Below are 144179 nucleotides of genomic sequence, written 5' to 3'. Positions count from 1 at the left end.
TATACATCCTGGGCTTTCCAGAAATATATAATAGTCTATACTTTGCCGGAGATATGATGGCCCAAATTGGCGTTCAATGTCAGCCTAAAACATCTTGGCGGAAAACGCCCAAACTGGCACCAGAATTGGAGTTAAACGCCCAAACTGGCACCAAAGCTTGTGTTTAACTCCAGGAAAAGCCTAAGCATGAAAAATCTTCAATGCTCAGCCTAAGCACACACCAAGTGGGCCCCGAAAGTGGATTTCTGCACTATCTGCACTTAGTTACTCATTTTCTGTAAACCTAGATTACTAGTTTAGTATAAAAACTACTTTTAGTGATTTATTTAGGAGTCTTTTGACCATCTTTTGGAACTGATGTAATCATAGACTATCATTTAGGAGGCTGGCCTTGCGACCATACCTAGACCTTTTTCACTTATGTATTTTCTACGGTGGAGTTACTACACCCCATAGATTAAGGTGTGGAGCTCTGCTGTTCTTCATGAATTAATGCAATTACTACTGTTTTTCCTTCAATTCATGCCTACTTCTTCTCCAAGATATACTATTGTTCTTAATTCAGTTAAGTCAGAATGAAGGGGTGACCCATGACAATCACCCAATCTTCGTTACTCGCTTAGCCAAGATCGCGTGCCTGACAACCACAAAGTGATCTACATGATGTTCAACGTAGTCATTGGACGACAGCTGGAGTATACTCTCTTGGATATCTAATACACGGACCGAGTCCGTGAGATTAGTATCTTCGTGGTATAGGCAAGAACCATTGGCAGCATTCCTGAGATCCGGAAAGTCTAAACCTTGTCTGTGGTATTCCAAGTCGGATCTGGGAAGGGATGACTGTGACGAGCTTCAAACTTGCGAATGTTGGGCGCAGTGACAGTGTGCAAAAGGACAATGTTCCTATTCCGACGCTAGCGAGAACCGACAGATGATTAGCCGTGCGGTGACAGCGCATATGAATTTGTTTTCAACCGAGAGGATCATACAGCTTGCCATGGAAGGAGGTAACGCATGGTTGGAAGAAGGCAGTAGGAAAGCAGAGATTCAGAAGCAACAAAGCATCTCCAGACGCTTATCTAAAATTCCCACCAATGAATTACATAAGTATCTAAATTTTATTTTTTGTTTTATTTGTATTTTAATTATTAAAACCTTATAACCATTTGAATCCGCCTGACTGAGATTTACAAGGGTGACCATAGCTTGCTTCAAGCCGACAATCTTCGTGGGATCGACCCTTACTCACGTAAGGTATTACTTGGACGACCCAGTGTACTTGCTGGTCAATTACGCGGAGTTGTGAGAAAAGTGTGAGATCACGATTCTGTGTACCAGTAAGGTAGTTCAAAATTAGGTTGACAAGGTGGTTCATAGGCATGTGGTGGTGGTTGTTGACAACTACAATAAGGATCACCACATCCATTAGATTGATATGCATTAGGGGTGGAATTATACCTATAAGAAATCGGAGGTTGTTGTTGCCAAGAAGGTTGATCAATCCCTTGAGGCTCCTCCCATCCTTGATTGTTCCATCCTTGATGCATGTTACCATTGTAGTTCCCATTTCCTACAACATAATTTGAGCCAAACTCATAGCCAAAGTGAGGATGAGAATTTATAATAGCAAATAAAAACAAAAGCTAACAAAAATAAGCAACAAAGTCCTAAAGCTAACAACGACTAACAAATAAGCAAAAGACAAACATATTCACATATTCACAATAGCCAATAATATAACACCATTGTAATTCCCCAGCAACGGCGCCATTTTGATTAGTGAATTCTTTGACGGTCTAGAATTTCTCAAATAATTTCTCGTTGCAAGTATAGTTCTACACCAACAAACAATCCTCCCAATAAAAAATTTGGTTGTCACAAGTACAAACCCCAATGAAAATTAACCGAAGTATTTAAACCTCGGGTCATCTCACGAGGAATTGCAATGAAGTGATCAATTATTGGCTATGAAGGAATAAGGGGGTTTGATTTATAATTGGCAAGAAAAAAAGATGACAAGAAAGTAAAATGTCAAGAACTAATAAAATAAAGAAAAAGAACTCTTGGCTAGACATAGGTAATTGAGATCACCATCCTTGTCTACAAACCATATATTGACAATTATAAGGAACCAAGCTCATTAAGTCTACTTCCAAAAGCCTTAAGTACGTAATATCTACTCCTAGGCTTGAAGTACGTCAAATGACTTGATCAACATCAATACATAAGTCCTAACCTATCTACTAATTAGATTAGTAGTGGGTTAGTGTCAATAGGTATCAAATTGATCACCAAGGGTTCTCAAATCACCAATTCAATTAGACTCAATGACTCAAGGTCACTCAATTCCCTTAGCCTAGGCCAAGAGTAAAGAAAACTACTCAAAAACTAGAGAAAACATTTCATCAAACACCTAGAGTGAAATAAAAGGAAAATCACAAGATGCAAGAATTAATAAAACCCACAACTAACATCAACAAGAAATCAATAATAACATTGGGGATAAAATAAAAGAGACTTGGAAATACAAGATTGCATTCAAAGAAATCAAGATTCAATAATGGTTCATCAACATAAAAGAGAGCAAAATAAGAAATTAACAAGTAAAACTAGAAGACAAGATGTAATGATAAGAAATTAAAAGGGAAGACTAAATCAAAACAAGAATTGAAAATTGGATTTAACAAAATTAAACCTAAACTACCCTAAATTCTAGAGAGAAGGGAGAGCTTCTCTCTCTAGAATTCTAACCTAAAATAGGATAAAAACTAAACTATGGCTACTTGGTTCCTTCTCCCTTCAATCCTTGGGCTCAATAGCATCAGAAATGAGTTGGATTGGGCTCAAAAAGCTTCAGAAATCATTGGCCACAAGTTGCCTTTAGAGAGTCGCGTGCATCCTCCCATGCGTACGCGTGATGCACATGTACGCGTCTGTAGACGCCAGGCAACTTTGGAAAATTTTATATCATTTTGAAGCCCCGGATGTTAGCTTTCCAACACAACTAGAACCGTCTCATTTGGACTTGTGTAGCTCAAGTTATGATCGATTAAGTGCGAAGAGGTTAGGATTGATAGCTTTACAGTTCCTTCATTTCTTCATGAGTTCTCCCACTTTGCATGCTTTTCCTTCATTCCCTCAATCCAATCTTTGCCTTCTAAACTTAAAATCACTTAAAAAACATATCAACGTATCGAATGGAATTAAAGTGAATTAAATTTAGCTATTTTAAGGCCTAAAAAGCATGTTTTCACACTTAAGCACAAATTTAGGGAGTATTACAAAACCATGCTATTTCATTGAATAAATGTGAGAAAAGTTGATAAAATCCTCCAAATTAAGCACAAGATAAATCACAAAATTAGGATTTATCAAGCTACCAGGCTAAGGATCCCACCATGAAGAAATACCTAAACAAAACTAGGGAACAGCTCGGACATTTTGGGGGATATGAGGTCCGACATATACCATGGGAACAAAATACCCGAGCTGATGCCCTTTCAAAACTAGCCAGCACCAAACTAGGGGGAAATAATAGAAGCCTCATCCAGGAAATACTACAAAATCCATCAACCTCAGAAGAAAAGAAGGTCTTAAGCATATCAGACCAGGACCAAGGGTGGATGACCCCCACAGTCAGCTATCTCAAGTCTGAAACACTTCCCGCAGACAAAAAAGAGGCAAAAAGGCTAGTACAAGAAGCGCAGTACTACACCATAGTGCACAATGTCCTATATAGGCATTCTAAAATGCGTCCCGACCTCCACTACGAGGGAAGTTCTTGAGGAAGTCCATAGTGGCATGTGCGGCAACCACCTCGGGGAGCGAGCTCTTTCCAAAAAGGTACTCCGAGTTGGTTTTTATTGGCCAACCCTACAAAAGGAAGCAACAGTGTTAGTCAAAACATGCCCCCCGTGTCATAAGCACACCAACTTTTACATCGCACCACCTGAAGAACTCATTTGTGTCATTTCACCCTGGCCATTCGCAAAGTGGGGGCTCGACCTCCTCGGACCTTTCCCTCAGGGATCAGGGCAAGTCAAGTTCCTCATTGTAGGAATAGACTATTTAACAAAATGGATCAAGGCTGAACCTTTAGCCAATGCCACCACTCAAAGAACTCGGAAGTTCTTATACATAAATATTGTCACAAGGTTTGGGATCCCATACTCCATTACCACTGACAATGGCACTCAGTTCACCAACACGGGCTTCAGAAACCTGCTTGCCGATTTAAAAATCAAGCACCAGTTCACCTCTGTAGAGAACCCACAAGCCAATGGATAGGCGGAAGTTAGCAACAAAGTCATACTAGCCGGGTTAAAATGGAGACTACGGGAAGCCAAGGGAGCTTGGGCCGAAGAGCTCCAGCAAGTCCTATGGGCATACCGGACAACACCACACTCAACCACCAAAGAATCACCATTTTGACTTTCTTACAGAATAGAGGCAATGATTCCTGTGGAAATAGAATAAGGATTCCCTAAAGTGATCCTCTACAACGAAGACACCAACTCCCAAGCTCAAAGGGAAGAGCTCGACCTACTTCCAGAAGTCCGAGAAAGAGTTCGGATCAGAGAGGAAGCCCTAAAGCGTCGAATGGCCCTATAATCGGAAGGTAATCCAGTGAAGCTTCGCCACCAATGATCTCATCTTAATCCGAAATGATATCAAAGTAGGTCGGTCAGGAGAAAGGAAGCTAGCAGCCAACTGGAAAGGGCCATACCGAGTTACAGAAGTACTAGGAAAAGACTACTATAAGGTGTCCGACCTCGAAGGGCGAGAGCTACCAAGGTCATGGCATGTCTGTAACCTAAAAAGGTACTATAGCTAGAAAATAGTAAAGATCTTAGATCAAGGCGCACCCTTTTTCCTAAAAAGGTTTTTTAATAAGGTGCCAGGCTGAGATCTAAAAAACTGCCCGACCTAGAAGGGTAAGCACTCTCATGTACACACTTTTACTTATATTATTATCTCATTATTATTTGAATGAAAGTTATCAATTTCCTAAAAAGTTTCCTACCAAGATGCATTAATCTAAGCTCATAAAATGCAAAAAATTCATCGCCCGATTACAAAGAGGTCGGCAAGGTGAAGCGATAGAAGCAAGTTAATGCAAGAAGTTATAAAAAGTAACCCATAAAAAATGACCTGACGAGGCCTAACTAAAAATGGGATTACTAAAAATAACTTAAGAAGGCCTGACACAGAAGTCAGACCAATGAAAGGATCACTAAAAAGGGACAAAAAAGGCGAAAGAAAAGGTTAAGAAGCCAAGTGCTTAGCTGAAAGGTACAAAGTCTCGAAAAAAGACATTACCTAAAAAGCAAAATCACAAGTCGGAAGAAGGCTAAAAAAGTCGTCCAAACCAACCATAAAGAAAAGGTTCCCCGTAGGAACACTACCTAAAAAGTTTATTGGAATACGACTGAAAGCCAGGACAGTAAAGGCATACAGGTCGACACCAAAAAGGGACGACCTAAAGAGACAAATACAAAAGGAGAATAGGTAATAGTCCAAAAGGTCATAAAGCCTAAGGGTCGAAACGCCTAGCCAAAAAGGGTACAAAACCCCTGAAAGGAGATATTACTCAAAAGGCAAAAGCATAAAAAGTCATCCAAACATACTAAAAAAAAGGTCTACACGAGGACACTACCTAAAAAGTTGTTTGGAATTCGACTAAAGAACTTGGACGACAATTCGCAAAGACGATACAGCTGAGACAGTGATAAACCGCTATTTTACGGTTTATCTTGTGCTCAATTGAGTGGATTTTATCAATCTTTCATACACTTATTCATACAAAATGCATGGCTTTACATTCTCCTTCCTGATTTTGTGCTATGATTGAAAACATGCTTCTTTGGCCTTATGTTTGCTAATATTAATCCTCTCTTATTACCATTCAATGTCGTGATATGTGCGTTAAGTGATTTCCAACTTCTTGTATTCCTTTAACTGGAACCATAAGGATTTGATCAACCCTCTTGGCAACAACCCCCTCCAATGCGCTATAACCAACAACCATTCTGTGATGCATACCAAGACAATAGTTATAGTGGACCCTTTCGTGACAAACCACCTCTACCAAATTACTATAGTCAAGAGCCATTCCAGGGAGAGTACCAAGATGATGAATATGGTGGACCCTCTTGTAGTTACCAACAAGCCCCGCTATATGCTTATGAACTGCCTCCCCAACATACCTTTGAACCACCATACTCACAAGCACCTTACCACCAAACACCCCCATATGACCCTAACACACATCCACCACACCAACCACCACATGAACCACACCCAGAACCACCACCTCAATATCCACCATTTCCATATCCTTATCAAGAAGAACCACCTCCGTATTATGAGCCCTTTCTCCTAACAAATGAACCCTCCTATCCACCCCAACCTCCATTGGATAACAACACACTCACCTCTAATATCATTAGTCTCACTTCTACACTCCAAAATCTTATATCCCACATGAACCAACCCTCTACCTCCAATATTCAACCCTCAAGCTTTAGTGCACTTCCTTTTCAACCACATAATAATCTTCCCATCCCATCACCATCCTCCATGGAAGAGCACCCACATCCATCAATCCAAGAGCAAGATGATCCCAGTTATGCTATTAATATGGAAGAAGAGAAAAGGGATCGTCTTCGTGAATTCATACTTCATAAAAAGCTAGAGGAGCCCTTACAGGTGGAGGTAGTAGAGACCCTTGAAGTCGAAGGAGTGGTTGAAGAATTAGTGAAGGAAGACAACAAGGAGGAGCTGGATTTTGTACTTGAAGATGAAGGAATAGTTGAAAGGAATTGTCATGGAAAGGAAATCATCAAGGATGAGTACAATTTTATACTAAAACAACTGGACAAAGCAGTAATTATTGAAGACGAAGAAGTGGTTGAAGACTTGGGAGATGCAGAACCTCTATGGGAAAGTTCAGTCATAGAACCTCCTTCCAAGACGTTTGAATTTGATGTTGAAGAGGGTGTACAACCTCTAAGGCATATCATGGCTAAAGACTTTGAAGAGGTTGATCAAGAGATAGAGATTAAAGAAGAAAAAGCACAACCTCTCATGCCCTTGGTGAGTAATGAAGAAGATATTGAATTAGAAGAAAGCTACCAAGAGGAAGAGGTTGAAATTGAAGAAGCTTGCAAAGAGGTGGAAGTTATCAAGGAAGAGCACAAGGGAATGGAGCTTGAAATCACCTTGCCAAAGTTGTTGGAGACCTCTCCCCCAAAGCCATTACCATCCAATACAACATTCAAGTGGGTAAAATACTTATCCTTAACCTTTACCTTCCCGCTTGAATACGGGTTACTTGAGACAGATGGCTAGCTTAGAGCTCTCTATGGCTTTAAGTGTAAGAGGGAGATGGTTAGTGCTTGGCAACACAATCCTAGGCTCATTGTGGTTGGGAGCTCAAAATCTAAATGCAAGGGTTGGTGTAAAGCTCGAATGAATGGGTCTAGGAGGATGTTTGGGTGCCTAAATGAGAATTCTAAGGCTGAACCACCCGGATGGAATCATCATGATCCACTTGAAGACGGGTATAGAAACAAAATTTGGGATCCGAGAATATATGAGGATCAAATTTGGGAGCTCAAAGCTCGTGAAGAACTCCATTAAAGCTTGAGAAATTTACTTGGTATTGATAGAGCTTATTGGAAGTCCAAGCATTGGTGGAAGTTTCAAGACGAGTTCAAGCACAAGCCACCATGACAAGGAGCTCACCAAATGTCCAACTTAAGGACTCTAACTAAAAGTGCTAGGTGGGAGACAACCCACCATGGTATGATCGTTCATTTTCAGTCTTAGTTTTATTTTTGTTTTTGTTAATGACTCTTCTTATAACCTCTGCATATAGCTGCATATAGCCTGCATTTGCATTTGCACTCTGCATATATATATATATAATGCACGTGATGTGCAAGCGTCGCTGACGCGTCCGCGTTATTAGTGCATTAGAAACAAGGAAGAAAAGAAACAGAGAGTAACGCGAGAGCGTGGCTGGAGGCGTGCCTTAGGCACAAGCATGCCCACGCAAACGCGTCTATATCGCGTCTGCGTCATTTGAAAAATTCACCTCCCACGCGTGCGCATCACCCACGCGAACGCGTGGCCCTGCAAAATCGATGTAAAGAGGTATATGGCAGTAAGTTATGATGGAGCTGGGCTGGAATGATGCTGGAAGCACAAGCCCTACCAAGCGAACGTGTGCCCCACGCGTCCGTGTCGTCTTCAAAATATGGCCATTCACGCGATCGTGTCACCCACGCGAATGCGTCACCCAGATTTTTGGCAAAATAGGTATGAAACAGAGAGTTGTGCGTACGCAAGGCTGCACTCGCACCAATAGCACAAATCAGGCCATGCGATCGCGTGACCCATGCGTCCGCATCACCTGAACTTATCGCCCACCACGCGATCGCTTGACCCACGCGTCCGCATCACATGCGGCGCACAGCTTATCCAGATCAGCGCCAATTATCTTATCTTTTCTTTCCCAAATCTAAATCTTTTCTTTCCCTTCTTATTTCTTTCTTCTCCCTTCTTCCTTCTTTATTCTTTCTTACTTTTTACTTTCTCCTCCCTTATTTTTCACATCCGTTATCAAGGTTCTTTTATTTCTTTCCTTACTTTCTACTTTTCCTTTATTATTTTTATTAATGTTTTCTTCTTCTTTTTTTTTCACTTTCATTATCTATATTTTCTTTTTCTTTCTTTTGTTTTCTTTTTATTCCTTTAATTGGTGTTAGAAATTTAATTGGGTGATTATTTTCCCTTATATTTTGCTTGTGAATTATTGTGGAATTGTTTGACAATTAATATTACTTCTTAAAGGGTTGCTTGCATGTTCAATTTAATACTTTCAATAACATATTCACTATGCATGCTATGTGTTTGTGAAAATGCCCGTATGGCATTGTGCATTATTATTCTATTCTACTACTCTAATGCCTGTTTTTCACAAAATCACTTTTATATTTTATTGATTAAATATAATTGTCAATACAAACAGATTATTAGTTTGAAAGAATTGATAATCAAATTGGGCATTTAATGCTTGATCTATGCTACTCATGCCTTTGCCAGCATGCCAATAAACATCTTGCATCTACTTGCCATCATATGCACTTGCTATATTTCCATTGATGAACTTTTCACATGTAGTCATGACCATGTGTTAAAGACATCCCTCTTTACTGTGCATTAATTATCACTTATACCATCCCCTTCCTTGCTCTAACCCTTAAGTTTTAAAGTTACTTACTTTTTTCCTTTTTAGGATGGCCACCAAGAAGGGTAAAGAGAAAGCTGCTCCCAAAACACCAGCAAGGAGAGGAACCAAGAGACCTCCAACTAAGGCGCCTCCATCTACAAGCGTCAGTTAGAGCAACCCGTCCACTTGTACATCTCAGCATGCACCGAGGACGGTGCAATCTTTAAGTGTGGGAAGGTCGATACCGATCTCCATGGGTTAGCACCTTCTTGTCTCAACACCAATATTTTATTTTTTTTTCTGTTCATTGTTGCATTTGCATGTTTGATTGCATATTTGGTTGGTTTTTTTGCATATTTTACCACTTAGTTAAAGTAATATTTTCTTTTTCAAGAAATCTTTTATAACATTTCACTAATTTGAATAAAATTTTTTGTTAAACTTGTTTGAAGAAATATTATACTGGAACATGGTTTAGAGCTCGAACACACAAAACCAGTGAGATTTTTGAGCCTATTTGATTGGTTGCATTTTATCAACCAATATTTTATTTTTTAGTGTGTGTTTTTCTCTCTAAAATTGTGATCTTTGTCTTGCTTAATTCTATATTTCCATGGTTTGATGTATGCATGCACTTATATGATTGAGGCCTTTGTTTTACTGAGCTTACATACCCATATGGCCTTAACCCTTCATTATCCCTTGCAAACCAATTTGAGCCTATTTTACCCCTTTTGTTCTTTATTTTAACACATCATTAACTCTAAGCAAAAAACAATAATGTCCTTAATTTGAATCTTTGGTTAGCTTAGACTAGTGAGATTGCTCATGAATTAAGTGTGGGGAAATTAGGTTTGCCAATATTTGGTTTGAGAATTGGGTGTTGTGTATTCTTGAGAAAATATGAACAAGAATGTTAAAGAACATGTTTATGCATTCAATACCTTAATCATATGCATTGGAAAAAAATTTTAGAAAATAAAAATAAAAAAAAGAAGAAAAAGAGAAAAAGAAAAGAAAAAAAGAGCAAATAAATAAAAGGGGACAAAATGCCCCAAAGTAAGTAGTGAAAGCAATGCATATGTACTGTACTCGAATCAGAATGCATGAATATGTAGAAAACATGGTTAATGGATAGTTAGATTTTGTATTTTGATTACATGGATTGTCTAAGTTAGGTGGGAAAAGTTTAAGTTAATTAAGGATTCAGATTTTAGTCCACTTGGCCAAATACAATCCTACCTTGACCCTAACCCCATTACAACCCTTAAAAGACCTCTTGATATGTGTATTTGTGCACCAAAATTTTGTTGATTGGTAGAAGAATAGCAAGCCTTAGAAAGCAAGATTAGTAGAGAATTGAGAGATCAAACCTTAAACACCTGAGCGATTAGAGTTAATACACTTCCAATGAGGGTTCGATGCTCGATTCTTTGTTCCCGGCTTTCACGAGCTATGTTCTTTTGCAAGTTCACTTGTACTTTATTGTGATTTGAATTAGTGAAATCCAGTCCATATTTGTTCTTAAAAGATTTGTTTACTTTTAACCAAGTAGGTAAAAGCATTTTGCATTTAGTTGCATTCGTAGGTTGCATTTCATATATTCTACCATTCCTCTTCACTCTTATAGCGTCTCTTGAGTTTAGCATGAAGACATGCTAATGTTTGAGTGTGGGGAGGTTGATAAACCACTATTTTATGGTTTATCTTGTACTCAATTGAGTGGATTTTATCAATCTTTCATGCACTTGTTCATACAAAATGCATGGCTTTACATTCTCCTTCCCGATTTTGTGCTATGTTTGAAAACATGCTTCTTTGGCCTTATATTTGCTAATATTAATCCTCTCTTATTATCATTTGATGTCGTGATACTTCCATTAAGTGATTTCAGGGATTACAGGGCAGGAATGGCTTAGAGGATGGAAAAGAAGCATGCAAAAGTGGAAGGAATACAAGAAGTTGGAGAAATTGTTAAGCTGTCCAGCCTGACCTCGTCGCACTCAAACAGTCATAACTTGAGCTATGAGGTCCAAATGAGGCGGTTTTAGTTGCGTTGGAATGCTAACGTCCGGGGCTTCAAAATGATATATAATTTACTATAGTGGCCGTACATCTAGGCGACGCGCACGCGTGATTCACGTGGACGCATCATAGTGACGAAAAACCAGTGTGGCAGATTTTGCAACCAGGGATTTCTAGGCTGTTTCTGACCCAGTTTTCGGTCCAGAACACATAGATTAGAGGCTATAAAGTGGAGGAATCCATCCATTCTCAAATACAACATTCATAATTCACAATTTTAGGTTTTATATGTAGTTTTAGAGAGAGAGGCTCTCTCCTCTCTCTTAAGATTTAGGATTTAGGATTTCTCTTAATTTTAGGATTGCTTCTTCATTCCAGGTTCAGTGTTCCTTTAATTTATGTTCTCTTCTACTTTTATTTACTTTATTACTTTAGTTGCTTTATTCCTCTTGGTAATTACTTATTTAGCCAAATTGGCTTATGAAATCTTCATGTTAGATTTGAATATTCTATTTAATGCAATTTGAGGTAATTCAGATTTATGATTGTTTTCTTTTATTTATGATATAAATAATTTGGATTTTTCCTTTTTGGCTTTGGTTGAGTAATAGGTGACACTTGAGTTGTCAAACTCAGCTGTTGATTGAAAATTGAGAATTGCTGATTGATTTGGATCCCTCTAAAGCTAGTCTTTCCATAGGAGTTGACTAGGACTTGAGGAATCAAATTGATTAGTCCACTTGACTTTCCTTTATTTAGTAAGGGTTAACTAAGTGGGAGCAATAAACAATTTTCTTGATAAAGATAACTAGGATGGAATTTCCAGTTCTCATACCTTGCCAAGAGTTTTTCTAATTAATAATTTATTTTCTTCCAATTAATCATTCTTTCATTCAAGGATTTTTATTTAAATTACGTAAATTCTCTTGTTAATTTTCATTGCTTTAATTTATAATTATTTATTTACCCATTGTCCAAACTCAACATTCCCCAGAAAACTCATAACCAATAATAAATACACCTCCTTGCAATTCCTTGAGAAGACGACCCGAGGTTTAAATACTTTGGTTATAAATTTTATTGGGTTTTGTTACTTGTGACAACCAAACTTTTGTACGAAAAGATTCTCTGTTGGTTTAGAAACTATATCTACAATGCGATTATTTTTGTAAATTTCTTTACCGATAGAAAATCCGATCGTCAAATAGCCATCACCAAGGAAACCCAAAGCATCCGTAGATAGGTTGAAAAACAAATATAAAGCATATCGTCACAAGCAGAGTTAATATGTCATTCAACACAAATTAAAACATTAAAGACTCAAAGGCTGCCTAAACGGCAGCCCAAGAGTTTAAATTATTGTTTTGAAATAAAGTTGCTAGGAACAACTAAATGTCAAAGAGTCAGCCACAGAAACTTACAAGAAAAGTTCAACAAAATCCACAAGTCGGACTGTACCAAAATACAAAAACAAAGATATAATAAGGAAACATCAAGGATCTGAAGTTGCATCAGCAGCAGCACCTTTAGGAGAAGGAGGCAGGGTCAAGATTGGGGTGGCATTGACAACTCCATCTGAATCTCCACGTCAGGCTCGGGCACAGGTGGGACCACCTCGCCAGAAGGAGCTGCAATAGTGGAAGGTGAGGAAGCCTTAGCTGGGGGCACAAGAGAAGGACCCTCATCTTCATCTGGGGTAGGCACGATCTTGCCATCCTCCACCACATTGTCTGTACTGAATAGGGAGAGGTCGAGCTCGGGAGCAAGAACTCGAACATGGGCTTTTAGGTTTTCATACATCTTTGTCACACTGCTCACCATATGGCCCTGAAGCTCAGCATAATCATCTTGGGCAGACTGAAGCCTCTCCCTAGCCTCCAATAGCTCGCCGTAGGTTCGAGTATAGCTCTCTTTATACTTCATAGTAGCCTCCTCGGCCAGATAAGCAGCTGCCTCCGCCACAGTAGCACCGATCCTTCTCCTTTTCTACATCAATCTCCAACTTGGACACCCTAGCATCCAACTCATCTTTCAGGCCCTTCACCCTGTCATATTCAGCCTTAGCATCCTCTAAAAAAGCCTTGGTAGCAGAGACAGGGGACTCCCGCACAACCCGAGATAAGGCCGCTCCAAAATTGGCCATCCGAATACTGTTACTAGATATAAAATCAAGGTGGTGGAGGATTGATACGTCGTCTAGAGGAACCTTTCTATAAGGAGCTATCAACTCCGTGGCAAAGGCCACACCATCAAATTCTTTATCATTCAAATCATAAGTCCCAACAATCTTTTGTCTCTTGGGAAGGGGACCAGTAGCAGTAGGAGAGGAGCCGTGCCAGAGGTTACCTGAGAAGGGTCAAACGGAATTGTCTGAACTCTCGGGGTCGGGATAATCTTCTTTGGACACTGGGACTCAACCACCGGCTATTTCAGAGGCAGCTGTGCCGAAGACCCCTCCTCTGACATCTTATGTGACAGACTGTGAGCAGCCATCGCCTTCTTAGCCTTCTGAAAAGACTTCATGGAGTCCGAAGATTTAACTATCTCTGAAAAGAAGCTAGGAAAACAGTTACACAGTAGAAGAAAAAAGGACCACTAATAGTAAAAGAAAAATCCACTTCTATGACGAGGTCGGATACTACCTAGCTCGAACCGGAGAAGGGAAGGATCTCCTAGAAACTTCTTAGTATCCAAATGAGGAGGCTTCCCCCAATGCTCCTCTAAAACACCCACAAAGCCTGTTCTACCTCATCTAAACTCTTCCAAGGATACTTGAGGACTACTGGTTCTTTCTGCCACCATAAAGGAAAGGTCGGCTCTTCGTTCTCATCCAAAAAGAAAGGCTGAGCACCCTCAACAGCTCGGATTTTGAAGTAGTAATTCTTAAAGTCACAAAAAGATTCATCAAACATTGTGAAAACTTTTTTCCCTTGGGTAGCTCGGAAAGAGATCCAAGAAGCTTTCTTCTTGGCTACCCCGGGTTTGGTTTGCACAAACAAGTAAAGAAAAAGGGGAACGGTAGGTCGGACACCCAGTTCTTGGCACAGTAACTGAAAGATCTTTATAAAGCCCCAAGAGTTCGGATGAAGTTGAGAAGGGGCCACATTACAGTTTCACAAAAGTTTGGTTTCAAAGACAGTAAAAGGAAGGGTAATACCTAGCTGGCTAAAGAAGTAGTCATAGGCATAGAAAAAAGGACGCTCTGTCCGATCTAAGGGAGGAAAACTAACTCTCTCCTCAGGGTCAGGTGACACCAATTCATAATTCTTCTCGTCCTCCCTACGTTCACAAATCCTATGAAATCGCCTAAGTTTCTCACAGTACTCGGGGTCGGCTACGGTAACACACATCAAAACTATGGAGTCTAGCTAATCAGCCATACCAGCAGGGGCCTTGGTGGACATCTCGACAATGTTCTTACGATAAGACATAAAGCAACTACACCTACAGCAAGAAAAATAAAAGGAGTCACTACCAAAAATAACTAAGACAGTAACAGAAAACAAAGGAACAACCAACCAGCTTCAAGTATGGCAACAAAAAGGAACCCTAGGACTCACAAAATAATAACGAGTCAACACCAAAAGCCCAGGGGCACCCTTTGGAGGCAACAACAAGAGCAGAATGCAGAAAAGGAAACGACAAAAAAGCCCTAACCCTCTCAAACAAAAGAAAACACAAGGAGTCAAACAGAAGCCTAGATACCAACATTTCTTCGCATAAACAGCAAGATAAAAAAGATCGCAACTTTGAAGGAAAATAAAGACATGTAGAAAGCTTCAATCTTTTCAAAGGAAGTCTAGCAAAGATCAAAACGTTTTCCAAAAAAAGATAGCATGCAGCAGTTATTAAAACGCATAAAAAAAGAAAAGGTATGAAGTAAAATACCAACCTGAAAAGAGGAACAAAGGATAACAACGGATGCACAGCTGATAAACCACTATTTTATGGTTTATCTTGTGCTCAATTGAGTGGTTTTATCAAGTCTTTGCACACTTATTCATACACTTTGCATGATTTTACAATTCCTTCCCAATTTTACTCTATGGTTGAAAACTTGCTTCTTAAGCCTCTAAATTGTGTATTTTAATTTTCCTTTTTACCATTCGATGTCGTGATCTATGTGTTAAGTATTTTCAGGCTTTATAGTGCAGGAATGGCTTAAAGGATGGAAAGGAAACTTGCAAAAATGGAAGGAGCACAAGAAATAAAGGAGATAACCAGTGAGAAGTGACGCGGACATGGCTCACGCGTGCGCATGAATCAGAGTTCGCACGGCGACGCGTACGCGTGCCTGATGCGTACACGTGACGTGCGCTATCTGCAGAAATCGCAGAAAATGCTGGGGGTATTGGGCTGAGTTTGGACCCAGTTTTTGGCCCAGAAACACAGACTAGAGCCAGGGAACAAGCAGAGACTCAACACATATTCTCATTCGCATAGTTCTTAGTTTTAGATTGAAATCTTAGAGAAAAATCACTCTCCCCTAAGTTTTCTTCACATTCATAGTTTTTATAGTTTATGCCTTTGCTTTGGATATTGAGAAGAGTCACTACCTCTGTTGAAGTTTCATTATTCTAGTTTGTTTCTTTATTCCTTTACTCTTTTGATTACCTCTTAACCCTGTTCAGATACATATGTTTATGATTTTAGAATTTATTAATGCAAAGAATTACTTTTACCTTTAATTAATTTTCAATTATTATTTTATTTAGATTATCATGTCTTCTTCTTATTCCTCTTATATGCCTGTGAACGTTGTATTCATGTCAATGGAGTAGACTCCCAACTTGACTTGGGGGTTGATTAAAAGGAGACCCTTGAGTTGGAATACTCAAGTGATTAGTTCAATTGGAAGTTGTTGGCTAACTCTCTATTTACTAACGCTAATCCTTCCATAACGAGAGGATTAGGACTTGCGAATAAGAGTTAGCTCAATCACTTGACTTTCTTTTATTTAGTAAGGGTTAACTAAGTGAAAACAACAACCTCTTGTTATTACACTTGGAAAAATCCAACAAGGATAGAACTTCCAATTAATCTTCCCCCGGTCAAGGCTTTTACTTTGATTATATAAATTCTCTTGCTAGTTTTCATTGCTTTAATTTACAATCATTTATTTTTTTGTTCTCCAACTCTTAAAATTTCTCAGAAAACCCCTGACTAATAAGATAACACTCCTTTTGTCAACTCGTTGGGAGACAACCTAGGATTCCTACTCCCAGTATTTTTACTCTAATTTTGTGATAACCTTTCTAAATTGATAAGCGGATTTTTCGTCGATTAAGAACTGTACTTGCAACGCTGTTCTTATAGACTTTTCCATCCACATCAACAGCAAAGAGCACGAACGGTCCAAATAGACTCTTTGGAACTCCAAAAAAAGAAGAAAGCTGGGGGCAAGCCGAAAGTAAAGAAGAAGAAAGCCAGACGAACAAAAGTCTCCCGCAAACAAGAAAGCAGAAGGAAGAAAGAAAATTTCTCTAAATTCAAAACTGAAAGGAGGGAAGGAAACGGCAAAAGAAAATTAAAAACCCTATTAAAGGGATTTTAAAATGCTCGCACATTCCAAAGAAGCTAAACACATCCCAAAAGCATGCCGCAATTAAAAGATTAGAAACGCTTCACATTAAAGTAGAAGAAACGCTAGATTCACCCAAGGAAGAGCTACTCACAACCAACTAAAGCAATGCTCGAACACGACTTCCTCAAAAAGGGGTCGAAGTCTAAAAACACGACCTCAAGGGGAATATCGAAGCTCAAGCAGGGGCACTATTCATACCCTGGGTCGAGCTAGGAGATCCGGGTTGGACGAAGACAAAAACGACCGACCTCTTACAAAGGTGGGTCGTAACTGACCTCTTCCCAAAGAGCTCAGCCAAATCGCTATAAGGGCTTAAGCAGGCCCAAAGCAGAAGATCACAGCCCACCTAAAGGCGGCTGGCCAAAGATAAGTGGACTCACCCACAAAAGATAAGATAAGATAACTAACTTATCTCAAGAAAGGTCGCTCCACACTACTATAAATACACTGGAGCACCCAGGTATAACTCATACTCTAATTCTACATAAAAAAGACCTGCCTAAAGCCCGTGCTAACTTAAGCATCGGAGTCTCTTGCAGGTACCACCACCCACCGGTGACCAAGGATCAGTAGCATCTCAAGATTCAGCAAGTCGGATCCAACAGCTCCGATTGCACCCGAAGATCTCATCCGAGATTGATGACCGGAATTCACACCCCGTTCAAAATTGGTGAATTAGTCTTTTTGGAAAGTGCACCAAAACTATCGTCAAGTAATAAGCCACAGTGGAGTGGGATCGTATCCACAGAGATTTGCAAATTCGAGCAGTTTTAATCAATTGAGGAATTAGTCAAGCAAATCAAATAGGATTGTAGAGTGCAGAATTGTAAATGACGTAAATGTAAATGACTAGAATATAAAGAAAAGCAATAAAGTGCAGAAATATAAATGGCAAAAAGTAAAGGGCAGAATCATAAATGACTTGAATGTAAATGAGAATGGGGAATTGCTGAATGTAAAAATAAGCAGTAAAGAATGGATAGATAAGAATGGGGAAATTCATTGAGATTAGGAGATGTTGTCTCTTTAGATTGAATCTAGCTTATATCCCCTTCAATCATGCAACTCATTGACCTCTTAGCAATCATGATTGATTGAGCCCCAATCCTTGGTGACTCAATCTCTCAGATCTTGATCAATAGCCAATTCCTTGGTCTAATTGCTCATGAAGAGAGATATGCTTGGTCCCTGATTATACCACACACCATTATAGGTCCAAGTAGAGGGAGGATTATATGTCACATATCCAAACACCAAAATCCATATTCTACTCTAGTGTGAGAAGGGATTTCAAGCATGGTTTCATGTTTTCTTTCCCAAGGTTCCCATGAAACCCAATTGCATTCAATCTCTTTCCCAAGATAATTGAATACTAAGCATTAAGAACGAAATTCCTTCTAGAAAATCAAAAAGAAGATGAAGAGAAGAAGGATTTCACTATCATCAATCCATCAAGTATAACAGAGCTCCCTCTCTCAATGAGAGGGAAGTTAGCTACTCATAGCTCAAAAAGTACTCAAAAGTGAAGTGTAAAAGTGGATCTAAAACTGACTGCTTAACCCTCTTCTTCAGTACTCCTTGGGGGTATTTATACTACTCCTAGTAAAATAAAAGAATTATAAAAGTGAAAGGAAAATTACATTTTGGAGGAAAAAAAAACACTCAATAAGCATGATTTCTTAGCTGGCGTGTGGCTGGCGCTTCTCTGGTGTGTCACGTGCCCTTCGTTTCCAGCTTGGCGTGCCACGCCTACTCCTTCAAGTGGCATGCTCGTCCCTCTCTTAACCTTGACGTGCCACGCCTTCGAACTCAAGTGGCACGCAATAGTGGATTTCTTGTGTTGGCGTGCCACGCCTTCGAGCTCAAGTGGCACGCCCCCTGCCTTTCTCACTTTTCTTTGCCTCTGGAAACTTGTACTGGCGTGCCACGCCCAAGGTCTGGTGTGCCACGCCCTTGCTTTATGCTTGGCTAGGCTTCTCTGGAAAGTTGAACTAGCGTGGCACGCCCAGGGTCTGGCGTGCCACGCCCCTTTTGTGAGTGAGTGGTTCCTCTGTTTGGCGTGCCACGCCACGAACTTAAGTGGCACACCCCAATGCTTCACTCTGAATGACACTGGCGTGCCACGCCCAGTTTCTCAAGTGGCACGCCCAAGTGAAGAATGGTGAGTGGCGTGCCACGCCTTCGATACCAAGTGGCACGCCCCATGTAGTTGGCCTCCTTCATCCTCTCTGGAAACTTATACCAGTGTGCTACGCCTAAAGGCTGGCGTGCCACGCCCATGATCTTGTCTTGGTTCCAGTAGTTTGCGTGCCACGCCTCAGTCTTCAAGTGGCACGCCATAGTGAAATGCTAAGGTTGGCATGCCACGCCTTCGATACCAAGTGGCATGCCCAGTCTTCAATTGCCTTCAGCCCCTTCTCTGGATTATTGTACCAGCGTGCCACGCCATGCTGCTCAAGTGGCATGCCCATGGATTTTTGAACTCTTCAAGCTTGGCGTGCCACGCCTGGGTTCTCAAGTGGCATGCCCAAGTGACTTCTTGGGGCTGGCGTGCCACGCCTTCGACACCAAGTGGCACGCCATAGTGAAGGTTCTTCTTTGAATAGTGAGTTGGCGTGCCACGCCACTTTGCTCAAGTGGCACGCCCATAGTAGTTGATGGGTCAGGCGTGCCACACCCAGCTTGGCATGCCACGCCTCTTTTGTGTCCTCCATTGTAGCTCTTTGGAATTTTGTATTAGCGTGCCACGCCCAGTCTCTGGCGTGCCACGCCCACATGCATGCTTGGACTTCTTCTCTGGACTTCAGTACTGGCGTGCCACGCCTAGCTCCTGGCGTGCCACGCCAGTGCATTTTTGTGGCGTTTGCTTCAAATGGCATGCCAATTTCACACGCCCAGCTTCTTGTTTGTCTTCCACCCAATTTTTGATGCTTTTCTCACCTGAAATTCAGCACAACTCATCTCAAAGTGGTGTACCATAATATTCATCAAATAATGCATGAATTGTACTGATCAAATGAGATTTATGCTCTTTTATGGTCTTCTTTATGCAAGAAAGAAGGGTAGATGATGCAAGTCATCAGAGATCGACCTCCAGTTTCAGGTAACCCTCGGAACAGATATGAACCTCTCGGACCCAGCTTGCTTTCAAAATAAGATTCACCAAAATTGAGGGTCCGAAGGCCAAGTTATGGCTCGTTGAAGTTTGTCAAAAATAAGTTTTTACCAAAAGTTGTAAAATCCTCTAGTTTTCAAAACACCCAAATTACAACCAAACTAACCATACCCAAAACAATATATAGCCAGTCCTCAATCATCTTTCATGTGTAACACCCTAATATTCAAATCCTTATGCTCGAGTCATAAGTCAACGATAATAAGGTGGTACGACTCTCAAGGTGAATTTTTAATACATAGTTATAAGTATAATTGAAAGGAGTATTTATCGAGTAGCCTGAAAAGGAGTAAAATAAAATTGCGAAATCGTAATACTCTCGTATCGACAAAAGAAGGTAAAGAGTGAACTGAGACGATATAATGATAATTCCATCGAGAAGAATAAGATAAAATAAAATATAGATACGTAATATAAATAATTAGCCACTAGTCGCGACACGCGAAGTTTAGGCCGGCTAGGGTATAGTATAAAAGCAGTTTGACAACCATATCTTGTAAAACCTGATTAATTAATATATAATTAACCAACAAATTAGAATTTATTCTAGAAAATAAGAAATGAGATTTTTATGGTTTAATATGATAGCGAAAATTAAAACGAGAATTTTGACACCAATTTTAAAGAAATCGGCTCAAGATTGGGCCGAACAGGCCAAACCGGGCCAACTGAACCCGTGTTGGGCCCTTGCCCAATCCAATGCCCAACTAAATGAAGGGCACAGCCCTTCCCTCCCCATTCTAAACACACCCACGTTCATAAACACAAGGTGGAGGAAGGAGATGTCCCAAACCCTTGTTCCAACTTCAATCGATCATAACTTTTGATTCGGAGCTCCGATTGACGCATCGTTTGTGGCCATGCGACCATGGCGTCGAGCTCTACAAAATCCATAACTTTATTCTTGAGGTAAACAACGTTTTCTTCTTCGAATTCCCAGCCCTTAGTTTTGAAAATTTTGGGTGAAAAGTGTTGAGATTTTTGAGTTTTGATGTTATAGGATCCAATTAACTTGAAGGGAAGGCTTACTCTTGCCTCCTTGATCCTTGGGTAAGGTGAGATTCTAGACCCTAAGCTAAACACTTGGAATTTTGTGATTTAGTGATTGAGTTATTGTGTTTGGGTGTGATATTGTGGCTTAGGTAGTGTATATATGATGGGGATTGGAACTTGATTGATGGTTTTGGAAAGTCTTGGAGTGGAGCAATATGCTAAAAATCTGTTGGTGAAGTTTTGGGACCTTGAAGGTTGAATTTGGAAGTGTTCCGGGTTAAACGGGAATCGGCCAAGGAATGGTTTCGGTTTCCTGTATCTAAAATGTAATGTGGTTGTGAAAACTTAGGCTAGTGACCCTAGGATAGGATTTTGAAATGTTGATGTAGTTGTTGGATGAATTGGATTGAGTTGAATATATGAATAATCGTGGAATGATTGTGAGTGGTGATAATTGTTGGCAAAGCATGTAATGTTGTATGTGATATGGATTAATATGTTCAATTGATGATAAGGTTGAGGCTCTTGTTGATGAGCATGATTTGGAGTGTGATATTGATAAGTGTATATATATGGTGATTGATGAACTGGAATGTTTGGTTGGTTTTGAATGTAGTTGGAAGTATATATTTTGGAAAATTGGGAGTTTATGAGCTTTGGTAAAAATGAAATTTGATGAACTTCAACAGATCATATCTTAAGCTATTGTTTTTGGAATTTGATGCTTTTTATATCAAATGAAAGATAATTTCACAAGCTTTAAAATAGTTGAAATTTGGTGGAAATCTAAATTTTGTGGAAGGAGATATGATCGTTGAAAGTTTGAGCCTGAAATCTGAATTCTACAAATTCAACAGAATTTGTGATTTCTGGTTTGTGTGCGTACGCATAACCCTGTGCACACGTACACCCCGTGGATTTTTGAAGCTGTGCGTACGCACAGCCCTGTGCGCACGCACACACAGGGACAGGGCTACTACTGAGAGCTCTAGCACGCTCTGTGCGCACACATAACCAACGAAGTTTTACAAGCTGTGGGTACGCACAGCCTTGTGCTCACGCACACTTTGGGAAGGACGTTCTGTTGATGGTGCTAGCATGCCCCGTGTGCACACTCAACAATGGGAATTTTGCTTTCTATGCGTACGCACAAGCCTGTGTGCACGCACAATTTCTGAAAATACTTCTGGGCGCGCGCACGCACACCCCTGTGTGTATGCACACGACCCTGTTCTTTTATAAAGCTTTTGTTTTCAAGTATTCACTTTTCCAACAAACTTGTAACCTTTCGGGATGTTGTTTCACGCTTATAAACTCCCATTTTTATCCTTTAAATCTTAAATCAATTTAAAATTCCTAGGAATTGAGAGAAAGCTAGGAAAAGGGGTACCTTGTGGATGAAGAAAGGGGATGTATTGAGGAGTTATGACTAATGATAAGGATATGAGTTCTTAAGGAGGATGGTGGAGTGTTGAGTATGATACGAGCCGAAAGGCTGTGTGTGATAATGGTTTGTGGCTGATACTGAATTATGATTTTAAGCCGGATGGCTGAGATGAATGATAATGTATGGCTGAGAATAAATGCATATATGCTGAATTATTGATATTGTGATTGTTGCACTCCACCTATCTGAGATATGGGTTTCCCTGGTTGAAAGCAGTGGCTAGCCACCACGTGCTCCAGGTGGAGACTCGATACTCTGCTGACCCTATGTCGTAAGTGTGGCCGGATACTGTGAAAGTTCTGGATGAGCTCGCCCCCGTGAATATACACCAGTGAGGGTGTTGGATGTGAATTATGATTATATTGTGGATAACTCGAGTTGGGGATGCACGACAGAGAGACAGTCCAATGGTTAGCTACCAGGACTTGTCGGTTTGGCTTTATAACCGACAGATGAAACTCATCAGCCACTAGGATAGGCATACATCATTTACATTATATGTGATTTGTTTGGAATGCCTAATTGATTGCATTATTACTTGCTAATTGCCTAACTGTCATATCTGCTTCCTACCTGTGCATTTCCTTGTGTGAAATAATTGTGTTTGCATGTCAAGTTACTGTTGGCGGTTGGGAGGTTCGAAGGATTTTGAAAGGGGATATTAGTTAGACTGAAGATGCTTAAGTTAGTCGCCTATTTTCATTTCTCATGGTTTAGTATATTTATATGCCTTGGTTATGAATTAGAAGTTCTAGGATTGCCTTCGGCTTTCCCAGGACATTTATGTTAGATATTTGTGAGGCTCCTCGCTGAGGCATGCTGGAGACTTCTATTTTGGTGAAGATCCTTAGCTCTTGGGACTTTATTTTGATCTTATATACTTGCTCATATTGCATTAACTCCTCTTAGAGGTTATTTTTGGAGAAACAGGTTTTGTATCTTGTTTTGGGTACTTTTGGGATTTCCTACTTTATATATATGTATGTATACTTTTATGCTCGGACCGGTTACCTTCGCAAATCGAGTCTCGAGCCTTGATATCTGTATTTTTGGCACTCTCTTGTATATCTTCTCGCAATAACTTATCCTTTATTTGTTTCGTTTACGTTATGATCGGAGTGTTGCGCTTTTCGATTTAACGGTTTTGATTTAACCCCTTTTTCTTCAAAGGCTCCTAGTTATAAACATTTTTCACACTACTATACATACTAAATTTTATTTCTAGAGGTCGTAATACCTCGCCACCTTTATTTTATGACTTAAACGTAAGACTTTGTGTGGTAGGGTGTTACATTTTGGTATCAGAGTAGTTCGTTCCTGTAGAGCCTGAGGGCGGACTGACTATGCTTCTATGAATTCTCTGTGTTTGTGTTTATGTGCTATTAGGATATCTGATTGATATAACTGGCATAAACGTTCATGAGCATGCATTTGGGACTTTGAAGCACTAGACTTCCGATATTGAGACTGATCAACTTGATATCAATTGTTTGGTGTGTATAGGGACCAGATGGCACCTCGTGGATACAGTCGTGGCTGTGGGAGAGGATGTACTGGTACTCAAGGACTGGAAACCAACCCGAATGATCCGGTAAACTTTATAGCGGCATTGGAAAACATGGTTGCTGATATGCAGGCCACTGCAGAGGCTCTTGGACACCAGATAAATAATAATGGCAATGGCGGGAATAGAGATCAGGGTCCGATGACACTAGAAACCTTCTTAAATGTTAATCCACCAAAGTTCAAGGGGACCCCTAATCCGACTGAAGCTGATACCTGGTTTCAAGCTATGGAGCGAGAACTGCAAGCACAGTTGGTGCCCGAAAAGTAGTGTGTCGAGTTTGCTACTCATCTGCTCACTGGGGAAGCATCGCATTGGTGGTAGGAAACCCGACGTCTCCTGCAGCAGGGTGATGATGACCCTATCACCTGGGATGCCTTCCAGGTGGAATTATATAAGAAGTACTTTCCAAATTCCGCTCAGACGGCAAAGGAGCTTGAGTTACTGCAGTTGAAGCAGGGTACTATGTCTGTATCTGAGTATACAGATGAATTTGAGGAGCTATTCAGGTTTTCCCACATGTATCAAGGAGCTCCGGGAGACTTCGAGGAGTAGAAGTGCATCAAGTTTGAAGGAGGGCTCCGAAGCAATATCTTCAGTTCGGTAGGGCCTATGGAGATCAGGACCTTCTCTGAGTTGGTGAATAAGAGCAGGGTTGCTGAAGAGTGTGTGAGAAAGGCCGCTGCAGAGAGAGGAAGCCATAGGGGATCATTCCCACAGAACCGAGGGAAGAGCTTTGCTCCTAGAGGTCCGTTTTTCAAGCGAGGAGGCTTTGCACCACACCAGAGTCAAAGTCAGAATAGCTCCAAAAGGCCTAACAATAACAACTTCTAGGGGAGAAGATTTGGAAAGCAGCTCCAGAACGAGCAAGCTTGTGCTTGGTGCGGGAGTTACCATCCGGAAGTCCCGTGCAAGGTTAGATGGGGCTTGTGTTATTCTTGCGGCAAGTCGGGGCATAAAGCCTCAAACTGTCCGAAGAAGCAGAGGCAAAGTACTGGGAGAGCACATCAGCCTGGTCGGGTGTTCACTACCTCAGCTGTGGGTGCCGAAGGATCTGATACACTTATCCGAGATAAATGTGATATGGCTGGTCAAACTTTAAATGCTTTATTTGATTCGGGAGCAACACATTCATTCATTGCATTTGAAAAGGCTAGTGAGTTAGGATTGAAGATTGTGGTTTTGGGCTATGATTTGAAGGTGTATAATGCCACCTATGAAGCCATGGTAACTAGGCTAGGATGTCCGTAGGTTTTGTTTTGGGTCAAGCAGCGTGATTTTGTACATGATTTGATTTGTTTGCCGATGACCTGTCTTGATCTTATCTTGGGGTTGGACTGGTTGTCTAAGAATCGTGTTTTGTTAAACTATTTTGAGAAATCATTGCATTTCATTCCAGAAGGGTTAAAAAGGCCCGTTGTAGTAAATGGCTGTTACTTAAACTACGTGGTAGTAAATTAGTCGGGGCAGAAATGTCAAGTTGTTATGTTGTTAGCTGCGAGTGTGTCGGGTGAGGAACAAAGTTTAGAGCAAATTCCCGTTGTTTGTGAATTTCCTGAGGTGTTTCCGAATGACATCAAGGAATTCCCTCCAGCCCGAGAGGTTGAATTTGCAATTAAGTTGGTACCTGGGACAGGGCCAATCTCGATTGCCCCTTACAGAATGTCGCCTTTAAAAATGGCCGAACTCAAGACTCAGTTGGAAGACTTAATGAGCAAGCGCTTTATCCACCCTAGTGTTTCTCCGTGGGGAGCGCCGGTGCTACTGGTGAAGAAGAAAGATGGGAGTTTTCCGTCCGTTTTTGGATAAATTCGTTGTTGTCTTCATTGATGACATACTAATTTATTCCAAGACTGAAGAAGAGCATGCAAAACACTTGAGGACCGTGTTGCAGATACTAAAGGAAGGGAAACTCTATGTGAAACTGTCTAAATGTGAATTCTGGAAAGACGAGGTGAAGTTTCTTGGCTATGTGGTGAGTAAACAGGGGATAGCCGTAGATCCTTCTAAGGTGGAAGCAGTGATGGAGTGGGGGTGACCGACCTCAGTTACTGAGATAAGGAATTTTCTGGGCTTAGCTAGCTACTATCGGAGATTCATCAAAGACTTTTTGCAAATGGCTTTACCATTGACAAAGTTAACCCACAAAGATGCGCCATTTGTGCGGACTTCTGAGTACAAGGAGAGCTTTCAAGCGTTGAAGCAAAAGCTGACTACCGCGCCTATGTTGGTGTTAACTGAGCCGAATGACCAATTTGACGTATATTGTGATGCCTTACTAAAGGGTTTGGGGTGCGTGCTGATGCAGCATCGGAATGTGGTGGCGTATGCCTCACGACAGTTGATATCTCATGAAGTCAATTACCCAACGCACGACCTGGAACTCGTTGCAGTTGTATTTGCACGAAAGTTGTGGAGGCATGACCTCTATGGGGTTAAGTTCCGAGTTTTCTCTGATCACAAGAGCTTGAAATACCTATTTGATCAGAAAGAGCTTAATATGCGGCAGAGGAGGTGGATGGAGTTGCTGAAGGACTACGACTTTGAGTTGAATTACCATCCAGGGAAAGTGAATGTTGTGGCGGATGTGTTAAGTCGGAAGTCGTTGTATGTTGCTTGGATGATGCTTTGGGAAGAGGAGTTGCTCAAAGCATTCGAAAGACTGAAGATCGGTGTTCAAGAAGTGTCTGGAACTCTGTGTTTGAGTCGATTACAAAATCTCAAGTGACTTTAAAACCGAACTCCTAAACACTCATCAAAACGATGACGTGCTACCAAAGGTGTTGCCAGCTATTGAGCAAGGGAAGCAGTGGAGAGTGTCATGGGATCAAGACGGGTTGTGGAGATTCAAGGGTAGGATCATTGTGCTGGATGTTAGGACTTTGTGGCAAGATATCTTAAAGGAAGCACACAAAAGCGGATTCTCTATTCACCCGGGGAGTACTAAGATGTACAATGATCTAAAGGCTATGTTCTGGTGGCCTGGTATGAAGAATGATGTGGCAGAATATGTCTCAAAGTGCTTGATTTGTCAAAAGGTGAAGATTGAACATCAGACACCCTCCGGGATGTTGCAGCTCTTGGAGGTTCCGCAATGGAAGTGAGAGAGCATTACGATGGATTTTGTATAAGGATTACTGAGGACTAGGATCAGATTTGATGCTGTCTGGGTAATTATGGACCGGCTGACGAAGTCGGCTCACTTTCTACCTATTCGGATGAACTATACTCTTGAGGAGTTAGCACGCTTGTATATAAAGGAGATTGTGAGACTTCATGGTGTGCCCACTAATATAATTTCTTACAGAGATCCCCGTTTCACTTCAAGGTTCTGGGATGCATTTCAAAAAGCTTTTGGAACCCGTTTGAGCTTGAGTACGGCTTACCATCCTCAAACAGATGGTCAATCTAAGAGGACGATCCAAACCCTAGAGAACATGTTGAGGGCTTGTGTTTTGGATCAGCTGGCAAGTTGGGATAGGTATATGCCGCTAGTAGAGTTTGTGTAGAATAATAGCTACCATGCGAGCATTGGAATGGCTCCGTATGAGGCTCTATATGGGAGAAAATACCAATCTCTGCTATGCTGGTATGAAGCTGGGGAGAAAAGCTTGTTGGGGCCTGAGATGATAGCAGAAACTACTGAACAAGTTAAGAAAATTAGAGATAGGATGCTCACTGCTTAGAGCCGTCAGAAGAGTTACGCCGATCAGAGGCGGAAATCCTTAGAGTTTGAGGAAGGAAACCATGATTTCCTTATGGTTACTCTGACAACAGGAGTAGGTAGAGCGATTAAGACGAAAAAGCTGAATCCTCGATACATTGGCCCGTTTCAGATTCTTGAGAGGGTTGGATGGGTGGCGTATCGGATGGCTCTACCGCCTCACCTTTCAAACTTGCATGACGTATTTCACGTGTCGCAGCTTCGGAAGTATACTCCTGATGCTAGCCATGTGTTAGAACCTGAATTGGTCCAGTTAAAGGAAGATTTAACTCTATACCGGTGACTCCGGTTAGCATTGATGACATGAGAATTAAGAAGTTGCGCGTAAAAGAGGTTTCATTAGTGAAAATGGCATGGAGTCGAGCCGGTGTCGAGGAGCACAATTGGGAACTTGAGTCGGAAAAGCGAACAGACTACACGCACTTATTCTCAGGTGACTAAATTCGAATTTTGTGGGCAGAATTCTCATTTAGGTGGGTAGAATGTAAAACCCGGTTAATTAATATGTAATTAACTGACAAATTAGAATTTATTCTAGAAAATAAGAAATGATATTTTTATGGTTTAATATGATAGAGAAAATTAAAACGAGAATTTTGACACCAATTTTAAAGAAATCGGCTCAAGATTGGGCTGAACGGGCCAAACCGGGCCAACCGGACCCATGTTGGGCCCTTGGCCCAACCCAATGCCCAACTAAATGAAGGGCACAGCCCTTCCCTCCCAATTCTAAACACACCCACGTTCATAAACACAAGGGGGAGGAAGGAGATGTCGCAAACCCTTGTTCCAACTTCAATTGATCATAACTTTTGATCCGGAGCTCTGATTGATGCACCGTTTGCGGCCATGCAACCGCAGCATCGAGCTCTACAAAACCAATAACTTTATTCTTGAGGTAAGCTACGTTTTATTCTTCTAATTCCCAGCCTTTAGTTTCGAAAATTTTGGGTGAAAAGTATTGAGATTTTTGAGTTTTGATGTTATAGGATCCAATTAACTTGAAGAGAAGGCTTAGTCTTGCCTCCTTGATCCTTGGGTAAGGTGAGATTCTAAACCCTAAGCTAAACACTTGGAATTTTGTGATTTAGTGATTGAGTTATTGTGTTTGGGTGTGATATTGTGGCTTAGGTAGTGTATATATGATGGGTATTGGAACTTGATTGATGGTTTTGGAAAGCTTTGGAGTGGAGCAATAAGCTAAAAAAATCTGTTGGTGAAGTTTTGGGACCTTGAAGGTTGAATTTGGAAGTGTTCCGGGTTGAACGGGAATGGGCCAAGGTGTCGTTTTGGTTTCCTGTATCTAAAACGTAATGTGGTTGTGAAAACTTAGGCTAGTGACCCTAGCATAGGATTTTGAAATGTTGATATAGTTGTTGGATGAATTGGATTGAGTTGAATATATGAATAATGGTGGAATGATTGTGAGTGGTGATAATTGTTGGCAAAGTGTGTAATATTGTATGTGATATGGATTAATATGTTCAATTGATGATAAGGTTGAGGCTCTTGTTGATGAGTATGATTTGGAGTATGATATTGATATGTGTATATGTATGGTGATTGATGAACTTGAATGTTTGATTGGAAATTGTGATATGGAACGTTGATTATGAATTGAATCATTGAATTGAGATTTGGTTAAATATGGAAGAATTGGTGAGTTGAGGATTGAATGAGAGTTTGGAAATGCTTGATGTTGAATAGTTGAGTTTTGGTTGGTTTTGAATGTAGTTGGAAGTGTATTGTTTGGAAAATTGGGAGTTTATGAACTTTTGTAAAAATGAAATTTTGATGAACTTCAACGGATCATATCTTGAGCTATTGTTTTTGGAATTTGATGCTTTTTATATCAAATGAAAGATAATTTCACAAGATTTAAAATAGTTTAAATTTGGTGGAAATCTAAATTTTGTGGAAGGAGATATGATCGTTGAAAGTTTGGGCCTGAAATATGAATTCTGCAAATTCTGCAGAATTTGTGATTTCTGGTTTGTGTGCGTACGCACAGCACTGTGCACATGCACACCCCGTGGATTTTTGAAGCTGTGTGTACGCACAGCCCTGTGCACATGCACACACATGGATAGGGCTACTGCTGAGAGCGCTAGCACGCTCTGTGCGCACACATAACAAACGAAGTTTTACAAGCTGTTCGTACGCACAGCCTTGTGCGCACGCACACTTTGGGAAGGACGTTCTGTTGATGGCGCTAGCACGCCCTGTGCGCGCACGCAACAATGGGAATTTTGCTTTCTGTGGGTACACACAAGCCTGTGCACACACACACTTTCTGAAAATACTTTTGGGCGTGCACACGCACACTCCTGTGCGTACGCACACGACCCTGTTCTTTTATAAAGCTTTTGTTTTCAAGTATTTCACTTTCCCAACAAGCTTGTAACCTTCTGGGATGATGTTTCACATTTATAAACCCCCATTGTCATCCTTTAAATCTTAAATCAATATAAAATGCCTAGTGATTGAGAGGAAGCTAGGAAAAGGGGTAACTTGTGGATGAAGAAAGAGGATGTAATTAGGACTTATGACTAATGATGAGGATATAAGTTGTTGAGGAGGATGGTGGAGAGCTGTGTATGATAAGAGCCAAAAGGCTATGTGTGATAATGGTTTGTGGCTGATAATGAATTATGATTTTAAGCCGGATGGTTGAGATGAATGATAATGTATGGCTGAGAATAAATGCATATATGCTGAATTATTGATATTGAGATTGTTGTACTCCACCTATATGAGATACAAGTTTCCCTCGGTGAAAGCAGTGGCTAGCCACCACGTGCTCCAGGTGGAGACTCGTACTCTGCTGACCCTATGTCGTAAGTGTGGCCGGACACTGTGAAAGTTCTGGATGAGCTCGCCCCCGTGAATATACACCAGTGAGGGTGTTGGATGTGAATTATGATTATATTGTGGATAACTCGAGTTAGGGATGCACGACAGAGGGACAGTCCAATGGTTAGCTACCAGGACTTGTCGGGTTGGCCTTATAACCGACAGATGAGACTCATCAGCCACTAGGACATGCATACATCATTTGAATTATATGTGATTTGTTTGGAATGCCTAATTGATTGCATCATCACTTGCTAATTGCCTAACTATCATATCTGCTTCCTAATTGTGCATTTCCTTGTGTGAAATAATTGTGTTTGCATGTCAAGTTACTGTTGGCGGTTGGGAGGTTCGAAGGATTTGGAAAGGGGATATTAGTTAGACTGAAGATCCTTAAGTTAGTCGCCTATTTTCATTTCTCATGGTTTAGTATATTTATATGCCTTGGTTATGAATTGGAAGTTCTAGGATTGCCTTCGGCTTTCCCATGACATTACATGTTAGATATTTGGGCACTGTTAACATGCTGAGAACCTCCGGTTCTCACCCATGCAGATTTTGTGATTTTCAGATGCAGGACGTGAGGCTCCTCGCTGAGGCATGCTGGAGACTTCTATTTTGGTGAAGATCCTTAGCTCTCGGGACTTTATTTTGATCTTATATATATATTGCATTAACTCCTCTTAGAGGTTATTTTTGGAGAAACAGGTTTTGTATCTTGTGTTTTTGGGTTCTTTTGGGATTTCCTACTTTATATATATGTATGTATACTTTTATGCTCGGACCGGTTACCTTCACAAACCGAGTCTCGAACCTTGATATCTGTATTTTTGGCACTCCCTTGTATATCTTCTCGCGATAACTTATCCTTTATCTGTTTCGTTTACGTTATCGATCGGAGTGTTGCGCTTTTCGATTTAACGGTTTTGATTTAACCCCTTTTTCTTCAAAGGCTCCTAGTTATAAACATTTTTCACACTACTATACATACTAAATTTTATTTCTAGAGGTCGTAATAGCTCACCACCTCTGTTTTATGACTTAAGCGTAAGACTTTGTGTGGTAGGGTGTTACATATCTCCTAATCACTCCCAAAAGATACACAAGGCCCTCTATAAGCAAGTTTTTCAAAAGGATTAAATACATAGCATGAGTTCATGAAAACCAAAAGTGGAGAGAATCTAAGCAAAATGTAATAAGAGATCTTAGAGGTCTTCGCCGTCTTTCAGACAAACCACAACTCACTGCTGAGCACCTAAACCTGCATCTGAAAAATAAGAGATATATATGGAATGAGAACCCCCGACCCATGGGTTCCTAGTACGTTAGAAGTGCCAAATAAATACAATGCATTGTAATAAAAACTCACTAAGCATTCTAAACTTCCTTTCACCAAATATTCATCCTAAACATCCTTTCACCAAATATTCACAAGCCAAATTCAAGTTCCCAAGAGCACCAAAATCTCACCCAACAACTCTAACACAACCAATATCATACATACATCAACTTAGGGCTCACTAAATGTCATAAATTACAAGTATTAGAGGGCTCCTTACCTTAACCCACGAAATTGGTTGATGGAATTCTCCAATGGCTCATACTAGAGCACTCCTAAACAACCAAAACCACAAGATTTCCTTAAAACCCAAACCAAATTCAAAATACAAGAGGAAAAACGAAACTGTATAGTGGTCATTGAGAAACTCATCACATTACCTAAATAGAATCGAAGAGGGCAAGGAGAGCGACGTGTGGTCGCAAACGGCTCATCGATTGGAGTCCCATAGATCAAGTTATGGTGGTTTGAAGTGGGGGGTAAAGTTAGGGTTTTGCTCTCCCTTCTCTCTTCTCCTCTAACCAAACTCTCTCTCTCTCTCTCTCTCTCTTTGGATAAAATGAGCTGAAAGCTCATTAATGATGAGTATATATGTTGGGTTTGAGCCCCATATGGGCCCGGTCCAATTGGTTTAGCCCGTTGGCCTAACTTTAGGCCAAAATCTTTAAGATTAGAGTTTTCAATCGTATCTTAAATATTTCTGGCTTCCTAAATTATAATTTATAATTTCCTAAACTTATTCACTTATAATTAATTTATTCAGCTGCAGTACTGGACAGATCTTAGCCGGTACTGCCGGTCAAATTTTCAGTGCGTATTTTTATGCAAAAAACTATGTTTTCTGACTCAGACAAATCCACTGAGTTCAAATATTATATTTAAATTATCAAATTCCGATTGATAAATTTTCTAATCATATTCGCTCCTATTTAATTTATTATTTACTTAATTATGGTTTGACCAGATTTTACATCCTACCCACCTAGCAACAATTTTTGTCCTCGAAAATTCGATATCAGATCTTCATATAAGCTCTCATATTTTCAACCGACCTCTTACCATTCAATTTACCATTCTCCAACATCAATTCTTAACATCCTATTCCCAATTCTAGCTTAAGCTATATTTATCCATCTCACTCTTAGCTTCTTATATGTTTCTCTCAATAACTAACCAAATGTTATGTTCATAGCACCTTTCATAAAACTTTCCCTAAAATTAACCTCAATATAACCTCAATGTTTCAATTTAATGTCTTCCAAATCCATCATCCAAAGTCTAATAACTTATCCATCAAAATTTAAGCATGAATCCAATTACACCTCTAGTCATTTATACAGCTATTATAGAATCAATCTAACCTCACAGCCACAATTAAACCTAACTACCTGCGAATCACCATTGGAATTCACTCACTAAACTTTCCAAGTATCAAAACCTAAAGTATTTCTAATCATCCTCTACAGCTCCTATTTACAACTATTCTATTGTAATACTTCCACAAACTTCAGTTGCGTCACTCTGATTTCTTATCTAGCACTAATCCTATCACTTATTTCCTCAAGTACTAAACCACAACTTAGCATGACCGACATTCGCTAGATTTCTATCTATGATAGTCAAAATCAAATACCAACTTAAGCGTACTTTTAGTACGTTGTTGCCAATCTTTCACTTACCTCTACCCAAACCATCGGACCTAGCGGCATCCTCTGTCGTCATGGTGAATACACGACCTGGTTGTTGGGCCTTGGCAGCAATCCGGTTGGCCTTCCTAGGACAGTTCCAAGACATGTGTCCAGCTCCTTCGCAACTATAGCAAAGTCCCAATCTAGCTTGACATGGAGTTCCCGGATGGTAGCTTTCACACCGCCTAAAAGTCATTTCATTTTGAGGTTGCTTCCCATACCTCCTTCCTTGATGATTATTGTTGTTGTTCCTTCGGAAATCGTCTTGGACTCGCTGGGGATATGGGTTGTAACCTCCTTTCTTAAAATCCTGACCCTTTGGAGTAAGGTACCTCACACCCTCTCGGCCATGGTTCCCACCACTGTTGGTGTTAGCAGTTGCATTCCTTCTTGAGCTATCCTCCACCACACAGATCTTGTGACTAATTCTGCAAAGTTCTTGACCTCAAGAGGCGCCACAGCTCTCATAATGTCATCCCACAGGCCATCTTGGTACTTCATGCATTTCCATTCCTCATACCCTTCAGGGGCACCTTGACAGACCCTTGAAAAATGGCACAACTCCTCAAATTTGCTTGTGTAAGCCGTCACAGTCATAGATCCTTGCTTCAGTTGTAGTAATTCCAATTCCTTAGCCTTTCTTGCGGAGTTTGGGAAGTACTTCTTGTAAAACTCCTCTCTGAATCTCTCCCAGGTGATTGCCTCATCTTCATTTCCTTGTTGCATCAAACGGTGAGCTCCTTGCCACCAGTGTTGTGCTTCCGCACGCAGTTGGTAAGCAGCGAATTCGACTAGCTAATTCTCTGGTACATGTTGTGCTTGCATTGCCCTCTCTACAACCTGGAACCAGTTATCGGCCTTCGTCGGATCAGTCGATCCTCTCAATGTGGGAGGATTAACCTTCAGAAAAGTTGCCAATGTCATCGGACCTGCAACTGAGCTTCCTCCAACTCCATTACCATTCCCATTTCGGTTCATCCTTCCCATCGCTTGGTTGACAGTCGCCGCATTAGCTTGCATAGTGTTGATCAGTTGCGTTATTGCCGCTAGAAAGTCAGCTTGATTACCAGTAAGAGTGGGTTCCTCATTTCCTCTCATGGTGTATTTTTAATACATAGTTATAAGTATAATTGAAAGGAGTATTTATTGAGAAGCCTGAAAAAGAGTAAAATAAAATTGCAAAATCGTAACACTCTCGTATCAAAAAAAGAAGGTAAAGCGTGAACTAAGATGATATAAAGATAATTCCATTGAGAAGAATAAAATAAACAAAATATAGATAGGTAACTTAAATAATTAGCCACTAATTACGACCCGCGAAGTTTAGGCCGGCTAGGGTACACTATAAAAGTAGTTTGACAACCATATCTCCTAATCTCTCCCAAAAGATACACAAGGGCCTCTATAGGCAAGTTTTTCAAAAGGATTGAATACATAGCAAGAGTTCTTGAAAAATAAAAGTGGAGAGAATCTAAGCAAAATGCAATAAGAGATCTTAGAGGTATTCGCCGTCTTTCAGACAAACCACAGCTCACTGCTGAGCACCTGGACCTGCATCTGAAAAACAAGAGATATACGGAATGAGAACTCCCGACCCACGGGTTCCCAGTACGGTAAAAGTGCCAAATAAATACAATACAATGTAATAAAAACTCACTAAGTATCCTAAACTTCCTTTCACCAAATATTCATCCTATGTTCTCGCTAATCCATAAATAGGTAACTATCATAAGGGAATGCTAAATCTAATTCATATTCCTCATGCTTCCCAACTTTCTAACTCTCAGACAATTCACAATCAGCATTATAAACAAAACCATCACCATCTATTCTGTCTCAGCAATTCTATATCATTACCTCATATCCTCACCTAGAGCAAGTGAAATCACTTCACTGCGTCTACCCAAGGAGCTCAAATTATCTCATTTTCTACCTGGAGCAAGTGAAATCACTTCACTGCGTCTACCCCGGGAACTAAAATTACCTCATTCAAAAATCATCATTTTAAATTAATCATATCATTATCCCATTTCAACAAGAATAGCCCTCAGCGTCAACCGACACCAGCATGAGGGACCTCTCAGTTGTACAAACACAAGCAATACAGACAAGTAATACACAAGTATATTCAAGTAAGGCAAATAGCACATAATCACATAGTATGGCATATACAATTAGGCAAACCAATACAGATAAGCAAACCCAAACAAATCAAACACATGCAAAATGATGAATGCCTGCCCTATGGTCGATGATATCATCTGTCGGTTACAAAGCCAACCCGACATGCCCTGGTAGCTAACCATTGGACAGTCCCTGCAAGTGCGCATCCCCAAGCTCAAAATCATAATCAATATAATAAAATATCCATGGGGGAGAGCTCATCCGGAAAGGTCTAAGTGTCCAGCCACATCTTACGACGCAGGGTCAACAGAATCTCGGATCTCAACCTGGAACAAGTGGAGCTGACCTACTGCATCTACCCAAGGAAATCCGAAACTCAGATAGTTTCACAAATCTCAAATCAAACTCGACTGGGAGCAAGTGGGGGCTAACCACTGCATCTACCCCAGGAGTTTTAAACCAAACCGGGAGCAAGTAGAATCACTCCACTGCATCTACCCAGGCAGGTATATCTCACCACGTCCCGGAGCAAGTGGATCAATACCACTGTATCTATCCACGCAGGTATATCTCACCACATCCCGAAGCAAGTGGATCAAAGCCACTGCATCTACCCAGGCAGGTGTATCATAATCAGATTCATATTTAATATCAATCTCTTAATCATTATCATTCTCATAAACAATCTCATAGTCATCATCATTCTCTTTATCAGTCTCATAATCATCATCATTCTCATTAATAATCTCATCATCATCATTACTCTCTCCATCAATTTCACATTCATCATCATTCTCTTTATCAGTCTCTTAATCATCATCATTCTCATTAAAATCTCATCATCATCATCACTCTCGCTAACAATATCATAATCATCATCATTTTTACAATTCATTATTAATTCTCTTCTTATTTCATCCACAGAACTTACCAAGCTTAAGTCACCGTCCTCTAACCTCATAACTACAATTACCCCTTTTATTCTTTTACTATTCTCACCATTGATTCAATACCCTAAAACTGGTAAAAGTTTTTAAGTAAGTGTTGCAAAAGGTTGCAAGCTTGTCGGGAAGGTAAAACAGTTAAAACCAAAATTTTCTTTGAAAAATAGGGCAGTGTGCGGACGCACAACCCCTAGATGAATTTTCAAGAAGTGTGCGTACGCACAGGAAGTAAAAATTTCCATTCTGCTCGTTCGCATAATGCGTGCGAACGCCCTCAACAGAGTGCACCTTCTAGCGTGTGCGTGCGCACAAGGCTGTGCGTGCGCACAGCTTGCAAAACTTCGTTGGTTGTGTGTGCGCACAGAGCGTGCTAGCGCTCCCAAGAGCAACCACATCCCAATGTGTCCGTGTGCACAATGGTGTGCGTACACACGTATATCAAAAATACACAGAGTGTGCGTGTGCACAGGGCTGTGCGTGTGCACACATACTAGAAATCACAAATTCTGCAACATTCACAGAATTCAGATTTTAGACACCAACTTTCAACGATCATATCTTTCTCTACAAAATTCAGATTCCTACAAAATCTATACCATTTTAAAGCTCTTTGAATAATCTTTAATTTGATATAAAATTCATCTAATTTCAAAAACTTCAGCTCAAGATATGATCCGTCAAAGTTGCCCTAAAACACATTTTTACCAAAAACAATTATTTACCAATTATCTAATGATTCACTAGCTCCAATCATTTTCCAACCGACAAAATGAATTCAGACCAACTCAATTTACCTATTCACACACAACCAATTCCAATTCTACTCTTTTTCCACATTCCACCTCAATTTCATCTATTCCACATTCTAAAAACCTCATTTTCCACTTTTTCATTAATTAATCACATTTTCATACATCGCATACCAACCCTCCATTCAATCTCATACATTATCACACAATACACACATCAACTCACCTTCCTTACCTCTTCCAGCCTCCGGCCCAAAGTTCATGACCTCAGGCCCAACATCCATTCAATTTAACATAAGAAATTCATCAACATATCATCATTAACTAATTTCTCAATTCCACAACATACCAAACACACCCCCATTCATACAAAACTCATTCCAAATCATTAATTTCCACATCATAATATCTATACACATCAATTTCAATCAAGACACACAATCCAAACCTAATCCTAGAGGAATCTAGCCTAGGAATTCATATCACACCACACAGTACTTAAATGAAACTTAAACCGTACCTCTTGTATTTACAATAATTTGATCCTTCCTTGTAAATTTCCACCAAGCACTAGCATTAAACTCCACCAAGAGTTCTGCAAGCCAAATTCAAGTTCCCAAGAGCACCAAAATCTCACCCAACAACTGTAACACAACCAATATCATACATACATCAACTTAGGGCTCACTAAATGTCATAAATTACAAGGGTTAGAGGGCTCTTTACCTTAACCCACAAAATTGGTTGATAGAACTCACCAATGGATCATACTAGAGCACTCCTAAACAACCAAAATCACATGATTTTCTCAAAACCCAAACCAAATTTAAAATACAAGAGGAAAAAAGAAACTGGGCAGAGGTCATTCAAAAAATCATCACATTACCTAGATAGAATCGAAGAGGGCGAGGAGAGCGATGCGTGGCCCCAAACGGCTCGTCGATTGGAGTCCCGTAGCTCAAGTTATGGTGGTTTGAAGTGGAGGGTGAAGCGAGGGTTTTGCTCACTCCCTTCTCTCTTCTCCTCTAACTGAACTCTCTCTCTCTCTCTCTCTCTCTCTCTCTCTCTCTTTGGATAAAATGAGCTGAAAGCTCATTAATGATGAGTATATATGTTGGGCTTGGCCCCACTTGGGCCTGGTCCAATCGGTTTAGCCCACTGGCCCAACTTTGGGCCAAAACCTTTAAGATTAGAGTTTTAAATTGTATTTTAAATATTTCTAGCTTCCCAAATTATAATTTCTAATTTCCTAAGCTTATTCACTTATAATTTAATTTATTCAGTTGCAGTACCAGACAGATCTCAACCGGTACTGTTGGTCAAATTTTCAGTGCGCATTTTTACGCAGAAATCTAGGTTTTCCGACTTAGAAAAATCCACTGAGTTCAAATATTATATTTAAATTATCAAATTCCGATTGATAAATTTTCTAATCATATTCACTCATAGTTAATTTATTATTTAATTAATTACGGTTTGACTGGATTTTACATCAAGCATTCTAACACCTAGATCATGCACTTCTCACTATATCAATTCATCCAATAATTCCAAATTCAACCTCAATCACACCAAAACATATAAATTTTCCATCATTATTAGACCATACAACACCTAATCATTAAGTTCCCCAGTTTATCAACTCTCTCAACAATTCTTACTCATAATTTACCAATGTCAACAATTATCAATGCAAGCATCAATTTATCATCATCGAAGTTCATATTCATAATCAATTGTCATTAACATCCCTAATCATCCCAACTCCTCATTAACATCAGCAATCATCATTAATCATCATTAACATCAATATTCATCATAACTCCTCATCATCATCAACAAACCCAACAATAATTTAACTAATTCATGCAATTCATTCAATTCAATCCTATCTTAAAGGCCACTAGCCTAAGTTGCCCACAATATTACATATTAACTAAAGAAAACCAAAACTATATCTTAGCCGATTCACACACAAGCACTAAAACACCAAAAATGATCTCCCACACAAGCTTCCAAGTCCAAACAAGCAATCCAAAGCCCAACCTCCACTTTAGCTCAATTTTCCAAGTAGTCCAAATAATCAATTTCACTCGAAACAACATCAATTCAAGCTATATCCATAAAAACCACCAAAATCAATCCTAGAGTTCACAAATACATCAAACCACAAGGGTTTCAAAGTGACTTACCTCAATCAACGGTATTTGGGGGCAAAACCTAACAATAATCGAATGTTAGATTACACCTAAATAGCGAAAATCACAAAACCCACTCAATAACTAAAGCCAAATTTCGAAATCTATTAGGGCAGAGGAATGGAGTATGGAATTCAAGTTCTTGCCAACATTGTTTAGCTAGGATCGAAGAGCTCGGGAAGAGCTTCGCGTGCACTACAAGAAGAAAGGCCTGTCAGCACACTTTTTTCTTGCCACGCTTTTAAAGCATGGCCAAAAGTGGTCAATGGCCACACTTTTGTGATGGTGGCCACTGATTTGTGATTTGGCCATGCTTTTTTTTGCCACGATTGAAAAGCATGGCCATAGAGAAAAACTGGCACGCTTTTACGCGGATGACTACCGATTTAAAATTTGGCCACGGTTTTTTTTTGGCACACTTGAAAAGCGTGGCTATAGAAGGATATCGGCACGCTTGAAAAGCGGGACTAATTTATCTTCCAATGATCACCTTTTTAAAGCGTGCCCATATTCTATGTTTATTTTGGCACCCTACAAAAATGTGCCAATAGAATTCCCTCCCCAAAATTTAATTTTCCATCCATTTTTTTCACACTTTACTTTTTTTTTGTAAGGTTTCAATTTTAACCCTAAAAATGATAATAAAAGCATACACTCGGTTTTACATTGTTTCCAAATTCACTTTTTAATCCTAAAAGTGAAGCCGCGCCATCATCTTCATCCTCACTTTCAAATCCCTCGTAAAAACCTCCACCATTCATCTTCATTGCACCCAGCTCGCCTTCATCGTCATCTTCATCACTGCCAATGACCGTCGCACCCAGCTCGGCTTCATGTTCATCAACCCTCGCACCCGACCCTCTAACCCTCGCACCCGACCGTCTCTCTGTGACTCTGTCACACCCTAGCTGTTTCTCAACCCTCGCACCCAACCCTCGCAGGCTCGCACCATCAATGCAACCCTCGTTGGATTAGGAACCCTCAATCGTTGGCCCTCTGTCTGTCGCACCATCAACGCATCAACGTGGCCTCCTACTCCCTCAGCGGTTTCTCTCTCGCAAACCCTCGTTGGATTCGGAATCCTCAATTGTTGTCGTCTCTCCCTCAATCGGCACCGTAAACACTGGTAAGTATTTCCTCCCTCTGATTCTCTGTTTCTCTGTTTCTCTATTTCGGAAATTTAGGTAAATTAGTTTGTTTATTCAGGTGGTTATTTTGTTAGTGACATGATGAAACGTTTAGAATCAGCTTTCGCTTCCATTTCTAGGTTCTATTTTGATTGAATATCTGATTAGTGATTACTAATTCATCACCTTTTACTCGTTTTGACGTTCTTCAAGTTCTAGAGTTCTAGTTTTACATGGATATATGGTTCAATTTGGATCTGTTTAGCATAACCGACTAACATGGCAAATGATTTCTTTAGAAGAGTTATGGTGGGATAACTTATCTTTACCTGTGTCTGATATAGTTTCAATCTATTATTTCTTGTAGATTAGGGTTTTCAGAAGTTTTTGTGGTGGATTCAGCACTACCGATACGGTTAATGGACATAAACAGGAGCTCAATGTGGAGATGCAAGTTTTAATCAGTGATGGATCGCAAAGCAGATAAAATTATGCATGGTGAGTGTTATTCATCAATTATTTCCATTCATCTGAAGCTCACTTAAAGCATCTGTGCACCTTGTTAAGTTGATAGGGAATTCGGGAACGTGAATTGAATTATGTCTATCAATTGAGTTTTGATAGAATTATGAACGATGGCTAGTTGATTTTAGTGAAGCCATAAAAATTTGTTCATTGCAAATGAAGGAGAGTTATAGTTTAAGGCATAATTTTCTCCTCATTGGTGAATTATGTTCTTTTAGTTTACAGTTATTTATGTCCGTCTGTTGCAAAATAGTTTCAAGTATTCCATAAAGCAAATTTTGTCATGTTTTAATGTCTAATCATAATTAAATAGGTCAATTATGTACATATATACATACACATGAAGAAATTCCATATAGTAATTATTGCATATAAAAAGTTTTAGAATGTGTTCTACTTGCAACTTGCTAGTTGATATTACATCTTTTGACTTATTGATAATTGATTTATTGATGATATATGTTTGGTTAAATAAGTAGCATCGAAATAGGTTTATGGGTTTGAATCTTTTAAGTAATACTACTGTAGAGAAATAGAGAAATTGTTTGTTTAAATTTAACTAGCTTAACGAGTATAGTTAGGAAATTAATTTTTTTCAAACAACGTCAATTAATTTTTTTAAATTTTAGATCTTAAATTATAAATTTTTAATTATAAATTTTAAAATATAAATTTGAATTTTAAAGTTAGTTAACTAAAAATTATCTTTTTATATTTTCTTATATATATATATATATATGTTTGTGTATGGATGTGAATGTACTTTTGCTAATGCTAGTACTGGCATAACTCTATTCAAATTCTATAAATTATAACATATTTTAGTTTGGTGGTTTAATTCATGGATGAGCTGTATCGAATCTGTAGGAGGCAGCTGTTGAAATGTTGACTTGAAAACTGAAGTCTTTTTCCTTTTACATGCTTCTTTTGGAGTTCTTATCCAAATTGTGAATATCATTTTCTTGAACATAATTTTTTATTTATATCCAAATGATTTGGAATTTCGGCAATTAATTTTTGCCTGAGGAGTTGAGGCATTAAATAACATAAGGCCCTACCATCACTGGAAAGGTTTTCTCTTGGAGCAGTTGTGTGTCTCCTCACTAAACAGGCTTGTGATATGATGTGCCATGCTGCATCTCTCTACTGTCTCTTATTTTTTCTTTCTTCTATTCTTTCTATCACATGACACTGTCATAACTCATAAGTCATGTTTCACAACTAGTTGTAGTAGTGATACTATGCTACTATCACCATTCTAGCATTTTCACCAGCACAAACAAATCTAATTAACGTTGTTCAGTGTTTAGTTTGTTATGCTCTGACAGTTTTCTATGCTTCTTCGTAGCATAGATTCCAAGGCTATTCTGGATTATGCTTCTGTTTTGGGTTTGATCCTTTTTCTCTGCAGATGTGAGATGGTAGTGTTTTGTGGTGGTGTTCCTGAGAAAATAGCTTCAGGGTTGCTTTAGCCTTTTGTTTCTCACCTCAAGTTTGTGAAAGATGAGATCTCTAAAGGTGGATACTCAGTTAATTGTCTTCCTTCAAACAATTCTGTATTATGGTTCTCCAAGGCCACCTTTGAAAGGTGATTATTCTTTTCACTTTTATTCTTTTGTGGATAATCACGGTGTTTGTAACTGATTCTTCATTTGTTCTTTGGTTTTAATAGAGTACTTATCCTATTTCCAATTAAGTTTGAAGAACCCCTGAATCAATGAATCAATGAGTCAATTACCTTTGCATTGAAAGTGCTTAAGTGCTTTAGATATGATTGGGAATGGTTTTTCAAATGCATATTGACTTAGAAATTTCTAAATGTTCTTAATTATTAGTTAATTAAGCAGGGATTGATGAATGAAATCCAACTAGTTGAATGATGACTATCACATTAATCATGGAATTAGTTTACTTGGTTTTATGGATTTGGAGAATAGTTGAATGATGACTACATGTTGTGCATTTTTTGCTCTGTTCATGACCTATATCCTTCATCCAATTCACATCAATCCAATCCTTTCATCCCATTAAGACATGCTGTGCAAATTTTTTTTTTTTTTTTTTAGATTTGTGCGATTCGTTAGCACACCTGCAATTTTGGAGAGGTTCATTTCAAGCAAATGCTTTGTCGATGTCCAGTGCATCTTCCGATGAGGGTATGGCTAGAAGATCCAATTTCAAGCATGTTTTACAGATATTTCTTTGAGAATTGATTAGTAATTGTTCTTAGAATATAATTGAATTCCAAGAAACTACACTTATTAAGTGGTTGTCTTACTAAAATTCCTTTATATAGGAACTGTGCCACAAGCCAATGGAATTACAAGGAGATTGAGTGATTCTGCAAAGGTATTTATCTCCCAACATGTATGTCAAAATTACTTAATAGTTTCTAAGAATTCTATTGATTTATGTTTGTTGTTATTTGTTTCAGTTAAATGGAGTAATTGAAGACGTTGACAACAAAGAAGAGGAAAGCTCAAAGTAAGTTTCTACCTCTTTAATTGAATAATCTTCTTTGTTTTGCTAGTTTAAAATTTGTTCCTAAGTTTTCAATTTCCATATCGTTTAGGGTCTCCCTGCAATGACTATTGGAGTCTCGAATAGCACTACTCCGGAAGGAGCAAGCTATGGCTTATACACATGGTCTAGTTGCCGAATTTGAGATCAACAGTATTGATGATCTCATGTATTTTGCAAATGCATTTGGAGCATTGCGTTAGAGGTATAAACTGGAATTGATTAGCATTGTAAGAAGGCTCTGTGTATTATTATGCACTAAAAGATAGCTGATTCTTACATCCTTATAGGGAAGCTTGCATTAAGAATATCCTTCGTACATGCTCTTTTCAAGAATTACGAGTGTTCATGTTGATTGTGGATGTATTTCAACTGATTCAATGCATAATCTAATTTTATTTATTTCATATTCTAGGAGGTTCAAGCTTTTAGCTAAGGAGGCAGCTGAAACAGTGGTTTTGGTTTTTTGATGAGGAAAGTGTGGAGTCACTCATATCACTCATATCAGAAATTGTGAAAGGTGTAAATGAGCCAAAGCTGCTTTGGTCTTGATACAAAAACTGTTTTCTTGTTCTTCAAATCATAAATGTTGACTTTCTTTTCCTGCAGTTTTGATGATGTGTATATTGTATTTTTCAAATAATAAATTTTATTTTTGTTGACAAATATGATGAACGTTTATATATGTTGGATTGATTAATTTAAAATTATATAAAAAAATTTTCATTATTTAAATTAGTCATTCAAACTATGATTTAAAATTATATATTAATTTTGCAATGTTTAATTAGGATGATTCATAAACAAGCATAGCCATACGTATTTTGATCCAACTTATAGTCATATTTTTGGCTATTGGTACGCTTTTTAAGCGTAGCCATATCTTCTCGTAATCATCAACAGGCACGCTTAAAAAGCGTAGCCATATCTTTTGACACTCTTCTTTTATCTGCTTAGAAAATTGTTGCCTAGTCTGACTCAACTGTGTTTCTACATTCCTGTTAGAAATTTGAGTTTCTTGTAAAGCCTCCTGCAGTTCCAGCAATTGCTGTGCAAGGGCGTGTAGCTGGTGAGTCCATGGGCCACTTTGTTCTGGAGGGTTAGATTCAGTAGATATTTCCTTAACCTCTCCTTTCATGAAAGTCTCATTAATCGAGTACAGATGCTGGTTCATGGAAACTGTCTCTAAGTTCGTGAGCCTTTTCAATTGTTTTTCTTATGTATAGAACCACCAGCAAAGTGGTCTAGAGACATCCTAACCATGTCTGTGAAGCTGTAATAAAAGATGTCTAATTACACCCATTCTGAAAACATTTCAGTGGGGCATTTCTATAGCATTCTTCTATACCTCTCCCAGGCATCATGGAGAGATTCATTATTCTCTTGCTTGAAGCCTTGGATGTCCAGCCTTAATTAGGTCAACTTTTTTAGGGGTAAGTATTGATTCAGAAACTTGTTTACTAGCTGCTTCCAAGCTTTCAAGCTGGATTTGGGTTGGTTATCTAACCACCTTTTTGCTTGATCTCTTACAGCAAAGGGAAAGAGTAGCAGTCTGAAGGCATCCTGATCTACTCCCTCAGTGTGTATTGTGTCAACAATTTGTAAAAAGTTTACCAAGAACTCAATAGGCTCTTCCTGTGATAGTCCAGAGTACTGATAGTTTTGCTACACCAATGCAATGAGCTGAGGATTTAGCTCAAAATTACTTGCTCCAATGGGGGGTATACTGATACTTCTCCCATAGAAGTCAGGAGTAGGGGCCATATAGGACCCCAAAGTTCTTCTGAAGTGTTCATTCCCGTTTGGGTTCATCGTGAAGAAAGGTAGGAATATTTGCATAATGAGAAGTACAAAGGGAAACTAGAATTAAAATATTTTTGTTTTTATTTTTATTAATTAAACAAAAAAAATTTGAAATTTAATTAGGTGATTTTTGAAAAAGAAGAGAGAGAAAGAGGTAAGAAGTTTTCGAAAATAGAAGAGAGAAGATTTAGTTAGGAAGTTTTGAAAAAGAGGGAAGAGAAAACAAGTAACTAATTAAGAAATATTTGAAAATAAGATAAGATAGGAGATTTGATAAAGATTTGATTTTAAAAATTTTTAATTTAAAATTGGAAACAAAAAGTTAACAAGATAAGAATTGAAAAGATTTGAAAAAGATTTGATTTTGAATTTTGAAATTGAAACAAGATAAGATAAATATTTCAAAATAAGTTGAAAAGATAAGATATGGTGAAGATTTGAAAAAGATTTGAATGTTGAAAATATTTGATTTTGAAATTTGAATCAAGATAAGATAAGATAGTAATTTGAAATTTAAAGAAAGATAAACCAAAGATAACATAAAGATTTGAAAAAGTTTTGAATTTTAAAACTTGAAAGAAAGATAAGATAAGAAAGAATCAAATTAAAAGAAAAGATTTGAAAGTTAACTTTACTAACAAAGAAAATACTAAACTTTAAAATTTTTAAATCAAAGTAAAAAAAGCAAGATTTTTGAATTTTTTTTTTTTGGAATAAAGATAGGAAAGATATTTTTTTGATTTTGTTGAATTAATGAAGAAAGAGAAAAACAACTAAAAGACACCAAACTTAAAATCTTTAGATCAAAGACACTAGCTTTTTCGAAATTTTAAAGAAAAACAACCAAAAGACACCAAACTTAAAAATTTTAAGATCAAAACAAGAACAACTTGAATACCAAGAAGATCACTCAAGAATAATTTTTGAAAATTTTAAGAAAATAAAGAACACATAAAGGACACCAAACTTAAGAACTAACACTAGACTCAAACAAAAGACAAAGAAAAGATGGATTTTTGAAAAAGTTTTTGAAAAAGAAAACAAAAGACTAAAACAAAAGTAAAAAAGTACCTAATCTAAGTAACAAGATAATCCGGTAGTTTGTCAAATCCGAACAATCCCCGGCAAAGGCGCCAAAAACTTGGTGCACGAAACTGGCTCTGCACATTTCGCACAGATAGACCGGCAAGTATACCGGGTCGTCCAAGTAATACCTCAGGTGAGTGAGGGTCGATCCCACGGAGATTGTTGATTTGAGCAAGCAATGGTTACCTTGCAGATCTTAGTCAGGCGGATAGAAGATATAGTTGTCACAAGAAAACGCATAAAACAGATAAATAAATAAAATGTTACTAGATCGGTGTTAAATCAATAGTATGAGAACGGTTGAGGCTTCGGAGATGTTTCTTCCTTCTGGATCAACTTTTCTCACCATCTACTCCAACTTCTGATTGATTCATTCCATGGCAGGTGATGAGGGAAAATACGATTCCACATAAACTAACCGGCAAGTATACCGGGTCGCATCAAGTAGTAAAACTCACTTAGAGTGAGGTCGATCCCACGAGGATTGATGGATCAAGCAACTTTAGTGAGGTGATTAGTTTAGTTAAGTTAACAGTGGTGAATTGAGTGAGATTTGATCAACAGAAAGTAAATTGCAAGGAATTTAAAGTGCAGAATGTAAATGGCAGTAACTTAAATATCAAGAAAAGTAAATTGCATCAACTGTAAAGGTCTTTGGGTGTAGGAAAATTAAAGAAAGCAGTAAATCAAAACTCAGGACAAGTAACGGAAAGGAAAAATTCACTAGATCATAGCTCTCAGAACAATTGCAGAAAATTAAAATTGCATGAAAGTAAATTGAACGCAATGTGAACGGAAATGTAAAATTGGCAGAAAGGAAAGTTGCAGAAGAGAATTGCAAGAAACTAAAATTTCATAAGCTAAATTAAATTCAATACTGAAATATAAAAAATGCAAAAAGGTAAAAGTTTATCAAACTATACTAAGCTCTCTGGAGTCTCTAATCCTCCAAGAGAGCTCTGGAGTCTCTAATCCTCCAGCCTTCTATTCTATTCCTACTCCTACTGTTCGTGAGAGCTCCCTACTAACTGTGAACTAAAGCCTTTTTATAGGCATTCCTAAATTACAAATGAAATTGAAATTGAAAACAAATTATAATTCAAATGAAATTCCTATTCTAACTGTTTCTTGTGCCTTTGAGTGATGTCAATGGGCGCTGCTTGCTTTGAAGTTTCAATGGGCTTGGAATCATATTGATTTGAGCAAAAATTCACTTCCAGGAGAGCGTAGCGTTCATTTGGAAAACGGAGCGTTTTTACACCCACGCGTACGCGTCCCATACGCTCGCGCGTCATTTTTCTTTTTGGCCCCTCTACGCGTACGCGTCACCTACGCTTGTGCATCCCTTGGCAGCGTTCATTAACTGAATGCTACGTTCGCGCCATGAACGTTCCTCATGCGTGTGCGTCCTATGCACGTGTGCGTGGATGGTAAATCACCACTTCTATGCTCCAGCATCATGTATGCATTTGCGCCAACCACCACTTTTGTCACATCGACGCGTGCGCGTCATGCATGCGTGTGCGTCGGTGACCAAATTCAAATTCCAATTCTGAAAGTATCGCAGGCGTTTATTCAAAGTGAACGTAGCGTTCATTGCTAGTGAACGCTGATCCTCCTTCCATGCGTACGCGCCATGCATGCATACGCGTGGATCTCCAAAAGTTTCATCCTGCGCATAAGCGCCTTTTATGCGTGCGCGTTACTGGTTTACGTAGCATTCTTGCGCCAAGAGTGCTCTCTTTGTTTAAATCATGGGCCACGCTTTAAAAAGCGTGGCCTTGGGCTCCAAAGCGTGCTGAAACTTAAAAATGCGTCTAGAATTCTTCTTTTGAGCTTAGTTTGTGCTTTCTGCTTCTTTTCCTTCATCTTTTCACCTGTCATCAACCAAACAGTTACATCAAAGCCTTGGCATAATCATAAAATCTTGCATCACTCATATTGTCAACTAAATCTTGCAAAAAATCTCATGAAAATGTATAGAATTACCAATATTTGATTGAATCAAGACAAGCATGAAATTCTCACTCAAACACTTACTTATTGCCTAAAAATGCATGAAAATCAAGTAAAAAATAATGAAAAAAGCTTGTGAAACTAGCCTAAGATGACTTGTCATCACAACACCAAACTTAAATCTTGCTTGTCCCCAAGCAAGCAGTAAGACAGAACGAGAATGAACGAAGACAGAGAAGAGTATAAGTCTTTATTTGGAAAACATTCAATACCGGTTAATAGGGTTTTCATGCATGGTATCTTAGAGATTTTTATTCTGTGGCTGAGACATCAACACCCCTTTGGATCCTTACTTGAATTACACAAAAAAAATGAGACTTGTTATTGCTTGGTCCTTAGTTTTTCTTGTTCTCTTTCTTTTGATTGAGATTTATTGCTTAGCTGAGGCTTAATGTTATGTGATAAGGCAACTTTTTAGAGTAAGCTTTCAGCCAGCATTCCCGTCCCAGTTGGTTCAAGATGCTAGGTGTTGAAACACCCCTTTGGGCTTACTTGCTCAAGTCTCTCCTTAGCACACACACATCACAGGCATTTAGCTCGTTTTGTTCTTTGGAAATTGATGCCCAGCACCTCTTTGGGTCACTAAATGCTTTGTCTCAAGGTAGCTCTTGATGGTGGACTTTCGGTTGGCAATTCTGGATTAGTTAACCCAAGTTTTCGGGTGATGAAGCACCCCTTAGAACCTAGTTATCCAAGCTTATCTTTGTACAAAAACATCACAGGCATTTATCCAAATCTCAAGCCATTGGTGCCCAGCATTGTTTATTTCTTTTTTGTTTTTTTTTCTTGTATTTTCTTTCTTTTATTATGGACCTCTTTCATTTGTCAAGTCTCATGAAATGTAACTCAAGTTCATATCACAAAATCATGCCAACATTCAGCCTTATTTATAAATCAACTAATGAACCAGCACATACTACCACATTACCTTATTTTGTCTCATATCATACCATACTTTTACTCTTTCTCTATTTCACAGTTATTTTTCTTTTATTCAAGCATGAGGAACAAAGCATATAATTCAAGTAAGATGAAAGTGAATCAAGCACTTAGACTAGCAAGCCACAACAGTATGAAAACAAACAAACTAACAGATAGTAAATAAATCTAATAAGACACTAATCAATAGGGGACACTTGCACTTTCAATTAGCATATTTAAGCTAAAGTCAGTCAAAGAATAATACAACCTCTTGGAGTCCATTTGTTTCCTCTGTGTCATCATCGTTGTTGGGTTCATGTCCTTCCTTTATCCATCCACATGATGATGTATCTTTCCCTCCAAGAGATTGAATGACTTCCTACAAGAGATATTGAAAGTTGCTTGTTCCCCAAGCACTTGAGAAACAGTTAGCATGCATGTATGCTTGTGATTCTCTGAACCTAAGTTGGTGTGGAAACACCAAACTTACTTCCTTGCCTACTTCTATACGTAGCAGAATAAATACATACATGAAACGTCAAGTACTTTTATTAAGAAAATAAACTATGAACTAGAAAACAGACTATGAATTAGAAAATAAACTAAAAACTAGAAACTAAACAATTATTAAGTAGTTCTTCTGATTGTTTGGAGCCGATACTAGTCATTCTGAGAGTGTAATGTGTTCTTAATGAAATTTTTGGTGGAACACCAAACTTAGCATCCAACATTCACCCCTTAATTACTTTGGTGTGCAACACCAAACATAGCTCTTTGCAATACAGAGAAATCTGCTTAACTCCTTTATTGAAATAACTAAGAAAGGAAAACTACCAACATGTAGCTGATGACTTTCTTCCTCTTCTTCCAGTTTCTCAAGAGAAATGACCTCAAGGGTAAAGAGGAGCCAGTCAGTGCCCCCTTTCTTGGCCTCTTCCCAGCAAGCTTCCTTTTGTAAATGGCTTGATTAAGCTTGCTTGCTGGTGGTTCAGGGGTTGGATTGTTTGTGGTTGACCTCTTCCTTTTCTTAGATATGATCAATTGTAGCTTGGTCACAATCCTCTCTTTGATGTTCTTGTTGGTTGCCTTCACTCCTTGGATATCAAGACATGGTTGCTGTGTGATTGTTGGAGCTTTATCTTCATCAAAAGCCTTTTTAATTAATGGTTCAATGAGCCCTTCATCTATGTAATTCTCTGCTTTACTTGAGTGTGGACTTCCCTAATTGGATTCCTCCCTTTCTTCTGTATGTTCTTCTATTAAGTTCTTTGGGAGTGAAGTTTCATGTTCCTCTGTCACCTCACTTAGCTTCTATGGATATGAAGTTATAGGTTTAAATACCTCCACCACTTCCTTCTTTGCACTCAACATCTGGTTTAACAACACTTCTATGGAAGAGGTTTGTTGATCTTCCCAAGATTTCTTCATCTCCTCTTCATATCTTTCAATCACAGACTCAAGCTCTTGTATGGGTTGTGAGTTTTCATCTTCCTTTGTCACCTCAAGTAGCCTTTGTGGATATGAGATCCTTGGCTCATATACCTCTACTACCTCATTCTCCATTGAAGTTTCACTTGATACAGGGGCCTCTTCTTCTTGCTCTTCCACTTCCTCCTTTACACCCACAGATTGATCTTCATCTTCCTTGCTTAGTAGTTCTGAGTGTTTCTTTATTTTCTCCAAGTGATCATCCATCTTTTGGAAGAGGATTTCTTGTTCTATCTAGGATTGTTCTTGCCTTTCCAACAATTCTCTGGACTTTTGAAGGGGATCCTCAGCTACTAGCTCAAAAGATGAGGGTTGAGAGAAATTTTGTGGATATGTGGGTATTGTGGTAAAGTTGTTTTGAGGGGTATGGAATGAGTCTTGTGAGTTGTGGAATGAATTTTGTGAATGTTGAAATGAGTCTTCTGTGTAGTGAAATGTATCTTGTGGTTGGTGAGATGAGTTGTATGGATCTTGGAGGAAACTTTGTGTCGAGACATAGTCAAGTGATGAAGGGTTTTCAAATGAAAAACTGAGAGGTGGGGTTGGATAATTTTGCATAAATGAATTGAAGGTTTTCTCAAGTGATAATGGCTCTTGATAAGTGGAGTATGAGCTGTCAAATGCTTTCTGGTTTTGATCCCCCCACCCACAATGTGAATCATTGTTGAATTCATCACAATATGAGCCATGTTGTGGCTCTGGGGAGTAGTCTTGCATGAATTTATTAAAAGCACACTCCAGTGATGATGTCTCTTGATGAACAAACTGTGGATCATTAAGATCTCTTTGGTTTTGACCTTCCCAGGCACAATATGACTAGTTGTTAGACTCATCAAAACCTGGGTCATATTGTGTCTCTGGGAGGTATTCATACTTTATCATTTCTTGTTGATATTCCCATTCACCATTAGCATAATGACATGAATCATTTTGTGGTGTTGGGCAACATCTCATGAAATTGTCTTGCTCATCTTGTGGCTCTAAAGCATATCCCCATTGCTTGGATTGCTCAGAATCTGTGATTTCTTGGTGATATGCCCAGCCACCATTAGAATAATGACTTGAATCATATTGTGATGGTGGGTAATATCCCATGAAATTTGCTTGATCGAAAGATGAGGAAAACTCCATTTGAATTTTGTAAATCACAATCACCAATGAAAACTGAAATTACTCATATCAAAGATGAGAATTTCTTAGCGAGGCAAAAACACAAACACCTTAGTGTCAGCAGAAGACAGAAAATTAAAAGAACAAAAACAAAGAAAATGCTTAATCTAGACTTATCACCTACTTAATCATTGTTAATCTAAATCAATCCCCGACAACGGTGCCAAAAACTTGATGGGAAAAATACGATTCCACACAAACTCACCGGCAAGTATACCGGGTCGCATCAAGTAGTAAAACTCACTTAGAGTGAGGTCGATCCCACGAGGATTGATGGATCAAGCAACTTTAGTGAGGTGATTAGTTTAGTTAAGCTAACAGTGGTGTGAATTGAGTGAGATTTGATCAACAGGAAGTAAATTGCAAGGAATTTAAAGTGCAGAATGTAAATGGCAGTAACTTAAATGTCAAGAAAAGTAAATTGCATCAACTGTAAAGGGCTTTGGGTGTAGGGAAATTAAAGAAAGCAGTAAATCAGAACTCATGACAAGTAACGGAAAGGAAAAATTCACTAGATCATAGCTCTCAGAACAATTACAGAAGATTAAAATTGCATGAAAGTAAATTGAACGCAATGTGAACGGAAATGTAAAATTGGCAGAAAGGAAAGTTGCAGAAGAGAATTGCAAGAAACTGAAATTTCATAAGCTAAATTAAATTCAATACTGAAATGTAAAAAGTGCAGAAAGGTAAAAGTGTATCAAACTATACTAAGCTCTCTGGAGTTTCTAATCCTCCAGCCTTTTATTCTACTCCTACTCCTACTGTCCGTGAGAGCTCCCTACTAACTGTGAACTAAAGCCTTTTTGTAGGCATTCCTAAATTACAAATGAAATTGAAATTGAAAACAAATTACAATTCAAATGAAATTCATATTCTAACTGTTTCTTGTACCTTTGAGTGATGTCAATGGGCTCTGCTTGCTTTGAAGTTTCAATGGGCTTGGAATTAGATTGATTTGAGAAAAAATTCACTTCCAGGAGAGCGTAGTGTTCATTTGGAGAACGGAGCGTTTTTTACACCCACGCGTACGCGTCCCATACGCTCGCGCGTCATTTTTCTTTTCGGCCCCTCTACGCATACGCATCACCTACGCTTGTGCATCCCTTGGCAGCGTTCATTAACTAAACACTACGTTCGCGCCATGAACGCTCCTCATGCGTGCGCGTCCTATGCCTGTGCGCATGGATGGTAAATCACCACTTCTATGCTCCAGCATCATGTACGCGTTTGCGCCAACCACCACTTTTGTCACATCGACGCGTGTGCGTCATGCACGCGTGCGCGTCGGTGACCAAATTCAAATTCCAATTCTGAAAGTATCGCAAGCGTTTATTCAAAGTGAACGTAGCGTTCATTACTAGTGAACGTTGATCCTCCTTCCACGCGTGCGCGCCATGCATGCGTACGCGTGGATCTCCAAAAGTGTCATCCTGCGCGTAAGTGCCTTGTACGCGTGCGCGTCACTGGTGAACATAGTGTTCTCGTGCCAAGAGCGCTCTTTGTTTAAATTATGGGCCATGCTTTTAAAAGCGTGGCCTAGGGCTCCAAAGCGTGCTCAAACTTCAAAATATGTCCAAAATTCTTCTTTTGAGCTTATTTTGTGCTTTCTGCTTCTTTTCCTTCATCTTTTCACTTATGATCAACCAAATAGTTACATCAAAGCCTTGGAATAATCATAAAATCTTGCATCACTCATATTGTCAACTGAATCTTGCAAAAGATTTCATGAAAATGCATAGAATTACCAATGTTTGATTGAATCAAGACAAGCATGAAATTCTCACTCAAACACTTACTTATTGCCTAAAAATGCAAGAAAACCAAGTAAAAACTAATGATAAAAGCTTATGAAACTAGCGTAAGATGACTTGTCATCAGCAGGCTGTATATGATTAACGCCCGGTCAGTGGTTATTAATCTCCTCTGCTTTCAGATCAAACGCCAGGTCAGCGGTCATCCAATATGAACATGGGTGAAGCTCTAGCAATCCATTCCCTTCGTAATCCTACTCAAAACGCCACAAACAAGGTTGAATCTTCCGGATTAGAGAATGCTGCTTCTTAGATTCTAGCCTATACCACAAAGGCCCTAATCGCCCCGCACGTCGGCTGAGCTGATGTCTCCAGAAGTCCCCAACAAAGCAGTGGATTAGCCGTCTAAGAGATGTATAATCAAGCTTATGCTTCAGTATTATCTCGTCAAGGACACGCAAGAACCCATGTGAATAGGGATGACGGTCAAGTTACACTCCTAATTCATTAGGATGAAGAACGAAGATACATCTTAGAATAGAATCAAGCATAGATTGAAATAGAATAGTGATATTATTAATTCATAAGAATCAGCAGAGCTCCTAACCTTAACCTTAGGAGGTTAGTGACTCATATTGTACAATGTAATTCGAAAATAATAATAGGGAAAGAAAAAGATCAAAAGTTCTTAAACAAGGGTGATGTCCTCCTATATATGCTAATCTGATAACTAAGAATTACAGAAATAAGATAGACTAGTCTTGTAGTGCAAAAATCCACTTTTCGGGTCCACTTGGTGAGTGTTTGGGCTGAGCTTGAGTGACTCCACAAGCTGGTACTTCCTTATGGGCATCCAATGCCAGCTTTGGACTCCTGAATGGGCGTTGGACGCCAGCTGCTCCCCTGTCGGCGTTGGACGCTAGGACTGGGGCTGGTGGCTGGCATTGAATGCTAGTTTTGGGCTTTCATTTCCAAAGCAAAGTATGAACTATTATATATTTATGGAAAGCCCTAAATGTTAGCTTTCCATAGCCATTGAGAGTGCGCCATTTAAACTTCTATAGCTCTAGAAATGCTCCTTCGAGTGCATGGAGGTCAGATCTTGACAGCATCTGTAGTCCTTTCTCTGTCTCTGAATCAGACTTTGCCAAAACTCCTCAATTTCAGCCAGAAAATACCTGAAATCATCATAAAACACACAAACTCAAAGTTGAATCCAAAAATATGAATTTTGCACTAAAACCTATGAAAATAGAATAAAACTTAAACAAAACATAATAAAAACTATATGAAAATGATGCCAAAAAGCGTATAAAATATCCGCTCATCAGTAATCTAAATTGAATTCCTTTGAATCTTGAAAAAGTTAAATCACTGGAATTAAAAATTGAAACCTTTTTCTCACAATTCTTCAATTATCTAGATTTAATGTGATATGTGACATATAATCGAATTATTTCTGAGTTATTAGGGATTGTGTGGCTTATAAATCAGAATTTGAACTTAATCTTTTAACACAATTGATTGATCAAAGAATTGACGGTTGATTGGATTATAAGAGATTGAATTGCTAAAGAATTAGAATTCAGTCACCTAGGGTTTGTCATGAACTAAATCTGAGTTAACAATGATTATTAATTCGAATATTTAAACATCTCCAAAGCCTTAACTCTCTCCTTATATTATTTTCTCACATGTTTATTGTTTGCATTCTTCAATTCACTGTCTTTTATGCTACTTGATATTCAAAACTCTTAATTTTCACTTGTCTAACTAGAAAAATCAGTCAACTAATGCTTGCTTAGTCCATTAATCCTCGTGGGATTGATACTCACTCACTGTGAGTTTATTACTTGATACGACCCGATACACTTGCCAGTAGTTTGGGTTGTAAAATCCGCATCGTTATATCAGAAAACTCATCATCACATGGCTAATAATGTGATTATTTGATCATGAATCATCAGGTTGAAAATGCAAAATATGTGTTTGAGGCAAAGACTATTAGAGAATGGAGCTTTTAATTCTGTCCACCTTGAATTGGAAGATGCACCATGTGACCCACTCATTTCTAGATCACATTATAAGGAGGTTGGGGCTCAAAACACATCTTCACTGGCAGACTCTCGAGCGTTGTAAGAATATTCTTCTCTCTTTGCTATTAGGTAAGAATAATAATTAACAACTAACACTCAATTAGATCTCATTATTATTATTGGACTTAATTAAATGAATGCTTATTATCATTTTTGGTATGTATGTTTGAGTTTAGATTCAAGATTTGTTGGTTGTCTTCTTTCTGTTTTGGCCACTGCAACAATGCTGCATGTAATAGGCTAGATTCATCACAGCACTTACGGAATGGAATACAAAAATTAGCTTCTTAGTGTTCTCAACATTAACAAGGTTAGTATATTAGTTTCATTGTGTTGTGTATGACTAAGAATGAGTAATCAGCAACTTAGAATAGATTAGAAGATTAGTACTAATAAGTAGTGATACAATGAATGCAGATGATAAGCACATGATTTGATGTTAATTAATTAATTGCAATGCATGTGTACAGGAGAAGATAGATAAATGTTATAATGGCATAGTGGGAGGTCTCCAATAATAATAATAATAATAATGGTGGTAGGAAGAAGAGAAAGTATGAGGAAATCCCTAGTAGCCCAAGTGACGTAATTGATACAGTGTTCAGCTCAGATGACGGTTCCAAAAATTCATGGGAAGTGGTGGGGTCATCATTGTTATGTTCATCACCATCACAAGAGGAGCCTCAACCTCACTTCAAGAACAAGAAATAACAACAATTGAAATTGTCATCACTAAACAGGTCTATTGTCAGAATTGTTGGCACCACCCCATAAAAAGTATCACTTTGCTCTTTTTAATATTCTTATTCTCTATCTCTTCATTTCCAACAATGTCCAACAAGGTCATAGAAGAGAAGGGAAAGAGGAGGGACAAAGTTGGCAATGAGGACTATGATATCATCATATTATGTCTCATGGGCAAGCACTACTTTCTTTTTTTTCTTTTCTTTTTCAATGGCTCTCTTATAGACCATACCAAATCTGGACATATGTTACATCTTTAATTTTCCTAGTATAATAAATTGGGAACAATTTTGTTCATTTTGTTATGTGTGTGTTTTAAATTACTGGTGTTATTCTATTCACTTGCCTCACTTGCCTTATTATTATGTGTTTGAATGTCTTTGGCTGGAGTGGAACTATAGCATTGAGATGGGCACCCAAAATGGTCCACCCAAACCTTTTTGTACCATTACTTTAATTAATTAGTTTCTTTATTAATGAAGAGGAAATTGGTAAGAGTGAAGAAATAATAAAAAAGGGTTGTTATGCAGAGATTAGAAAGGTGAGATTTGTTTGTTTGTTATTGTTATTGGCACGCTTTAAAAGCGTAGTCATATCTCTTACTATTGGCATGTTTTCAAAGCGTAGCCATATTTCTCACATACGGTCACGTTTTTAAGCGTGACAATCTATAAAAGCATGACAAAAAATAAAGCGTGGTGATAGGTCACCAAAAACATGGTGACAGAGCAACCCGCAAGCTTGCAGATGTGACTCTTTTAAAAGCGTAACAGTAGTTCAAAAAGCATGGCCCAAAGCTATCGCTACGCTTTTTTCAACTTTTCGCCATGCTTTAAAAGCCTAGCAAAATGGATGTTTTCTTATAGTTTCAATTGTTTTCTTTAGCCGATCAATTGGATCCCCTCAACCAATCAATTGGATAAGTAATAAAATTGATTGATGTAAAAGAGAAAATATTCATTTACTAACCAAACGATTACTTGAATGAAAAAAATTAGTTGTTTTTCTCCAAATTGCAATTTCCCTTGCTATGAAAAACGCATACCTAGCATGCACTACTAGAAAAATCACTTTTAGCGGCCATTTATTTTACTTTTAGCGGCAATAAAAATAGCTGCTAATACATTTACCGGCAATTAGATATTAGTCGTCTTATGTTTTGTCGCTAAAAGATTTTAGTGGCAATTATACAATTGCCGGTGAAGACCTTTTTAATGGCCGCTAAAAGTTATAACTTTTAGCGGCTATTTTCTTAGCAATTTATATGGCCACTAAAAATAATTCTAAGATTGCAATATTATTCACTTTTAGTTGCCATTACTGTTGCCACTAAAATCTATTTTAGCAGTAATTTATATGACCACTAAAAATATTGTAATATTATTTACTTTTATTTGTCATTACTATTGTCACTAAAACCTTCATATTTTGTTAGTTATATTATACTCATCTTTTTAAAGCAATGAATTATCTTCTTTCTAGAATTTTAAAATTATTTTTGACAACAAATATTATGATTGTGCATAATATAAATATATTGAAATTAATTACTACAAAATAAAATATTTTATTAAATTTAAAATATTAATACATAAATTTCTCTTAAAAAGTAATAAATCATACAAATCTGTGTTATTGCATGAAATTTTGGCTCATTGATACATTGCTCCAGTATGGTTTTTCAAACTAAAACTAGTAAATCTACAACCACTTTTGACAGTTTAGATCAACAATGAATCTAATCAGAATTGTCCGGATAAGTGTTCTACACCTTGGGCAAGTAAATCACTTTGGACATCACTATCAAAATTCTTGCAAGTCCAAACATATCCACTTTCACTTTTGAATGCATATGCCACCATATCATCAATTAGCCTATGGTCATACCTGAAGCCACTTAGAGTGTCAATTATCTATGTGTAATGAATCAAAGAAATTTGGTTCATCAAAATGAAAACAAACCATATCGAATGGTCTTCAAATTTTTGCTTCCATCTCTCTTCATACACCTCTTAGAATATATCTTTAAATTTGTAACACTATTAAACTGTAAATGAGTTCAAATATCAATAAAATAGAGGGTAACTCACTAATTAGTCTAAATTACTAAGAAATCTGGCATTCAACACTTGACACTTGACACTAAGAAATTTGGCATACAATAGTGACACTTTTGAATTAAACAGGATTTAGCCTCAAATTTAACCATGAAAATTGAAAATGTAGTTCATAATCTTCTACTAATTGAAAATACAGTTCATAATCTGAATCCATGAATATATTTTCTCCCAAGAGAGTTGAGTAATTTAAAGACAATGAAACTAGCAATGATAATATTCTAAAAACCATAGAATTAGAAAATGCAGCATCAACATCTCACTCCTTGCCAACAATCACAACTGCAAATAGACTCTCAAACATTTTTATATTATGAGCAATAATACAAACATAATCTTGATGAAACTCTGCAAAAAGCATTTCAAACATTTAAACCAAAATCCAAGTATAAACGGAGCAAGCAAGCAAGAACGGAGAAGACGAAGCAAACAAAAAAATTAAGATCTGAAACACTTAAACACTTCGATTTTAGCTTTGATCTGCCAAATTGAATAAGATCAAGTAAGCAAACAGAGCAAAAATAATAACAGAGAGAATCACATGCTTCTGAGTATTCAAACCAGAATTGAAAAAATAAATGAAGACCTACCACGGCGACGATCATGTGTGTTTACATGCAAGAACAGAGGCGGTGCTAGTGGCGAAAGTGTGGTGTTGCGACAAGAGCAACAACGGTGGCTGAAAGACCTTGGCAACATAGATCTGAGATGAACAAACGATGACAGCGATGCGGATCTAAGGCGGATCGGATGGAAATGAAGTCTAAGGAGTCGTTCACGGAGGAGATGTGTTGACGAAAAAGGCGCTTTCTCTCGATCTCAGAGGCGAAAGAGAAGAGCCTTTGCTCGATTCCAGAAGCCTTTGGAACTGCAGCGGCAATGCCGATGGCGACGAGCTTAGAGTTTCGGCGGTGAGCTCTCTCTTCTATCTATGTTTCACACAATTTCTCCTTCTGTTTGTTAATTGGCCATTGTTATGAAAAAAATGTTTTAGTAAGAATACTAGTAGCCATAACACTATGACCACTAAAAATTTTTAACTAAAAGTATTTTTTATGTATTTTTTAGTGACAATAATAATAGTTGCCATTATAATATATAGTATTAGTGGTAAATATATAATTGCCATAAAAACACAACTTAAATAAAACAAATAGCAGCCATTAAGCTATTGCCGCTAAAAGTTAGTCGCTAAAATTAATATTTCTTGTAGTGGCAATTAATCAATTAATAAACAATGATCAGGATCACTGTAACAAATCGATAATCAGAGTGAATCATAAACAATCACAATGATAGAACTAGACAATTAAAAAATACATTGATGATAAATTATGAAATTATTAATATTAGGATTGAAAAATATAAAATTAGAATTTTAAATTCAAAATAAAATTAAAAAAAAGATTAAAGATAGACATTGATGGAACATCAAATTTTTAATGCATATAAAGTTATAAAGATAAGATAAATGATAAATAATAAAATAATAATTCATAAAATATAAAATAATTTTAAAATTAAATAATATATAAAAATTAATTAATAAATAAAATTAAGAAAATTATTATTTCACAATTGTTAAAATATTTTTAAAATATATTTAATTACTAAGACTATTTAATACTCTAAATATTTTATTAGGACCGTCAAAATCAAAACCCACCGTGTGTTTCCAGTGCCCCCTAGTGCTAACATCTTGTGTTGGTTAGTATATATTCTTAACCTTTCATGATTATATTTTCTCCACTAGGTATTATATATTAATTGATTATTCTTAAAAAAGAAAAAGAAAAACATGAGAGAGAGAGAAAGAGAGAGAGATGTAGAGCACAAACATAATAATCATTAATCAACTACCACGTACAATAGCAATGTGTTACTTCTTTTTTTAGTTCGTGGTGACATACTCAGTGATGAAATCAACGATAATAGTGACACACCGAGTGTGGTTAACAAAGTCATCACAAAGACCAGATATAATAAATTAAAGCAATTAAACGCCTATATATATAGATAGATATCTTCAAAGTGCAAACATCCCGAATTAACAAGCATATTAATACATACATATATACATACAAGCTCATATTTCAAACATAATCGTCAAGGCTCCATTTGGATTCTATTTTGTGTAACGTAGAGGCAGAACAATGGCCGAAGTTCAGAGCATCCATATTCCTCGTGTGAAACTTGGTAACCAAGCCCTTGAGGTATTAAACTCTCTATTCTAAGTCAACTCGAATATTTAGTTTAAAAGATAAAACTACAAGAAAAATAACTTTTAGCGGCCATTTATTTTGCTTTTAACGGCAATAAAAATAGCCGCTAAATTTACCGGCAAATAGACATTAGCCGTCTTATGCTTTGCCGCTAAAAGGTTTTAGCGGCAATTATAACATTTGCCGGTAAAGACTTTTTTAATGGCCGCAAAAAGTATATAATTTTTAGCGGCCATTTTTTTGGCAATTTATATGGTCACCAAAGGTAATTCTAAAATTGCAATGTTATTCATTTTTAGCGGCCATTACTATTGCCGCCAAAAACTATTTTACCGGCAATTTATATGACCACTAAAAATAATTTTAAAATTGTAATGTTATTCACTTTTACTGCCCATTACTATTGCCGCTAAAATCTTAAAACTTTGTTTAGTTATATTATACTCATTTTCTTAGAAGTCAGGAACTATCTTTTTTTTTTAGAATCTCAATAATTTTTTCCAACAATTATTATTGTTATGTATAAGGAGAATAAGTGCATTGTTCATAATAATTTGAGTTCACAAGACAAGGTACTGAAAGACTGGTACAGTGGTACCCTCAATAGTCAATGTTTCGAACATGCACGTGCTGCTTATCATTTTGTTTATGAAAACAATGAAAGGATAAAGTAAACAAGAACCACAAATCTCAATATCTCATTCGTAGGTGATTATGAACAAAATCAATGAGTCGTGTGTATTTTCTTTAGATTTTTGCGATGGTCTTGACAAATGAAACAAAAAGAAACATACTGAAATGCTATTAGTCATTCAGTGGTAATATTACTATGAATATGTTTCAAAACTGGAGCAGGTTGCAAAGTACAATACATAAAACTATTTGCATTCATAGTAATTAAACATTTTGTCCAAGGTACCAAGATTTTGTGCCTTGCTCTTGAGACTAGAAATACATTTCCCGTGGCCATAACCCTTTTTGTGTTGTTCCCATTCATGTAATTCTCTTAGCACCCTGTCTCCACAGGCCTGCCAAAAAGCAAGTACATCATCAAGAAGCAAATTTTAATGAACCACAAAAATTCGATATTGCAAGCAGCATTTGCTAGTGCTTCGCACGTCACTAGTTACATGTTTAACTTATACTGCGATACTTTTGGCATCCGAACATGGATTTTCTGGTAGCTTAATAGTTTAAAACCAACTGTTTCCCCAAAAATCTTTTCTGTAAGTAAATGTTTGAAATTTGTGGTATACACCAAGAATACAAAATCAACGTAGAACCGAAATATAAAAAGTAAGCAAACAAACAATGCAGTTTTCAAGAAATTAAAATTAAAAATTGCTAGCTGGATTCCAAAAAGCATAACAGACCTTGCATATGTATTGAGTCCAGAGGTCCCTTTGATTAATTTTCACTTGGTGTCATTTGACATGCCACAAGTGGATGACAAGCTTCCATTCTCACACAAGAAGGAACCAACTACCTTTGTAGCTGACTCAACCACTTTGTCAGTCCATACATCCTCTGTTTTGCCTAAACAAAAAGTGACCTAATCAATATAAAATGTTATTTTATGGCAATATAAAATGTATGTTCCAACCAAATAGTGTTTGCAGTCTATTGAGCATCCTCTTCTGCAATGATCATAGCTGCTTTATCAATCTCAGGTTTCAAAATTCAATTTTCTTTTAATTCCAGTCATATCAATGTAGAAAGGCAAAGACAAATGTCACATACGAAACATTTGAAATTTGATCCATTATATCAACTTATCTTGAATGAACATTGTTTCTTGCCACAATATGCATTAAATTTAGATGGAACCAAGTACCAACAAGAAAGAAAAATCAACAGCAGCTTTTTAGAACTGCCAGAAGGGATCATTCATTCCCTTGCAATCTGTAGAGAAATGCATGCTGTATCCTGTTTATGATGGAACATAATCTCCATCTCACAATGTACAACTTGAAAGAACGGCATGTGGTGCTAAAAAATGTGAATAGGATGAGGCCAAGAAACCTTTTTGAAGCCTATGAATTGAAGAGTTAGAGAGGCAAAATTCTGAAAGGTAGCATCATCTGTTGCTGTTACTGTGTCTGCGATGATGGTTGGCTGATTCTGTTATTGGTTACCACTTCAACTGCAGCATCATCTCTTGATGGAACTCTCAGGTATGATTTCATGGTATCATAAACAGTAAACCCAATTGCCACTGATGAAACAACCTGAATTGCAAAAAAAAAAAAAAAAAAAACATCAACTAGAAGGAATCTAACTGCTTATTGCTTTTTGCATTTTTGTTCACAAATCCTAAAAAGGAAATAGTTAAAATTAAAATGGAAACCAAACATGTTGTAAAGTTTTAGTTGCTCAAATATGCAATTAGTTTTCCCATCCCACCTTTATGTAATTGATGCTGAGCCCTGAGAACAGCTGCTTCCAGCCCTGATTTCGAGCAATCACAACAAGTGATTTCATGATCCCCTTCAGTTCTGCATTATCAGATGCCAGCAGAGTTTGAACCTAGCCAGAATGAACAAAGAGCTTTGAACTGATTATAGGAATCTGAGTTTTAACTGCTATCTCTATACTTACTTAAATTTCTTACAATCTCATCAATCTCCAATGAACAAAGAGCTTTGAACTCTATTCTAAAAAATAATGAGTGTAACACAAATTGTAAGTTTAATATCTTATTGCTTATATAATGCAAATCTCACTATTAAGTATTAACTATTGAAGCAAAATGAAAATCGGTAGGATATCACCAACCTGAATGAATAGCTCGAGATCTTTGCCAATGTGAATAAGGTCGAGATTGCGATCGACGTGGAATGTGAATGTGGCTGCCAACATCGAAGAAGACGGCGTAGAAGCTAGAGGCTCTGTTATCGGGTGAAATCCTGCGGTGCGTGAGGGTGTAGTCTTCGATGGACTCGTTGGAGGAAATGGAAGGCAACACGTAAAGCACAATCGTGATGAGTACCAAAGGAACCGCCACCATCATCAGCGCTCGGCGGAGCTGGTAAGTCTTGTCGGAGGGCAACTCGTGCGTCAATCGCAACAGCATTCTTCCGAATCTGAGTTCTGGCAGCTCCACGGAGGAAGACGATGGCGAGGTGGCAGTATGGCCGTCGAGGAGCTCGGTGGAGGATGGTGACCGGTGGCGGATCTTTCCATTACAGGAAACGGTGGCGATGAAGGATGGTAATGGTGGCTGGATTTAGGGTTGGGTTTCTCAGAGAGAGTGAGAGAAAGGGGGTGGGGTGGGTCTTGTCTTTCTGTTTCACAATTATCTTAATTGTAAATTTTTATAAAAAATATTTTAATAAAAAAATACCAGCCATAGTACTATGCCACTAAAATTTTTTTATTAAAAGTAATTTTCTTATATTTTAGTGGCAATAAAGATAATTGCCATTATAATATATAGTATTAATGACAAATATATAATGGCCACAAAAAACATAACTTAAATAAACAAATAGTGGCCATTATATTATTGCCGTTAAAAATTTGTCGCTAAAATTAATTATTTTTGTAGTGTAAGAATCATCTATCAATCTACCGCGGCTACTCGTAAAATAAAAATGTTATGCATACATTAAAATTAGTCAATACATATTTGTATATAAATATATATATTGTATAACTTATTTTTAATGTATATTTTATACTAATAATTAATTTTAGTATTTAATTTTTATATACACCTATTATGATTGTATATTCAAAATATATCTTCAAAGTAAAACTTCTAATCTATATTTATGTTATATATATATAGGAATATTAAAATTTTTTGTTTTTTTATTCTAAAATATATTTTTCATTGTATATAATTTATGAAAGATTATTATTTAATTCAATAGATACAATAGTACTTATTGATACACTAGTCATAATAATTGTGTATTTGTATGAATCAAGAATTATGTATCTAAGGACACATTAATATAAATTATAAGGATTTGCAATTAAAGTACTTGATCGCTTGTAGTTAAGGAAATGTAAAATAGCCAATGAGCTATAATTTAAATGGCATATTTTTCTCATATTCACCTAAAAATTATAAATTTGAGACTCACTTCTAATTTTTTAAAAAAATGTAATAACCGTTGGTCCAATGTAGTTTTGTCATTTTAAATATTTTAACTTGAATATTATGAAACATTTATGTATGTATTAATTTATGATTCAATTATTTTCTGTTATTAAGGTTTCGAAGATGGAATTTGGATGTATGAACCTTACTGGAGCCTACGCTGCTGGTATTTCTGAAGAGGAAGGCATTTCTATTATTAAGCATGCTTTTAATAAAGGAATCACCTTCTTTGATACTTCTGATATTTATGGACTCAATCTATTCTTAATATATAAAAGTAGATACATAAGTTTACCCATATTACTTTGAAGCTATTTCTCTTCTTCTACTAATGCCATGTCAGCAACATTGCTTACTTGGCAAAATGTTAGAATCAACCACTCAAATCTTGCCAAATCAACTATTATTTCCAAATCAACAAAAAATAAAATATACAAAAAAAACTAAAAAAATACAATACAATAAATTTGTAACGTACAAATACATTAAATCCATATTCCTATATTTATTATATCTTACCGTTATAAACAATTATAATCCCAACAATTAATTTATTAATTTTTATAAATAACTTACTAAATGTAATAAATATTCATATTACAAATGTCATAATAATATTATTAATTATAATAAATTTTACGTTACAAGTATTCAAATTCCGTACTATTTGAACTACTTATATAAGTCTCTTACCACTATTCTTTCAAATAACATCAAATTTAACACAAAAAATTTATTTCTGAATTAGACATCTCAAACTTATTCAATGGAGCATCATTCTTTCAAGGAAAAATGATTAGAAATCGAATAACTATCCAAGATCTAATAGCCATGCAACGAGAATCTGATGATCAGGTATGACAAAAAAAAACTCACAACATGCATCATACATTCATACTTACTTAAATACCGTATACCTAATGAATACATAAATTGAATATTAGAATAGGAAAAGATCTTCACAATTTTAGCAACTATAAACGAAATTGATGACAAATTTGTATGAAACTATGTTGAATGTGAAAAGTGTCCGAAAAAAGCATATAAAAAAACAACTACATTTGTGGCACATGTAATCAAACACCACAATATCCAACAATAAGGTAACTCTATATATATACTTTTCATAATTCTATCTATCAAATTATTAGTTACTAATCTAATACTTATTTTAGATTTAGAATTCAATTAAAGGTTTCAGATTAAAGTGCTACAATAACTTTTGTACTATTTGATAGCGAAGCAAAAAATTTATTGGGCACAATTGCTTCAAATCTAATGACACTCTAGAAAAGTAATGGCATTGAAGTACCACTCCATTAAGAGATTAAGAAGAAAGAAAACCATACAAATTCAAGACATATCTTCGAAAGAAGAACATTAATGCAAAGATGGAACAAACAACACAATAGAAAGTGCATTCAACTCAACAATTCATAAAGAACATGCCTTCACAAGAATCTACGACAGAAAGAAGAAAGTAACAACTCTAACAACAACCAATAAAGAAAAAGGAAGACGGGCGCTATATAAGAAAAGACTAAGTCCATCAACTAAAATAAATATAAAAATCAAACCACCAAATAAAAATGTCACTTTGTACAACTTCTAACATCCAAATCTTTTGTACTATAAATTATTTTAAATAAAACACCTTTTAAATTTAACTTTAATTTATACATATTTAATTTATTTCTACAAAATATAACAATTTTTAATATTTATTATATACTATCATTAATTTACCGTTTTGTGCAGTGCACGAGTCTCATTCTAGTGCTAATGAAATTTTGGTCGGAAAGGTACGAAGGAATTACTACTTCTGCATAAAAACTATTCTTATTTGGGATACTCTTACCAAGTACAATTTTTATGGATATAAAAGTTGAATTCTTTTAAAATAAAAAATTATGCATTTAGCATCATTGAGATTATTATAGTCTCTTACATTTAGCATCATTGAGATTATTATTGTATTAATTGCAAATGGAATTTATACTGCCTCTTTTAATTAAAATAAGCTATCCAAAGTTATATCTTTAACTCTTCAATAAAAGAGAACAATATACAATAACGAACCTCTCTTTGGATTTTGGCTTTGTTATAGAGGATATTTTTGCCATTTTAATTGAACAAAGCAAAAGTAAAAGAAAAAGGAAAAGAGAAGCATTAAAATTTAGAACACATGTATGTGATGTGGAAGATACATCCATAAAAATTTGACAAGTCAGCGGACTAACAGTTTCTATAATATATATTAACTAATATTTATGAAGAATAAAAATTATTTTTTAATAAAAAATCTACCAAAAAAAATTATCATGTGCAATACACATTTTTTCTGAATCTAATGAAAAAAAACTCTATTCTTTGCCTAATTCTAGTCTTCATTAACAAATTTTTCAAAAAAATCTAGTGTGATGTCTATCAAAAGAACTACAAACTAGAGAAATGGTATCTGTAAGACTTCAAAGAGATGTGAATGGAATTTAACCATCATAGAACTTAAAATTAACTCTTTTTTTTTTTACCTATTGTTTACGTTATTCATAAAAAACGTGGTTCTCTATACTTTCTCTAATTCATTATTTATCGCTCTTATTAGCAAGATCTTTATTAACTGAAAATTGACATTTTCTTTAGCTTTTCTTATGTATAATATTTTTGTATTATTTTTTTCAGGTTTTAAAGCAACTCCCTAGAAAAAAGATTTAGATAACTACAAAGTTTGGTATTGAAAAGTTAGATATTAATACTTTAAACTTGAAGATCAATGGTACACCAAGCTATGTACGCTCATGTTGCGAAGCTAGTTTGAAACGTCTTGAAGTTGAATACATCGATCTCTATTATCAGCATAGAGTGGATACAACAGTTCCTATAAAAGACACAGTTAAAAACTTCTTTTATTAATAGCTTTGCAAATTAATTAAATTGGAACATAGGACATATTCTATACTGGTGGTCACTTATTTTTTATCATTTTTGTGTTGCATAATATCTTTTCTTTTACAATTTGTTAAATTTTATATCATGCATGAAATAGAAAAAGATAACATTCGAGAACTTTTTGACTTATGTTATCCTACTATTGGTAGTTACTGTGGTAAAAACATTTTTATATGAAGATGATATTATTAATATGTTTAGTCAAATATGTTAATTCATATAATAATTTACAATATCATTTTTATATGAAGACATCTTTATGAAAGTAGTCACTTATCTTACTAAGTACATTATTAACAAATAGTTTTTTGGATTATTATTATAGATGGATGAACTTAAGAAATTGGTGGAAGAAGAAAAATTTAAATACATTGGATTATCCGAAGCTAGCTCAGATACAATAAGAAGAGCACATGCAGTTCATCCAATTACTACTGTACAACTTGAATGGTCACTTTGGACTCGTGATGTTGAAGAAGAGATAATTCTTCTTTGCAGGTTAATTTTAGTTACTTAATTTCATAGTAGTAGTGTATGTGTGGGTTTTGTATGACTTGTTAAAATTTAAGAACGAAGATAGGGGAAACACATAGGCCTTGTTGTTTCTGAATGTATATAATTTCATATTTGTGTTTATGTGAGATTAAGCTTTTCTAATATATTTATTTTTTCAGAGAGCTTGGTATTGAAATTGTACCATACAGTCCTCCTGGTCGTGACTTTTTTGGTGGCAAAGGAGTCGTGGAAAACCTTCAAGCTGATAGTCTTTTGGTAGGTAAATTTATGAAATAAATTAAATTTCATCTGATCCTTAAATTTTCATTTGATCCTTATAAAGAAAAAAATATTATTTTTAAATAATAAGTATAAAAATTAATTATGTTTATTTATGTACAGATTTAATACTTAATTAAATATAAAAATATATACATTAAATTTTTTATTTTTTTTAAAATGTTGTTAAAATTAATATCTAGTAAAAAAAGTGAATTCTTTCACAAGATAATTATTAAAAAAATCAATAAGATAGTAAATTCTGAATGTCTAATAGATGGTTACTTTTTTATTTACTAGAATACTCATCCTCGCTACTAAGCACAGAACTTGGAGAAGAACAAGAAGATATATGAGCGAATAGAAAGCCTTGCTAAGAAGCACCAATGCAGCCCTGTCCAACTGGCATTAGCATGGATTCTCCAACAAGGCAATGATGTTGCGCCTATTCCTAGTCAGTAACATAACAAAATATTATTATACATCTCTTTTTAATTTTCTTCATTTAAAAGTATATATATATTATTATAAAAGATGTAATATCAAATTTGGTTTTTGAAAATTCTAACCACTCATTCAAATAGTTTTTGATTTTTTAAAATATCAATTGATCTTTAAACTTTATAAATTGTATTCATCTTTAATTTAACTACTGTTAACATATAATTGATTTGGAGTATTATAATACTAATGTAGCATCTTCAATCGAAGATGACATGATTAAGATTTTAACAAATATGTATGCCAAATTCGTTAATTAAGTTCATTTTAGTGTCTACACTAATATAAAATCAATTAATCAAAATAAGTTTAATTAACTAATTTATGACACCTATTTAATTATACTGAAATTTTAATCATGTTTTTTTTATTGTTAGAGATGCTACACTAATATTTTAATGTTCCATATCAGTGTTAACGACACTTAGATTAAAAACAAACGAGATTCATAATTTATAAATTTAGGAATTAATTTGCTCCTTTCTAAAAATCAAAGATTATTTTAATAGACGTTAAAATTTTTAAAATTCAAACTAGACATTACCTAATATATAATGTATGAAAAATATTATACATAATATTATTAGTTATTTGCTGAAATTTGTGTTCACCTTTACAGAAACAACCAAGATTAAGAATCTGGATCAAAACGTTGGTGCCTTAGCAGTGAGACTTGAAGAAAGAATCTTAAAAGAAATTTCCGATACAGTTCCAATTGAAGATGTAGCAAGTACTCGTCACTTTAGTGAAACTCATGGAAAAGCTACATGAAAGTTTTCTAACACTCCACCAAAAGATTCAAGCATCTCAGTTTGAAGAACTAGAAGTCCTCTATATTTGAACAATAGTGCACAAGTTTATGAATTGAAGACAATTCTGTGGAAGCATATGTGCTACATACTCTATAAAAATACACTATGGGATACTCGTAAACCTGTATGAATATAGTGATATGGATTGGTTCTTGACTCCGTTGATTATTATTTATTTTGTTTTAAAATAAAATAAAATAAAATGAGTCAAGTTTAATTTTAGCATGTTTGAAATTCAAATTATACTCTAAATTTATGGTTTAGACTAATACCTTTTTTTTCTCTCTTTTTTTTCTGTGTTTTGATAAAAGAAAAATTATGAAAATACACAGTAATAAAAAAATTGTGAAATAAAATTTTCTCTAATTTCTTTTACATATAGTACGTAATTATATATAGAATAATAGAATAAGTTATGAAACATTTCTCGATGAATTTATAAGTCCTAATTAAAGGAAAAAAGTATTAACTATTTTTTTTAAAAAAAAATTGTGATGAGTTTATAGATATTCATGAGAAAAAAAATATTAAATAAAATAAAAATTTATATACAATTATCTTTATATAAATTTTATAGATAAAAATTATTATATGATTTGAAGTAAATAATTAAAAATCATTAAATTATTTGATAAATTTAGATAAATTAACATCTAATAATTTAATTTTTAACTATTAATATCACATAAAAACAATTAATTATCTAAAATTTTTAATTATCAACTTTTTATATACGCAAATTTTGACATTAAATTAAATAAATTCCTCAAAAATTACAATACTAACAAAAATTAAAGATTAGATGTGTTTTATCCCTTCATCTCTTTTATACAATCTAATAAGGATTTATAAATTATATTATAAATCCAATCTTAGGATTCTTTGGATTTACTTGGTACTTGCTTTAAAAAAAAGTTGCATATTGAACTAGTAATATCTATCCTTCTATTAATTTATCGATCTATCTATCTAATCATATATTATATTAAAATTAGATTATTTGCACTTAATAATAAAATAAACATGGCATTCTAGTAAAAATATTTTTTAATTTATTTTATTTAATTTATTAAATCGAATAAATTATTCTAATTATTTATATCAATTAATTAGTGTATGCAGTGTATGAAAAATATTTATTTTCTTGTATTTATATCTAAAATATATTTTTAAAAAAATTATCATGAATATATTTTACTGATATAAAATAATTTATATTTTTTGTAATTTATATAAATACCAAATAATGGTATAAAATAATAATAATAAGGATTAAGTATTTTTTTCGTCTCTAAGGTCTGAGGTGAAAATCAAAATCGTCCCCGACAATTTTTTGTTATTAAAATCATCCTCAACGTTACAAAACGTTATAAAATCAACTTTTTGTCTATAAATAATATTTTTTAGACAATTTTGCCCTTAAAAAAACCTTTTCCTTCCCCACTAACCCCCAATTCCCCCCCCCTTCAGGCTTCATCATCATAACCGAGTTTCTTTCTCTCTGTCTTTCTTCCAGTCTCTTTCTCTCTCTCATCACTTATCCCTAATCCCCTTCATCATCATCATCGAACCTCTTTCTCTCTCTCTTTGTCCCAAACTCTAAATCTCCCTCACCACTAACCCCACTCATCTTCTTCTCATCACCATCACTATTACCATTATCACAATCACCATCACCATTATCACAGAAACAAAGATTGAATTACACACAAATTAAAGAATCACAAAATAAAGAGATTTCATCCAGTAAAAGCTTCTTCAAAAACTTAAACCATAGGCGGTCATTGTTGCTGTCGGAGGAGGAGCCGCAACAGATGATGGCGGCACTGCGAACGACGCGGTGGAGGAAGGAGACGTCGATGAGTTGTTGCCGATCCGGTATTCATTCTGCCCAAAAATGCCATAGTCGTCGAAGACAATTCCACGGCGGAATTAAATGACAAATTATTGAAAGCGTTTTTTGAGAAAAAGGTTATGGGATTGAGAAATGAGAGAACGAATCTAGGAGGGGGCTATTATGAACAGAAAGGGGATGCCATAGAAGAAAAAACAGAAGGGTTTTGGCTGCTAAGGCATGGTGCTGTCTGTAGATTTCAATTTGTTCTTTATTTTTTATTTTTTCTAATTTTCTTTCTTCTGTATTTTTTTTTATTTACTTTCTCTTTGTCTGTGTTGTTGTTATTGATTTTAGGCAGAGTTAAGATTAGACTTGTGATGAATTTGTTGTAGTAAAAAAAAGAAAGGCTAAGACAGTGGTGTGATAGAGGTGGGAGAACTGTTGAGGGTGGTGGGAAGTAAATGGCAGAGACAGAAAATGAAAAGAGAAGACATTGCGACTCTCTTTCTCTCTTCTTTATTCGTTCTTCCTTTTTTTTATTTTTAAAGAACATATACATGAGTTCTTTCTTTTTAATTTTTTTAATTTATGTTGTTGCTAATTTTGTGGATGTTATTGTTGCTGAATTGTTGATTTATTTTATGGTTAGATTTATGGTGTAACCATGATGATGATGATGATGAGACAATGGTGAGGGTGGAGAGAGTTTTTTATTTTTGTTCAAGGGTAAAATTGTCTAAAAAAATATTATTTATGAAAAAAAAGGATGATTTTATAATGATTTGTAACGTTGAGGATGATTTTAATAAAAAAAAAAAGGTCGGGGACGATTTTGAATTTCACTCCAGACCTTAGGAACGAAAAAAGTACTTAACCCTAATTACAACAACAACAATAATATATTAATTGTACCTTTAATGTCTCATATGTGTTATAAAATTTTATCTGAATTGTAACAATTCAATTAATACACGTTCTATTTCATGATTATTTTATTATATTTTTTTTCATTATTTGTAGTCATAATAAGAAGTTATTCTATTTAGGATTTTATATAAAATAAATTTTGAAAATATTTAATATTATTAAAAATATTCTTTTTTTTAATAGTTATACGCTCTCTAACACTCATGCATCAATAAAGAAAAAATAGTATCGAAATAAAATTATACACAATATGTCAAAAATACAAAATTTTAAAATACTACCTAAAATAAATTAATAGTGAAATTTCTAACAAAAAAGATATAGAAAATATTATTTTATTATCAAAATTTAATTTAAAAATTCTGTTTAAGAGATTAATATATTTATTCTTTAAAATGAATCTATGCATTTAATTATAATACTTTTAAGATTAAAAAGAATTATTAATTAATAATATGATAATTTGATTGTTTTAATTTAATAACAAGTAAATCTATGACTATATTAATTTATATAATTTAAATTGAGTGTAATTAATAATAAATTAGAATATTATATTTTTTATAATAACATATATATATATATATTAGTTAATTTAAAGTATTATATATTACACCCATTCTAACTTTAATAATATATAAAAAAATTTATAATCATATATTAATATACACCTTCTTTCCATAAGTATAATACTTTTAAGATTATAAAATAAATTATTAATTAATAATATAATAAAAAATATCAAAATAAAATCATAGCTAATATATCACAAAATAAAATCTCAAAACAACTACCTTAAATAAACTAATCCTAAAATTTTGAACAATAAAAAAATTTGAAATATTATTTCATTTTCAAAATTCAAATTTAAAAATTGTTTAATAGGCTAACATATTTACAATTTACCCCTTAATTCGGGAGATTTTTTTTGAAATAAAATAAAAAAAAATATTATTTTTCAAACTCAATATTCCAACTTTAATTTAGGAATGCGATTTTTTTTTAGAGTGAGTTCACCTAACTCGCGTGAATTTTTATAATTTTATAGAATTTGCCACGGCGAACTTCACCCAAATTTTTGGAAAATCTAATTTTTAATCTTCATTGTCTCCAACAGTATATAAGAATACACAAAATTACATAGACAATAAGTATGACTTCTTCAATATTGTCGTGATTTTTCAAAATAAATATGACTTATTCGTGTGTACTCCTATGTACTCTGGTAGAGACGATGATAATGGTTGTCATTGTTAATTTTTTAATGTTTTTTCTTCACCTAATCTAATATGATATTTATGAAGAAACCTATTTAAGGCGAATTCTATAAAAATATAGAAGTTAACCGGGAGTGTGGTGAATTTGTCCTAAATGCAAAAATTAGGATACTACTAAAAATTAAATATTAGATATATTTTATCCCTTCATCTCTTTTATACAATCTAATAAGGATTTATAAATTATATTATAAATCTAGTCTTAAGATTCTTTGGATTTACTTGGTACTTGTTTGAAAAAAAAAATTGCATATTGAACTAGGAATATCTATCTTTCTATTAATTTATCTCTCTATCTATCATATTCTATTATATAATATTAAAATTAGATTATTACACTTAATAATAAAATTAACGTGGGATTCTGATAAAAATATTTTTTAATTTATTTAATTTAATTTATTAAATCAAATAAATTATTCTAATTATTTATATCAATTAATTAGTGTATGCAGTGTATGAAAAATATTTATTTTCATGTATTTATGTTTAAAATATATTTTTAAAAAAATTTATCATGAATATATTTTATTAATATAAAATAATTTATATTTTTTGTAATTTATATAAATACCAAACAATGGTATAAAATAAAAAATTAACAACAACAATAATATATTAATTGTACCTTTAATGTCTTATATGTGTTATAAACTTTTATCCGGATTGTAACAATTCAATTAATACACCTTCTATTCAATGATTATTTTATCATATTTTCTTTTATTATTTATAGTCATAAAGACAATTTATTCTATTTAGGATTTTATATAAAATAAATTTTAAAAATATTTAATATTATTAAAAATATTCTTTTTTTTAATAGTTATACTCTCTCAAAACACTCATGCATAAATAAAGAAAAATAGTATCGAAATAAAATTATACACAATATGTCAAAAAAACAAAATTTTAAAATACTACCTAAAATAAACTAGTAGTGGAATTTCTAACAAAGAAGATATAGAAAATATTATTTTATTATCAAAATTTAATTTAAAAATTCCGTTTAAGAGATTAATATATTTATTCTTTAAAATGAATCTATGCATTTAATTATAATACTTTTAAGATTAAAAAGAATTATTAATTAATAATATGATAATTTGATTGTTTTAATTTAATAACAAGTAAATCTATGACTATATTAATTTATATAATTTAAATTGAGTGTAATTAATAATAAATTAGAATATTATATTTTTTATAATAACATATATATATATATATATATATATATATTATTATTAGTTAATTTAAAGTATTATATATTACACCCATTCTAACTTTAATAATATATAAAAAAATTTATAATCATATATTAATATACACCTTCTTTCCATAAGTATAATACTTTTAAGATTATAAAATAAATTATTAATTAATAATATAATAAAAAATATCAAAATAAAATCATAGCTAATATATCACAAAATAAAATCTCAAAACAACTACCTTAAATAAACTAATCCTAAAATTTTGAACAATAAAAAAATTTGAAATATTATTTCATTTTCAAAATTCAAATTTAAAAATTGTTTAATAGGCTAACATATTTACAATTTACCCCTTAATTCGGGAGATTTTTTTTGAAATAAAATAAAAAAAAATATTATTTTTCAAACTCAATATTCCAACTTTAATTTAGGAATGCGATTTTTTTTAGAGTGAGTTCACCTAACTCGCGTGAATTTCTATAATTTTATAGAATTTGCCACGGCGAACTTCACCCAAATTTTTGGAAAATCTAATTTTTAATCTTCATTGTCTCCAACAGTATATAAGAATACACAAAATTACATAGACAACAAGTATGACTTCTTCAATATTGTCGTGATTTTTCAAAATAAATATGACTTATTCGTGTGTACTCCTATGTACTCTGGTAGAGATGATGATAATGGTTGTCATTGTTAATTTTTTAATATTTTTTCTTCACCTAATCTGATATGATATTTATGAAGAAACCTATTTAAGGCGAATTCTATAAAAATATAGAAGTTAACCGGGAGTGTGGTGAATTTGTCCTAAATGCAAAAATTACAATATTACCAAAAATTAAAGATTAGATATGTTTTATCCCTTCATCACTTTTATAAAATCTAATAAGGATTTATAAATTATATTACAAATCTAGTCTTATGATTCTTTCGATTTATTTGGTACTTGTTTTTAAAAAAAAAGTTACATATTAAACTAGTAATATCTATCTTTCTATTATAATATCTATCTATCTATCATATTATATTATATTATATTAAAATTAGATTATTGTACTTAATAATAAAATTAACATGGTATTCGGGTAAAAATATTTTTCAATTTATTTTATTTAATTTATTAAATCAAATAAATTATTCTAATTATTTATATCAATTAATTAGTGTATGCAGTGTATGAAAAATATTTATTTCCTTTATTTATGTTTAAAATATGTTTTTAAAAAAATTTATCATGGATATATTTTACTAATATAAAATAATTTATATTTTTTGTAATTTATATAAATACCAAACAATGGTATAAAATAAAAAATTAACAACAACAACAATAATATATTAATTGTACTTTTAATGTCTTATATGTGTTATAAATTTTATCCTGATGATAACAATTCAATTAATACATGTTCTATTCAATGATTATTTTATGATATTTTCTTTCATTATTTGTAGTCATAATGATAAGTTATTCTATTTAGGATTTTATATAAAATAAATTTTAAAAATATTTAATATTATTAAAAATATTCTTTTTTTTAATAGTTGTATGCTTTCAAAACACTCATGCATAAATAAAGAAAAAATAGTATCAAAATAAAATGATACATATTATGTCAAAAAAAAACAAAATTTTAAAATACTACCTAAAATAAACTAATAGTAGAATTTCTAACAAAGAAGATATAGAAAATATTATTTTATTATCAAAATTTAATTTAAAAATTCCGTTTAAGAGATTAATATATTTATTCTTTAAAATTAGTCTATACATTTAATTATAATACTTTAAAGATTAAAAAAATTATTAATTAATAGTATGATAATTTGATTTTTTCTAATTTAATAACAAGTAAATGTATGATTGTATTATAATTTATATAATTTAAATTTAGTGTAATTAATAATAAATTAGAATATTATGTTTTTTCTAATAACATATATATATATATATATATATATTAGTTAATTTAAAGTATTATATATTAAACCCATTCTAACTTTAATAATATATAAAAAAAATTTATAATCATATATTAATATACACATTCTTTCTATAAGTATAATACTTTTAAGATTATAAAATAAATTATTAATTAATAATATAATAAAAAATATCACAATAAAATCATATATAGCTAATATGTCACAAAATAAAATCTCAAAACAACTACCTAAAATAAACTAATCATAAAATTTTGAACAATAAAAAAAATTTTGAAATATTATTTCATTTTCAAAATTCAAATTTAAAAATTGTTTAATAGACTAACATATTTACTCCTTAATTCGAGGGATTTTTTTTGAAATAAAAAAATATTATTTCTCCAAACCCAATATTCCAAATTTAATTTTAATAATGCGATTTTTTTAGAGTGAGTTCGCCTAACCCGTGCAAACTTCTATAATTTTATAGAATTCGCCGCATCCGGCGAACTTTACCCAAATTTTCGAAAATTCCAATTTTTAATCTATTATCATGTTTCCAACGGTATATAAGATTACACGGACAACAAGTATAGCTTCTTAAAGTCAAAACTTGGCTCTCTTAACTTATTTTTTGTTGAGAGTACGTACTCTTTAAAAATGCTCTGCTAGAATTTTTTGTGCTTTGGTAGGGTTTTGTGACTCTGCTAAGATTTTTTATGATTCTTAAATTTTTTTTCAATCAGTAAGGCATAAGCACAAATCATTGTGAGGATCTTCTTTCCTTTGACTTTTCTATCTTCTTCTATACAAATTCTACATGGCAGCAAGGGAGGTACGTGGAACTCAAAATCCTAATTCTCTAGGAGAAGAAGTGGAAGTGGAAGAGATCGTGAACCTTGAAGTGAAAGATGTGAGGGAAGGGATTATAGGGAGATTAATGGCGGATAAGGGATTTAGTAGTAGTACAATGGATGGTGCTTTTACTGCAATTTGGAATTATCCAGAGGGATTTCGAGTTAAATCATACGGAGAGAATATTTTTCAATTTTTCTTTAATAAAGAAGCTGATGTTATCCAGGTGAAAAGGGGGTCTCCATGGTTGTTCAGACAATTTATGATACATTTAAAACGATGAAGTCCTAATATGAAGGTGGAAGAAGAGGACTATACAAGAATTCCAGTATGAATTCAAATGTGGGGAATGCCAGAATTTTGCAAAACTAGAACAGCAGCAATGAGGATAGGGCAGAGATTGGGGGAGGTAGTGGAGGTGGATTCCTTCTTGATGAGAGGAAAAGAGGATAGGATTATGAAAGTGAGAGTCAACTTAGATGTAACCAGAACTCTTCGACGGTCAATTAAGGTATCAAGCCCTGACAAAATTGTATTTGAAATCATGCTGAAGTACGAGAAAATTGGGATTTACTGTGGCTTCTGTGGACACATTGGACATGAAACTAGAAACTGTGCTAATTATTTGGAGATTTCAGAAATAAACCAAGAAGTGGAAGAAAGATGGAATAAGGAGTTAAGGGCAGATCAACTTGGCTGGAGAATTGATGAAACTAAGGAGAATGCCTACCCTAATCATAGAAGAAAGGAAGTCAGGTTAATTCACCCAGATAGTAAGCCTACACCAGTGAGCCTATTGAAAAGTTTCTCTCAACTATCACTATCCAACCCAAAATATACTCCTTTCTCTCACAATAACATAGCCCCAAAAGAACACACAAATCCACCACCCATACACAATTCCTATAACACCACAAAGTAGAATCATAACATGGAAAACCTACCACTGCTATCTGGTACTGAAGCTAACCAGATCCTAGGAGGAATTGGGAGAGAGATGAAAATAGGAGGAATAGGAGGCTTTCAACTGGGAACCAATGATGAAAATTCAGAAAGGTGCAAGAAGAAACAGAAAATCAAATAGCTAGCAAGAAGGTCGGAGGTGAGGGATTCTATTGAACCAATTATTGGAGCAAAAAGGAGCTCTGAGTAAAGAGAAAAGGAGACAGACCATGAAGGAATTGGTTATGCAATTGAGGTTTCTGAAGAACTACAGGGTGCCATCCCAAAAGCGGCACCCCAAGGGTCATGAAGATGCTCATGTGGAATTGTCGGGGTTTGGAGAAACCCCTGACAGTTCACAACATCAAAGGGATTAAGAATTTTCATTTCCTAGAGGTGTTGTTTTTGTGTGAAACTAAACAACAACCCTCTTATATTGAAAGGCAGTTTAGAAATTGTGGTTATCAGGAAATCTTCATTGTGAATCCTAATGGAACGGCTGGTGGACTAGCGCTTGCATGGAAAGAAGGTGTAAAGGTGGAAGTGGTAAAAGCTGAGAAAATTTTCATCCTTTTTTTCCATAGAGGATCAAGAAAGACAGCTGATTTGGAAAGTCTTTGCAGTACATTTACACAGCTCTGATCACATTCGCAATAACCAATACGAGGTGCTGCTAAATCTTATGGAGAATAGGGGAGAACGACACTTAATAATTGGTGATTTCAATGCAATTTTGTCTAATCAAGAAAAACAGGAGGAAGGGAGAAATCAGCTCAATCAATCCAATCTTTCCAAGACTTTATCAACAGAGGACAATTGATAGATATAGGTTTTAATGGTGATAAGTTTACCTGGTGAAACCGAAGTTGCCAAGATAGTGCTATTCGAGAAAGACTAGACCGATGACTCCTATCTCCTAAACTAAGAGAGGAGTATCCTTGGGCCAATGCTACTAACTTAGAAGACACAGGATCATACCACAGACCGCTCCTGATGTGCACTAACCAGACAACACATAAGGGCAAGAGGCGCTTCAGATTTCAAGAGAGATAGTGTGGAATGGCAAAGGTTGATAAAATTGTATCTGAGGCATGACTGACTTCTTTTCCAGGTTCATCAATGTACCAACTATTTCAGAAATTAAAGAACTGCAGACATGAACTGGTTAAATGACAATCAGCTGGAACAAGTAAGTCTAAAAAGAAGATAGACGAGCTGAAAGCACTATTATCAGTGGTCAAGGCAGACCCAACAACAGCAGACAAAGAACAGATTCTATTATTAGAAGATGAACTAGCTGCCGCCCACATTAGTGAAGAACGCTACTGGAAAGAAAAATTAAGAGTGAGCTGGCTAAAATGGGGAGATCAAAATACCAAGTTTTTTCATGCAAAAAACCAGTCCAGAAACAAAAGAAACAAGATATGGAAATTAGAGGATGAAGAGGGGAATTGGTGCACCACACCCGAGGCAATTGGCGACAGGGCACAGAGGTTTTTTGTTGATCTATTTGAAAGCAATAATCCAAAAGATCCCTCTCAATTTTTCACCGAACTTGGAGTCAAAGTTTCTTCTGAAATGAATAGGAGTCTAACTAAACCAGTCTCAGATGATGAAATTAAAAGGGCTACATTTTCCATTAATGCAGAAGCCGCCCCAGGAGACGATGGATTCACCGCAAAATTTTATCAGTTCTATTGGGGTAGGATTAGAGGGGATGTATGCAAGGCTATGAGAAGTTTTTTTAGTGGCAGCAGCATTCTAAAGGGATTTAACCCTACCCAAATTTGTTTGATACCTAAAGTGACTCAAGCTACTTCTATGAATCAAATTCGACCAATCAGTCTCAGCACAGTCTTCTACAAAATTATCTCGAAAGTTCTAGTTCATCGACTTCAACCTTTTATGAGTATGTTAATAAGCGACAATCAGAGTGCTTTTATTTGGGAAAGACTCATTAGTGACAACATTCTTATGGCTCATGAATGCATGCATTTTCTAAAGAATAAAACCCATGGGAGAAATGACATGGCGATAAAGGTTGATATGAGTAAGGCATATGATAGGGTGGAATGGAGTTTTGTGTGGTTTATTATGAAGAAGTTAGGTTTTTGCTCAAAGTGGATTAAATGGATGAAGGCTTGTGTCTCTACTATATCCTATTCTGTTATTGTGGATGGTACACCAACTAATTTTTTCAAACTAAGTAGGGGTCTCAGACAAGGAGATCTCCTCCTACCATATCTATTTCTTTTCTGCGCAGGGGTCTATCCTATCTGCTCCACAAAGGAGAACAGAATAACCTCTTTCAAGGACTGTGATTGAACAGTAGATGTCTGACTATTCATCATCTTCTATTTGCCGACGATTCACTCTTATTTTGTAAAGCTACCCAATACAACTGCTCTAATCTATCCCAAATTCTCCAACTATATGGCAGACTAAGTGAACATCAAATTAATTTCTCCAAGTCTGCTGTGTTTTTCAGCAAAAACACCCCTTTACTCATCAGAACTGAATTAGCGTCATCTTTGGAAGTCCCAAATATTGGGACGCAGGATAAATATTTGGGGCTACCCTCCATAGTACATAGATCCAAAAAAGAAACATTTGCTTTTATAAAAGAGAATGTGGTGAAGAAGCTCTCGCATTGGAAGAAATCATTTCTATCTGCTAGTGGAAGGGAGGTGTTGATCAAAGCAGTGGTTCAGCTATACCAATTTATACTCTGAGCTATTTCAAACTCCCAGATACCCTCTTGGATGAACTGCACCGAATGATGAAGCAATTTTAGTGGGGACAGAAACAGAATAAAATGAAGATGTAATGGATCAGTTGGGACACTATGACTAGAGAAAAGAATTTTGGGAGTATGGAGTTTAAGGACCTAATGGCATTCAACCTAGCCATGTTAGCTAAATAAGGATGGAGGCTGATGACTAAACCATATTCTCTTTTCTACAAAATCTTCAAGAATAAGTACTTCAGATACAGTTCCTATCTAGAAGCCAAACCAGGAAATCGACCATACTGGGCTTGGCAGAGTCTTTTGGAAGGAAGGAAAATATTGGAGAAAGGAGTTGTGCAAAGTTTCAATTCAGGAATCTGTCAGAATCAGAGAAGACCCATGGTTTGGGGACCAACCACCATTTCGCATTGCAGTTAATGAATGCAGAGATGAATCGCTTACCTGGGTTAGACAGCTAATCACAGCCGAGGGAGAATGGAATTACCAACTCCTTATGGAAGCCTTCCCACTAGACACAGCTCAGCAAATTCAACAAATTCCTATCACAGAAGAGAAAGACTCGATTGTATGGTGCAATAACAATTCAGGGGAGTACTCAGTAAAATCTGGGTATAATATAGCATACCAATTCTTTCACCCTCTAGTGAATTCACTCCATCCCCGATATACAGACTCAGAAATGTGGAAAACCTTATGGAAAATGAGAGTAACACCAAACGTCAAATTATTTGCTTGGAGATTAGCCCATGAAGGCATTGCAGTTAAAGCAAAATTGAACGAGAAATTACCATAAGTTAACAGCCTTTGTCCCTGCTGTCAATCAACGCCGGAGACACCGATGCATGCCATTGTCTTCTGCCCATAAGTTCTTCAAATTTGGAACAGCTCTCCAGTAGCTAGTACTATTTCCCGCGACCCTAACCTAAAAGCTTGGGATTGGTGGAGTCAATTCATGGAATCTGAGAAATCCAAACCCAATTTCAGAATCAGAAGTGTTCAGGTGGCTTACCTTCTATGGCAGATTTGGTTGGCGCAGAATGCTTTAGTCTTTGAGGACCAACGCCAGGAACCTAGGGAAATTCTGTCTCAGGCGATATTGTTGGAGGAGCAATATTGGCGACATCATTTTCTCAAATCACCTTCTCTATGAACAGCAGTTACTAGCGCTTTGGAACTTCTTCCTCTCTTAATTGTTTTCTTTCTCTCCTTTACCCATTAGATAAATTTTATTTAACATCTCGATTGAAAAATTCCTTTGTCTTAACATAATGTACTCCAAGTATAAAGTTCTTTAATGCAATAAAAGATATATCTTTGAAAAAAAACAAGTATAGCTTCTTCAATATCGCCGGCACTCAGGAATGGACATAAGGGGCGAGTGGAGGCCTCAGCCCCCAACTTTTTAAAAAAAAATTAATAGTAATAAGTTATTATGTATAATTTAATTTTTTTTTAAAATTATTTAGTATTGAGTCTAGTATAAATAAAAGTCCAATCTAATTTAAATATTAATGATTCCTAATATCTAAAATGTAAGTAACAATATTAAAAAATTTTGAAAAAGATATTATTACTAATATTTTTTAATTAAATAAAAATTTTTAAATCTCATAAAGTGAATTCTTTTTCTTCGTATGATCATCTTTTTTTATTCATTTGGTATTAATTCTCTCTGTTTCAACCGTTACAACTAAGAGATCTTTTTCAACTATGAATATTGTGAAAAATAACTCAGAAACAAAATAAAAGATGAATTTCTTGCTAATTACCTTTTAATTATATTAAAAAAATTGCTGAAATTTTGACAAATTCTATTATCCATGAATTTTATTATACGAAGAATCGACCACTTCGTTAGTAAAAAGTACACTTTTTTGTACTTTAAAATATATTCTATATCGGTATATTTTTGTAATACATCTTATATTATATAATTTTTTACATAATTTTTAATATTATATGTGTTATTAGCTCGATAATAACATTTCTGAATCTGTCCCTGCCGGCACTAATGACAACCATTATCATCGTCTCTAAAAATACACAGGTATTTAGTGACAATGGTTGTCATTGTTAATTTTCTAATTTTTTTCTCACCCAATTTGATATTTATGAAGAAACATATTGAAGTTCGTCGGAGAATAAGGCAAACTCTATAAAAAATATAAAAGTTCACCGAAAATATGATGAATTTGTCATAAATGCAAAAAAAAAAGCATATTTAAAAAGTTAAAGTTGAAAATCGAGTTTAAAAAAATAATAATTTTTTTTATTTTATTTCAAAAAAAAGCCTTAATTCGAGTCATGGATTTAATTATAATATTTTTAAATTAAGTCCATGTATTTAATTATAATATTCTTAAATTAAAAAATAAATTATTAATTAATAATATAATACTTTAGTTCTCTAATTTAAGAACCGATATTTTTGTATAATTATAGTATATTTTTGTATAATTGATATTTAGTATAATTAGTAATAAAATTTTTTTAATAATAAAATTTTTAATAAAATATTAATACACAAATTTTAATTTTAATAATACATAAATATTATTTTTTTCATAATAACATACTAATATCCACATTCATAAATATTGGTTATTAATATTATAATATATTAATATACGTAAATTCATTAATATTGGTTATTAATATTATAATATATTAATATACGTAAAATATTATGTAGAACAAATATTAAAAAGCATTATTTTTCTTATACACATTTATTGTTATTGAGAAAGAAATACTATTATTATTTTAAATGATTTAATTTTTAATTATTGAAAAATCAAAAGTATATCAAAATTATATGACATACTATTATATTAGCATTATTTTTCATTAAATTACTTGGATATATGACTAATAAAATAAACTCATAAATAGTTAAAAGATAAAATTAAATATTAAATATTACAGATCTAAATTAAATAAACTTAACTAATAAAGTGAAATCAAATTTTAAATTCTTTTGAAATTAAACTAATTAAATTATAATAATAAAATTAAATTATTTAAATAATATCTATAGTATTCAATTCTAAACCTTAGATGTATATACGTTAGAACTATTTTTATAACGATGACAACTAATGAAAATAGTTTAATAAAGTTGAATATATAGAATCCATACAAATTTAGACCATTCTCTTATTAAATAAACTCTATTATTTGTTATCCATGTAATAAGGTAAGGCAAGAATAACTACATTTAGTTCAATGACAATTTAGCTTTCTTAAAAATAACTTCACTCACATTCTATTAGGTTAGTCATAGTATATAAAAAGATCCAACCATCCTTTAACAAAATGAAGTTCACTACCTCTACTATATTGAACTTTTATAATCCATATAATTAACATCCGGATCAATGAAAATAACTCAGGATGAACACATGATGGATGTGATGCATTATAAATGATTTCAGTAAAAGACCAATTTCATTACAAAGAAAAAAATTAATTAAGAACACTCATTATATAATTAAAGAATAAAAGTAAGGTTAGACTTATAAAAGAATGACAAAATTCTAGTTCTTACCTAAAAAAGGATCAATTTTATTTAAAAATAAAATATATACTATTATAATTATTCTCCACATATAAGTCATTTTTTCATACAAGTTTATATAAGTCATTTTACCCTAATTCACCTCACACGCCTTTTAATTTAACTAACTTTTCAATCAACATGCGAATATATAACTGTCTTTTTCAAAAGAATTTCGTTTTTATTTTCAAATTTTCTCAACGTTTTCGATCTACGTTCTCTTCCATCTCTACGTTCTATGTGTTTCTCTTTGTTTGTTCTCTACGTTTTTGAAATCAAACTCTAAAATCAGTTTTGAACGATTATCTCATTGTTGAAGATAATGAATAATTCAAGTTTATATTGTCAATTGAACCAAAACAAAGTTGATTATTATTTTGAATTCAATCAAGTGGTTAAGTTGTGGTTCGATGCTAGTTAATATTTTCGTTAGTTGTTTATGATTTTGTAGGTGAATAATATTTTTATTTGTGAAAATTGTTGTTCATCGTTGATGGTTTAAATTGAATGTAATGTAAAAGTTCTGCATTAAAGAAAATATTTTTCTATATTTGTAGCAAATTTTGATGTAATACGAAGATATTTGAATATATTGTTTAAGAATTTTCGGTGTATGTGTACTGACAAGTTCTGCATGATTCAAAACTCTTCTTCTCCCTCCTCCTCATCTTCTACTTCTTCTTCTTCTTTTTCATCATCATCATCATCATCTTTTTTTTTCTTATTCATCTTTTTTTTCTTGTTTTATCTTCTCAAGTTTCTTCTTGTTTTCTTCTCTTAACAAGAATAAAAACAAAAAAAATCAAACAAAGAAGAAGAAGAAACACATAATAATACAAAATTACTTGAAAGAGAATGAACTTACATTCATTCAACTAAAAGAAAGAAAGAAATAAGGAAAAAAGAAAAAAAATGCAGCATTAGAGGAAACATTTTTCTGTATTTGCAGTAAATTTGGGTATAACACGAACATATTTGAGTGTATTATTTAAAAATTTTCGGTGTATGTGAGTTGATAAGTTCTGCATAATTCAAAACTCTTCCTCTTTCTCCTCCTCATCTTCTACTGCTTCTTCTTATTTTTTTTCATCATCATCACCATCTTCTTCTTTTTTTCTTATTCATCTTTTCTTTTTTATTTTACCTTCTCAAGTTTCTTCTTGTTTTACTCTCTTAACAAGAATAAAAATAAAAAAATCAAACAATGAAGAAGAAGAAGCACATAATGCTGCAAAATTACTTGGAAGAGAATGAACTTATATTCATTCAACTAAAAGAAAGAAAGAAATTAGAAAGAAAAGAAGAAAAAATGCAGCATTAGCGAAAATATTTTTTTGTATTTGCAGCAAATTTGGGTGTAACACGAAGATATTTGAGTGCATTATTTAAGAATTTTCGGTGTATGTGAATTGATAAGTTCTGCATAATTCAAAACTCTTCCTCTTCCTCCTCCTCATCTTCTACTACTTCTTCTTCTTCATCTTCTTATTTCATTTTCTCATAATTCTTTTCGAATTCAACTTTGCAACTTCCTTCATTTTTCGCGATAATTTTCAGATATTTTTGAGAGATTTTTATCCTTATTTGAATTTTGGATGTTGCAGTTTTGATTGAGGGAAAAGAACCCTTTGTGTTATTCAAGAGTTAGGGAAGCGCGTGTTTACACGCAATTTAAACCGAAGCTCGTTTTTGTTGGGTTTGGGCCAACTTATATAAACTTATATACCAAAAAGACTTGTATATGTAGCAGATCTCATTTATAAAATAGTTAATAAAGCAAAGAAAATTCAAAAAAAAAATTTGACTTTAGAACTTACACTCATTAATGGTAAATAAAACACTTTATATATAATATTCATGTAGATATAAAAAATAAGTATTATAATTATTAAAAAGATATGATATAAAATATTATGATTATTGACAAATTTTACCATAATTAATTATTAAATGCTAACAAATATAATTATTTAAAATTGACACCTTTTAGAAATAAGAAGCAGAAGAGAGAGGCAAGCATACTAACATCAAAATACAACATATCAGCATACTTGGTGCTAGAATACAACCTGTTGTAAAATAATATTAATGTATGTACTCGTGAGATGCACAAAAAATATTAATTTTTTTATTTATATCTAAGATTTATTTAATTAAAAATATTATTCGATATGTTTAATCTCATATATTTTTTTTTATTTTATGTAAACACTAAATAAAAGAATAAAACAAAAAAATTCACAAAATAATCGGATTAATTTAAAAAAAAACATAATATGTAACAAATTAATGTCTTTGATCTTGTATTAAATAAAATTTAAACATTATTTATATTAACTTTTTTATCCAACTCAAAAAAAAATACAAAAAAAATGCGATTAACAATAAAAAAATATCAATTGATTAAACATAATATATATTTGTATTATTATACATTCTTTTTTATTAATATTGAAAAAATCTTTAACTTTATAAGAAAAGTTATGATTGAATCACGGTAATTTTTATAAATTATAATTAAATATATAGACTTGTACGTTAATTGATTGTGTCTAATAAAAAAATTAGACTAATTAATTATCATTTTTAAAATATATAATAAAATAAATAATTTTGATCATGCATGATTTGTGAATAATTTAATTAATATATAATAATTTTCTTTTAAATAATAATACATTCATACAAATAATAATACAATAAGAATAATAATAATTATGGAGAGTGTTATGGTTACGTAAAATATTATTAATTATAATTATAAATTTATTTAATAGTAATAATGATATGTTTGATCTACTTTAAAATAAAAAATAAAATTTTAATTAATACTAAATTAATAATTAAAATGATTAACAAGTAATATTGTAACACCCTACTACACAAAATTTTACTCTTAAGTCGTAGAACAGAGGTAGTGTAGTGTTACGAACCTCTAAGTAGCAAAATAAATACATAATAGAGAAGAGAGTAATATACTAGGAGCCTTGAGACAAAATGGTAAACAAAAATCGCAAAATGAAAAGCGCAACGCTCAACGGAAAGGATTACTTGTGTGCTAAGAAACCTAATAGGAACATGAAAGATAAGCAAAAGAATAAAGGAAAGCTAAGGAAACAGTATAACTAGCCCCTAACTCAGCCTGCGAAGCTAAGGCTGGCCGGAGGATATATATATACATATAAACATACATAAGTATCCCCAAAATACACCAAAATACCAAAGTAAACTCCTATCTCTCCCTCAACCTCTAAGAGGAGCAGCATACATAAGTTACTTGGAGAGTAAGCTAGATACATATATACATATATACAAACAGAAAACCAAAATACACCTAAGGACTACTTCGCTTCCCAAGATCCAGACGCCTAGCGAGGAGCCTCTCAACCTGCATCTGAAAAACAACAATACAATATGGAATGAGAACCAGAGGTTCTCAGCATAGTAAAAGTGCCACGCGTATAATAAATAAGGTCCTGAGAATGCCATAGGCAATCCTAGAACTCCGTTATTCAGTTATCCAACTTAATTACTAAACAGAAGCCATAAATAGGGGTAGGTGTTCTAAATCTACCTAACTTACTCAATTTCAGTCCTAACCTGACACCAAATCGTTTCTCCATTTCCTCCATTCCTCCATCATCCATAATGCAACAAAAACAAGCAACCAAACAGGTTCACGCACAAGTAATGAGCAGATAGTACAAATAGCAAGTATAACAGGTAGCAGGTGATATATATCAAATAGGCAAACCCAGAAAATGCATAGCAATCAAAATAAACAAATGCATATGATATATGCCTATCCTATGGCTGATGGAGCCCATCTTTCGGTTATCCAGCCAACCCGACAAGTCCGAAAACCTTAGACTATTCCCCGTTGCGCATCCCCAAGAGTTTATGCATAGAGTTTACATTCATTCATCATATAATCACTCAATGGGGGCTATTCATACCCGAGAATTTATACATGCCCGGTCACCCTTACGACGTAGGGTTAACAGAGTATCGAGATTCAACTTGGAACACGTGGTGGCGAGCCACGATTTTTACCCAGAAAAACTCGTATCTCAGATATCATTATTCATAAGCCATGGCAATTTCATTATTAATACATCATCATTTATCAAGCCTTAGCATTAAACTTCGTTAACATACTTATTTTCTTCATAAAAGCCACCATTTACAACTTTCTTCATCCTCAAGATATCTTGTTTTCCTAACTTCTTTTATTCACTATACCTAAAACCATACTTTAAGCTTTAAGGGAAGAAAATAGAGGTTTAGAAGTGGTAAATTGGTTTAAAAACAGTCAAAATCGGTTTTTGCAGCAGGCAGCATCCACGCGTATGCATAGGCCACGCGCATGCGTGGAGCGTACATCAAGTCACGCGTACGCGTGAGTCATGCGTACGCGTGAATGTGCACACACGCGTGAGCCACGCGTATGCATGGATGGGCATTTTTTGAAAAATGGGCAGAATGCCCAGAAAGCATTCTGCAACCAGTTTGCCACCCTGCAACACAGCTTTATACACCAAACTTGCAACGTCCATAACTTTCTCTACGAAATTCCATTTTTCACAAAATGAATATCAATCAAAAGCTCTTAAAACCATCTTTTATTTGCAACAAATCACAACTCAATCCGAAATTTGAGGAGAAAATTATGGACCTTCAAAGTTCACCCAAAATCACTTTTTACCAAAACACTTCCAAATCTCATTTTCACCACATTCAAAATTCCTTACCTATCAAACATGCATTTGCTAACATATCCATTTCTACCTCATCAACAACCATTTCAAGCTACTTTTAACCAATCCAATGAGCCATAATCTCAACTTGCATTTAGCATATATCACATGTACATATATGAAATATCAACCCTTCATACACAATATTCCATCAACACATTACCAATTCATTAATGCAATCATCAGCCCTCACACACACATCAATCCATCAACTCATATAACAACTTTTTAATAGCAAACGCCAACCATAACCATCAATCTATATCAACACCCACACAAGCCATCATAACCAAGTCCAAGAGCATAAAATTAATAACCTCAATACCTCATAATTTCAATATATGTTCATCAATAATTTATACTAACAACATTACAAAGCTACTCATTAAAGGCCATTAACAAATTCAACTTATCCTATGGTTTCTCTAACCTAAGTTTTCACAACACCGTAAATATTAAACGTGCGAAACTTAAATCATACCTTGGCCGATCACTTAGTTTCACCCAAGGCAGCCTCTCAACACAAATCACAGCCCCTCCAAGCTCAATCAAAATAGCCCCAAAACAAGCCTTGACCACCAACAAGCCTCCAAGTACTCTTAATTCAATTCCAATGCATATATACCCACTTAATCTACACCTAATACATATACATGTTCTAATTTCAGTTTTTTCATTATAAATACAAGATTAAGCTAGTTTTAGGGTGTCCTTACCATACCCATATGCTCAATAGCTTGAGCCCATAAGTCCCGAAAGCTAACTTGAACCTAGAACACAAAAATTGGACAAGATTTCACTATAGGTTTTCAATTTTACCAAAGAAAGAGGGATAGAGATTCTGAACCAAATATGAGACTTACCAGTGAAATTTTTCAAATAGAAAGGTAGAGCTCGACGCGCTGGACGCGTGGCCGCAAACGGTGTGGCAATCGGAGCTCAAACGAGAGAGATACGGTGGTTTGAAGGTTGGATGAGGGTTAGGGTTCTTCTCCTCTCCCCCTTTCTGTTTGCTTCGTTGGTTGCAAATGAAAGAGAAGAAGCTGCTGCTTCTTTTTAATTATGGGTCTAGTTGGACCCACGGGCTCAGTTTGGGCTCCGATCCAACTGGTTTGGCCTTTTCGGTCCGATTTTGGACCAAATTTTTGAAATTGGTATCAAAATTCTCGTTTCGACGAGCTCTATTCTATTTTGATATTAGTTTTGCATTTTTAGCTCTCCTAATCAAAATTTAATTTATTAACTAATTATTTACCGATTTTAGTGGCGTTTACAAATATAATTATATATTTATTATAGTCATTAATTATAGCTATTAAGTTAATATATTTTGTAACATCTCGTATTTTTAAAAATCTAAATATGAATAAATTGTGATTTTATCTTATTAAGTTTAAACTTCATAATTTTAGAAATTATTTTATTAGAAATAATTAATGAGATTTAGAGATAAATTCATTTTAAATCAATTAATATTCTTAAGTAATTTTATTATAAAGGAATATTTTGTATAATTTTAGTAATTTAAAAATAAAAAAGAATTGTATAGTTTAATTTAAGTGATTTCTATTATGAATAAGCTATGATTTATTATTAATTTGAACTCTTTATTTTGTAAACTAATTTATTAAGAGTAATCAAATTAGTTTTATTAATATTTGGAGTTAAGTTAATTAATATTTTTGTGTAATTTTTATAATTAATTATTTCATATGATTTGTATAAGACTCCAAATTTTTAGACATTAAATGATTAACTATATATTATATTGAGATGTCATTTTTTTTAAGAAAATTATTTTCAACAAAAATAATTAAATAGAATTTTATGATTATTGAAGTTTAATTTAATTATTATTTATTTTATTAAATTTAAATTATTTATCAAAAAATATTTTGATTAGATAAAAATTAAATTAATTTTTATTGTTATTATTATTATTATTGTTATTATTATTATTATTATTGAAGTGGAAAAAAAAAAGTAGAAACTGGCCGAAGCCTTTAACGGAATGAAGAAAGAGATTTTTAAACTTTGTTCATATGTATTATATATATATATATACAAAACGTGTATTCATTCTTAGCTGGAAGCCAATATAAAAGCAAAAGAAAGAAATTGAAATGTGGTTTTATATATATATATAAAAGAACACATACCCTCTCCCTTGCCACCACATTATCACCACTTTATTTTTTGTATTTCATTCAGCCGGACCAAAGAGGAAAAAGAGAGGGAGAGACCGTGAGTGAGAGAAGAGAGTTTTCATAAAAGCCACAAACTTTTGGCATTCGATTTCTTGAGATTCGTAACTCCAATTAAAAATCTAATCTGATAAAAGTGTTCGTATTCTTTTTCTCTACATGTTGGCGTTATTTTTGTCCAATAAAAATTGGTGATGACATAACTCCTCCTCCCTTTGAGTTCACCCAATTGGAGTTCTAGGAGGCACAGACGACTTCTGACGTTTTCTTCTTCAACAGCTCGGTCAGAAAGCTTCTCCAAAATTTTCATTGATTATGATTTCGTACGAAGGTAGGGGATTTCATGTTGAAATTAACTGTTTTAATTTATGAATGCCATGAAAATCTAGTGGATATTTGCAAATAATTTATGATTGTTTGGAATGACTGAATGATAAGTTTAAATTGCATTTGTGACTGAATGTGATGAATATATATTTGATTTCTTGATTGTTTAGGAATGCTAAGAATTCTGATTGTTGAGTTGGAAAGTCGGTTTGATTTGTTGGTATTGAATTGAAATTTGAAAATGATTTCTGATTTTGGAAATGTTTGAAAAGAGGTTGAGAATAGTTCGGTTAGGACCCGAAAAGGGTGGCAACATCCGAGTTTTAGGAGAGATGCTGTCGAAATTTTATTATGAAACTTAAGACTTTGTTTGAAATATTTAGTAAAATGTTGGACTTGAAAAATTGCATTATTTGGCTTTTAATTTATTAAAAAAATATTTACGTTTGGGTTTGATTTATTAAGAAAGACTTTATATTTTGAGTTTGATTGTCGTCCTCCATAAAGTCTCGAGACCCTACCGTGAGATTTATTTAATAAATGATGCTTTTAAAGAGGTTTAAATCTGAAATGGTTTTGAAGTTGGGTTGGAAAAATTATGGTTAAGAAAGAACTGATTTTTGTTTGAAAGAAGAACTTGTTGTAAGTAAAGTAGTTTCGAAGGTTTGGAAAGGTTATAAAGAGAGGTGTTGGTTTTAAATAAAAATGACTTGAATCCAGTTTATTAAGTAAAGGGACCTCTACCATAGAAGAGCAGAGAGTAGTGACTGAAAAGATATTGAGTGTTGTTGGGCCTTAGTGCCAAGTGTCTAGTGAGGACGGCGATACGTAACGCTCACTTGACACAATAGAGACGGCTCAGTGAGGACGGCGATACGTAACGCTCACTGGAGGCCATGGACTTTATGTGTGAATGATTGTGCGGGGATGCCCGTGTGTATGGAATGGCTTCCAGGAGAAAGTGGCACATGCTTCAGCTGGAGAATCAGCGCCTGCAAGTACTTGCAGAGGTCATGTTTCGGCATACTTCAGCTGGAGATTCAACGCCTGCAAGAAGTAGAAACTTGCAGAGGATATGCCGCTGGAATGCCTTATCTGACTTGCGAGTCGGATTGCGTCGGGTGCGGGTCGAAATCGACAAATGAGCTTATTACCTGCGATAGGACTAGACATGCATCATCATTGTTTGCACATTTGCATTTGATTGTGTTTACTTATCTTGTCTCTCTGTGATTGTGCTGTTTATCTTATTGCTAGTTGTTTGTGTATTGATCTGTTTCCTGTGCTATTAGTTTGTGTATTTAGGTGACTGAGAACTGAGGTTGTGATTGAGATCTGTCTTAAGTTCAAAAATTTAAAGAGGGTAATTAATTATATAAAGTAATAGTAAAAAGTATTTTCAAAAGGTTTGATAAAAATATAGTTTTATTGAGTAAAGTTAATTATTTGTATTTTATTTCATTACTCTTACGACATTCCTATTCCCTATTGAGAACGCGTGGTTTGTTCTCACCCCAAAATCTTCCACCCTTTCAGTGACACAGATTCGAAGACTCAATTTGAAGCTGCGGGCGATTATTAGTCTTATTTGGGTTAAGTTTATGTGTTGAGTCGCTTTCCTAGAATTCTCTCGCCTTTGTTAGTTAAGATTTTATTTTATACAGAGGGATAGGAGTTGTATCTGAGTTTCATTTGAATTCTTTTGTATGATATTTATTATTCTTAATAACTATGTGACTAGTATTGTAACACCCTAATTAGCCTAAACTTTACCTCGCATCGTAAAGCCAAGGTTAATCAGAGATTACGACAGTTCTAAGCTCATACATAATATATATAGAAGGAATAGTATAATCTAGAAGCCCGATAAAAGATATAGCTCAAAGTTTTGGATTTCAAAAGCGCAAAACATACTAACGAAGCTACTAGCTTAAGGCACAAGAAACCGATAAGATACAACAAAAGATAAGTATATAATATCATAGGAAACTAGCCACGGCTCGTAGAGTTTAAGCCGGCTAGCCATATACAAGTATACAGATCCCTATAGAAACCTGACAGTTTAAAAACAGCTTATGCAAGTTTTTTTTCTCATAATACAAGCCTCTAGGAAAAGACAAAATACAAAAGAGAGATGTATAAACAAGATAAACCAAAAAGACTCCAAAAGAATCCAAGATTCTCCGCTTCTGTCACCATCCAAAGCAACTCACCGAGGTGGGTTGCGACCTGCATTTGAAAAACACAACAGAAATATGGTATGAGAACCGGAGGTTCTCAGTATGGTCACAGTGCCCAGTGATGTAGGATATAAGACCCTGGGACGCCAAAGACAATCCTAAGCTCCATATCCATCACAAGATTCAAACTTAAGCATACTAAAACAAATAAGCATAATTAGAACAACATTAACTTAAATAAACTGGGTAATCTATCTTAGGGATTTCTACTCTAATCAAGCACCGCTGTCCCACAGCCTTCACCAACCGATCCTCCATGCGATCCCATCGCCACCGCCTTCCGAACCTCCTCAATCCCAGTAGAAAACACAGGTAATATACAATGCAAGTAAGACACAAGTAGAACCATATAAGGCAATAATTCAAATAGCAAATATGCATGTTATACAAATAGGAGAACCATTTCAAATAGTCAAAGCATGCAAACAGATAGGAAATGCATATGATGAATGCCTGCCCTACTGGCTGTGATATCACATTGTCGGTTCAACTGCCAACCTGATATATCACCATGGAGATGTTGCCCTTCGGATTCATGGTGTGGGAACCCCTGAGATATAGTGCTCGGATCACTATGCAGGGTTTTGCGCCTGTACGCTCTGATGATCCGAAGGGATGCGAGCGAGATCTATTGCCACTGGCTTCACATCTAAGCGCAAGTGGGACAAACCACATCCCTTACGCCGGCATCGCTACCTCGACAGGCGGGATCCAACCTTGGCCCCTGCCGGGCGCATAGCGTCTCATAATCTCAATGAAAAGTAGTGCAGTGGTTTTCAAAACATTTTCAATACAAGATGGATCCATCACTTCATTCAGAGCCCTCGACTCTTTTCAACCACTGTTCATTCACATTTCAGTTCTGAACTCAACAGTTCCTTAATCCTCATCTCATACATTAACCATTCACCACCTAATATTAAACCACCTTCAGTACTCCAGAAACCTAGGCCTCCGTTTTCTAAATTTTTCCAAATAATATCGTCTGAGACCCTTAAAATCCTTTCCTATTTTCAAGTTTCTAAAAATATGCCCAAAAGTCTTAAAAAGGTGTTATAGAAGCTTACAACCTTGTTGGGGAGGTAGAATAGTTGAAAACAAAGCAAAATTTGAGAAACAGGGCGTGTGCATCCGCACAGGGGTGTGCGTGTGCACGCCCAGGAAAATTTTAAAAGTGTGCGTACGCACAAGGGTGTGCGTACGTACAGGTACCAAAACTTTCAAAATCTGTTCACTCGCACAACCTGTGCCAGCGCCCCCAACAGACTGGCCTTCCCAACGTGTGCGTCCGCACAGGTTGAAATTCTTCCTTAGATATGTGCGCGCACAAGCTGTGCTAGCACTGCAAACAGAACGCATTTCCCTGCCTGTGCGTGCGCACAGGTGTGTGCATCCGCACAAATCAAAATTTTTGCAGGGTGTGCGTCCGCACAAGGGTGTGCGCCCGCACATATCAGAAATCCTGAAATTCTGCAACTTAGCAGAATTTCAGATTTTTAACACAAACTTTGAATGATCATAACTTCCTCTACAGAATCCCAATTTTTACAAAGTTTATATCGATTTAAAGGGTTTTTAAAGATCTTTAATTCTAATCAAAATTCAATCAATTTTGAAAACCGAGACATAAGTTATGATCGAACAAAGTTTCACCAAAATTCCTTTTTTTACCCAATTTCACATGTACCCAAATTTACCAAATTCACAAGCCACATCCAACTAGATCAATACCAAACTTCCATTTCTAGCACAATCTACTCTTTTAAATCACATTGCACCATTCTCAATCATCAAACACAAAATATGTGACACTAAGCTCAATTGTTTCACCAACACATTTACCAACCATCAATTTATTCCTATCAATTCTCATCATCAATTTTATTCATACTTATATCAATATCCCACCACATACAATCATTCAAATCATCAAACATCTCAACTCAATATCGTCATTTTCCAACAAAACAAAATTAATTTAGCATACAACTTCAACCAACTATCATCAACAACCATATAAATCCAACCTATCCTATAGGTCACTAGCCTAAGTGTCCATGAATATTATATACTACATAGAGGAAACCGAAATCATACCTTGACTGATTCCCTATATGCACCAAAACTCCAATTTAGCACAAACAAGCTCCCAACCACAATCCAAGCTTTTAATTCCACTCCAATAAGCACAATTAAGTTCCAATAGCTTCCAAAGCCACAACAATCAAACTATATGCATATAAATCACCTCAAATCAACCTAGGATTCCAATTAAATATAAATTCACAAGGGTTTAGTGGCTCTTACCTTTTCTGATAGATTTAATAGCAAAAATTCAAGGCCAAGCAAGGATTAGAGCAAACCTAAATATCCAAAATCACAAAAACTCACTTAATCACAAACCCTATGAACCGAAATTTTGGAGAGAAGAATAGAAAGGATTTCGTGATTACTTCTCCAGTTTCTTATATGGGTTTTGTAGAGCTCTTCACGAGGAACGCGTAGCCACAAACGGTGCGGCGATCGGAGCTCTCTATCTCAAGATATGAGCTTTGGAAGATTGAAATAAATAGTGTTCAAGGGTTTCACTTCTTCCCTTTCCCCTTTAGCTAGGTGTGTGTGTTTGTTAGTGTGTTGTGATGAGATGGGTTCATTAAATGAGCCTTTTATATCTTGGGCTTGGGCCCAACTTGGGCCCGGTCCAACCCATTAGCGTTTTTAGCCCGTTTGGCCCAACTTCAAGCCAAACCTTTAAAATTAACGCCCGGTTTTCCATTTCGAATGTTTTTCTAATGTTTTTGACAGTTTTTACTTTTTCTCGTGCGGTACCGGACAGACTTGAACCGGTTCAATCAGTTCAACTGCCGGTTAGCAATTTTTCACAATTTTTCGCAGAAAACACATTTTCTGACTCAGAAAGACCTACTGAGTCCAAAAATCGTCATTAAATCCTCAAATTCTCACTCTAACTTGTTCGGAATCTAATTTGGGCAATTAATCACTTAATTAACCGGTTGATTAGTTGCGGTTCTTACAAGTATTACTTGGAGATCTTTGATATAATTTTAATTAATAGAAACAAAACTTTTTGGCTTTTTCTTAAAAATTGAAATGCGAAATTGAACTAAAGGCTCAATATTAAATAGTAAATATAGAAAACATGTCAGTAATGCCTCACTTTTGGTACGATCATGACGTGCTGAAAGTTAGGGTGTTACATTATAGTATCAGAGCAGTTCGTCCCTGTTAGAGCCTTGAAAATGGACTGACTATGCTTCACTACATACTCTGAGTGTCTGTCATGCGATAGGACTTGTCCTAATCGCGAGTTTAAGTTTTAGATGCATGATTGTCTATTGATTAATGCTGTTAGTCAACCGTTGCATTCCTCATGGTATTAAGTCTGGCCAACTTAATACTAATGACTTATGTATATGGGAATACTAATGGGTATGTAGGGGTGTTCAAAACCGATCCGGACCGAACTAAACCGAAGAACCGAACCGAAAAAACTGAAAACCGAACTAACCAAAAACTGAAAAAACCAAAAAAATGTTGTTTTGCTGTTTTCTTGCGATTCGGTTCGGTTTTTTGTTATTACCACCAAAATCCTAACCGAACCGAACCAAACCGGTTCTACAAAAAACCCTAAAAATTAAAAACTACCTACCCACCCCCTAGACCCCCATCCCCCAAACGAGTCCTAGTGGTGTGCTACTGCTGCGTGACTCCGTCCCTCCCCAAATCCCCCATGGAAACCTAACCCCCAAATCCCAGATCGGAGCCAGCCTGAGCCACCATATCTCGCCCTCTGCGGCCTGCGCACCCACTCACCCAGCCACGGAGCCAGCCTGAGCCACCCACGTCCTTGAGTCTCGAAGCTTTCCTCCAAATCCCACCGCCGAAGAGAGCAGATCCCCCACCGCCGGTGCACCACGAAGACGAAGACCCAGCTCAACACAGCACCTCGCCTGGCTCGCCACCACCTAGTCACCCACTGACCCAACAGCCACAGGGCAGCACAGCAGACAGCACTGACGGGCGACGATCAACACAGGACCTCCGACCTCGCCACCTCCACCCAGCAGTGTTTCTGGGTTCTGGGTTTAGGGTCACCCACGATTAAGACAGCACCTCCCAGTCTCCTACCCAGTCACCGATTCAAGTGAATATGGAGCCCGAGCCATCTATTCAGGTAATCTTTACTGATGCATTGTTGGTATTGCTGGTTATTGTTCAGTTTATTCAGTTTAGGGTTATTGTTGGTATTGCTGTTTACCATCTATTCAGTTTATTGTTGGTAATTTGGTCTTGCTAATTTATTGTTCAGTTTAGGGTTATCAGTTTATTGTTCAGGTTTTGTTCAGATTATCAGGTTTTGTTCAGTTTATTCTTGATAATTTGGTATTGCTGGTTATTGATTTATTGTTCAGTTTATTGCTCAGTTTATTGTTCAGTTTATTGCTGGTTTCTGTCCTTGACTTATTGTAGAATTTTGTTGCTGACTTGGTTATTGATTATTGTTGCTGGTTAAATTATTGTTGCTGGTTATTGATGCTGATTTGCTGATTTTGTTCCGTTTGTTGAATTGTTTGCTGACTTGGTTATTGCTTATTGTTGCTGGTTAAATTATTGTTTGCTAGTTATTGATTTATTGTTCATTTTATTAAGATCAGTTTATTGTTCAGTTTATGTTCAGTTTATTCTTGTTAATTTGGTATTGTTGGTTATTGACTCATGATAACAAAAAGGGAACTTTGAGGCATGCCTTTTGAGTAGAATTATAACAAAAATGAAGGCTTCTTAGTGTATCATAACTCATAATTCAATTGGCTCTTTTTATATAAGCATCTTCTCATCATGAAACTATTGCACAACAAAATAGTGAAGAAGAGTTTGATTTATATTCTTTGCAGTTGAAAATGAAGAGTTTAGGATTAAAAGGTATGTCTATTGAAAGAAAATAAAAATTTATGCCCCCAACTACATATTCTGTACTTGAATTGCTCCAACACAATTCTCACCTTCCTACTTTTGTTACAGGAATAGCTTTTTGGGCTGCCTTGACCACTTTCTTCTTGCTCTTTGCTTATCCATATCCTCCACTTCCATATTTGTTTCATTTTTCTTCTTCCATAATGTGAACAAATGTATACATTATTGCTTATTTTCTTTATGGTATGAACATAGATAAAATTGCAGAAATATACTCTAGGGATATAAAGTTCCAGTCACATAGTGATGTCTTGCGGTGCTTAATTAATTATCATACTTTTATCAAACGTATTTCTCATTATTTCATTGCATGATGCATATATACTACCATCACCATGGTTTCATTTCATGTAGCTATTTCCTAAGATTAATTTTATTGGCACTGATACTTTTGAATTTTGGTCATTCTGGTATATGTATATTATGATGTCACTGGAGTTATAGATATTGGACTTGTACCCACCCTCACTCTCATATAGAGCACCAATGCCAATTCAACTTTAGAGTAGAGAATAGATGCATAACTGTTTATTATTATTATTATTATTATTATTATTATTATTATTATTATTATTATTATTATTTAACTATTTTTTTTATTTCAGGTTGGTTTGCATTAAGAAGTTTAGTTGTTTTGTTGGATAAGACACCATAACTTTGCTATCTTTTAATGACAATTTATTTTTATTTTCAGTTGTATTGACTGTTGAACTATTAAACTTCTTTAATTATCGTATTTGAATTCCTTTTGTCGTTAAATTTTATTAGATCTAGACTTTGTTAGCAATTGTGTATTTGTGTTTGTCGATTTCAATGTTATGACTTTATGAAATAGTATGGTAGTATTTTTCTGAATTGATTGAAAAAACTGAACAAACCGAACCAAACCAAACCGATTTTAATTGGTTTGGTGTGGTTCGGATGGCCTTGATAAAAAAATCGAACCAAACCGAACTGCAGTTTAATTAGACGATCGGATCGGATGACTTTTTCCTCAAAAACCGAACCAAACCGCACCGCGAACACCCCTATTATCATGGACGAAATAGAAGTAATAGGTAATGCGAATTACGGGATTTGGGAACGTTAGAAGTTAAGTTTTAGGGGTTAGCTCCGTTTTAACGTATAATCCTTATTCGTGCTAATGAGGTTTGAAGTCATCTCTTCCTTGATTGCTTGCAGTGGAATCCTTTGTTTCAAATCTTCATCTTGGGATGTGTTTTGAATATCTTCTAACCATACTTTGTCATTCATACATATCCTTACTTGAGTATGCTCCTAGTTATTGCTCGATCCTTTCAGAATATTCATCCTTATTGCTGTTTACCTATCATTATTATGTGCATCCTTGTTAGAGTCTAATCTTAAAAATCTTTCCAAATCTCTGTAGCATACTACACATTCTGTGTCATATTCATAAGATATGGTTTCTTTTCCATTTGCAAAATTGAACATGTCACACCTTTTTATTCTATTCCTTCGATATTTTGAAAATGGAGTTGATATGAATCTTTTCCATCTTATATTAATTTTTGAGAACGAAATTTTTTATAAATAGAATAGGATGTAAGACCCTAGATTTTTGAAAATTAAATAATTAACTATATATTATATTGAGATGTAGTTTTTTTAAGAAAATTATTTTTAACAAAAATAATTAAATAAATATTTATGATTATTGAAGTTTAATTTAATTATTACTTATTTTATTAAATTTAAATTATTTATCAAAAAATATTTTGATTAGATAAAAATTAAATTAATTTTTATTGTTATTATTATTATTATTATTATTATTATTGAAGCTAAAAAAAAAAAGAAGTAGAAACTTACCGAAGCCTTTAACGGAATGAAAAAAGAGATTTTGAAATTTTGTTCATATGTATTATTATATATATGGCTAATTATAAGGTAAAGATGTTAATTGGAATAGAGATAAAGAGATTCTTTTAAATACAACGGTTGAACGGTAGATTGACACGTCGTGTATGTGTCATTTATATTTATGATTGCTCATATTCATGATTAGGGGTGTTCAAAACCGATTCAATTCGAACAAAACCGATCAACTGAACCAAAAAAACCAATAACTAAACAAATTGAAAACTGAAAAACCGAAAAAAAATAATTTGTGCAGTTTTTTGCAGTTCGGTTCGGTTTTCGGTTTTGGTAGAAAAAACCGAACCGAACCGGTGTTATTAAAAACCCTGCTATAAAAGCAGCCTCCCTCCTAAACCAGCCGCAGCCAATAGCCATCCGTAGCAGAAACCCTAACCCCCTCGAGCCCTCTCTCTCAACCTCTGTAGCGCCGAATCTCAGCGGAAGCTCTTCCTTCTTCTTCTCTGCCATCGACGCCGCCGGACAGCACCTTCGCAGCGGCGCGGCTCTTTTCTCTTCCTCTCTCTTCCTTGTAGCTTGTAGCGCTTCTCTTTCTGCCTCAGCCTCGACAGCTCCCACACCACCTCTCCAGCAGCCGTCACCTCCATGAACCAACAGCTGCTGTCTTCTTCGACGAACCGCAGCAGCACGCACCAGACGCAGTCAAAGCAACCACCGTTCATCGTCCGTCTCTCGTTCGTCGTTGATCTGTCCAGTCTCTCTGGTCTTTGGTTCGTCGTCGCCGCCGTCTTACCATCCTACACCTCCATCGTCCTCTGCAATGGAGCCTAAGTCTCAGGTAGTTTTTTTTGTTCCGATTCTATTTTTATTAATTCTGGTTTAGTCTTTTTATTGATTTTAATTTATTGATTCTGATTTTGCTTTTTTAATTTTGAAATTTTTGTTCTGTTTTGATTTAGGGAAATTCTTGTTTAGGGTTGATTCTGATTTTGCTTTTTTAATTTTGAAATTTTTGTTCTGTTTTGATTTAGGAAAATTCTGGTTTAGGGTTGATTCTGATTTTGCTTTTTTAATTTTGAAATTTTTGTTCTGTTTTGATTTAGGAAAATTCTGGTTTAGGGTTGATTCTTATTTTGCTTTTTTGGTTTTATTTCTTGATTTAGTTTGGAATTGGTGCACCATTTTTGCAAAATTTTTGGAATTAGTTTGGTTGTATTTCTTTACTTGCAAAATTCTGGTATAGGGTTGATTCTGATTTTGTTTTTTTTAATTTTGAAATTTTTGTTCTGTTTTGATTTAGGAAAATTCTGGTTTGGGTTGATTCTAAACGTTTTGTTTATTTAATGTTAATGCAGGAAAGAAGAAAGTGAAAGAGGAAGAACTTGTGAAATTGGTGCACCACATGAACATTTATGGAATTAGTTTGGGTGTATTTTTTATTCAGTTTGGTTCTATTTCTTGATTTAGTTTGGAATTGATGCACCATTTTTGCAAAAATTTTGGAATGAGTTTGCTTGTATTTCTTTACTTTCTTGATTCAGTTCAGGCTGATTATTGTTCCATCTGTTTCCCATGTTTTTGCAACTTGCTAATGATTTTAATTTGTTGTGCTTCTGCTAATTTGTTAGTGATTTATGAGTCAAGTTGATCATTGTTCCATTGTTCCATTGTTGATTTTGCGAAATTGTTAATTATTTTAGTACCCTAGATATGATTTGATGATTAGAATAGGATAGGTTTTCAAAACAATGTAAAAACCGAACAAATCAAATCGAACCAAACCGAATTTAATTGGTTTGGTTTGGTTCGGATGGTCTTAATGAAAAAATCGAACCAAATCGAACCGCATAATTAATATAACATTGGATCGGATGATTTTTTCTTAAAAAATCGAATCAAACCGCACCGCGAACACCCCTATTCATGATTGCTGTCGGTGAATAGTAGAAGTGTCATAGCTATTGAGCCGTGTAGCGCCTGAGCTCCGAAAATCCGTGACGGGAATGGTTTTTTTTATTAATTTTTGGCCAGTGTTACGGGAATGCTATTGGATACATTTTTATCGTGTTTTGGGCCTTTTGTATTTGAGTTTGAAGAAGTTCGGCCTCATTTTTTTTCGTTTGTGATAATAGTTGTTTGTTGAGAAAGGAATAAAATAAAAGTGGGCCCATTCAGGGCAAAAGATGTTAGGAGGGTAAAATTCTAAGGAGTAATACTATACAGAGTTTTTTAACCAAACAAAAAAACAATTATAGTGAAAAGTGATGATTTTTTGAAAAATAAAGATTATGTTTTTATGTAAAAAGAAATCCAATTTAAAAAAAAATGCAATGCATATATATTTTTTTAATTTAGTTAAAATATTTATTGTTCACCTAATTCTATTCTTTATAAAAAGAAAATCATTAAGATATTGGGAATTGCATTTCTAAAAAAATTCATTGGAATAAAAAGAAATAAAAAAGTTTTAAATGAGATAAATTGAACCAATAATTAGCACAGGTAAACAATGTTATTATCATTATTTGTCTAATTAATCCACTATAAAAATAGAAAAAGCTTTTAATTTTCTAAAACCTTAAAAAATATAAATGGAGTGACATTTGAATTATATGACCTAAGATTCAAAGATGATTTTTTAAATAAATATCAGTTGGTAAGACGTTACATTCTTATAAATTTTAGTTATAAATTTAAAAAGAAAATAACAATTATTTTGGTATCCATGTGGGTAATAATAATTCTATTGCTCTATCAACATAGATTTAGCATAAATATAAAAATTTGTATTTTTAAGATATAATACATATTTTTATTATATTAACAAAAAATATAATAATGAAAGCTTAAATGATGAAAGCTTAAAGTTATATCATTTATTTTTTAACAAGGACCTTTATTCATAGGACTTTTTGTTTCTTTAACTAAATATTTCTTTTTTTTAATATTTGTAATATGTTTGACTCGTCTTATTATTTATTTATTTTAAGTATCATACTTTTTAACAGGCTTTAGATTAGGTCAATTTTTTTAACAGACCATAATTAATACTCAATAAATAGTTATAAGATTGTTGATCTAGCATGTTTTGGGTGATATTTTTTTAATAAGAATACGGGTACATTTTTTAAATAAGAATACGGGTATATTTATTTTTAAAATGTAAAGAAATTGATAAATATAGAAATGTAAATATAAATTCTATTAATCTATTTATTTAAGAAATTGTCGTAATAAAATATTTATAAAATTATATTATTTTAAATATGTTATATGTATATAAAAAATCAATAACAAATTACTTAATAAAACAAATTTTCTTTAATATTATTCATTTACAACTTTCCTAGAAAGCTTACATTTGGTTTCTGTTTAGTTTTATGTAATTTTTAGAGTCTCCCACAAATTCAAAATATATAAATAAACTATAGAACTCTGACATGATTTACATATAAAGTGAAACACAACATAAATTGTGCTAGAGTTTCATAGTTTGTGTGAATATTCCAATTTTATTAGAGTCTGCAGCGAATTACATATAGTTAAAACATATAGTTAAAACAGAATTGAAGTATAAGCTTTTTAAAAAAAAAGTTACAAATGGATAAAATTAGATATATTAGTCTCTACAATATTAAATTAGCTTTTGTTCTTTTAGAATATTAGATATATTAGTCTATAATAAAATGTCTTTTAACTGTTTAACTCTATTTGAGAAAAGAAAAAATTGTCTTTTTATATTATTTAAAACTAATTTATTTAATAAAATGTCATGAATTAATATTTTAACTGTTTAATTCTATTGATTATTATTACTATTTGAAATTTGAAACACAATTAAATGTGACCATAAAAAAATAAAAAAAATGAAAACACCGAAAAAAATAAATTTTGAAGATCAAAGAGTAATAAATTTTGAAGCTCAAAGACTAATAATTTTGAAATTTGAAACACAATTTGAGCGTCTACTAATATCATTAAGATACAAAGATAAAATTTAAAAAGAAGAAGTAATAGATAAAGAATTTAAATTTAAAAAATAGTAAGACTATTATTTGGATAGGCTCTTGTCGGTCAGATGTTAATAAATTGAATGAATATTAGTTATAGACTTCAAAAAAGAAAAATTCGATTCGGACAAAAATAGATCTTTAGGATTATCTTCTTTTTCTTTTAGTTGCGTGTTATGAACACATGGTAATCTTTCATGAAGTCGTTCGAGTTTCTCGTGAGGAGGTGTGTGTGGAATGGTACCTACAAGAGACTCAGATGTTTACATAAGAAAGGATTTTAGGCAGGTTTTCATAAAGATTAGAGTTGAAAAACCCCTAAGATGAAAATGAGAGTTAAATAATTGGATGAGTGACCTAGTGACAACTCTTGTAACCTTCCCTCCTATTCTGGTGGTTAGTTATCTTCTGTTTTGTCGATTTTTAGCAAATCGATGGTGGTTCGATTCTAATAGTTTGGGAGCGAAACCTACTCCTCTTTTGCAGGTACCAGTTTTCTATAAGTGTATCAAAGCTTTTTAGATTAGATGGGTATTAAAATAACAAGTGAATAAAAATTTGTAAAATGATAAAAGAAGTTAAAAACAAACAACTCGAAAGGTAAATTGACTGAAATCGAAAAGTTTGCATTGAAATTTAAAGAAAACAGTAAAGGTGCCTTTGTCTGGGTCAAAGGACTTTTGACATGAAAATTAAAGGTACTGGAATATAAATTGCATTTGAAACTTAAATTGTTGTTTGAAATATATATTTGACAAGAAAAATAAAGTTTACAGAGAATGTAAATGAAATTTAAAGACAATGGAAGGAACCCTATAGAAATTAAACTCGAATGCAGACTCAGGAATTTGCTGGGAATGTGAGTGTGCTTGAGTGTATTTTTGAAGAAAAGTTCCAACCCTTATTCCCTAAAACTTTCTAATATTTATAGTCTACTTTTTGTAACCGATTATTAATTACAGGGTGCTGTCTTGAATGCGCACTACTTGGTAACCGTTCCCACTCTTTTGCTAATGAAACGCTATCCATCAATTCCTCACGTGGAGAAAGGCTCCAACTTCTCCACTTACGTAACTGTTCGATCTGCTTTTCGAACCACTATTCGATTTCTTCTTTCGAACATCTGTCCAACTAAGCCTGTTCGATTTAAGAAAGCGTCTTGAAATCGAATCCGTGTCCAATACCTCCATCCAATGCCTACGCATGCATCTTTTCAACAACTGCTAATCACCTCAATCGACCTCTTCACTTTTTCGAACTAACTTACCTTAGTCGAAAATATTTTTCGACTAACAAATTGCCCCCTTGGATTAATGTGTTTGTCTTCGATAGCATTATTTAGAAGTAAACACTTAATCCAAATTCAAACTTTAATCTCTTAAATCAGTAATAATTACCATTTAACTTCTCCATTAATACTGATCCACTCGACACATTTCCCGAGACATACGCTTTCTCTCTTCACCTCTTCCCCTTCTTCGGGAAGTTACCTCTTTTTGCATTTCTTTTGCAATAATAGGCACAACAACACTTCCTTTAAATTCGACATTGTCGCCCCTGTTCAATTTTTCTCGAACCCTTGCTCTCTGAATTCCTTTTGCACCAGTCTTTCTTGCTAACCGTTAACCTTTCAAACTTCCTTTTTTCTCTGTTCTGCAATGGCCGCTTCCTCTTCTCACGCTGCTGCCCAAGACAAGGGTAAAGGTCCCGCAATTGAACCACTGGCTCCACCAGCACTTCATATGCTGAATCAAGTCAATGATGAAGTTATTGGCGATCCCCAACTTCAAGTTAATGATAACAGAATCCTAATCCCTTTCACAGTGGGCGGAGATGTTCATTGTTTTCTTGGGCCTGTCGAAACCCTGGAAAGGGCAAACAGAAAGCTACATTTCTTCCCCAGTGCTCAAGGGGAAGATTTATTGATCAAACAAGCCCTGGACATCTCCTTCTTTATCAATTAAAAGCCCTTCAGGAACAATCCAAAAATTAACCCTCGAGGGGCCGATTTCACAGCCTGGCTTCAACGCCTCGCTCCTTCAAAGAGTGCTTCTTGGGGAGCTCTGGGGATCCAGGAACTCTTAAGACTTTCCCACTTCTCACCTTCGACACTCCCCTGGATGATTGGGGCTATGACTTGTTTTTGGAACAGGACAACCAATAATTTCCATCTCCCCTGTGGAATGATTGGTATGTCTCTTTTAGATGTGGCCGCCATTACAGGACTTCCCATAAATCCTCCAGACTACACTCCTGACATGCAACCCAAACGCCACTACAACATTGCTCCTACCAGTTCTTATAAGTATTTCATTACTCACCACATGGGCAAAGAGGGCACTGCCATCACAGATGACGAGCATGTAGCCTTTCTATTCTATTGGCTAAATGCCATTGTTTTCTATGCTCAAAGTATCCAGATGTCAAAATTTTTCCTTCCTTTGGCTGCTCTACTTCATGAAGGAAATACCCTTAATTTAGCCAAGCTTCTTCTAGGGCATGTTTTCGAAGAGCTTGGAAAATTTATACATTATCTCCGAAACAACTGTCTGATCAGTACTGGTGGCCCCTTCTGTCTTCTCCAACTATGGCTTAATGCCATTTTCGAAAAGTATATGACAAATCTTGGAGGTGGTGCCACTGACAAGTAACATATCGAAGGTTTCCGATTGGCTGACTACAAGCCAAACTTCCTAGATACACAATCGGATGAAGACCGATTTTGGACTATTTTTTCTCTCTTCTATTCTTGTAAAGATTTTTATAATGAAAACCTCAATTTCGCCCCCTTTTTGCGTCGAAATTGTGGTCCTGCGTGGCTTGATCGCTTGCTTTTTTCACATGATACTGAGAAAAATGAAATGGCTGATCGGAATTGGACAAACTTGCTAGCTGTTCAAGTAATCCCTACAGGGCTAACCCAGCACAAAAAAGAAAAATTCAAAGTGATCCTATACGCCCCTCACTTCACAACTAGGCAACTGGGATTCTCACAGGCCATTCCAACCCCTCTTCCTCGAAACAACAAACTATTTTGCCATATCACCCTGACTTCTCAAAGTGAACTTGATTTCCTCCTCTCAACAAATCAACAACAAAAGAAACATTTCAATTTCCTTGTTTATGATCGCAGCTCATACATCACCAAGTCTTGTCTCGAATGGTGGACTGCTTACTACTCTAGGTACAGTCATACTTTAGAGGAGATCCAACAATTTGCCATTCAAACAGCCCCTGCTGCCGAAGGTTCTCCTAAAAAATCTCAAAAAAGAAAAGCTGACACCACAGCCTCTTCTCGACAACCCAACACAAAAGCCTAAGGACTCCCACCAGGACTTCCAGAAGGGTAACTAGTTTTACGCATACTTATGTACTTCGAATTAAAATATTTCGAAAATCATATCTGCTTAACAATTCTTAATTTTGATTTTTTAATCAGTTACGGTTGCAACCATCAAGTGAAAGCTCTGATGGAAGTGAGCAAACCATCCGGAGCATTCTTGTTGCTTCCTCTCAATCAGAAGATACAGATGATTCAGACCCTTTTATATCAGCCTACCACAGGTGCTCACTCAATCACATCCCTTGTGGCACCTGATCAACCACTTCTGCAACAACACCTGGATCTAGGACATTCCACATCTCATGATTCAATTCAAACTACATAATCTGTTGAACCACTACAGGTTGCTTTTCCTTGGCCCCAGACTCTGACTTTGTCTCTTGAGTTGCTGAGACTACCAATTCAGATTTGCCTCGATCCAGAGTCTTAGAAACTCCCCAGGGATTCTCCAGTCTCCCTCAACAGGCTGAATTTCAAACTCCTCTCGGTCAAGAGTCTAGACACTTGGGCACTTCTACCACTCCTACAAGTGCTACATGGGCTAACCTGATCTCCGTCTTAAATCGAGTTATCCAAGAGGACAAAGTGCCTGTTCCCGTACCAACACTTCCTAGACCATCTTCATCCAGTCCTCTATTCGAATTGGATGTTGACACTCGAGAACAGCTTCGGTCACTTCTTAAACTCTTGGATCATCCACCTGCTGCATGGATCAAGGATGCCCTTCTCAACCAACTTCTATCTGATCTTTTGAATTCTCCCTTTGAATTTCTGGCTTCTACTCTGTATTCTGCCATAATCCAACAATTCAAACAACTTGCCAATAACAGTGTAACTTTTCAAAATAAACTCCAAGAGATCAAAAATGAAGAGGCTAAAATCAAAACTAAAGTAGATAATTATGCCTCTGCTCTTCAACCGAAAAAAGCTTCTCGTGAAGAGTTCGACTGAGAATCTCATGCTATTTCTATTCAAGCTTTTTATGACAAGAAAGAGATCAAACTCGAAACAGAATTGGCCCAAATCAATGAAAAGCTTGCCAAAGTACGTAAAAGACGGGATGAAATACCCGTACCTCTGACTACTGCCCAGCAAGAACAACAACAAATCATTCATGAAATTGTTTCTATTGGGACCAAGCAAGAAGAATATGAGAAACAACTTGACAAGGTCCAATATAAAAAGTTCAAGCATGCTAAGGCACTTTCAACTTTAGACAACAACAGGGCAAAGCTACGCTCAGACCTGGCAAGACTCCTGACACCTCATTCCTCTTAGATTTCAGTATTGATTTCAGTATTTGTAATAATTTTACTTCTTTCGAACTTATGCATCCTAAATTCAATTTGGCAAACAAAAATATTGCTTTAAGTATTTCCCATCAATTAAGTCAATTATATTTCCCGATTCGATATCTTTAATCCGTATGCATTTTCCGAATACAATGCTATCACTTGGAAGGGACCTTCCCAAGTATGGGACCATTTGCCAAGAAATTTTGATTTCTTTTCCATGGGCAAAATAACTTTTAAAACCAATTCACCTATACTGAAATACTTTTCTCTTATTCGACGATTATAACTTCGAGCAACACTCTCTTTGTCGAATCATACTCTCAAGTGCCAGGATTCGCTCCGAATCCAATTCATTCACCTCATCAAATATTGCATTCCAGTAATCATCAACTGGGAAATCATTCTGTTTTGATACTCTTAAAGTATTCAAATTAATCTCTAGTGGTAGCACTTCATCATGACCATAAACCAATTTATAGGGTGAAGTATTTGTTGACCCCCTTGGTGAATTTCGATAAGCCCATAATACTTGGCTTAAAGTTTCATGCCATGTTCGGGGGTTTATTCCCGATATGCTTCTTGATCAAACTTATCAAAATTTTATTTGCTGCCTCCACTTGCCCATTAGCTTGTGCATAATAAGGAGTTGAGGTAACCATGTTGATATTCCTCGAGGCTGCAAAATTTTTAATTCACTAAACGGTAAACATAGTCCCTTGATCAGTGCTCAATGTTTGAGGAATTCCAAATCGATGGATAATATGTTCCTCAATGAAATCTATTATTTCACTTTGGCCAACTTCTATCAAGGGAACTGCTTCAACCCACTTTATAAAATAATCGATTGCTACCAAAATAAATTTATGCTGTTTCGATGAGGGAGGATGAATTAACCCAATCAAATCCAAATCCAAAGTCCAACCTCTAAATGGCCAAGGTTTTATTATCGAATGTAACTCAGACGCTGGAATCTATTGAATAGAACCATGTTTTTGGCATTCTTGACATGCCTTTGCATAATCGATACAATCTTTTATCATAGATGGCCAATACACATGATTGCGATATAACACCCATCTCATCTTCTTTCCAGCCTGATGGGCCCCACATATCCCTTTGTGGACTTCACCCAGAGCAATATTTTGATCATCTTGGCTTAAACATCTCAACAAACTTCCATCGATTCCTTTCTTATATAATTCATCAGCCATTAAGACAAAATTTATCGCCTGCAATTTTATCTTTCTTTCAACTAAAGTGTTGGGATTTTTCAAATACTCAGCAATAGGCTTTCTCCAATCATCATCTTCCCATTCATCTACGCAAAAAGCCTCTCTTTCATTCGCAGGCACTAATATTTGATGGACACTAGCCAATTTTTTTAGAGTCTCTGAACCGATTCTATATCTCGAAGCAATTTGGACTAATTCATTAGCAATTTCATTGTGAATTATCGACCTCAATGTTGACTACATTTGCCCCCTGGTCATTAAGATTATTCGAATTATCGACAAGAAATCTGCAATGACCTGACCCTTCACAGCTTTGGTTGGGACGTATTGTAAATCAAATTCGGTCAAAGCTAGCATCCATTTCCTAAACGTCCCCGTAACATTGGGAAACTTAACATATATTTGATGATATCAGTTTGTGCTATAACTTTCACCGATTTAGCCACCATATAATATTTTAATTTCATACAGGCATAGTATCAAACATAATTTCTCTATTGGAGAATACCTCGTCTCGATGTTAGTTAAAACTCGACTGAGGTAATAAGCAACCCGTTCATGCCCATTTTCATCATCTTGGGCTAATATACACCCAATTGTATTTATAGACGCCGCAATATACAATTTTAAGGGCTCATGTGGCCAAACGTTTGCCATAATCGGGGCCTTAGATAAATAAGCTTTAATTGAATCGAATGCTGAATGATGCTCATTCGTCCATTCGAACTATGAGTCATTCTTTAGCTTTACTAAAGGCGCAAAAACTCGAGTTCAACCAGAAAGATTCCAAATAAATCTTCTGAGATAATTCACCTTTCCTAGGAAGGATTGCACTTCCTTTTTCGATTTGGGTACAGATAATGCCAAAATTGTATCTGCCTTATTTTTATCGATTGCAATCCCTTTTTTATGAATAACAAAACCTAAAAAATTTCCAGCCGATACCCCAAAAGCACATTTTAAAGGGTTCATTTTTAATCCCTTCTTCCTCATGGTAACAAATGCTCTTCGTAAGTGATCAATATGTTGATTCACCAAAATCGATTTGACCATGACGTCATCGATATACACTTCCATAAAGTTTCCAATAAACTCATGAAATATAGTATTCATTGCTCGTTGATAAGTAGCACCAACATTTTTCAAACCAAAGGGCATAACTACCCATTCATAAGTGCCTAACGCCCCAAGACAACGAAAGGCAATTTTGGACACATCATCTTTTGCAATAAAGATTTGGTTATATCCCGAATAATCGTCCATAAAACTTAAGATTTCGTTTTACGCTGCAGAATCGATCAACATATCTGCAATTGGCATAAAGTATTCATCTTTTGGAGTAGCATTATTCAAGTTTCGAAAATCGATGCATACTCTTAACTTCTCATTTTTCTTCATTACAGGAACAATATTCGAAACCCATTCCACATATCATATAGTTCGAATAAATTTCGCTTTAATTAAGCGTTTGATTTCCTCTTTAATCTTTTGATTGATTTTTGGAGTAAAATGACGAGGGGTTTGCTTTACAGGTCGAGCATTTTGGTTTCAATGCTAATCGATGCTCTACAAGAAAACGATCGAGACTAGGCATCTCATGATAATCCCAAGCAAACCAATCTTTAAATTCATGTAAAAGATGGCAGTTCTGTTCGAAAAGGATCAGCAAGATCTTTACAAATATATGTAATTCGAACATCATCAGGAGTCTCCAAATTAATTTTTTCTAAGGGATCTTGAGATTGAAACCCTTTGAAATGATCATCATTTTTTACTGAATATTTTTCGAAACCCAAAGGCTCTAAATCATAGATGCAATCAAAAGAAAAATTAACAGATTCATTGGGAATTGACTGTACTTGATCATTTATTAAATTAACATCAATTTGATTTTCAACACCATGTACTTCTGCTATTACATCAGCAGTTCGGTTTGAAACATCATTTGGATTACAAAAATAAGAAAAACGAATGCCATGACAAAACTCGATTGAAGGAATTGAGTTACTACAATTACTTAAAGAACTTACATTCCTAAATGATTCCACTTCATCAGAGAAATCACTTTTATTTTCTACAAAAAGAAAATTACTTAAATAATTATTTAAAGTTACCAGGTAATCGAAAACTCCCTCAACCTGGTCCATAGGGCAATCGTGCAAGAGTTCTTCAAGAGAAACAATCCCAACCAGTTGGAGTAAAGGCCAACTCTGGGTAACACAACTTCACTGACAAACCTTCCGAGGATAAGTAACAACCTTCACAATTATAAGAGTTCAGTGTCCTGTCAACATCCAAAGGCTTCAACTTAGGATTATACATTCTAAAATCAATATGCAGTTGTTCGACATAAAGGTTCGAATCTGCCTCAATGAATTTAGGTTTGCCATCCTTCGTCCAAAGAAGAACACTTTGATGCACAGTACAAGGTACAGCCCCCACACTATGGATCCAATCTCGCCCTAACAAAGCATTATAACTTGCTTTCGATGAAACCACCACGAACACAATATTTCGTTCAGATGATCCAACCTTAACACTCAGAGTGACCAGACCTTTTGTTGGAGTCGAAGTCCCACTGAAATTGGCTACAGCAATGTTTGTGGGGACTAAGTCATCAGGATGTTTTCCAACCTTCATCAACATCCTCTCCGGCAGTAGACTGATTGTCGCCCCACCATCAATTAGGACTTTATTTACTTTGATCCCACTCAAAGTCGTGGTTATATGGAGTGGGCGGAGACGAGACATTTGTTTTTCAGTAGGCTGGAGAAAATATCCCGGCTCATCTTTAATTCGGATGAAGGAAAAAACTTCCTCATCCTCCATATCATAATCTTCCTCTGGGTCACCTTCATATTCCCCCAGATATTCAGTTGGAATGATTGAAATCGTTCCAATCATATCATCATCCCCTTCTTCAAAATATTCTTCGTCAATATCAACCTCTTTACCCTTGTCGACCCCTGAAGACTGGGCCACTGCTTTACCTTTTTCCATCTTTGCAGGAGATGGAATTCCCTTGGGACACATCTCTCCATCAGAAGGAAAGACGATTCGGAAATGTACGAAAGGTGTTGCCCCCTTGCTTACTTCTGCCTGAGGCTTCTTATTTTGATTGAAGTTTCTTCTTCCTCCTCTACCTCTGGGATACCCTCTGGTTCGACCACGATAGTGGGGATATTGATTTCGAAGAGGTCCCTGATGTCCCCACTGTGGGTTGCGTCAGTAAAGAGCATCCCACTTCTAGAACTCTTGACAGTTCCGAATCCATTGAACACCTATAGCCTGAGATCGGCTCAAAGGCGAAACCACGTTCTGTTGAGGGGTCTTAGAACTCTGACCCTCCATACGCCTAACTGGCTGCCTTTGTTGAGCCTGCTTTCTTCTTCATTCTCTCTTTTTCAAAGATTACTGCGACTTCAGCATCAAAAACAGCATTACACCGTGGACACAGAGATACATCACGGTCTTTTATCTTCTGCTGTACCAAGAAATTGAGCAAACCATCTCCTGCTCGAGAGTATACCGATCGAACTTGTGACTCAAAATCATCAAGAGCCACATCAAAGTTGTAAGACATGCCAACCATATTCACTCCAAAGCACGGTTCAACAAAGCTGGCATCAGCATCGAAGGGGATCGGTATCAACCTTCATCTCTTTCTTACCATCGTCGAATTTCAAACGTCCATCCATAATAGCTTCCTGAATTAAATCCCTGAAACGAACACAATTGTTAGTCGAATGACTAGTTGCTTGGTAAAATTTACAATAAGGTTTTCCTTGGGAATAGAGAAAAAACCATGACTGCTCTGCAGTGCGTAAAACCAGAAAATAGCAACAGCATGTGATATTCAAAATTCAATATAAAATCCAAGTTAAATCCAATGACTTTAAAAATTAATATGGTTCAACTTCACTTTAATGACTTAATCCCATCCGTGAATATTAATATTTGATAGATGTATTAGATTAAAACTAATGATACATATATAGATAGTTCTCTCTCTATCCATATGTCACGACATTTGCAGTTTCTATTTTACTAACAAAATATTAGAAAAACTGCTGTGATCATAATGAACGTTTGAAAGAAGAGGGAAAAAAAATCAATCTTAAAATTTTGCTCTTACCCAATAAAATTCATTATGACAACTAATTTAAATATAAAAGTTATAACTTTTAAAATCTGAATTGAAGCTTTCGCTTAAATTAATTCTTAAAAAAAAGCACTTGTAATACTAAATTTTTTAAGCAAAATAACTTTTGAATGTGTAATAAATAAAAAATTATGACAACCAAAAAATTACTTGCAAATTTATGGTACCAGTAACAAGTTTATAATTTTATTTTTAAAACATTAAACACAACTTCAATAATCTCGTACTTGAAAATTTATGGCCCCACTTAGTTATTTTTCTAGTTCGGTCCCTGGTGCTAACGTCTTGTGTTGGTTAGTATTTATTCTATTTAACCTTTCATGATTTTCTCCACTAAGTATTATATATGGATTGATTATTCTTAAAAAAGAAAAGGAAAAAAAAAAATAGAGAGAGAGAGAGAGAAATAAATAAATAAATAAAAGAAGATCAAGTCATTGATCAACCAAGAGCAATGTTTTACTTTTCTGATTTATGGTGACATACTCAGTGATGAAATCAACGCCAATGCTGAGACACACAATGTCGTTACCAAAGTCACGTAGGGCAGATAAGAAATTGAAGTAACAAAATTAAAGCATATAGTGCATGCATCCCGAATTAACAAGTATTACATAAATATATACATATACAAGCTCATATAGTCATATTTCATACATAATCGTCAAGGCTCCATTTGGATTCTGTTTTGTGTAACGTAAATACAGAGACAATGGCCGAAGTTCAGAGCATCCATATTCCTCGTGTGAAACTTGGTAACCAAGGCTTTGAGGTATTAAACTCTATATTCTAATTCAAACTCTAAAAGTTTAGTTTAAAAGATAAAAATAACCTATCAATCTGTTGAGTTATTATTATTTATTAGATGCTCTCAAAGTAAAATAAAAAAATTTATTCTTTTCAATCAATTTATGTCATATAAACTAAAGTGATTTTGTTATAAATATTCGTTAATCATTTGTCACTTAATTAATACATCAGTACAAAAGTGATTAATTTACACCGAAAATACCTAACAATTTTTCTAATCTACTGGGGCTTATATTCAAATCAAAGTATATCTTGAAAGTGGAACTTCTAATAATAATAAATTAATAATTTTATTGGTATTGTGGATCAAGCATTATGTATCTTGTACAAATTAATATAAGGATTTGCAGTCAAAGATAACTGTTGATCCAATGTAGTTCTGTCTTTTTAAATATTTTAACTTGGATATTATGAAACATTTATATATTAACTTATGATTCAATTATTTACTCTCATATATATTAAGGTTTCAAAAGTTGGGATTTGGATGTGCGAACCTTACTGGAGTCTACGCTGCTGGTGTTTCTGAAGAGGAAGACATTTTTATTATTAAGCATGCTTTTAATAAGGGAATCACCTTCTTTGATACTTCTGATATTTATGAACTCAATGCTAATAAAATTTTGGTCGGAAAGGTAAATTATTACTGTACTTCTTCATAAATTTATTTGGGTTTCGCTTGCAATTACAATTTTTAAGGACATAAATTTGTTTCTTTCTAAAAAAAATTACGCATTCGGCATCATTAAGATTATTATATATATAGTCTCTTACATTTTTAATAAAAAAAACTTGGATATTTAACTATATTTGGTATGTATTTCTATTTTCTATTTTTGTTTTTTAATATTTTTTAATTTAAAATTTTATAAAAAAATAAAAATAATAAAATTCTATTTTTTGTTTTTATCTTTTTTTTCCACAAAATTTTAAAAACAGAAAACAATAAAAATAAAAAAAAACTAAAAATATATACCAAATACATTCTTACCTTTTCTATATTGTATTGCATCAATTGCACATGGAGTTTCTATTGCCTCATTAACTTAAAATAAGTTATCCAAAGTTATTTTTAACCCCTCAAGCTCTTCACTCATTAAAATAGAACAATAATAACGAAATTCTCCTTGGATTATAGTTATTAAAATCAAATTGATAATTGACTTAACTAAATTATTAGATTATTAGTTTAACTGATAAATTACAAATTTGAACTATTAATCTAGTAATAATTAAATAAATATATAAAATTATAATATATTAAAATTAAATAATAAAATAAATATAATATTTATTATTAAATATTTGAGTGATAAAAATAATATTTCACATCTCTCAAATCTAATAATATCTAAATAAATTCAGTTTTATAATAAATTATATATAGATATTTTTTAATATAGTAAGTATCTTGCACTTAAATTAGAAGATTATAAATTCAATTTTTAAAATTAATAAAACATATTATATGCAATAAAAAATTTTTAGAAAAGAAAAGTTATTCCAATATATATAAAAAGAGCCACGCTCTATATGAACTACACAACTACAATTTGGATAGAGCTTTTGAAATATATAAAATTATTATTGCACTATATAATGAGAAGAGACAGTGGCTTGGTGGAAAAGGTTGAGTGCTTAAGTAATTTCCAGAACAACAATTAATGTGCGTGATCCACACAGTGCATATGCGCAGTCCTTGCGTCTGAATCGCACGGGGTTTGAGGCTTTGTGCGACTGCTTAAACACTAGGTACCATGGCTATATTTGTTTGGAGGGAAAATAAAAAGAAAGAAAAAAAAGATTATTTTTTATTATTTAGTTGAAAAAAAAAACTAAAAAAAAAGGAATAGAAAAAAATTGATAGAGTTCATTAATTTTTTTTTTTAATATTAAAAAAATAAAAAAATAATTTTTTTATTTTTAATATTATTTCTTCACTTTTTTTAATATATTTTATAATATAAGGATAAAATTATCTTTTTATAATATTTCTCTCTTTTTTATTTTCTTTCCATCTAAATACATCTAAGAAAAATAAAAATTTACTCAATTTCTTTCTTTTTCTTTCTTTCTTTTCTATTTCCTTCATCTCTATTTTTTTTCTTCAAACCAAACATAGAAAGGATCCCAAGTTCGATTCCCATAGTACTATTTTTGGAATTAATTTCCAAACAATAGCTATTTTATGTCATCTATCAGTACCGCTGGAGTACAATGGACATGTATGGTTCTTGTACTTGAACCGCACTGGGTTTGTGGGAACTGTCCGATTTTTAGTGAGATTGACCGCTGTTGACCGGATTAATAGCAAGTCCAGTTTGTAAAATGAACTAAACTGACTTGATTATCGGTTTTTCGGTCGAATTGGATGGTTTAGTTTAGTTGTGAGAATAGATACTTTGCATGATCCACCAACACTATTAGTGTACAGTGGAGTATAATGTCCGGTTCTTGCGCCTGAACCCCACCAAATTTGTCCGAATCGCTCGATTTTTAGCAAATTTGACTGCTGTTGACCGGATTAATAGTATGTCCAATTTGCAGAGTGTACCAAATTGACTTGATTATTAGTTTTTGGGTCAAATCAGTTGGTCTGGTCTGATTGTGACGACAACACTTTGTATTTTGACTTTGTTATGGAGAATAATTTTGTCATTTTAATTGAACAAAACAAAATGTAAAAGAATAAAAGAAACATTAGAACACATGTGATATGAGAGGTACATGTATAAAGATTTATTAATTATGTACTGGTATAAAAAAATTTAAATATTTTAGTATAAAAATATATAGTGTAATGTTTATTCAAAGTAACTACAAACTGAAAGTATGGTATGCGATCGTGTAGTGGCAGACTGGCGGTGAGCCAGTAACTGCTACTGTTTTACAGAATGGAGGTGAGGTGAGATGAGCTCTTAGCTCTATGGTGTACCATTTGAGAGTGAGGGTGAGAGAAAGTTTGGGGTTGGTTTGATCAACATAGTATTTTTTTCTTTTTAAATGAAAGCAACATCGTTTCGGCCTTTCGGGGTGGAGAACTAAAAAAAAAAAAAATCCGATCCAGTATGGGTTTTTCAAATTCGCCGATTCATAAGCTTTTGTAAAGATAGGTTGAGTCAAACTGATTTTCATCGGTTTTGTTTTTTGTTTGATCCAATATCCAATTTGGACTAGTCGTGAAGTGGGATCGCCTTTCTTTCGTCTCGACCATTCAGGTCGGTCTGGTTTTTTAAATTATAGGGCATAGTTGTCAAAACTGAACTGGTGATCGAACCGGTCAGGTTACTAGTTTATTAGTTTATTGGTTTAACCGATGGATTACTGGTCCAACCGGTAAAACCAGTCTCGCATAAATAAAAAATAAAAAATAGTCAAAAATCTAAAATTAAAATTTGAAATACATATTTTTACTAACATTTTAAGAACAATTAAGTCTTGAATTCTATAAATAACTAATACAAAGATAGATATAAAATTAATCCGTACTACTATAATAGTATCTTAGTTAGACACAATAAGAATAACAATTTATGAATTATATCCAAAGAGGAATTTCAAAGTATGAATATCTTTATATAATTAAATAATTATATAAATTTGTTTTTCTTCTCAGAATAAGTAATTTTTATTTTAGTTTTATATTAATTATTATATTTTTATTTTAAAATTAATTAATTTGTACTTCAATTAAAAAATAATTAATTTAAAAAATATTGAATATAAAAAATATTGAGTTAAGTGTTTCCGTGTATATATATGTGTATTAGTTAAGATATTATATAAAATGAAATTTATACTATAAAAGCATTAATGATACCAAGAAAATATATTAGTGCAATGGTTGTCAATTTGGTCTTCATATGAGAAGAGCCAAAATTGATTCCCACCTCTTACAATACAATTTTTAAAATTTTCCAACCCTGCACGTTGATGTCAGCACGCATGAAGTCATCAGCATACAAGTTGACCGTTAACCATTGACCGTTGACTGTGTTATTGACTAGACCGATTCGGTTCTAGCTGTTAGTATACTAAATCAAATGAAATTCAGTTTATCGATTTTTTAATCGAACCAATCGGTTCTATCCAATTTTAACAACTATGCTATAGCGTAAAATTCAAGAAGCTATGGCTGCAACTTACCCAAAGAATTTTTACATTTTTTTATGGCTCTTGTTAGAAAAGTTTTTATTAATTAAAAATTGATTATTTCTGTAACTTTTCTTATGTAAAATATTGAAATTTGTTTTCGAGGCTTTAAAGCAACTCCCTAAAAAAATGATTCAGATAGCTGCAAAGTTTAGTGTTGAAAAGTTAGATATGAATACTTTTGATATGAAGATCAATGGTACACCAAGTTATGTACGCTCATGTTGCGAAGCTAGTTTGAAACGTCTTGGAGTTGAATACATTGATCTCTATTATCAGCATAGAGTGGACACAACAGTACCTATAGAAGACACAGTTAAGAACTTCTTTTAATAGTTTTACAAATTAAATGAATTGGAACATAGGACACATTATTCTATACTTGTCAAATCTTTTTAATACCTTTTTTTGTGTTTTATAATATCTTTTACTTTTAAAATTTGTTAAAATTATATATTATGAAATAGAAAAGGATGACATTCTAAAACTTTTTGACTTATTTTGTCTTATTAGGTGCATTATTAATAACTAGTTTGTTGTATTACAATAGATGTGTGAACTTAAGAAATTGGTGAAAGAAGGAAAAGTTAAATACATTGGATTATCTGAAGCTAGCTCGAATACAATAAAAAGGGCACATGTAGTTCATCCAATTACTGTTGTACAAATGGAATGGTCACTTTGGACTCGTGATATTGAAGAAGAGATAATTCCTATTTGCAGGTTAATTTTAGTTACTTAATTTCATAGAAGTAGGCAGGTATGAGACTTTTATGACTTGTTGTAATTTAAGATAAAAGAAAAAAACATAGACCTGTTGTTTCTAAATGTGTATTTCATTTATTTGTGATGATGTGAGATTGAGTTTTTCTAATATTTTTATTTTTTTAGAAAGCTTGGTATTAGAATTGTACCATATAGTCCTCTTGGTCGTGGCTTTTTTGGTGGCAAAGAAATTGTGAAAAACCTTCCAACTGATAGTGTTTTGGTCTGTATATTTATGAAACAAATTAAAGTTTCATCTAATCCTTATCTTTTTACTCCATAACTAGTTTGGCTTTTTGAAAAATTTTAAACTTATTTAATTTTGTGCTTTGTTTATAATTATGAATTTAATCTATCTTTTGCATCGTCAATGTGACTAGTAGTTATGGTAACTTAATATGATACTCAATTTAGTTTTTCAAGAGATGAAATTAAGATATTTACATCTATAAAATTTATTTTATTAAAAGATCAAATTAAGACTAAATTGAGTTTGACCTCTTATGTAAACTATCTGTTAAACTGCTATAGTAGTAATTATCTAAACACTTAAGTATTTTGCTAAATAAATTAGTAACAAAAATTTTAATTTAATTTATCCTTATATATTCAGAGATCAAATTGAATATTTTTATACTCAAAACCAAAGATTATTTGTAAAAATTCATAGATCAAATTCAACACTTATTCTAATAATTTTGCTATTATAGACAAAAAAGAATAATTATTTAGTTGTCTAATAGATGATTACTTTTTTATTTATTAGAATGCTCATTCTCGCTACTAAGCACAGAACTTGAAGAAGAACAAGAAGATATATGAGCGAATAGAAAGCCTTGCTAAGAAGCACCAATGCAGCCCTGTCCAATTAGCATTAGCATGGATTCTCCAACAAGGCAATGATGTTGCGCCTATCCCTGGTCAGTAACATAACAAAATATTATTATACATCTCTTTTTAATTTTCTTCATTTACAAGTATATATATATATAAGATGTAATATCAAATTTGGTTTTGAAAATTCTAAACACTCATTCAAATAGTCTTTGATTTTTTAAAATGAAGAAATTGATTTTTGAATTTTATAAATTGTATTCATCTTTAATTTAACTACTGTTAATAATTGACTTGGAACGTTACAATGTTAGTGTAGCATCCCCAACAGAAAATAACATGATTAAGATTTTAATATGATCAAATATATATCTTAAATTCGTTAATTATGTTTATTTTAGTGTCTACACCAATATAAAATTAATTAATCAAAATGAGTTTAATTAACTAATTTAGGACACCTATTTAATTATATTAGAATCTTAACTATGTCTCTTTATTACCGTGAGAGATGCTACACTGATATTTTAACGCTTCATATCAGTGTTAACAACACTTAAATTAAAGACAAACGAGATTCATAATTTATAAATTTAGAAACCAATTTGGTCCTTTCTAAAAGTCAAAAATTATTTATAGACGTTAAAATTTTTAGAGTACAAACTAGACATTACCTAATATATAATGTATGAAAAATAATATATATAATATTATTAGTTACTTGCTGAAATTTGTGTTCACCTTTACAGGAACAACCAAGACTAAGAATCTGGATCAAAACGTTAGTGCCTTAGCAGTGAGACTTGAAGAAATGGTCTTAAGAGAAATTTTTGATGCAATTCCAATTGGAGATGTAGCAGGTACTCATCACTTTAATGAAGCTTATAGAAAAGTTACATGGAAGTTTTCTAACACTCCACCAAAAGATTCAAGTACCTCTGCTTAAAGCACTCTATAATTGAACAATAGTGCACAAGTTTATCTCTTGAAGACAATTATGTGGAAGCATATATGCAGGATACTTTATAATAATACATTATGAGATACTTGTGAACTTGTATGAATAGTGTCATAGTGATATGGTTTGGTTCTTGGCTCGGTTGATTATTGTTTGTTTTGTTTTAAAATAAAATGAGTCCAGATTTACGAGTTCTGACTGACTAGCTGTTCTCTTAAGCTTAAGGCCTTGTAACTAAATAGACTGATTATTCAGGTTCTTACTTACTTGACTCCCCGATCTGTAAAGGAAGGAATGACAACACTAAAAAAAAAAGACTAATCTCAGCAAAATGAGTCATTTTCTATTACCCCTTGCAAACAAATCTGACTACTTTCTTCCTGACTTTCCAGGCATTCTCAATCACAGTACGAACATGTAAGTCAATAGAAAGATGAATCTTCTGCCTATCTTACCCTCTTCCCCTCTTGAGGGAATGCAGAGCTAGATGGAGGAATCTCAACCTATTTTAGTCTATGAGATTAGTGAGTTTTGTTGATGATTTAGTTCTTGAGATCCTTAATCTAATTTAGTCTATTAAATTCAAAAAAATACATTACATTAGTCTCAAGCTCATTTTCCATTACCGAAATAGTAACGTCGTGAGTGACGTGGCTTGCTCCTTGCCAAAGGCTAGGTAAGTCGGCAAATAAGTGGAATGACACCAATTTGATCCTTTTTCCCTTTTATAATCTAAACTAGTAACTGTCATCATTTTCTTCTTCATGTATGTGTGTAATACCCCAATTATCCTAAGCCTTACCTCTAGCCATAAAATCAAGGTTAATTAGAGGTTACAACAGTTCTAAGGCTTATACATATTTATATATAGAAGGAAATAATATATTCTAGAAGCCTGATGAAGGATACAGCTCATTTAACATGATTTGAAAAGCGCAGAACGTACTATCGAAGCTACTAACTTAAAGCACAAGAAATAAATACAGTATAGCAAAATATCATAGCATAATATTATAAGAATCTAGCCACAGCTCGTGGAGTTTAAACCGGCTAGCCATATATACAGACAACTAGAAGACTGTAGTTCGAAAGGGCTTATACAAGTTTTGTTCTCTCAAATAAAAGCCTCTAGGCAAAACAAAATTCAAAAGTGAGAGTACAAGTTAAAAATAACCAGGATAACAACAAAATAGAATAAGATCCTCCGCTCTGCTACCATCACCCAACTCACTGCGGTGGTTTGCGACCTGCATCTGAAAAACAACAACGTATGGAATGAGAACCGGAGGTTCTCAGTATGGTAACAGTGCCCAATGATGTAAGATGTAAGGCTTCGGAACGCCGAAGGCAATCCTAGAACTTCACATCACATACAGATATTCAAGCTTAGAACAAAATAAATAAATATTTAAAGAACTTAAACCATAAACCGGGTTATCTAAACTTAGGGGAATCCTAACTAATACCAATCACACCGCTGTATCCCACAGCCCTTGCCAACCTAACCTCCGTGCGATCCCATTGCCACCGCCTACCTAACCTCCTCAGCACCAGACAATCACAATTAATGCAAACAAGTAAAACACAGATAATATTCATATACAACAAGTGGTTCAAGAAGCAGGTAGGCATGTTATACAATTAGGCAAACTCAAGTAAACAAAGCAAGCAAGCATATAGAAGATGCATATGATGAATGTCTGTCCTATTGGCTGTGATATCACATGTCGGTTATCTCCAAACCCGACAGAAAATCCGGTCGACAACTCCCAGATTAGTCTCTCTATTGCGCATAAGGAGGAATAATTCCGAGGGATGAGTTCCCTACCACCTTCTCATTTCAGAGGGAAACATTTCGGGGGAGCGTGCCCTACCACCTTCCTCTAGTTGCCGCATGATTCCATGGGTTAGTGCCTTACCACCTTGCAATCAGAGAGAAATCGCATTTTCAGGAGGAATAATTCTGAGGGATGAGTGTCCTACCACCTTCTCCTTTCAGAGGGAAATATTCCGAGGGAGCGTGCCTTACCACCTTCCTCTGGTTGCGAGAAATATGAGCGAGAAGCCCAGTTTCAACTCTAACATCCGAACGTAGGCGGGAGACTGCCACAGCCCCTACGACGGAGAATAATGCATATCATAATCACATATTCAATCTCAGAGGTCGCTGCTCATAACACCCTTCCACTCATACTCGTCACAACCATCATTACTTCATAAGTTCCATTCCGAACTCCTTAGTTCATCAGTTTCTCAAATTCGTTGTCAGCAATCACCATATTCACCATTCTTTCTTCTCTCTCAACCAACTCGTCCCCACTACACCAGAAACCTAAACCTCCGTTTGCTAACTTATCAAAGTAAAACCCATACTAAACCTCCTAGGACCTTTTCCATGTTCCAATATCCAAAATTGAGCCCAAGAGTCTTAAAATGGTGTTACAGAGGCTTACAAGCTTGTTAGGAAGGTGAAATAGTTGAAAACAAGTTTTAAATTTTTGAAATAGGGCGTGTGCGTACGCACATGGGTATGCGTGCGCACGCCTTGGCAGATTTTTAAAGTGTGCGTATGCACAGGTACGAAAATTCACAAGTCTGTTCACTCGCACAAGCTGTGCTAGCGCCTCCAACAGACTGACCTTCCCAAAGTGTGCGTGCGCATAGGGCTGTACATACACACAGGTTGTAAAACTCCATTGGTGTGTGCGTGCACACATACCAGAAATCACAAAATTTTGCAACTCTACAAAATTTCAGATTTTTACACTAATCTTTGAATGATCATAACTTCCTCGACAAAATTCCATATTTTGCAAACTTTATATTAAATCGAAGGGTTTTCAACAATCTTTAATTCTAAACCAAATTCAACATGTTTTGAAAACTAAGGCAAACGTTATGATCAGACAAAGTTCACCAAAAATCTATTTTTACCCAAAACCTCAAATTTTTAACCAATCTCAATCCAAAACCAAATCAATCACATATCAACCATACCATAACAACCCAAAATTCATACCAAATACTAATTTTACTATTTCTCAGTCTCAAAAACCTCTAAGCCATTCAACAACTCTAAACCCAACCCAATCCACATATCTCAATTTACCAACTTTCACAAACCACATCCAACCAAAACAAGATTAAACTTCCAATTACAACACAATCTAACCCTTTGGATTACCATTCATCATTCACACCAATTTTTCTATCACACTTCAACATTCTCAAACTCAATTCTCAAACATATAGCATTACAAACAATTTTCCAACCAAAACATTCACAATCATTATTCTATCATCAATTTCAATATCAATCTCCCATATCCAACTACTAACATCAATATAGCCATTTATCATCCATTTCAAATCATCAATTACCATGGAAAACTTTCATCAACATAACCAAGTTCATCCATTCATCATAGTTCATCATACCTCAACATTTAACAACTCAACAACCATATCAACAACCCTCATCCACAACACCAATCATCAATACTCATTAACACCAACAATTCCCAATAATCATCAGCAACCACACTAATCCAACACAACCAATAATTAACATCAATTCACATTTAAATATTCATGCATCAATAACATTCAATCCTATCTTAGGGTCAACTAGCCTAAGTTTCCAAAAATATTACATATTACATAAAGGAAACCGAAACCATACCTTGGCCGATTTCTAAACGCTCCAAATACCAAAACGAAACCACCAAACTTGATCCAACGCCTCAACCAACTCCAACAAACACTAAAGCTCAAACTAACAACACATATATCACCAAAATCAAAACCTAAGATACACAAAACAACTAAACACAAGGGTTTAGTGGAGCCTTACCTTATCCAACATGATTAGGGATAAAATCCAATAATTATCCGCTACTAGAGATCACCTAAATAAGCAAAATCACAAAACTTGTTAAGAAACCAAACCCAAAAATGTGCAGGAACTTAGGGCTAGAAACTGGAGCATGAAGATAGATATATTACCAGATTTCTTTAGATAGAAAGGAAGATCTTGTAGAGGGTTTCGCGTGGCCGCAAACGGCTCATGAATCGGAGCTTCGTAGCTCAAGATATGGCTCCCGGAAGGTGGAGGTGAATAGTAACACCACCCCTTCTCTTCTCTTCTCTCAAAACCGCGTGGCTCTCTCTCTTTTGGGCTGGAAATGAACTCAAAGCTCATTTAATGAGCTTATATATGTTGGACCTTGGGCCCGGTTTGGGTTCAGTTTGGGTCCGGTCCAACTCATTAGCGTTTTTAGCCCATTTGGCCCAACTTTGGGCCAAACCTTTAACACTAACGCCTGGTTTTCTATTTCTAGTATGTTTCTAGAATTTTCGACTGTTTTTACTTTTTCTCGCATTGAATCCCTTTTGATAAATCAAATTTGCAAACCAAAATCACAAGTTAACAAAATCTTAGGACTCACTTTCCCTTTTTAAATCATATCATTTGACCAAAGGTTCCAGTCCTAGTTTCAAAACCAAATCATTCAAACTAGAGTTTCCAAACCAAGTTTAAAAATCAACCTAAGCTTTAAAACTTTTCAACACGAATGACGATAGTCTATACTATGAAGATAAGTTGAGATTTGGTCATCGTCTTCATAATTACCTCAACCCTATTGTTGTGATCTATCCGCCCCACGTGTTCCTCGGAGTGGACAATCTCTAACCAAATGTCCCAATGTGCCACACTTGTAACATAGTTTCTTACCCAACTGGCATGGCCTATTCGGATGGTAGTTCCCGCACTCATGACATTTTATATCAGGGGAGTAAGCTCTTGACCGCTTCCCCTCACCATATCTCTTGAAGTTCTGTCCCCTTGGTCCAAGGTAATCATCGCGTTCCCTACTAGTGTTCCCTCCATGAGTGTCCCTTGATGAGGCTACCATCTTTGTGTATTCCTCAACCACTCTTGCCTTGTTCACCAGATCGGAGAAAATCTGAATCTCTATAGGAGCCACGGCAGTCATGATGTCGTCCTTCAAGCCTCTTTGATACTTGAGACACTTCCAACTTTCATAGGTCTCCGGGGTACTCTGACATACACTAGAAAACCTACGGAGTTCCTCAAACTTGCTTGTTTAGTCCGCCACAGATAGGGAACTGTCCTTCAGTTGAATAAGTTCCATCTCTTTCGCTTCCCTTGCAGACTCAGGAAAGTACTTCTTGTAGAAGGCCGTCTGGAATATATCCCAAGGAACATAAGAGTTCTGAAGTTGGAGCAAGCGGCATTCTACCTGCCACCAATGCTGGGCCTCTTCCAGAAGCTGATAAGTAGCAAACTCCACGTATTGGTTGTTCGGGACATGCTGTGCTTGCAGTGCGCGCTCCATAGCTTGGAACCAATTATCAGCTTCCATGGGATTGGTCGATCCTCTGAAAGTTGGTGGGTGAACTTTCAGAAACGTAGCTAGGGTCATCAGAGCACCTCCCAAGTCATCACCCTTTCCGTCTCTATTCCCCACCGGTTGGCCTAACCTCTACGCAGCTTGCAAAGTCGCAATAGCATTTGCCTCCATGGTGTTTGCAAGATTCGCCATTGTCGCCATGAACTCGGTATGGTTATCAGCCGGTTGCTCGTTTCTACTCTCTCTTCATGAACGTGTACGACCTCGTTCGCAAGTAGCCATTAGGGTTCCTGTCTACACCAAACAATCGATATCAAGGTGATCAGTCTCAATATCAAAATCCTAGTGCTTCCATTATCCCAAACAGACACTCATAAACAAGCATGCTATACAATATCAAGTAGATAACCTAATAGCATTAAAGAAAAAGACACACAGAGTATACAACAAAGCACAATCGGTCCATCCCTCAGGTTCACGAGGACGAACCGCTCCGATACCACTAAATGTAACACCCCAATTACCCTAAGCCTTACCTCTAGCCGTAAAGCCAAGGTTAATCAAAGGTTACGACAGTCCTAAGGCTTATACATATTTATATATAGAAGGAAATAATATATTCTAGAAGCCTGATGAAGGATACAGCTCATTTAACAGGATTTGAAAAGCGCAGAACGTACTATTAAAGCTACTAACTTAAAGCACAAGAAATAAATACAGTATAGCAAAATATCATAGCATAATATTATAAGAATCTAGCCACAGCTCGCGGAGTTTAAGCAGGCTAGCCATATATACATACAACTAGAAGACTGTAGTTTGAAAGGGCTTATACAAGTTTTGTTCTCTCAAATAAAAGCCTCTAGGCAAAACAAAATACAAAAGTGAGAGTACAAGTTAAAAATAACCAGGATAACAACAAAATAGAATAAGATCCTCCGCTCTGCTACCATCACCCAACTCACTGCGGTGGTTTACAACCTGCATCTGAAAAACAACAACAACGTATGGAATGAGAACCAGAGGTTCTCAGTATGGTAACATTGTCCAATGATGTAAGATGTAAGGCTCCGGGACGCCGAAGGCAATCCTAGAACTTCACATCACATACGGATATTCAAGCTTAGAACAAAATGAATAAATATTTAAAGAACTTAAACCATAAACCGGGTTATCTAAACTTAGGGGAATTCTAACTAATACTAATCACACCGCTGTATCCCACAGCCCTTGCCAACCTAACCTCCGTGTGATCCCATCGCCACCGCCTACCTAACCTCCTCAGCACTAGACAATCACAATTAATGCAAACAAGTAAAACACAGATAATATTCATATACAACAAGTAGTTCAAGAAGCAGGTAGACATGTTATACAATTATGAAAACTCAAGTAAACAAAGCAAGCAAGCATATAGAAGATGCATATGATGAATGTCTGTCCTATTGGCTGTGATATCACATGTCGGTTATTGCCAAACCCGACAGAAAATCTGGTCGACAACTCCCGGATTAGTCTCTCTATTGCGCATAAGGAGGAATAATTCCGAGTGATGAGTGCTCTACCACCTTCTCCTTTCAGAGGAAAATATTTCGAGGGAGCGTGCCCTACCACCTTCCTCTGGTTGCGAGAAATATGAGTGAGAAGCCCAGCTTCAACTCTCAAATCCGAACGTAGGCGGAAGACTGCCATAGCCCCTACGGCAGAGAACAATGCATATCATAATCACATATTCAATCTCAGAGGCCGCTGCTCATAACACCCTTCGACTCATACTCGTCACAACCATCATTACTTCATAAGTTCCATTCCGAACTCCTTAGTTTATCAGTTTCTCAAATTCGTTGTCAGCAATCACCATATTCACTACTCTTCCTTCTCTCTCAACCAACTCGTCCCCACGACACCATAAATCTAAACTTCCGTTTGCTAACTTATCAAAGTAAAACCCAAACTAAACCTCCTAGGACCTTTCCCATGTTCCAATATCCAAAATTAAGCCCAAGAGTCTTAAAATGGTGTTACAGAGGCTTACAAGCTTACTGGGACGGTGAAATAGTTGAAAACAAGTTTTAAATTTTTGAGACAGGGCGTGTGCGTACGCACAGGGGTGTGCGTGCACACGCCCAGGCAGATTTTTAAACTGTGCGTACGCACAGGTACAAAAATTTACAAGTCTATTCACTCACACAAGCTGTGCTTGCACCCCAACAGACTGACCTTCTCAACGTGTGAGTGCCCATAGGGCTATGCGTACGCACAGGTTGTAAAACTCCATTGGTGTGTGCGTGCGCACAAGGCTGTGCGTGCGCACATACCAGAAATCACAAAATTCTACAACTCTACAAAATTTCAGATTTTGACACTAATCTTTGAATGATCATAACTTCCTTGACAAAATTCCAAATTTTACAAACTCTATATTAAATCGAAGGGTTTTCAACAATCTTTAATTCTAAACCAAATTCAACAGATTTTGAAAACTGAGGCAAAAATTATGATCAGATAAAGTTCACTAAAAATCTATTTTTACCCAAAATCTCAAATTTTTAACCAATCTCAATCCAAAACCAAATCAGAGAATAATGCATATCATAATCACATATTCAATCTCAGAGGTCGCTGCTCATAACACCCTTCCACTCATACTCGTCACAACCATCATTACTTCATAAGTTCCATTCCGAACTCCTTAGTTCATCAGTTTCTCAAATTCGTTGTCAGCAATCACCATATTCACCACTCTTTCTTCTCTCTCAACCAACTCGTCCCCACTACACCAGAAACCTAAACCTCCGTTTGCTAACTTATCAAAGTAAAACCCATACTAAACCTCCTAGGACCTTTTCCATGTTCCAATATCCAAAATTGAGCCCAAGAGTCTTAAAATGGTGTTACAGAGGCTTACAAGCTTGTTAGGAAGGTGAAATAGTTGAAAACAAGTTTTAAATTTTTGAAATAGGGCGTGTGCGTACGCACATGGGTATGCGTGCGCACGCCTTGGCAGATTTTTAAAGTGTGCGTATGCACAGGTACGAAAATTCACAAGTCTGTTCACTCGCACAAGCTGTGCTAGCGCCTCCAACAGACTGACCTTCCCAAAGTGTGCGTGCGCATAGGGCTGTACATACACACAGGTTGTAAAACTCCATTGGTGTGTGCGTGCACACATACCAGAAATCACAAAATTTTGCAACTCTACAAAATTTCAGATTTTTACACTAATCTTTGAATGATCATAACTTCCTCGACAAAATTCCATATTTTGCAAACTTTATATTAAATCGAAGGGTTTTCAACAATCTTTAATTCTAAACCAAATTCAACATGTTTTGAAAACCGAGGCAAACGTTATGATCAGACAAAGTTCACCAAAAATCTATTTTTACCCAAAACCTCAAATTTTTAACCAATCTCAATCCAAATCCAAATCAATCACATATCAACCATACCATAACAACCCAAAATTCATACCAAATACTAATTTTACTATTTCTCAGTCTCAAAAACCTCTAAGCCATTCAACAACTCTAAACCCAACCCAATCCACATATCTCAATTTACCAACTTTCACAAACCACATCCAACCAAAACAAGATTAAACTTCCAATTACAACACAATCTAACCCTTTGGATTACCATTCATCATTCACACCAATTTTTCTATCACACTTCAACATTCTCAAACTCAATTCTCAAACATATAGCATTACAAACAATTTTCCAACCAAAACATTCACAATCATTATTCTATCATCAATTTCAATATCAATCTCCCATATCCAACTACTAACATCAATATAGCCATTTATCACCCATTTCAAATCATCAATTACCATGGAAAACTTTCATCAACATAACCAAGTTCATCCATTCATCATAGTTCATCATACCTCAACATTTAACAACTCAACAACCATATCAACAACCCTCATCCACAACACCAATCATCAATACTCATTAACACCAACAATTCCCAATAATCATCAGCAACCACACTAATCCAACACAACCAATAATTAACATCAATTCACATTTAAATATTCATGCATCAATAACATTCAATCCTATCTTAGGGTCAACTAGCCTAAGTTTCCAAAAACATTACATATTACATAAAGGAAACCGAAACCATACCTTGGCCGATTTCCAAACACTCCAAACACCAAAACGAAATTACCAAACTTGATCCAAAGCCTCAACCGACTCCAACAAACACCAAAGCTCAAACTAACAACACATATATCACCAAAATCAAAACCTAAGATACACAATACAACTAAACACAATGTTTTAGTGGAGCCTTACCTCACCCAATGAGATTACAGGTAAAATCCAACAATTACCCGCTACTAGAGATCACCTAAACAAGCAAAATCACAAAACTTGCTAAGAAACCAAACCCAAAAACACGCAGGATATTAGGGATAGAAACTGGAGCATAAAGAGAGAGATCTTATCAGATTTCTTTAGATGGAAAGGAAGAGCTCATCGAGAGCTTCGCGTGGCCACAAACGGCTTGTCAATCAGAGCTCCGTAGCTCAAGATATGGCTCCCGAAAGGTGGAGGTGAATAGTAACACCACCCGTTCTCTTCTCTTCTCTCAAAACCGCGTGGCTCTCTCTCTTTTGAGCTGGAAATGAACTCAAAGCTCATTTAATGAGCTTATATATGTTGGACCTTGGGCTCAGTTTGGGTCCGATCCAACTCGTTAGCGTTTTTAGCCCGTTTGGCCTAACTTTGGGCCAAACCTTTAACACTAATGCCCTGTTTTCTATTTCTAGTATGTTTCTAGGATTTTTGATTGTTTTTACTTTTTCTCGCACAGAACTGGGCAGATTTAAACCGGTTCGACCGGTTCAATTACCGGTTTGCGGTTTTTCACGATTTTTTGCAAAAAACACATTTTCTGACTCGGAAAGACCTACTGAGTCCAAAAATTATATTTAAATCCCCAAATTCTCATTCTAACGTTCCGGAACTTAATTTGGGCATTTAAATTATTTTATTCATGAAAACTCCGGTTCTTACATTGTGCATCTGTTTTTGATGCTGCCAAGGTTCTTCTCTCTCCTCACAACTGCTCCTTTCCCTCTCTTCTGCTACTACCGCCACCTCATTTTCTTCTCCGCAAACTTCTGCCACCTCTCCACTCCCACTTCATCTTTCGAACCCTCTCCTCCTAAGCTCAAATCCTCCAAGCACCATCACCATCTATAACCATAATAACAACACCAGCAGCAACACTTTTAAACCGTAGCAGCTTTTTCTCCTTCTTCTTTCGACACCTTTCCTTGCTCAGTCTCCTACCCACAACCCGAGTGGTCTTGCTTCTTCTCCCACCTCACCTCTGTAACACCCTAGCACACAGAGCTTTACGCTTAAGTCATAAATTAATGGTAGCGAGGCATTACTACACTTAGACTTATATATATATAGAAGGATAATATTAAAACTAGGAGCCTGTAAAGAAAACTTGAATATCGTCAGCCATCAAACACTCACGAGATATGCTAAAACAATAGAGCATCATATACAGAAGTGAAAATATCAGAAGTTTAATAAGAATGTACATAATAAAGTATATACATAATATTTACCAGTCTTGACCCGAGAAGAATGGTAGGCTAAAATTTTACGTCACTAGAGAAAATACAAAAATATAAACCTATCTCCCAATTAAAAAGCCTCTAAGAGGAATTAAAGTCATATACAAAATAATTTCAGAAGGGGGAGAAATCTAGCATCAAAACAAAATCCCAACAAATAATCCTCTTCGCTTTGTCACCTGAAATTTGCACTCTCACCGAGATGCGTTGAGTCCCATATCTGAAAAAGATAAGATAAGAACAATGGGTAGGAACCCAAAGGTTCCCAGTAGGGTAACAGTTCCAAATAATGACTACATAAGGTTGGAATTCAAGCCTAGAGTCTTAGGTAATCCGTACAAGTTAATTTGCTATGGTATGGGTGATTTAAATTACCACTAGTCTCATCCATGACTAATAGTCATCATCATTATTCTCAGTCTCAAGTCTTTTCATGGGTCAAACATAAACAATAATTAATACAAAGCAATCACAAATATAAAACACTTATGACTAGCATAATTAGCAATTAAACAGATTATCAATTAGGCAAACCAAGTAATTATGCACGCCCAAATAATTACAAACAAATGCACATGATGCATGCTTGTCCTACTGGCCATGAGCTCACGTGTCAGTTATACTGCCAGACTTGACACATCTGGTAGCTAACCTGGATATACCTGTCGTGCATCCCTAGAGGAACATCCCAGACTTATCATAAGCTGGTCTTGGGAGGGAGAGTTCTCTGTCACGTTTTGGGAGGGAGAGTGCCCTATCACCTTCTCACTAGAGGTAGCGCTATTTGGAATATAATGCCCGACCACACTTAACAATCAAAGAGACTGTGATGCAATAAGAAAGGGAATCCTCAACCTAACTTGTCCACACCATAATTTGGAATTGAACAGAAGGAAATCCTCAACCTTCTATCCAATCCCCTCCGATGCAACAAGAAAGGGAATCCTCAACCCCACTTGTCCACTGCAACAAGAGAGGGAATTCTCAGCCTTACTTGTTCATCGCTTCTTGACGAACGGGTTTTCTGTCGGTAAAGAATTTTTATTAAAATAATCACGTTGTAAGTATAGCTTCTAGACCGAAAAAAAATCCTTTCGTACAAAAGTTTGGTTGTCACAAGTAACAAAACCCAATAAAATTTATAACCGAAGTATTTAAACCTCGGGTTATCTTCTCAAGGAATTGTAGGAAAGTATGATTTATTATTGGTTATGAAAAAGGTATAATTTTGGGTTTTTGAAATAAGGAACAAGTAATTTAAATGACAGGAAAAATAAATTAATAGTTAAGAAAACTCTTGGCAAGGTATGAGAACTGAAAATCCCATCCTAGTTATCCTTATCAGGTGTGATGAGAATTGTTTATTGCTCCCACTTAGTTAACCCTTACTAAATAAAGGAAAGTCAAATGGACTAATTAACTTGATTCCTTAAGTCCTAGTCAACTCCTATGGAAAGACTAGCTTTAGAGGGATCCAAATCAATAAGCAAGTTCCAATTTTCAATCAACCGCTAAGTTTGACAACTCAAGTGTCACCAATTACTTAACCAAAGCCAAAAGGGGAAAAATATAAATTATTTATATCATAAATAGAAGAAAGCAATCATAAATCTGAAATACTTCAATTTGTATTAAATAAGAAAATCAATTCTAATATGGAAAGGTTCATAAGCCAATTTGGCAACATAAGTAATTAACAAGTAAAAGCATTAGAATAAATAAAAGTAGAAGAGAAACATAAATTAAAGGAACATTAAACCTAGAATTTGAGAAGAAATAAACCTAACCTAAGAGAAATCCTAAATCCTAAAACCTGAGAGAGAGAGGAGAGAGCCTCTCTCTTTAGAAAACTACATTTAAAACCTAAAATTATGAATTATGAATGTTGTATCTCTCTCCGAATGAATGGATTGATTCTCCCACTTTATAGCCTCTAATATGTGTTTTCTGGGCAAAAAACTGGGTCAAAAACAGCCCAGAAATCGCTCCCAGCAATTTCTGATACGTACAGGTCGCGGCACTGTCACGCATACGTGTCGTCCATGCATACGCGTGATCCACGTGTGCGCATTGCCTATCTTCGGGGCAGCTATGACGAATTATATATTTTTGCAAAGTCCCGAATGTTAACTTTCCAACGCAATGAGAACCGCATCATTTAGACCTCTGTAGCTCAAGTTATGGTCGATTTAGTACCAAGAGGTCAGGCTGGACAGCTTTAGCAGTTCCTTCAGTTTCTTGTATTCCTTCCACTTTTGCATGCTTCCTTTCCATCCTCTAAGCCATTCCTATCCTGTAAACTCTGAAATCACTTAACACACATATCACGGCATCGAATGGTAATAAGAGAGGATTAATATTAGCAAATATAAGGCCCAAGAAGCATGTTTTCAATCATAGCACAAAATCAGGAAGGAAAACGTAAAACATGCGAATTGTATGAATAAGTGTGAGAATATTGGGTAAAATTCACTAGATTAAGCATAGGATAAACCCTAAAAATGGGGTTTATCACTTCTCCACCATCCTTGCCAACTGCAGGTGTCTCATTAGTGACACAAGCGGGACAAAATCCATGTCCTTGCCAATCAATTATCATGCCACTTTTATAATCATAGTCAATCATAATCATAATCATAATCTTAACCAATCACATGAGGTATAATTCCTCATAACTCCATCTGTTATTAAAACAATTAACATCATCAATCCGTGAGTAGGACAAAGCCACCGTCCTCACTGTGGGCGGGACGAACCACCATTCCCACAATATTTATATATCAATTAACAAGTTTTTATCAGGAAACGATTCAATAAAATTCATTATACCCATCCCCAACATATTCAAAGTCTTTAAATGGTTATTAGACTCCATATGGAGGTTACAGAGGGGTATAGACTTGCCAAAAAGGGTTAACAGTTCAAAATTAGCATTTCATAAAAATCAGGGGAAAGGTGCACACGCAGACATCATGCATATGCACGGAACCCAATATTGCTAGTTAAAGATTCTTGAAAGATCGTACGCAGGCATCGTGTGTACGCATGAAACTAGGCACTGCTACATAATCTGTAGAATTCAATTACAACCACTAAAATTCTAAAGATCATAACTTTTAGTACAAAATTCATTTTCTTCTATTCTTTAAAGACAATAAAATAGACATTCCTAAGTTTATTTCAACACAAGTTTCATTAATTTTCAAGTTTCGAGCACTAAGTTATGGCCCTCCAAAGTTAGGCTAAAAATATGCCATAGTGCAGAATTTTCTGCACCACTTGGAAAATCCCCAATTTTACACCAAATTGTCATCCATTATATACCAACCTAGGCAAATCCAAGTCTAGGCTACTACTCATCAATTTCACCCTTATGTCCACCTGGCTCCTCGCTATATGCCTCATCTTATCCTTAATTTTTTCTCCTCACAAAACTTCCCTAAACAATTAACAATATTCACTCCAAATTCAATTTCATATATTCATCATATAAATTCCAATTTCAACAATTAGACCACAACACATCAATACATCCCAAGCAATAGGAACTCCATCAAAATTAAGGCCTCCGGCCATTTTCATCCAACATTCAATATCATCCAAAATCATATATTCATATTAAACCACCATCATCAACAATATCAATTCAATAATATCTTAATGTCAACTAGCCTAGGGTTTCACATAACATTACATAATGATTATCCAAAACCAATACTCGTAACTTAGTTGACAGCGGTCCCAACCTCTTGAGTCTTTCTCTCCAGCTAATCCAAGCCTCAATCAAGTCCTCAGAATCTAAGCCTCAATCAACGCTATTCAATATAATTTTATTCAAATTATACAAGGTTCATACTAGGGTTTCACACAAATTAAAGGAAAGTAAAGGGAAAGAGTTCCCTTACCTTATTCCACATGAACATAAGTTAAACTCTGCTAGAATTTAAGCTTCCCATAAAGCATCAAAACCACAATTTTCAATACCCACACTACCCAAAATGCGAAATATGTGAGAAATAGAGAGAAGTTCTCACAATTACTCACTGCAAAAGTGGTATAAAAACGTAGAGAAAGGTGAGAGCGATGCATAGCCGCAAATGGGTCATCGATCAGAGCTCCAATTTGTGAAAAAAAAGTATACTTGAAGGTGAAACTAAATAGTGTTAAAGGGTTTTTCTCTCTTCTTCTACTCACTCTCGAGTTCTCTCTCTCATTTTGCCAAATGTGTGTGAAATAAAGGTGGAATCACATTTCTTGACTCCTTAAATGAGGGGTCGTTTTGTCCTTTTGCCTATTGGCCCTACCTAGGGTCAAAATCTTAAAGGTATATGTTCCGGTTTGCATTCTAAATATTTTTCTAGTCATTTTTATATTTTTATTTTTCTCATACGTAGTACTGGACAGACCTTGTGCCCAAGACCAAGTATATAATATCCACACTTAATGAAATTTCAGCCACCCCCTTATTATTTTGAGAAAGCAACGATGGAGGGAGAAGAGAAAAGAGAGGTGAGAGCAAACCCTAACCTCATCACCTTCAAACCACCGTAACTTTTTCTATGGAGCTTCGATCGCCGCGCCATTTATGGCCACGCAAAACTTATCTGCTCCTCTTCAATTCTATCTAACTAGTCTGTGAATAACTCGAAATTCTAGCTCCAGTTTCTCATTCAAAGCTGATTTTACGTTTTAAACTTGGGCATTGAGGATTTTTTGTGATTTTGATGTTATAAGAGTCCTCTAGCTTGTGTTCTTGGTGATTTCCATCACTAAATTCAGTAGGTTAAGGTAAAGAAGCCTAATCCCTTTATTTTTCCTAATTATGTATAAAACCTTAGCTTGAAAAACATGAAACGTTGGTTAAATTAGATTTGGGTAGAGTTGATTGGTGATTTCGGTGCAAGTTCGATTGCTTGATTTTAGTTGTTGCGAAATTTGGAGTTGGGTTGCTTTTGGAGGCTTGGTGTCAATTGAGGTTTGGGTCAATCCGGAGCAAAAATTCAAGTGTTGGAAAACCTCCGTCATTAAAGTACGGGTCTTAATTTTAGATAGACACTATGTAACATATGTGAAAACCTAGGTTAGTTTTCTCTAGGATAACGTTGAATAAAGAAATTTTTATTGTGAATGATTAATGCTTAGTGTGGATTTTGTGTTGTTGATGATTGAAATGATGATGTGTGTTAGCATAAATTTGATTAAGAATGCATATGTATGGTTGAAATAAAAAATGTTGTGGTATGTTCGCCTATGAAAGGCTAAGTGATGAGAATTGGGCTGGAGGCCGAAATAAGGTGAGATATCCCCTATATGGTAAGTCATGGTAAGTGGTGAATTTGTCATGAGTGAATTGTTGTTGGAATAATGAGGATATGGTTATATGAAGAAATTGTTATTTGATTATCGATAGAAAACTTATGAAATTGGAAAGATTGTGTTGGGACTTGTTTGATTAGGTGTTGAATGGATGTAAGTTGATAAGGGAATGTTAAGATGCTTAGGAATGGTTTTAGAACTATTGAAAATGAATGGGATTGAGTTTTGGTAAAAATTTGGCGATTGGGTGATTTTGGTAAAAATAGAATTTTGATCAACTTCAACGGGGCATAACTTGGCAGTTGAAGCTTGGATTTGTATGAAATTTATCTTAAATGGAAGCTAGTGAAAGGATCTCTAAAACGGTATAAGAATAGAAGGAAATAAAATTTTATAGAGAAAGTTATGAACGATTGAAAATCGGTATTCAAATCTGAAAATTGAGATCTTGTAGAAAACCAGAAATTCTGGTCATGTACCCATGCACAGTATGGTGCATCCACACAGCACAGAACGTGCTTGAATACTCGTGCGTATGCACGAAGGGTGTGCATATGCACGCCCAGGAATTTTTCAAGTTGTGCGTATGCAGAGGGGTCATGCGTACACACAAGTTGGGAAGTCCTTTTGATTTGTGCATACACACAAGTCCTGTTTTCTAAATTAAACTATGTCTTTGACTGTTTAGCTTTCCTGGCAAACTTTTAAACTTCTGAAACCCCTATTTAAGGTCTAAAAACTAGTTTTTAGGCTCTGGAATGAGAGAATATATTGAAGGCATCAAATTGAATTATTCTCGGATAAACGCTTGGTTAAACTGAATGACATAGTTACGAGGATGGTGATTCGTTCCACCTGCGGTGAGGATGGTGGTATTATCCCGCTTACGATATAATGGAATTGATGACTTAATAGAAAATCGGGGTGAATGGACTTAAGATTTGATGAGTTGACACTAAATTGAGATTAATGAGTTTAATAACTAATGATATTGCTGAAAGATATGGATGTAGACTTTTTATGGCCCCGAATGGCTGGATTGGTGAAGACAATGGCATTGTCTTGCTCATGGATTGGAAAATTGAAAAAGAAGAATTCCCTTTCTTGTGTTATGGTTATGACTGGGATTTAATGTTGAGCACAATCTTGTGAGGACGACGATACGTAATGCTCACTTGAGATAATGTGCGTGAGGCTCAGTGAGGACGGCGATATGTAATACCTACTTAAGACCTAAAGGAAGGTCCCATGAGGACGGCGATACATATCACTCATCGAGGAAATGAATTTGATCAGTGGGGATGGCGATATGTAATGCCCATTGGACTTGAAACTAACAGTACATCTTGGTGGAGATGGCGATATGTAACGCCACGCGAGACTGTGAGTACGGCTCCGTGAGGATAGAGATATATAACGCTCACTGGAGACCGAATGAATGATTCCCATGAGGACGACGATACGTAACGCCTATCTCAGGGATGTTATTGGGTGCGGCAACCAACCGACACGTGAGTTCATAGCCTATTTAGGAATAGACATGCATCATCTACATTTGTGTGTATTGTTTGGGTGTGCATCTTGTATTTGGCTTGCCTTGTTGAATAATTGTATCTATCTTTATCTGTTCTCTCTATTTGTGTATTCTTTGTGTTGTTTTGTATGTGTTTGAACAACTAAGAGATCTCTCATGCTGGTGATGGTGATGTTGAGGGTTGTATTTGATGCGATATATTGATATGATTAGATGATGGAAATGAATTTGGTTGATATTTGAGCTCCCTAGGTAGATGCAAGGGTTGTGACTTTATCCCACTTGCTCCGGGTTGAGAATTGGAACCACCTGGGTAGATGCAAGGATTGTGGTTTGTCCCACTTGATCCGGGTTGAGATTTTGAGATCACTAGTATGACTAATGACTTGAATTGAGTAGAGTTGAGAATCTAAAATCACTAATTTAGCTGAGATTTAGTATGATTTTCCCTGTTTGAATTTAAAAAGGACCCTAGGCTTGAATATGATGCATTTTAGAGTTCAGGATTATCTAGCGGGTTCATATTTTTTTACATAGTCTCTATTTGAAATTATTACCCTACTAAAAACCTTCCAATTCTCACCCATTGTTGAATTTTATTATTTTTAGATGCAGGACGTGATGCACCTCATTGAGCATGCCAGACTCTCTATGGAAAGCGAAGACTCCTTTACATTTTGTATTTTGTGCTTAGTGATGGTTATTTCTCCACTTTTGTATATGTATATGAATATTCCTCTTAGAGGTTGATCTTTGGAGAAACAAGATTATGTTTCGTTTAATTTCTGATTTGTACTATACCTTCTAGCCGGCCTTGTCTTTGCAGGTCAAGACTAGTATTTGCTATGTATATATATATATGTCGCTTTCTTTTCTGTATATCGATGCTTGTTATCTTCGACGTTTCGAGTGTGATGTGATTATTGTTATGTCAGCATTTCTTCATAGGCTCCTAGATATATCATTATTCTTCAATACTATATACGTAATTTTAAGTCTTAGAGGTCGTAATACCTTACCACCTCTGATTTACGACTATAGTGTAAGGCTTTGTGTAGTAGGGTGTTACATAAATCATGGACAGGAGCATATATGAAAAGAAAAAGAATAAGATAAAACTCTAATCAACGCGATTTTAAATTAGGGTTATTTTATTAAGGACGCAGGTCATCCCTACATGCATGCTCCCCTAGGAGCTTTATTATTCATACGCCAGGCATGGGTCATGGCCACCTGGCGTACAACCCCAAAATTTATTTATTTTTGAATAAAATTAAAACAAAGGAACGTAAATATGCATGGAAAAGGGGAGGAAGAAGGGGAAGAAGATGATGTTGACTATGGGCTCTTAAACAAAAGAAATAAAGAAGAAAAGGGAATTACTAATCATGGTTGGGTTTCCTCCTAACAAGCACCTCCTTAACGTCATTAGCTTGACGTTGAATCTTCTAGATTAGGTTTTGGATTTCTCAAAGCACTCTTCAATGCTGTGTACCTTATTTAGTTCTTTGTGGCTTTCTTTCCTCATATTGTTAGCTGTAATCGCTACTACTGCTAATACCTCTTCAGATATCCTCTTTAGTAATGCACCTTTTACTTATGAGTCAACTATCATTCTTGAGGGTTGAGAGAGTCCATCATAAAAGAAGTAGATTATCAGCCCATCGGATAGGGCATGATGTGGTCATCCTTTGAACAATTTTTTATACCTCTTCTATGCTTCATAGAATGATTCACTTTCTCTTTGAAAAATAGAAGCGAAGTCCTTCCTTAATTGGATTACACTTTTATTATCAGCCATAATTCTTTTTCCTCTTCTCCTTGCATGTGTAAAAACAAACAAGATCAAATGTACCTTACGGTATAAAGAAGAATAAAGAGGAAAAGGAATTTAAACAAGATAACAAAACTAAAAAAAAAGTAAAAAGAACGTATAGGAAAAGAAAGAAACTAAAAAGAAAACAAGTAAACAAGATCTAAGTTAGCATTTAACCGGACGTATGTTGTCAATCTCATTTAGTCCCTGGTAATGGCGCCAAAAACTTGATGAGCAAAAATTGAAGCTCATTGATACTGGATAGTATTTTCTGATAATAGATCCGGCAAGTTGTTGTCGAAATAGGGGAACCCATTCCAATGCTCCTACTAGGAGGCAGCGAAAAGAACTTATAGACGAGACAAGGGTGATGACCCACTTGTCAGAAGTAGCGCTGAAGCAGAAATTGGGGCTGCATTACAATCACAAGGTATATAGCAGAAGATTCAAAGAAGGAGACCTAGTCCTACGGCGCAATGTCATCAGGAAACTGACTCCAGGGGAAGGGAAGTTATCCCCGAATTGGGATGGACACTATAGCGTGAAGGAGGCACAACAGAAAGGCGTGTACAAACTACAGTGACTAAATGGGAAAGAGCTCCCGAGAACCTGGAATGTAGGAAACCTAAGGAGATTCTACTCGTAAGGGGCAATGCTTCTTATGCCCTAACATTCTCTCGATCATGATTTGGTTATTCCTTGTTATCTTTATTGCTTTCGATTTGTCTCTGCCTTGGTTTACTTTTATTTTTGCGCACCTTTTTGTATTGTCGTGTATAGTTTGTAAAAAGAAGGGGTACTCTTTCCCCTTACCGCCATCCCAAAACGGTGGCAAGGGGTTTTCACAAGGCCCATTTCCAATAAAATTTTTTTGCTTTCAATAATAATGATATAACTATGGCTTCTCAGGAATTGATCAGCCCGAGATCCCCTATACGG

The 144179-nt window shown here is 35.1% G+C and overlaps 1 protein-coding gene, 3 long non-coding RNA genes and 4 pseudogenes across 9 annotated transcripts; 5 read left to right on the top strand and 3 right to left on the bottom strand.

Moving 5' to 3' along the window:
* Positions 1–33613: 33613 nt before the first annotated feature.
* Positions 33614–34728, bottom strand: LOC148544965 (uncharacterized; annotated as a pseudogene).
* Positions 34729–40342: 5614 nt separating this feature from the next.
* On the top strand, positions 40343–44483 carry LOC148544964 (uncharacterized). Of its 4 annotated transcripts, none has more exons than XR_015899229.1 (8): positions 40343–40771; positions 41140–41270; positions 42709–42885; positions 43364–43453; positions 43594–43646; positions 43732–43781; positions 43870–44022; positions 44233–44483. It is a non-coding gene; the product is annotated as an uncharacterized LOC148544964 (long non-coding RNA). The 4 variants fall into 4 exon arrangements; XR_015899231.1 differs by having other exon boundaries at positions 42651–42885; XR_015899230.1 differs by having other exon boundaries at positions 42646–42885.
* An 11527-nt stretch (positions 44484–56010) lies between these two features.
* On the top strand, positions 56011–56862 carry LOC148544963 (cyclin-D3-1 pseudogene; annotated as a pseudogene).
* Positions 56863–61064: 4202 nt separating this feature from the next.
* On the top strand, positions 61065–70382 carry LOC107615596 (putative aldo-keto reductase 1; annotated as a pseudogene).
* LOC107618952 (uncharacterized) lies at positions 61947–64544 on the bottom strand. 3 transcript variants are annotated; one of them, XR_002353693.2, is made up of 5 exons: positions 64010–64544; positions 63638–63729; positions 63257–63462; positions 62608–62770; positions 61947–62262 (listed from the first exon to the last, which is right to left on the bottom strand). XR_002353693.2 is itself a non-coding variant. In XM_021110905.2 (3 exons), the coding sequence occupies exons 1-3, from the start codon at positions 64305–64307 to the stop codon at positions 63325–63327; spliced, it is 528 nt and encodes a 175-aa protein (XP_020966564.1). In that variant the 5' UTR covers positions 64308–64544; the 3' UTR covers positions 61947–63324. The 3 variants fall into 3 exon arrangements, 1 of the variants encoding a protein (XP_020966564.1); XR_002353692.2 differs by having other exon boundaries at positions 62608–63462; XM_021110905.2 differs by having other exon boundaries at positions 61947–63462.
* Positions 70383–88997: 18615 nt separating the features above from the next.
* LOC107616840 (uncharacterized) lies at positions 88998–91435 on the bottom strand. The gene is made up of 3 exons (XR_015899327.1): positions 91288–91435; positions 90906–91194; positions 88998–89061 (listed from the first exon to the last, which is right to left on the bottom strand). It is a non-coding gene; the product is annotated as an uncharacterized LOC107616840 (long non-coding RNA).
* A 10998-nt stretch (positions 91436–102433) lies between these two features.
* On the top strand, positions 102434–103649 carry LOC107619578 (uncharacterized). Its single transcript, XR_001615693.3, has 2 exons — positions 102434–102867; positions 103385–103649. It is a non-coding gene; the product is annotated as an uncharacterized LOC107619578 (long non-coding RNA).
* A 13101-nt stretch (positions 103650–116750) lies between these two features.
* On the top strand, positions 116751–123578 carry LOC107619577 (putative aldo-keto reductase 1; annotated as a pseudogene).
* Positions 123579–144179: the final 20601 nt, after the last annotated feature.

Source organism: Arachis ipaensis, chromosome B9, assembly GCF_059453495.1.
Source record: "Arachis ipaensis isolate K30076 ecotype BB chromosome B9, ASM5945349v1, whole genome shotgun sequence".
Taxonomy (NCBI): Eukaryota; Viridiplantae; Streptophyta; class Magnoliopsida; order Fabales; family Fabaceae; genus Arachis; species Arachis ipaensis.
The sequence above is the reverse complement of the archived record's forward strand: the minus strand, read 5'-3'. Positions and strand labels throughout refer to the sequence as shown.

What these genes read in the sequence shown, in the direction of transcription:
- LOC107618952 (XM_021110905.2), bottom strand. Translation starts at nt 64,307, where the DNA reads ATGCTGTTGCGATTGACGCACGAGTTGCCCTCCGACAAGACTTACCAG. An exon ending in ATCTCGAGCTATTCATTCAG is followed by an intron (nt 63,730 to 64,009) that starts GTTGGTGATATC and finishes CTGATAATGCAG; the next exon opens with AACTGAAGGGGATCATGAAA. An exon ending in TCAGCATCAATTACATAAAG is followed by an intron (nt 63,463 to 63,637) that starts GTGGGATGGGAA and finishes TTTGCAATTCAG; the next exon opens with GTTGTTTCATCAGTGGCAAT.